The 144,179-nt window shown below is 38.9% G+C and overlaps 1 protein-coding gene across 4 annotated transcripts; it reads left to right on the top strand.

Moving 5' to 3' along the window:
* The first annotated feature begins 31,249 nt into the window (after positions 1-31,249).
* Positions 31,250-132,269, top strand: Pcdh19 (protocadherin 19). Of its 4 annotated transcripts, none has more exons than XM_051142577.1 (6): positions 31,250-33,396; positions 36,260-36,400; positions 37,078-37,405; positions 85,730-85,788; positions 93,323-93,492; positions 131,107-132,269. In XM_051142577.1, exons 1-6 carry the CDS (start codon positions 31,250-31,252, stop codon positions 131,694-131,696), a joined length of 3,435 nt encoding a protein of 1,144 aa, XP_050998534.1. In that variant the 3' UTR covers positions 131,697-132,269. The 4 variants fall into 4 exon arrangements, with proteins under 4 accessions (XP_050998534.1, XP_050998538.1, XP_050998537.1 ...); XM_051142581.1 differs by having other exon boundaries at positions 93,320-93,492; XM_051142580.1 differs by lacking the exon at positions 36,260-36,400.
* Positions 132,270-144,179: the final 11,910 nt, after the last annotated feature.

Raw genomic sequence — 144,179 nt, 5'->3', positions numbered from 1 at the left:
CAGAGGAAACAGAAAGTCTTAAAGCCTCATGCTGGTGCTGGTGCTTCTCCTTTCTCTTCCTCTTCCTCTTCCTTCTCCTTTCCCTCCTCTTCTTTCATTAGAGTATGAATGCATTACTACTAAAGGCCTTACAAGGAAAGATACAGGGATAATTGCTTAGCATCTGGTTAATGGAGTAGCTGGATCTTACTGATTAAAACATTGCTTCTACTTTTATGTCTTTTATAGATTGGAATACAATTCAAACATGCTCCTCACATATTTCACTTGATTATTACAATCACCATTTAAGATTTATAGGTTAGTTATTAGCATTATTATACCCGAGGACATGAACTTGCTAAACAACTTGTTCACACTCACCAACTTATAAATGATTTGTCCAAAATCACATATTTAACATTTGTTGAGTGTTCCTTATTTTTCCAACCAGAATTGAAATGTCTACAATTAGTGACCTTGAGATAAAGTTATTGGAAAGAACTCTGAAAGTAGTCAGATGATTTTAAGTACTGATTCTGTCGTTCACTACTGCCTGTGCTGTTTGGGGTAAATTAATTCACCTCTTCTGCCTCACATTTCTTCTTTGTGAAATAGGGATAGTAACACCTCACAGGGTGGAGTTAGATAAGGTAGATAATTTGCACAAAAAGTCATCATCACACCATTTTGTACTTTTTAATGGTTTTAAATTGAATTTAAATTTTATTTTATGTGTGTGTCATTTGTGCATGAGGTGTTTGCCTGCGTGTGTGTGTGTGTGTGTGTGTGTGTGTGTGTGTGTGTGTGTGTGTGTGTGTACCATGTGCATGCAGTACTCATGGAGGCCAGAGGCATTTGATCCCAGGGCAATGGAGTTAGATATTTGTGAGCTGCCATGTGGGTACTGGGAAGTGAGCGCAAGTCATCTAGCAAAACAGCAATTACTCATAACTGCTAAGACATCTCTCCAATCCTAAACATTGGTTTTATTTTTATTTTATGTGTAGAAATGTTTCTCCTGCATGCATGTGTATGCACGATGTGTGTGTCTGGTGTCCCGAAAGACCAGAAAGAGGTGCCAGATACCCTGGAGCTATAGCTTTGGAAGGCTATGAACTGCCATGTGGATGCTGGCAACTGAGCCCTGATCTGCCAGACCCTGTGTGGAACTTTAATGGGTACTGGCACTTGTTACAAATACCAAGAATGTGAAAACAATTAGGATAAACAATATAAAATCGTATGTTTCCTAAGGTTGTACTTATCTGCAAGTTGTTCATTTAAGTTACATATAAAACATCATTAGCTATTAGATGATAGCACTTTCTGTATGTAAAATGACCTCTGTAAATTATTACATACTAGATCATTTGAGACACAATGTTCCTGTGAGAATTCAATTGAAAAGCTATAAAATACTTACTTAGCCCAGACCCTGACATATCTTAGGCCCTCAATTAATGGTTGTTATCAGGCCATTATTTTTACTTTTCAGTGTTGCTCTGTACTGCATCTCGTGCACAGTCAACTAGTTTTAAAAGAAAAAATTAATTAATACACTTAATATATAAAGTAGCCATATTGTATTGTGGTTAAAATACCTTGGTGAATGAATCTTCAATTTTATATCTGTTTTAGTGTTCTTATATCTCCACTGGCATCTTAGTCACATGAATTGGAAAAAACATAATTTCCCCTGGTTTTGTTTCCTGTCCTATCCCCATTCTCATTGGTCATTGTGCTTGGTTCAATTCTTTGGACAGAGTGAACAGTCAAGAAGTACATTCCAAAGCAGTTACCAACTTGTTTGCATAATGGCTCATCTCTTTTCAGTTTTTAATTATTTATTTTGTATTTATTTCTCTGTGTTGGCATGCCTATGCGTGTGTGTGTGTATGTGTGTGTGTGTGTGTGTGTGTGTGTGTGTGTGTGTGGCATAGACATGTATGTATACACATGTATAGACCAGGCAGAGGTTAATTCCAGGTGCCCTCCTCCACAGTGCTCTACCTTACTTTGTGAGACAGTCTGTTACTGCACCTATAGTTTGCCACTTCAGCTGGACTGCAGGCCAGCAAGCCCCAGGGATCTGTTTGTCTCTGCAGCCCCCAGTGCTGGGCTTATAAGAACATGCTCCCATGGCCAGATTTTTACATTGGTGCTCGGGATCAGATATCGCATCCTTTTGCTTGCCCGGCAGACACTTTACCCTCCGAGCCTTCTCTGTGTTCCCTAGAGGCTCATTTCCAATAGATCAAATTTCCAGGGTACAACAACAACTCAAGCCTGCTTTATTGTTATTCTATAAAGGGGACATTGAGTCTGAGGGCTATGGAAATCTGGTTGATGGGACTTCACAGCTCTGTGATAGGTTCAGTACCTGATATATGGCAAGCACTGAATATGTAATGGAAAATAAAGAATGGCTATTGAATTAATGTGTCCTTCACCCTTCCCACTAGATTCTTCTCCTTGGCACCAATTTCTCAGCAGGGAAGTCCACATCCTTTCTTTGTTTTTTACATGCTTAGAGCCAAAGGCATTGCTGAGAGGCTCCTTTAGGCTATGGCATCCTAGTTGAATGCCATTAAGCAAGTCTCTCTACAGAAGCGATTTGGCCTTTGGGTCATCTGATACTTCATTTTTGGATGACTGTTCTGCCCAAGGCAGCAAGAAACATAAGCTGTTCAGCCTTAGCTGAGTGGGCTCTTGTGCCTCTGGGTAGAGCCTACATCAGGGAGGAGCCACACTTCCATCTCAGGAGGTAGTGGTCTCTGAAGAGAAGTTGTGACTGAAACTGAGAGCCTTCTGGAACTAGCAAGGAACCTGCTTAACCCTGGTAAGTCTGGAGTTTGAGAAAAATAAATAGAATTTAGGTCACTTTGTATTAAAAAAACTCACACAAACAAAACCCCATTTGTTTACAGGATAACTATATGTTAGTGGCCTGGTTAAGGAGGAGGCAATTCTGTTTTAAGGATGTTAGGCATGATTTAAAGGGTTTTCTATTGCTTATAATAGGTTTTCATTTTTTGCTGATTGAATTTATTTGCTTTTGTAGGTGATGTGCAAGCTCCTGTTTGGGAGTGGGGTGTGTGTGTGTGTGTGTGTGTGTGTGTGTGTGTGTGTGTGTGTGTGTGTGACCTTTTTAACTTTGTAGCACTTTAATGCAAATGAAATTTAAGGGGGGCAGCAAGCAAAACCAACCTAACGACAATGAAATCATTTTCTAAATATGTTTACAATCAAATATCTCCCTCGATAATTTGATTTGTAGGAAATGGCAGAGTGCAGCATTTTATACAGAAGCTTTTCAATAATTCATCCTCCTCTCATTGATGTGCAGGCCTTTGGCTAGGTCGGTGAGTGCAATAGGTGCTCTGGCACGGGGGAGAGATTCATTTGAGCCCTGAAATCAATGTATCCCCTCTCTGAGCCACCTGTCTAATGCTGCTCTGGCCTGTGACTGGATGTTTTTCAACTTTATTAGACTCCTGGGTATCTATTTCCAAGACACTGGGGGGGATTTGAAAATTGTCCCTTCTCTTCATTTAGCTTTCTTGAGAGGTTACATTTGTATAGTCTTCATGAAGTTCAAATGACTAAATTCCACTATAGAGATGTGTGGACAATTGACACACAAGTGTCATTTTGGGGGAGGAAGCATGAGGTAATAGAGGAAAACCCTGGCAAACAACTGCTTCAGGAATATCCTCTATTAGTTGAAAAGATAAGCCTTTTGGTTGGTCACAGGGTCAAGAAAAGGTGAATCCATAAGCATTTATAGGACTGAGAAACACTTGAGAGTCTCCAAACTGGAATTGGTGCTGGCAGATCTCTAGGAGTTTGAGGCAGCTTGGTCTACATAGTGAGTTACAGGCAGCAAAGGCTATATAGCCAGACCCTGTTTCAAAGAGTGAAAAACAGAACAGTGTTTTCTTTGGGATCTTGCATTGTGGTCATGTTTTTTTCACAGTGCTTCTGGAAGATTAGGTAGAGATTGGTGACATGCCTTCCAAGTTAATTCCTGAGGGAGGAGGAGGCAGGACAGAAGGAAGAGGTGGGGAGAGAATATGCCCTAGCATATGCCCTGGTTCCCAGAGTCTTCAGTCAGAAGTGTGCCAAGCCCTTGGCACTCAGAGAAGCCAGACAGTGATTACATCCTTTGTAATAATAGGCAGGAGACATGGAGGTTGCTATTGTGCTGCTGCTGCTGCTGCTGCTGTTCTGAAACTTCTTGAAGCCATTGATCCAACTTCAATGAACCATAATACTATTGATTTGGTGTCAGATTGCTGGTAGGTACTTGAGTGACAGCCTGAGTTGATGTGTTGTTACATTTAAATTGTCCTTTTGTTTGCTTTCTAGCTGTCAAAACCCCTTGACAGAATGTGTGTTGCCAAGTGCCTGTACAGTCCTTATTAGAGTTCAAGTGCCAAGAGCATGTCTTGCATCATTAAACAAAATGGTGCCTTGCGGCCAGCTTCTATTGGTTAAATGTGTAATATGGGGTGAGACTGATTTTCTCTGACTAGCTCAGAAAGGCACAATATTGGTCCCTTTTAAGTTGGAGAGGCTTGAAGTAAGCCACTCTTTATTGCTCCATCTTAGTGCTAACTGATGCTAGAGTCACCTCAGCCACATTCTTGGTTATGCTGGGACTGAGGAAAACTTTTACTAGACAAGAAACTTCAACTGCTGATCTTTGGCTATCACAAAAAAAAGGGGGTGGGGATAGAGAATCAGCAAAACACACATGACAATTTCTCCTCGGATTATAGAGAAAAAATACATCTCATGTTTGCCAAGATATGTGAACTATTACCCCAATAAGAATATGAAGTAAAACAACAAACAAACAAAAAACCGCAGAGAGTGTGTGAACTGCTACAGAATATTATCCAAGGGATTTCAGCTAGTCAATATTTTTATCTACTGATTGTGCATTGGCCCAGCAGAAAACAGACATCATGCTTAGTCCTAGAGAAGCAGGAGTGAATTGCAGCATTTATGTTGCCTGTGTTCAAAATATAATGTAGAGAGCTAGATATATTGGCTAGCCCTTTAAGGCAAGCACTTAAGAGACAGAGGCAGGCAGATCTCTGTGAGGTCAAGGTCAGCCTATACTATATATCAAGTTCTAGACCAGCCAGAGATACATCTGACACCCTTTCTCAAAAACCTAAAATGAAAACAAAACAAAACAAAAAACAAAAATAAATAAATTTAAAAATGTAATTTAGACTGGTCAAAAAGACCAAAAAGTGCCAGTGAAGAATCCTAGATGTACTGATAGAAAAAGGGAAGCAGTATATGCAATGGAAAGGACATAGTCTATGGAGTTTGTGGACCTGCAATTGACTTGAAATTAATTACTAAATTTATTTTTCTTCTTGGTAAATAGTGATATTAATAGCATATAACTCAATGGGTTACTGTTTGAGTGAAGTAAGATTGTACAGATTGAGATCCTTGCTTGGTGCCTGGCACTAGTCAGTATTTAGTTATATTTAAAAAAAAAAAAAAAACGGCTGGCATGATGCTGGTACAGGAAAGCCCAGTGACAAGTGTACAAAGGGTGATTAACAATACTGAAGATTCATTAGCCATTAAGAGACTGTGGCAGTAATAGAAGTGAAAAATGATGGCATTCAGGAACAAAGTGGGGATGGAGAGGAAGGGACAAAGGCTTGTGTTATAGCAGTAGACTGGGGAGAGATGAAAATAAGGAAAATCTCAATCTCCATGTTTCTTACTATGATAATTCAATAGCTAATGGCATTACTAATGAATTAAGGAGTAAGAGAAGGTGATTTGGAATAAATTACATGTGAAATATCTGTAGAACATTTAAGTGTATATGAGATACACAATGATCATTCAATTGGACATGTGAGAACAGAGCTTAGTAGAGAATCAGGCCTAGAGATGTATACGTTAAAGGCATCAGTATAATGACTGAAATTTAGACTTCTAAATATCTTACTCTGCTCAATCTACTTTAGCAAAAATACTTTAGTCTGGATAAATTATAAACAACAGAGATTTATTTCTCATGGTTCTGGGGAGGAGCTAGCACATTTGGTGTCTATTCATCACTTTGTCCTCAAATGGTGGAATGTACAAACAGGCTTCCTTGGATCCCTTTTATAGCAACATTAGTTCCATTCATTAAGGCTCTACTTCTCTTCCCTAATCACCCCCTAAAATCATCAAGAGTTAATGCTGTCACACTTGGGGTTATGTTTTAATACACTAATTTTGAGGGAAGTACAAACATTTAGACTATAGTACTTGTGGAATAGGAACGGAGTAAGAAGACAGTCAAACTCAAATCACAGAGGCAAAGCTTGTCAGCCTTCTATGATCAAGACTCTTCCTGCTTTTCCAAAAAGAGATTTACAAGGTCCATTATACTTTTTGTAGTTTTCTGTTGGCTAAACTGATTTCTAAGTGTCCAGTGAAATTAGTAGGTAGCTGGCATTTCAAAGTGTCTGTGCATTTTTTTAAACAAATGGGAACATAGAAGTATAGAGAACTATCATGGAATTGTCAAAGTCACACAGCTAGCACCAAGCTCAGAACTCCATGCACACCTGCCTATGTCAGTTCCTTCAGGATCTTTTCTTGAAAAGGAGCTGGCTAGTCCTGTGAGTCTGATTATGGCATTGTGAAACACACAGGCCTTGATCTCCATGCCTATAATGGCCTGAATTGTTATTTGAGGCTGCTCATGTTGGGAGGGAAGGGCAAAAGGTAGAGGATGGAAGCACTTTATTATTTTTTTTTTTAGCATGAATTGTGACTGTAGACAGAGCACACAAAAAGAAATCTGTGGGAGATGATGACATTGTGCTGCTGGAAAGCAAAGAAAGAGGAGTCGAAGAGAGGAGAGCTGAAAAGAAGTGGACATGTTGTCAGTATATAAAGACACTGAGGAAAATACTGCTTAAAGCACCCAGCATGAGGTGGGAGTCCCAGTAGGCAAGAGGAACAGAGGAGGTGGAGTTTTGCAAGCACATGTGTGCTCAGCCAGTGGCTTGTTTATGCCCCCCTCCATTCATTTCCTTCAGAGATTTGTTAATGAAGGCCCAGCAGCAGGAGATGTGCAGTCCATTTAGGAATGACAAGGACCACTGACCCAGGATTTACCTGCGCTTGCTGGAGGTGAAAGCCCCTGCTACTAAATTATTTCAAGTGAGTGCCTTGGCTCAAGTATGGATGAGTTGTCTTGCTGGGCCAACTCTTGGTGTTAATACTTCAGTCCATGACCGTGGAAGTAAAATCCTGAACTGGATTTCCATATTTGTCTAACATGGAAACAGGCAAGAGCCTGGAGTAAAAAATGAAGCCTCTGTTTATTTACGGAGGCATACAGAATTTTAATGAACTTCGTTTTCATGATTGAGTGGTTGAAACGTGACCCCTTAATCACACTGTGAGGGTGAATACGATTTGTGCTGGCTGTTCTCAGGGAGCGAACTTTAACCTTTTTGGCATTAACCTGCATAGGACTCATGCCCTACTGATTCTGTACTTTCTCCACCACCCTTGGTGAATCAAGAAAGCTCAACTCTGAGCAACAGGAGGTTAAATACTGGTTGATGGGGATGTTTGTTTGCTTGGTTTCTCTGCTAATCTAAATGCTGGGAGCAGGTGCCTGTCTGGCAGTTCTGAAGCTTTGGACCATCTCATAACAGCTAAGTCCCGAGCCTCCAGCCCATAGCTCTCCACAGGATCTTTCTGCTTGGCAGACCTGCCATGGCCTGATAAACAGGGCTCACCAGCTAGCATCTGCTCTCTGCAAACTAGTCTGAGAGTCTTATCTTGGTTCCCCAACTAACCTGCTGCAAATAGACACTCGGCTTCTGATAGGGTCAGTGCGAATGGGTATTTCTTTATTGTAGAGCTAGAGACAATTACTTAACTCCAAACCTCCAAATTTTATATTTTCTTCCTCCAACATCTTTTAACAATGATCCCAGCCTTATCTGTTCCCTGTGTGTTCCCTATCACGGTCAGGTTGGCATTTAGAGGTCCTAAGCACTAAATCTAACTCCAAAATAGAAGGCATACTAAACTGTGGAACAAGAGCAGAATGCCCAACAATCTGAGTTTGCTTTTAAAATATCAAATATGAAATTAACATTTTGGGCATATTCAGAAAAGTCATATAAGTTTCCAGATTGGCCTTAACTACAGCAGGGCTGGGGAGAGCAGATGCTATTTTTGCACAAAGGCTATCTAAACCACAAATGTAGAGGTTCTGTATTCCAGAGTGTATAACCTTCTCCAACGTATTTTACAGACTATGTCAAACAAATATCCCCTATCTGAATATTACAGTCTGACCCTAGTAAGTCTATGCTACTCAAGGTAGCTGTTTCTCTTGCAGAAAGAACTAAGGAGATCACAACTGCAAAGACTGGTTCCTAACTGGTTCCCTTTCAACCCTTTAGTAGTTAAGTCAGTCTGATTAAAGCAGAGAAATTGACTATTGTGACATGCCCCAACTGACCAGATTTTCATATTTCCTCAAAAGCGTGGCTTGACCAGCCAAAGTCCTGACCAACATAAAGTAGATGATCACCAGCCACCATCCCATTCTAAGGAGCTATTGGCAGTGGATAGTTGCTGGGGGAGATAGAATAGTGAGTTCTTTATTGAAGACATGGCTACCAATAGGTTTCCCAGGCTCCAGTGGATGGCCCTACAATCATGCAAATATACACAGCACTAATTAGACTTACTTGGTTATTATTTTGAAAAGGACAAAGAGATGGGAGGGCCATATTGAGGCAAATTCAGTGGCAGATGAAGGGCCAAAGTGAGGATGATATTTCATTGTATTATGTCCTCACAAATAGTGGAAAATTTTTTAAAATGAAGTGAGGCTTGATGCTCAGCTGTTGTTTAGAGAAACATCTACTAAATTTTTTCTTAGCTGCATAATTTTAAGAGGAAATAATCCTATTTTGAGTGAAGCCATTACTGAAGTGTAAGTGTTTAGGGCTGAAAGAGAGGATGAATTTTCTCAGTCATGTGGTATGGCAGATTAATTTGTCATTAAGAACATGGAGGGAACAGGGAAATGATCCAAGGATTAGCCTAAAAGGGTATTCCTTGATATTTTTTTGTACTTCATTATTTTTTCATTTTAGTATAGAGTATTGTTGATAGGCTGTACACATCTTTCCACATGAGCACATAGAACACCAACAACCAGTTTCCATGAACCAAGGTAGAAAGAATGCCTCCAGCAGAAGGAAACTATAGCTAAGAACATCCCATTTATTCAACTTAACCTTAAAGCTCATTGTTGATTAGCTCTAAATAATGATAAATGTATTGGTGTACTTCCTTCTATGTATGATTCAGGCAAGTTGAACGGTACACTGTTTAGCTTTTAAACAAGTCTGGAATGTGCACGCAGCCATTTGAAATGCCCAGAGACTGATATTACAGTAACCTTGGCTCTATATATGTGTTCTATGGAGAGTTCTAAGGGGAGGGTGCTTGGATGATTTGTGTTCTGGGAAATACCTTAAAGTCTATGCTTTATGATTGTGACTTGGTAAGGTCATTTCTATGATAGCACATTTTATTTTCACAAGTGATTATTCTCAAAGCATGTTTATGTTAAATAATGTAGAAGGTATGTCAGATTGGTTTATGGAAACCTACTTGTAGTTTTTGTAGCATGCAATGCTTTTGTTTCCTCTCCATTGCCCCTCATATGGCCAGTGACCAACCACAAGTACTACTCAAGAATTGGACTTGTATTTTTAAAATATTTGTTATTTTCATTTTACGTGTATGAATTTTTGCTTGCATATATACATGTCTACCATGCCTGGTGAGTATGTGTGTGTACCTGCAGCTGCTGCTCATGGAGGCCAGAAGAGGGCATCAGATCCCCTAAAACAGAAGTTACAGATAGTTGTGCGCAACCATATGGAACCTAACCAGGGTTTCCTGCAAGAGCATTAAGTACTCTTAAAAACTGGTCATTTCTCTAGTACGATTGGCTTGTAATTTAAAGGGAGAAAAGAAACCATTTCTCTACTTTTCAAACAGCTTCTAGGATTATAAATGTAGGTGTGAAATTTTCCAGGTATATTTGGTTGTTTTTCTTCCAAGGTACAACTTATACTTGTATAATAGACATGACCAAATATGTGGCTGTCAGTTTATTGATAAAGAAATTGAGTCAGATTAAGTAGTATTCCTTGGTAGAGTATGTTGAATAATTTTTTTCTGCTATAAAATTCATGCCTACTCAGAATCTGTGAATTAAGCATTATTTGGAAATGAGATCTTTGCAGATGCAATTAGGTTAATTAAAATCATATATTAGATTAGGATTGACCCTAAAAGTAATGCCTAGTGCTATTATAAAGAAAAGGAGTGTTGAAGACACAAAGAGACCCTATGATGGAAAGAAGTTCCTGTGATGGCTGAGGCAGAAACTGAATGCCATTAAGGACTGATGGGAAGTACCAGAGGTTAGGAGAGAAATAGGAAGCCGATGCTTCAGAATCTTCAGAGGAAGCATTGTCCTTACAGCAATTTGATTTTAAATTTCTAGCTTACAAAATTACAAGAAAATTTTTTTCTGTTTTAAGCTACAGTCTGTAATAATTTGTATGCTCTATGAAGCTAGTTCATCAAGACTTCACATCTAGTATCTCCGTGAATTAAGATTGTCATTTTCTAAACACTTAGTGCAGTCTTTTAATTCCAAGATACTCTGATGCCACCCCATGAGTGCTTTTCTTCATATCTGCTCATTCTCATCAGTGAAAAATTTAATCATTATTTTTGGTATTTGCAATATTTTGTGGTTTTAGGGTATGGTAATTGTGTGGTAGTAGGTGACAAGTTGGAATGTTAAGAGGTAAGCAGTGTAAAACTCCCATAGATGCTGTCCACAGGCAAAATTTGCTGTATCGAGCAATCTATGGCAAGTGGAGAGCACATTCTTCTCCTTTGAATTCCCCCACTGAGACTGCCTCTAAACAGAGCAGTAATGAACACTAGCTATCTCTGCTGGCAACCCATGATACAATTATGATAATGATGATGACAAACACTTATTAAGGACCCACAGTGCATGGTATTACTTACCCAAAATACATGGAAGTCCCAATCCCCACTGTCATAGTATTTATCTTAGTACTGGCACAGAACAGGAGTTGGTAGTTTATGGTCTGTTAATGTTTTAAATTGATCTGTTTGAGCAACAAACCTAGATACTCCTGATTTTATTCTGTTAACAATTCTGTACCAGTGTATCATGATTATACTTTGCTTGGAAAGTGTGAAAATTATGGACTGAGATATTTAGATAACTCATAATATGTTAAGCACATAATTTATTTACTAATAAAGAAACTGAAGAAAAGGAAGATTATAAACATTCCCAGTGTGGTGGGTTGAACTGTGACCCTCTTCTGTTTATGTCCATTCAGAACCTGCAAATTTGGTCTTAATGGGAAATAGGAACTTAGCAAAAATATCTAATTTAGAAATAGCATACCAAACTTGTTGTTCTGAATTATTACATTTGCAAAATTTTCTGTATTGATTCCTTGAAGCTAGTAGCAGTCTTGATGTTTAAAATGCCACTGATAGTCTTAGAACCACATACTTGCTAGGAATAGGGGCGCATATCTATAATCCCCACTTCTTGGGAAGCTGAATCAGGAGAATCATAAATTTGAGGCCACTCTGCCTCTGGGATACATCTGCAGACAACTGTCTCCAAACAACAGGAGTAAATTCTGGTCCATTTAGGAAATGGAGGATCAGGAATTCAAGATTATCCTCTACTACATAGTGTATTCCAAGCCAGTCTCACTGCTTCAAAAAGCCAAAAATAAAACAAACATCTCTGAAATGTAATAAATGCATTTGGTTATGTGGTCATTTGAATGAGAATGTTCCCCCATTCATTCATATGTGTGAATGCTTGGTCACCATTTGGTGGAACTCTTTGGGAAGGATTAGGAGATGTGGCCTTTTTGAAGTGGGTGTGTAATAGGCTTTGAGGTCTCAAAAGCCCAAGTCATTCCTAGTGTAATCTCTCTCTCTCTCTCTCTCTCTCTCTCTCTCTCTCTCTCTCTCTCTCTCTCTCTCCTCCGCCGCTCTCTCTCTCTCTCCTCTCATCCTCCTCCCCTCTCCTCCTCCCCCCCCCTCCCCCCCCCCCCGCCTTCTCTCCCCCTCCTCCCCCTCTCCGCTCCTCTCTCTCCTCTCCTCTCTCCCCCCCCCCCTTGGGCTACTTCTCCAGTAGCATGTCTGCCTACCTCTTGCCATGTTCCCTGCCATGATGGTCATAGACTACACTCTTTCTTCTATAAGTTGCCTTGGTCGTGGTGTCACTTCTTCTCAATAAAAAGTAATTAATACAGGCTAGTAGAATATCCACAATTTTTAGCAATTTTTGTCAAGTATAATTATGGTAAGTGTTTTATATGCATATCCTAATTTCATTTTTACAATATCCTTATGAATTAGGTATTATTATTACCTTATTTTAGATCAAAAGGAATGGAAACAGAATGATTATGTAACTTACTTAGGCTAGTATTGCTTGATAATAACCTAAAACAGGTATCTCTATATCCATTTACATTGTCAGTCCTCAAGGTATCATGTCCAATACTAAGTGTTTACTCATTATATTATCTTGTTTTCCTGCCTTGGTGGTTTAGTGTTTAGTGTTCTTGAACCACAGATCAAGGGCTATTAATTTTTATATACACTAATAAATATTATCTAAAAATGTACTTACCTAACATTAATAAGTAAATAACAGTATTTTTATTAAACAAAATATTAAAAAACGTTATTCAGTTATGAGTGGTTGATAATGATTCATTTTTTTAAATCAGTAGCTTCTAAAAGAACAAACATTCTGTTGTGAGAGTCTAAATTATTTTGATTAGGAAAAGGTCTAGATATTCATGAAGATTGGGATCACTTGTGTCTTCATTTGAAGTGAATGTCTTAAACAATGGAGAGTTATTTACCTCATTTTTGGGGTCTAGGAAATATTATCAGGTATATCAAATTTCAACATTATATAACATGACATTATAATTTTAGAACCATGAAATAAAATTACTAAAAAAAATCCTGCATATTTTTTGTTTGTGTTTTTTTTTTTCCAGTTAATGGTTTTGTATTTGGCAACATTCATAGTTATCCAGGGATGCAAATGTGTATGTGGTCCATGAGGTGCATGTTAGACATGATTGTAAGGTGCTGGGATGTTTCATGCCTTGTAAGTATCCTGTTCCTAGTTAGCATGGGGTGCTAGCTAAGTCTCATGAAAGAATGATATTCTATCTCTCATAAGGGCCCTAACTCTATCATGAAGGCTCTAGCCTCATGACAGAATTTCATCTATAGTCTCCCTCCAAATAGTTACTTTGAGAGTCTTGTTTTAGTTTTCCAGTGGGGGAAAATTTAAAGATAAAGAAGAAGATCACAAAAGAGCAGGTCAGATCCATTTCTGGTCTTCTTAGTGTCATGAAAACATTCTTAGAGCTTCTTATTGCAGTTAGCAGCTGCAGAGTGGTTTGCCAGAACAGTCCTCCTGGTGGGGGTTGATGGACAACAGTAAAGATAAGCTTGATTGAAGCTCAGTTACAGCCCCAAGTATAATTGACTTAGACACCTGATGTGACTTCACATTGCTCCAACAATCCCAAGCATTTGTAATAGCTGTGCTGCTCTACGACTTAGCAGTTAGCCTGTACTTCTAGGAATAGAGCTGTGCTAGGGCTAGGGGCATGATAGTAGGAACTGTCCTCATTTTCTCCCCAGAGCTAATAACCCACAGACAAAATGCTGGTTTATTCACCTGTCTGAAAATTTATTTAAAAACTTGCTGATTTGTGAAAGGGATACTATAGTATGGAATGAGGCTTGGTTTCTCAGGTACTGGATACAGTGTACAAAGTTGACAATAATGAATCCTTAAGCAGGCATTTTGTACCCTTTATGAGCTATAAAATACCACTGTGATTAAGAAAGCAGTGCACTTCTAGCTCAATCCATTTATCCACAAATTTCGGGAATTCCTTGTTTTTAATAGCTGAGTAGTATTCCATGAGTGAGTTAACCCAGAAGCAGAAAGAATCAAATAGCATATACTCACTTATATCTGCATACTAGCCCAAGGGGCATGTCCCACGAAAGCCTTCACTTACCAGGAAACTGGGACAGAGGGGAAGGCATCCTATTGGGACTCTAAATGAGAGACGCATGGGAGAATAGCAAAATAAAAAAAAAGATACAGAGGGTCCTAGAAATCTACAAGTAGAACAATATGACAGGCAGATTTGGGCCCAGGGGTCCCGCTCAAACTAAGGCACCAGCCAAGGACAATACAGGAGGTAAACTTTAAACCCCTACCCAGATCTAGCCAATGGTCAGAATATTCTCCACAGTTGAGTGGAGAGTGTGATATGACTTTCTCACGTACTCTGGTGCCTCACATTTGACCATGTCCCCTGGAGGGGGAGACCTGGTGGCACTCAGAGGAAGGACAGCAAGTAGCCAAGAAGAGACTTGATACCCTATGAGAATATACAGGGGGATGTAATCCCCCTCAGGAACAGTCATAGGGGAGGGGAATAATGGGAAAATGGGGGGGGGGAGGAATGGGAGGATACAAGGGATGGGATAAACATTGAGATGTAACAAGAATAAATTAATTTAAAAAATGTCAAAAAAAAAAGAAAAAAGAAAAGAAAAGAAAAAGAAAGCAGTGCACTAGTAACCTAGGTCTGATCAATGCAATGGCATGTATAATCTAGTGACCCAATGACAGTTCATCTCTTTTTGTCAACCTCTTGTCTGAAAACATGTAAAAAGCAAAGGATGCTGAGAACTTCTGTGATAATTATTTCAAAAATCTATAGTCAGTGAACTTTGTAAGACCTACGTGGTATGGAGAAGTTGGTTGGCCTTTAGCTTCCTGTCATCTTCCTGTGCTGATAGCCTTTCTACATACATTCTTGTCTTCTGTCTACTCTCCTAGCAACTGATTTGGGGAAACTGTAGCACTTCTTCAAATCAGAATTTAGCTTTGAGTAATAGCAGAAGAAAAAAAATATATTTAGTTGCTTAGTCTGCTATGTCCTTTGTGATCAGGAAAGTTGTAATGATTCCCTTTTATGGATAAATGACTTCTAGTGCAAGATGGGCAGGTAGTTTAGTTTAGGCCATTTGAACTACTATGACAAAATACCTGGGACTGTTCAGTTTATGAATAGCAGAAATCAAAATATATCTCCTAGTCTGTCCATCAGGATGTTCAAGACCAAGGTGCTATAGGTTCTCTATTTACCAAAGGCTACTCTCTTCTTCACAGATAATGCTATGTTGTTTGTCTTTAAGTGTAGACAAAGGTCTGATCATACAGCAGAAAGGATTGATAGGCAAAATTAATTTTTAAAAGCTGTTTTCATTATAAATTTCCTGATCCCACTTATGATAATTTTGCTCTTGTCAATCTATCACTTCCCAAAGACTCGGCTACTTCTGACATATGAATTTTGAGGGATATCATTAAAGTAACTTTTAATCTGTAGATGCAATTGTCATCAAGGAGGCTGACTGCCTCCTTTTGCTAACCTAGGCCTTATCCTGGAAGCTTCTAGCCTCCATACAATCTAATCTAGGCCTAGCATGTTTTCAGCCTCTGAGGCTTGCTGCTGAATAAGCTCACCCTTTCTAGTTCTTTCTCAACTCTGGCTGCCTAGTTCAGCTCTGCTGTCTTGACTCAAACTCCTCTCCAAGATGACTGATTCAAAGTGGCTTCTCTCTTAACCTCTGAGTGAATGTTCTGCTTGGCCTCCTACTAACTTTGGCAATATGTTCTAATTTTCTGGTGCCTTCTCGTTCTCTAGCTCATTCTATCGCTACCTGTGTCTAGCTTCTCTCCTCAACCTTTCTCTTTAAACTCTCCCAGTAATAAAACTGCCTCTGAATTCCATGAACTGAACTTCCAGGAATTCAACTCTTCACTGCCTTTTGATTAACTGCCCAACTGAAGTGCCTAAACAGAACTCAGACATCTGCTTGCCTCTGTCTCTTGAGTGCTGGTGTGCACCACCACACTTGGACCTAATTTTTTTCTTTACCTGAAACTTGCTGTATAGCAGGCTGGCCCTGAATGCAGAGATCTGCTTGCTTCTGTCTCCTGAGATTAAAGACTTGTCTGCTTTTCAGTCTGATCACACAAACCTAGAAGGTCTTTGGATGTAAGCTCTTGCCAGAGTAGCCATGTTCTAAAATCAAATTCCTCTACAGGACACACACATACATATATATTCAAACAATAACAATATTATAGAAAGTAGTTATCCTCTGAACTCTGGAGTTTCCCCACTTGTCAACTCTAATACAAGTGTGTGGATAGCACCAAGATGTTATCATCCTCTAGATACATTCTTCAAGTCAAGCATTCTTTGCGGCCACATAGAAAATTGCTTGTCAGTGTTGGTCATTTGCTTGTTCTTAGACAGCTATTTAATTTTCATTATGCCAAGGCAAGGCCTGAAATTAGATACGTCAGGCTTGGAATATAACATATAGCTAGTGGAGTCATAAAATCTGACACAGGTAGAAATTGTGGAAGTCCACAGGAGAATTCTGTTCCAGGCAGGACCTTCAGTTGCCAATACTATGTAAATCCTTGTGACACATGGTTTTATAGATATACTGCTGAAGTTCCCAGAGTTAATCATTTTTTTATTGTTACTACTAGACCTTATACTAATGTCTGTCTCATGATTTTTTTCCTTGTTCTGTATAACTCTTTGACAATGTTCTTATTTTTTTTCTAAAACCTTCCTAGTCTTATCTCCAGCTAACATCCTAAAGAAAATAAAGTTTCTTTGGTAAGCCATCTCTTGGCTTAGGAAGCCTTATCAATGTAGCCTGCCTTACATGTGCTAAAGATCCATGATTAAATGATACTTCCTCAGAGAGGCCTTTCTTGATTGTGTGCCCTATAATTGATTTCTTTTTTTCCTTTCCTTTCCTTTCTTTTCCGTTTCTTTCTTTCCTTCTTTCTTTTCTTTTGGTTTTTCAAGACAGGGTTTCTCTGTGTAGCCCTGGGTGTCCTGAACTCACGTTGTAAGCCAGGCTGGCTTCAAACTCACAGAAATCCACCTGCCTCTGCCTCCCAGAGTACTGGCATTGCAGGCATGCACCACCATGCCTGATCCTATAATTCATTTCTACAATGAATTTTTTGGTGTAACACATAAGAAAGCATGCTCTTGCACCTATCAATTATCTGGGTTTGGCTACTATTAAGCTATGCTACTCAAAGTAAGTTACTTAGCCCCTCTACATCTTAATTTCTTTACCTGTCCGATATACATATCAGTATACTTTGTAGAGTATTATCTTGAGGAGTACAGTGTAAAAAGCACTTAGGACAGTAGCTGACTGGCACCTTTCTCCTCTTCTCCTCTCCATAATCACCATCACCACCACTACCATCATCATCATTTGTGTCTAGTCTGTGACTTTCATACTACTTATTAGAACTTGAAATTTCTATAGATTTGTCTGTTGTTTCAGTCTTTCCTTTACTATTCTAAATGTTGCATTACAACAAAAGTCAAAGTCGCCTTGGTCATTCTTTCTACAGTGGTTAGCACACAATAAGAACTCAATTAACACTTGTCAAATGAATGAATGATTACTTAAGGAAATTTTCCTAAATAATTCACATATTATTAAATCTTGATCCTCCAGCTCCTAATACCATAAGGCTCCTTAAATCAAAAAGATTCGCAGATTTCAATCACACGAACATTTACTTCAAGGAAGATTTTCTATAAACAAAACACCAGTCTTCTGTGTCAGCCCTTGATCATCATCTTCTTCTTCTTCTTCTTCTTCTTCTTCTTCTCTTCTTCTTCTTCTTCTTCTCCTTCTTCTTTATTCTTCTTTTCTACCATATTTACCTGCTTCCACTATTTTTAGCTAAGTCTACTAATGTGACTTCTAAGCCTAGGCTAAGAGAAGCAATCATCTAAGCTGTATCTATGGCAGGATGCTCGAAGACTTAGTCTAGAGTCCAAAATTATGAAGTTCTAGACACATTAACTAATTTAAATGCGATGTATAAACTGCAAAGGCCCTTTATCTTAATGTGAATTTTATAGTAAATGAAGTCCTGGTGTTGGCATAATCTCTAATTCCTAGATTTTACTTACTGTACTCTTGTCACAGGTGGCCACATCTCTTCTGTTGACTTACCCTGTTCTCTGCTTCCATGAAATATTTTGAGACTTAACTCCTAGGAAACAATGCCTTGGACTTCCAACTTCCATTATTGCTCTCTGCTCCTTGCATCTTATATCTGGGATTCTTTTTTTTTTCCTGCTTGTGAAATTTCTACATGACAGTGGGTATATGAGTATAATATAGTCATGCTAATAAGTTACTGACAATAAATTACAAATATATTTATTTGAAAACAATGGATGCATAATTTTGCCATTTCTTAAAGATGAAAGCAAATTTGTGTGCTGATATGGATGTGATTATTTATTTTAACATAAAAAATTAAATCTTGGTAGAAGCATGAAGGCCAATTCAAAGGCATCCTTGAATAAACTGTTAAAGGCCACCCTAGGCTTCATGAGGTCATGTCTCAAAACATACAAAGAACAAACAAGTAAACAAAAACAATTAAATATTGACTATATATTGGATACCGAAGGATGTCTCTATATGCATTTACAGCATTTTCATTTATGCTTCTTTAACATTTCTCAGAATTCATTGATATTTTTATTTTACAATAATATATGCTGACAATGCTATTACACATAAATACATAGTACAGAATAGCAGAAATGTATTAGAGATAGTTCAAAAATTGTTGAACTTTCTGTTCTGATCACAAGCCAAAATTAGCTGAACAATTTTATGACATTCAACTCAGGAACTCAAGAAACAATTCTTAAAATTAAACAATCTAGCCAAGCATGGTAGCACATGTCTGTAATCCCAGTACTTAGGAAGCTGAGGCAGGATGACTCCTACAGTTTGCAGTCAACCAAGGCCACATAGTTAATTGAAGGCTGGCTGAGGCTACACCATAAGACCTTGTCTCAGAAATGAACACCTTATCATAATAAGACAATCCAACTAAAAGAGATACTAATTTTATATATGCTGAGGAATTATAGTAGGGAATATTAAAAAGTCTCTGTTTTCTAAAAACCATTATGCTTCTAAAATGCAGAAAATATTCTATATATAGTAAATCCAATGCAGTTCATGAACACAGTGGTCCTAAATGTGAGCTGATCTGTTTCAGGAAGCATTTGTTGGTGGTCCATTATATGGTAGCACATGTAGAAAGTGTACATGATGGGTATTAAACTCCAAAGCTACAATAAAATCACACGATACAGCAAGCATGTAATGCCTAAAACATAATTTTGCTACACATTTTATTTTCAATTAATTTTAGGTTGTTATGATTTAAAAAACCTTGTGCCACTGCTAAATATTTCTTGCTACTGACATTCAGACATAGAACCCCATAGAGGCTCACCAACCAGCTTAAGAAGCTGGCCCTTAGAGTATCGGCATGTCAGTGTTGCTGCTGAGTACAGCCCTTCCTCAAGTTATGCTGGATTGGTGTACAGTGTACTGGAATTTGACTTGTAAAAGAATCTGTGGGCTAACGTAATTTGTAAGTGAAGCACGCAGAGGTTGAAGAAGCCAACCTTAATATTTTGACACTAACCACAAATCATAGAAATGACAACTTAGTTATTTCAGAGTACAAAAGTCTTTGATGGCACCACTGGCTTCCAGAGTAAGTTTCTAATTCTTCATCATAGCAATCAAGACTGCATAATAGTCTGCACCTGCTCTTACAACCTCAACTTTCATTATCTGTTGTACAAACCTTCCATGAGTTCCTTGGGGGCAAAGGCTTCCTCTTCTTTACTAGTAAGCGAACATTTTGAATTTTGTATCTGTCACATTGCATCATGGTGTTCTATGAATAAAACAGCTAAAGTTCTATAACTTTATCTTAAGCATGTATAATGTATAGTACTTTATAGGAGTCATCATCTCAAGCAGTTCCCACGATGTTATGAAAGAGGTACTGTATTAATTTTCCTAATGCCACTTAGCCAGAGAAAGGGTAGAAGTGATACATAGATTCAGATCTGTGTAGCCACAGAGCTTGTATCCTTAATGAACATAGTACAACATTTCAACAATGCTAGTAGAATAAGTGCCTGAGCAAAATTATATTCTTCATTGTTTCTTCAACACATGCCTTCAGAAGCACCCTTTAACTCACTGGAAAGGGGTTCTTACAGCTTCTCTGTTACTAACCACCCCTGCGCATCAATGATGAACAGTGTTGCTTTCATAAGTATATCATCATGAACGTAGTTTTTTTTAGTATTGGCAGACAGGTTTGAAGCATGTGGAAGGCAAGACTCATGCCTCCAATTAATATATCTTGTCAGTACATGGTATCCAGTGTAGGCAGACCAATTAACATTTTCTGATGAACCTGGCTTAAAATGAAGATCGAGAATTGAGTTTAAATGCATAAATAATTACAATTGATCAGTAATACACATCGTACACACATGTATCAAAACATGAAAACCCTTTAGAGTATTAGCATTGAAATGAACCTTTAAAGGAACAGGAAAGAACTAGGTAGTCACCATCATAACTGTTGTCCTTACAAAGCAATCTGCTTCAGAGACTCAATTTTCTTTCCCTGTCTACCACTTATCTTAGACCACACCATGGGAACTTGCAGAAATCAAGAATTAATTGCCCAGGATGAATGCAATTATTTTATATGGAGAGAGTAATTTTCTTTCATAAAGTGGCTTTACAGTAATCTAATGTCCACTAAATATCAAACAATACCTAACAGGAAATCTGGGAGGGTCTTCAAAGGCTTCCTGATAAGGAGGAGCTGCTTCTGGTAGGAAATCTTTGGTTAAACTTGAAGTTGAACTCCGTTTCTCATGAGAAGATCAGATTTCATTGATCTCCAAGTTCCAAAGCTGTTCATGAACCCTGTTGTCCTGGATGCTGACAGTTATTTATTTCTCTGGAAAAGAAAACTACATTAAGTGTCTTTATTTTACTCTCCTTAGCTAGTAAAATCTAACTCCATATTAAAACAGGTTAGTGGTCCACTAAGTAATATTCAGAGCCTGAGTTGTAAAAGAAGGTGTGTGTGTGTGTGTGTGTGTGTGTGTGTGTGTGTGTGTGTGTGTGTGTGTTGCCAGAAATGAACAAAGAAATATTTGAAAGTCAGGCATAGTGACACATGCTATGCCAGTGCTTGTGAACTTGAGTCAGAAAAATGGCAAATTTAAGGCCAGCTGGATTATATACAGAGTTCATGTAGAAAAAAACATTTTAAGGTGTTAAATTTGGTGTTATGAATTTTGAATTTTCTTGAGTTTTAAGACCCCACTGCTAGAATCTTACTCTGGTGAGTCCAGACTATGAAACTAAGTATGCTGTTTGTTTAAAAAATGTCAATTTTATATAAGTCTACATATCTACATAATGTTTAGTGAAATAAGTTCTATTCTTTTATACTAGAAAGAAAAGTCTAGAGAAGATGTTTTATTCGTATATACTGCACGGAAGACAAACTCTGGGTTTCTTTTTTCTCAAGATTGCCCTGATCTCTGCTATGGAGCGTGCAATTTGATTACCTTGCTAGCATTTGCTTTTATTGCATGGCTAACAAAATTATTAATAGCAATAATATTATTCAGGTCCTTAAAGATGCTGTCACTATCTTCTTATCTATGGTCCTGTACCGTAGTGGATCCTGGGCTGATTAGAACTTGCACACTAACTTTAAATTTTAAGTACATTTCCTATTAATTTATTTAAGCTTGCTCTTGTTCTCCTGCACTGGCACCAGAATAAGAAGGGCTTGCCTGTCTCTCCCACCAAATCCTTCACGAGTGGAACAAATTGGATCCCGGTTCTTCTTCTCAGCTCTTCTTGGGCTGAGGCTGTCTTTTCCACTTTACTGTTTCTTCACAAGTGACCCAGCTCTTGACCCTGTGTTTGCAATTTGAGAGCTAGATGGGGGTGGAGAGAGAAGAGGATGTTCTGGAGCTCAGCAGACGGATCCCAAGAGCACAATGGCTTACCAGCCCTCCTGTGATTGTTGCCAAAAAAACGCCTTCCTGTTTTCAAAAATGTCTCGCCCCCTGCTCCTTTGCTTTGTTCTGCTAAGAGACTGCCGTTTTGATTTTGCTAGGAACCAAATCTGCTGTTTCAAGGAAATGCAACTGCTTGCTTTGGTGGGCAGTGTGAAAAAGTGTTTCTGCTTTCCCTCTCAATTCTCCTTCCCATCCCACCTCACGTGAGCTACCGTGGTTGGCTCATCATCTCACGAAACATTGATTTTAGAAGCTGACTGTTTGCTTTTGCTTGTTTAGCTGGAGCTGCAATGAAGTCATTGATGGATCTCGTTTTTGAGCTATCATTCTGTCCACTCTATTCGGTCAGCCTTCCAGAACTGATTGCCTATTCCCCAAATGAGACTGCACAGAGGACAGCAAGAATTTCTGACATTCCAGTTTCCCAGGGCAGAGAACATGGAGAGCTTCACAGGCCTCAAGTTGGGCCTACTCCTCTCTAATATCGTCAGTTCTCTTACCAATTCATCATTAGGCACGAAACTTAATCTCATCCCTGGTGCCTAGGCTACCATCTCTGAGTAGATACTTCTGGTATTGATGTTGCCACATTTTGTGATCTTTGCTAAAAGAGACCAGCCAAACTCAGCTCAGTTGCTGTCCTCTGTGTTATTGTCCCCTCCTAACTCCAGCTTTTAGAAGAAAGATCATTGGCTCTCCTATGGCCATTCTGGCTCCAGCTGCAGGAAACAGATACAAATTAATATGCCTTTACTCCAAGCCCAATGCACCAGTATGCAAACTCTTGGACCACAAATTGGAATGCTTTCCTAGCTGGCAAGGCATTGTTTTGTTCTCACTTAAAAAAAAAAAGGTGCATAACTTCCCTATTGCTGAAATGATTTTTCTGTCACTTCTGCTCTGTTTGTCCCCTTTATGGTGTTCTTCCCTCTGCCTCCTTATGGGATCTCCCTCTTTCAGTTTACTTGCCACTGCCCCAGGGCTTGTCAACCTGAACAGATACTGTGCATGGTGCTGCTAGTGGCATACGTGACATGCCTTTGGTACTTACATTGCTAGCCTGGGTAATGTAACTGCAGCTGTAAAACTGACATTTCTTCATGTTTATTAGTTTTTTTCTTTCTTTCCTTATTATGTTGACATTAGTCGACTACTAAGTTACCTGGTTTAGTGAAAAAAGTCAGTCCAACAGCTGGAACTGGCGAGGTGGCTACACAAGGCCACTTGAGAGTTCTAGGAGAAGCTTTGGAATCATCCAGAGAAAATCTAGACCCAACCTGGCTATCTAGAATAAAAAGATATGCAGTAACCTTAGTGTCCTTCTAAAATCATCTTTTGCTCAAGATATGTAAAGAAGCTCAGGATGTTGACTCATCAGTTTGACTTTTTAAATTTTTTTCTTCTAAATTGTTTTTACTATTATCACTCATTTTAATTTAATGTAACCAGGTGCTATAGTGTATGATCCACACCCTCTTTCAGCTCCTGCACCATATCTCAAATCTTTAAAAGATCTGTTTTCTCCAGTCATGTTAGCATTTTCAAAAGAAACTGTAAAAATGGACATATATATGGATATATATGCTTTTCCAAACACACACACACACACACACACACACACACACACACACACACACACACACACACAAACACACGAAAAGCTGATCTTCAGGGCACATTTTGTAGAGCTGATGTTTTGATTAGGCCTCTTTCAGTACGGTAAACCATTCCTTTGTGTAGTATTTTTGCTGTAGTCACTACTTAACCATCCTAGAAGAAGCAGGATTGTCTGAAAGAGAAAGATGTCTAGGTTGATAATCAAGAGCTCTGTCCTCATAAGGAGTTCTAACCTAAGAAATTTACATAAGTACAGAGTCTCTGGAATCCTCTAACTAGGTTGTAGCATTATGGATTTGCAGCAGTGATGAAAAATGATAAATAAAAATAAAATGGGTTTATCTTAACAGAAAACATCCCTTGTTTTTAATATATCCTTGTAAATGTTTCAATTGCTTTTTGAGGTCTCCGATTTGCATCCTCGTTTTCAAGGTGCCAACAGCCTTTCCTCTGGGAAGCTGTGGAATGTCACTCTTATGCCTCTTCTTAGTGATGAGAGAGGCAGCCGTGAGAAATCCAGGCAGGATTTGATCAGAGCGCCTTTGAAGGGAAAGCTATCTGTTTTCAAATGTGGTGGTGTTGGTGGGAACAATAACAGTTGGCATGAGGTTGCACCTAGGAAACTGGCATTTGGGATCCACTTGGAGAGAATTCACATGAAAAGACAGAGGCTATAATGCTGAGAGCCCAAATGGTGCTGTCAAAGCTTCACAGGTGATCACTGCAGGGTAGTGCAGAAGGTGTTAGAGAACAGTGTCATTTATTGAAATGTATCTGCTGATTTAGCCTTTGCTAATTAAATGGTCCCCATGATGTGTGTTTTTTAGGGCAAGTTATGAGTCTGGCAGCAGCAGGAATTTGGTCTTCTGGGAAACAGAATTCCTAAAGAGAGAGGACATAAGGTTTGGGGCCAGGGTTAGATTTAACTTCTTCAGGGATGCTGGCCTTGTCAAAATGGGAAGACTTGGAGTGATTAATAGCCTTTTGGTAGTCTCCACTGTCCACGACACTTTTGTTTTACTTGGAAAAGGCAGGCATCAGGACCACAGTGAGCAATTTTAGCACTTATGAACACTTTCTGTATTTTGTTTATCTGTTGCAATTCCTGCTGTCACTGTCTTCCTTTGTAACACAGCAAGGGCGAGGTGGGGCTTGGCAGGAAGAGAAAGGAAAAAGTACAACGGATCTCAACATCTTTTCTTGGCCCCCATCTCTAGTTTTCCTGGTGTTTCAAAAGGGTTAGAAACTGCATGCCTCATAGTGGAAACCACACCTCATTCCTGCTCCACAGGCCCACATCCCCAACTGCTGCTCTTGTTGCCTTGACTTCAACTGCCTAGGTCAATGAGGGGGGAGGAGGGGAAGTTACTACAAATTGAGTAATCATTTGGGGTAGAAGGGATTAGAATTTCAGGAAGCTGTCAACATAAGAAACACCATTTTAGTTCTTTCTCAGGGAGTATTTATAGTGTATAGAAACTCCATGCTGTTATTCAATTAATGGACTGAATTTTAATCTTCACAGGGCCAAGGTCCATCTTTAGAAAACTCCTTATTCCCTAACACAATGCTGGGCACCCAGCCAACACTTGTTGATTTCACAAGGAAAGTGGTTGAGTTTTGTGTAATGAGGTCATCTTGGCAAATCATTGAGCCGCTCTGCAACTGTGCTCCCATATCGGCAAAGGAGTTTTACCTCCCAGGGTTACTGTAAAGCTTAAATAGGATGATGACTTTAATAAGGACACTTTCCTGTTTCCTTCTGCGTACTCCCTTTTCATTCTTTTATTCTGTGTATTCTAAGCATTGTATCTCAAGCCAGGAGAGAAGATATGTAGTTAAAGGAAAGTGCAATTGACTTTGGCTAGCTTTGAAATCAAGCCTTTCTTTCTAAGAGAATGTTGCCAGGCAGCTGATCAAATTATTTGGGGAATGGGATGCTCATGCGACACAACAAAAATCAAGTTAGAAAACATCCAGGTTTTTTACAGCAAGGTCAGAGATGAAAAGAAGAATGAAAGAGGGAGGTGAAGAGCCAGGGGAACTGGAGTCACTTGATTGCTATCTTTTTGAGGGGGTGGTGAAACAAATAATTTTCTAAACATAGCTCAGAAAGCTCATTTAACTTTTTTAACTCTACTGTCCATCATAACCCAGTATCTTAGTTCTTACCTTCAATTGAAAAATTTCTGAACGAAACCTTCCTACCTGAGTCTTGGGGCAGCAAAAGATTACACTCACACATCAGCTTAATTTAAAGTTAAAGATTTCCCTGTTGTGGACTATTTTAGAGGCGTGCATAAAATTCTAAAGACAAAAAACCACAATCTCGTTACCAATTTTGACTCTGGCCTCTGTAGCCTAAGGAATTGACTTGGCCTAGAAAGCTATAGCAAGCTCTAAGGCCTTGTACCCAGAGCCCCCTGTTTCTCCACACCAGTTAGATTAAAAAATACTAGAGATAGTCACTAGATGGAGCTCTTGTGTCTCTATAGACGCTGCGGAGGCGGGGCTCCCCTCAGGATTTAAGTAAACGGAAACAAAAAACGAACAGAACTTTCTTTTTGCTTTTATTATCTACATGCAGACGCTTTTATTCAACTAGCTAATAAATTCCTAATAATGAAAGTGTTTTGGGATCCCCCATTTAGTTAATAGTATTGTTGGAATGCAATAATTTCTGGTACATATTAGAAGAAAAAAGAAAAATAAAACCGAGTCAGAAAGCAAAGGGTGTTAGGATTATCTATAGACAGACTGGGGGATGGAAGAACTATTGTGTGTGCAGGGGGTTGTAACTGTCACTGCGAGCGTGAGGGTGGGGGAGGTGATGGGAAAGAAGGGAAGCAGATGCATACGCCCCCTGCCTCTCTCAACATTTGGCCTTCTGTAAAAGCAGTTTGGTAACTGAAAGTACTTTGGTGCTCTGCTTGGAATAAGAGGGGTGCCTGGAATTTGAGCAATGAGCAGGAAGCCAGAGAAATGGTGCCACTGCGTTAGGGAAGTGGGCTGTCTTTGCAAAGGCAGAACATGTCTTTACAGTGTGATTGCAGTTACAAAGGAAATGACATTCTACATGAATTGAATTCTCCTATTTATATTTAAAAAAGACAGCAGAATATAGACATTCTATTAGCACTCCCTAAGGTAAGAGGTCTGCAGCCTTCTTAGCTTGTTGTGTGCATCTTTTCAGATGCCACGGTAATGTTAATCATTTTACCTGAGTAATTCTTCCATTTCTCATTACCTGGGGGATTGTTAATGGCCGAGACTACTTCTCAGACTCTTTGCTCCCGCTCAATCAAGCCGTGGAGGCGCCAGTTTACTTTTATTGATCAGCGGGTTCCTGACAGCCTTCGCCACAAGGAAGCAGCATCATCCTTTTTTAACTTAAAGGGGAACAGATCGCCTTAAAGTTTACAGCTAAGAGCTTCTAAGCATAGCATGCAAACATTTTAGCATGCTGCTAATTGTTCTGTTTAAATAGTCCCAGCAATATTTTAGAAAGCTGCCAAACACGGAACTCACATCCCGTGAGCAGATAGCAAACCCATTTCAAATGCCTTTTTAGACCTTTTTAATTAGACCAAGCTGCACTTCATTCCCACTCGCTGACATCAAAGGTAAATAACTATGATAAATCAAATGGAACCCTTCCTTTAGCAGTCCAAGAGGTGCGCCCGGTACTGCCTGCCATGTTGTCATTCTCTTCCACTACTTGCCCATTTCTCTAACAGGGTCTGCAAAGAACTGGGCGGGCCACAGGGCTCCCTGAAGCCACCCTCTCAGCCATCTACCCGCAGCTCAAATGATCAAAATGAAATGATTCTCACTGCAGATGCCTCGATGTTCTGGGCTGAATTACATTCTAATGTGAAACAACCCCCAGGAGCCAAGCTGATCAGGCACTTTCCCCTTGGCCTTGGCTACACTTTCAAAGGGTCCCGTCCCAACCTCACTAGCAAAATAATTCCTTTTTGTGGGAGGAAGCTGTCTTCCCACCCCCACCCCCACCGCCAAATTAAAGGCTGCTAGACTAGCTCCTTTTGGGTGATATATTCTTTTAAGCAGCTGGGTTGCTCTTTGCAAAAAGATGGCAGTTTGGGGGTGGGGAGATCCATTATATGTCCAAATGCGTTTTCCCTTTTCTTGTTTAATTTTTTTTAAGGGCAAAGGCAAGTCTCATTTTGAGCCCACAGGTTCGGGGCGAAGTCGCTGAGCTAATTATGAGTTTGTTCAACCAAGACTCCCAAGTAATAGAGATCACTAACTCAGAAGGAAGGCTTACTCTTCCAAGAACTGTGAATTCAGAAGCTGTTCTCCATCCTCAATCTATAATTCAAAAAAATAAAGCAAAAATTGTTCATCAAGGGCGCTTTTGATTCCTTCTGCTTGCGATCTTAATTAAGAGCCTTAGATTTGGGTGGGGAGGAGTCCTCCTCTGTTCCTAAGGTGCCTTTGGTCCAGAAGGCAGACTAAGCTTGATGTCAGCGGGCCACACCGGCCTCCCAATTGGCATAAGCTGCAGCTGCCACCGCCGCCCAGGAGAACTGGAAGCCCCGGGAGGGAGGGACTAGGCCCCAGGGGAAGGCTGGGAGCCCACCACTCCAGAGCGGGCCCACAGCTGCCAGAGACCTTGGCGAGCCCACTCCATAGCTTCTGTCCGGATCCATGCTCTCCTGGCGCGGTGCGGCTAGGCGCGGCGCGGCAAGGTGGCGTCCACTCCGCTAGCTTTTCTCAAACGCAGTTTATTTATAGGGAGCTAAATTATCATACAGGGTTGGGTGAGGGGAGGCTCAGTCTTTAAGCTAGCAATCCCGTTTTATTACCAGAGACCCGAATGAGCAGGACCTGACCAGTAACTACTGCTTCTCTCTCTCTCTCTCTCTCTCTCTCTCTCTCTCTCTCTCTCTCTCTCTCTCTCTCTCTCTCTCTCTCTCTCTCCCTCCCTCTCCCCTCTCTCCCTCTCTTTCTCTTTCCACCCCCCCCCGTGTGTGTCTGTGTGTGCTCGCGCGCCGTACCCGCGCGCGCGCACGTGCTGGGGTGTTCAGGGGAGTGCATTATCTTCCCTACGAGGAGGGATAGGGATAATGGTTTGGGTGGATGGCGGTCTCGCTCTTGGCAAAAGTGAAGATACATTGACCAAGAGCTTGATGAATGACCATAGTGGGGGCGCTTGCTCCTCTTTCTTCCTCTACCAGAGAATAGGAGAATAAGAAAACAGAAGTAGAAATGCAGAAACAGACAAAGGAGAGAGAAAGAGAAGCAGAAGAGAGAGAAAATTGCATTTAAGATATGAAAATACGTGAGTGAAATAAACCACAAAATAAAAATCAAATCCTCATCTTTTTTCTGTTATCACTGAAAACAAGAGATGCAAAAGATGCTCAATTCATAGGTGGACTCAGCTTCAAGGGCAGCACACCTCAAGTCCAGCTTACCCTTTCTTCTCAACTGTGCTCGTCCCGCGCCAGTCAGGTCCTCTCCGCCCCCGACCCCCACCCCCCATTCCCGCAGGGGCTTTGCAGGCCAGTGAACTCAACTCGGTTGGGCTGGTGTGTAAGTTTCCGCTTGGCCCCGCCTCCCCCTCCCCCCACCCTAGCCTGTGGTCCCGCCCCAAGACTGGAGCCCGCTGGGCGGCGCGCTGATTGGCTAGTGCCTGGCGTAGCCGGGCTCGGCAGCTCGGGCTCTCTCCGGCTCTCTCCAGACTCTGTGGCCAGTAGTTTGCGGCAGCGGGAGGAGGAGCAGCAAGAGCAGCAATAGCGGCTGCGGCTGGCTCAGAGGGGAGATAGAGGAGCGGGTGCAGACCGCAGCCCCGGCTACCGCTCACCATATTTGGCTTTCTCGGGGGGCATTGGCATCCACTTCCCTAGCCCCTCGCGGGCCCTTGGCGCGGTGTCCTCCCTGGCTTTCCAGCTGAGCCAGTTCGTCTGAGATCTGAAACCTCCCACCCCAAACCCATTTCTTCCTGCTCTCTCATACTCCACACTCACACTTCCCATCCACACACTCACTCTTCCTCCCTTTCGCACATCCACGCACAGCCCGACACAGAGAGACAGATCTCCCTAGCGCGTTAGCGCTGGGGAGGGAGAAAGCCCTAAACAGGGCGCTTCTCTTGAAGAATGGGATCTAGACGCTCCGGCAAGTAAACTTTGGAGGCGACAGAACCTCTGGACTCTGGCAGCTGTTGAGGCAGAACCCAGCGACCTGAGCCTGAACTAAAGAAGGCTTTCTGCGGCGGCGGGGGCGGCGGCAGCGGCAGCAGCGGCAGCGGCGGCGGCAGCGGCAGCGGCAGCGGCTGCGGTCCCTGGAGCAACACCCCAGCCCAAACCTAGGGAAACGAAGAAGCCCGGGCGCCCGCGACTGCAGCCCCGCCTCTCCTGGTCGGTACTGTAGTAGCTTCCCTTCTTCACCTTCCCATTTCCCCCCTACCTCCCTCCATCCCGGGCAATTGGAAAGAGCAGGACTTTGCTTTTCTTGGACAAATTGCCATCTTCCCGTTTTCGTAAACTTAAGGCGGAGGCCAGGGCTGCGTTGGTAACTTTGATTTCCGAGCTACAAACGCCCACAGACCCTCAGCCGCTCTGTGGGAAGAACCCAGCGCCCATCTCGGATCCTGGGCAGACGCGCCCCCCACGCCCTCGGACGCCAACCTCAGCGCCAGAGAGCACTCTCGCATCTCTCCCCTCCCCCCTTCCTCTGCCCGCCCCGGGACAGCCCTCGAGCTCAGCCAAATCCTTGGGAACCCGCGGATCTTGCCAGCAACTCAGACTTCTGCCTGTGATTTCCCCCCTTTATCCCCAGCAGGCCTCAGAGAGGCCAGAGTGGTCCCCCTTGAACCCGGAGGGTGCGTACCGGGCGGGAGCTCCCTCCGCAGTGAGCTGGGCGCGCTGGAGGGAGGTCCTTGCGCATGCCAGGTGCACAGACTACGCGCTCGCCTGCCCCGGTGCCGGTGCGCTGCGGCGGGTCGGGCAGTGCCTGAAAGGCTGCGCCCCCACAGCCTTCCGCGTCCGCGCCCCAGATACGGTCCCAACTCTGCCGCTTGTGGCCGTCTGGGGCGTGCGAGCACCACTAGACCCGCAGCCCTGCGCCGCTGCAGCCAGTCGCGCCCGGCTAACTTTGAAGGGGGAAAACTGAGTAGCCGGGCTGGAGGGAGGGGGCTCGGGGCCGCGCGGTGCTCCCTCGGCCCCTCGGAGCCCCCGGGCCCCCAGAGAGCCTCTGCCGAGTCCACTGCAACCTCAGCATTGGAGCCTGCGCGGGTTCATCCCGTGCGCCTCCGGGCCGCCCTGGGCGGGACTCCTCCCGGGGCCTCCGGGGCCACGGGACGCGCGCAACAGGCGGTCCGAGCCGGCGGGAAGCTGGATCGCCGGCGGCGTCGGCCTCGGAGGGGAGTGGAGAGGCGAGGCCAGGCAGAGCCCCGCGCAGCCATGGAGTCTCTCCTACTGCCGGTGCTACTGCTGCTGGCCGTGCTGTGGACACAGGCAGCTGCCCTGATTAACCTTAAATACTCGGTAGAAGAGGAGCAGCGCGCCGGGACGGTGATAGCTAATGTGGCCAAAGACGCGCGGGAGGCGGGCTTCGCTTTGGATCCCCGACAGGCTTCTGCGTTCCGCGTGGTGTCCAACTCCGCTCCGCACCTGGTGGACATCAACCCCAGCTCAGGCCTGTTGGTCACCAAGCAGAAGATTGACCGAGACCTGCTGTGCCGCCAGAGCCCCAAGTGTATCATCTCACTAGAGGTCATGTCCAGCTCAATGGAGATTTGTGTGATTAAGGTCGAGATCAAGGACCTGAACGACAATGCTCCCAGTTTTCCGGCCGCACAGATTGAGCTGGAGATCTCTGAGGCAGCCAGCCCCGGCACGCGTATCCCACTGGACAGTGCTTATGATCCGGACTCAGGCAGCTTTGGTGTGCAGACCTACGAGCTCACGCCCAATGAGCTTTTTGGCCTGGAGATAAAGACACGGGGTGATGGTTCGCGCTTTGCTGAACTAGTGGTGGAGAAGAGCCTGGACCGGGAGACACAGTCACACTACAGCTTTCGCATCACTGCGCTAGATGGAGGCGACCCACCACACTTAGGCACAGTTGGCCTCAGCATCAAGGTGACAGACTCCAATGACAACAACCCAGTGTTTGGCGAGTCCACCTACTCAGTGAGCGTGCCTGAAAACTCACCTCCCAATACACCGGTCATTCGCCTCAATGCCAGCGATCCAGATGAGGGCACCAACGGCCAGGTGGTCTACTCTTTCTATGGCTATGTCAATGACCGCACACGTGAACTCTTCCAAATTGACCCACACAGCGGCCTGGTCACTGTCACCGGTGCGCTAGACTATGAAGAGGGCCACGTGTATGAACTGGATGTGCAAGCCAAGGACCTGGGGCCCAACTCTATCCCTGCACACTGCAAAGTCACGGTGAGCGTGCTGGACACTAATGACAACCCGCCAATTATCAACCTACTGTCGGTCAATAGCGAGCTTGTGGAGGTGAGCGAGAGCGCCCCCCCGGGCTACGTGATTGCCCTGGTTCGGGTATCTGATCGCGACTCCGGTCTCAATGGACGTGTGCAGTGCCGCTTGCTGGGCAATGTACCTTTTAGGCTGCAGGAGTATGAGAGCTTCTCCACTATCCTTGTTGATGGAAGGCTGGATCGCGAGCAGCATGACCAGTACAATCTTACGATTCAGGCTCGAGACAGCGGTGTGCCTATGCTGCAAAGTGCCAAGTCTTTTACTGTGCGCATCACTGATGAGAATGACAACCACCCACACTTCTCCAAGCCTTACTATCAAGTCATTGTACAGGAGAACAACACTCCTGGAGCCTATCTGCTCTCTGTGTCAGCCCGTGACCCTGACTTGGGTCTCAATGGCAGCGTCTCCTACCAAATTGTGCCATCACAGGTGCGAGACATGCCCGTCTTCACCTATGTCTCCATCAATCCCAACTCTGGTGATATATATGCGCTACGATCCTTTAACCATGAACAGACCAAAGCATTTGAGTTCAAGGTGCTGGCCAAGGATGGCGGCTTGCCCTCACTGCAAAGCAACGCCACAGTGAGGGTCATTATCCTCGATGTCAATGACAATACCCCAGTCATCACCGCCCCACCTCTGATCAATGGCACTGCTGAGGTCTACATTCCTCGAAACTCTGGCATTGGCTACTTGGTGACTGTAGTTAAGGCAGACGATTATGACGAAGGCGAAAATGGCCGAGTCACCTATGACATGACAGAAGGTGACCGAGGTTTCTTTGAAATAGACCAGGTCAACGGAGAAGTCAGAACAACTCGCACCTTTAATGAGAACTCTAAGGCTTCCTATGAGCTTATAGTGGTAGCCCATGACCATGGCAAGACATCTCTTTCTGCCTCTGCCCTTGTACTAATCTACCTGTCCCCAGCTCTTGATGCCCAAGAGTCAATGGGCTCTGTGAACTTATCCCTGATTTTCATTATTGCTCTGGGCTCTATTGCCGGCATTCTCTTTGTCACTATGATCTTCGTGGCAATCAAGTGCAAGCGTGACAACAAAGAGATCCGGACCTACAACTGCAGGTAGAGCCAACTTTTTTCTCTTTTCTTCTGTGTTTTGAATGAGTAAGATATGTGTTTTTGTGTCTGTGTAAAACCCTCAGTGCTTTTGTTTCCCACTTAAATGCATGCAGCATAACTCACAGTTCGTCTTTGTGGAGGGTGAAAAGTTTGTGACAGTCCAAGTTGATCAATTCTTTTGATCTGACAATTTGCTGGAAGACAATCATTTACTGTTTGAATGGATTCTGTCACATAATGATGATGAGCAGAAAAGCAATTATCATTTTATAATTTGCACAGCTGTCTCCAGTGAAGTTAAGGTAAAAGAGAGAGAGAGAGAGAGAGAGAGAGAGAGAGAGAGAGAGAGAGAGAGAGAGAAAGGAGGAGGGAGGGAGAATCAAGGAGGGAGAAAAAGGAGGGAGAGCTAAAGAGAGACAGATTTTCATATTTTTCGCAAAAGTTCTACAGATCATGGTTTGAGAGCTTGGTTTCCTGGAGCACAGTGTTTTGCAGACAAAACCTGAAAGGAGATGGAGTACTGACAGCTGTCTTGTCCTGCTGTAGGGTTACATACACTCCATGGAGTGCTCAGAGTGAGTATTTATGATGGGAAACAGTAGGAGGAAGAGAGAAAGCAGTGTGTAAGGAAGCAGGTCGTTAGTGGTTTTTAGTGTGTTCTTGGCTTATTTTGTATCTAGTCTCCAGACATCTGGCTATCCAAAGTAAAATTCTGTCAGGCATCTGTATGTTTTCAAATATCTGCTTGGTTGGTGTGTGAAGACCAAACATCCCAATGAAAGACAAGACTTTGCATCCAGATGTTTCAGTAAAATAGCAATCTTCTGGAGTTGGCTAAGCTTTCCTCTAATGTAAGACTGTGCTGTGGCATTAAGATCTGGTCCCTACCAGTGGATGTCACTATGGGATATTGTGTTACAGTTTCTCTCAAGTGTGTGTAGGGTGTGTGTGGGGGTGGGGAAATAAGGAGAAGAAAAATAAGAGAGGAGGGAAATGTAGAAACTTGAATGGCATGTAATGTTATATTTTTAAAGTCTTGATTTACACATTAGAGGTTCTTGCTGAAGACTTCCTGGCAATTTGATAGAAAAAATAAGTCTAAGAATTTCTAGAATCCTACTTAGGATAATCACATAATTCTTTTTTTTCCAGCAGTGTCTCATCGAAACAGTTGAAAAAAAGAGTTATTTTTATTTATTTTTTTACTTTGCTGAAAATGAATGATGCTGCTATTTCTAGCTAAGTTGTGTGTGCTTTCAACACACCTACACATCCACTGTATCTTATACCATCTGTGCTTGCATGTTAATCAGTCAAAATATGTTCCTGTAGGTCCGATGTGTATCTGACACCATCTGAAATACACACTTCTGTGAATCAGAGCTCCCTGAATATGTAACAGCCATGCAATTATTGTTTCCCTTTTACTATTCTCTGCATTACACAAGTTAGTAGACAAATGCTAACCACCCATGAATATCAATCAGGTGCCATAAAAGAGCAGCTGCAATGCCTCATAAATGCTTTAATCCTGTTACTAGTGAAATGGCCATGTCTTTTCTTCCCTTCAGTACCAAGTCACTTGAGATGGGAGAAATGGAAATTAATATTGCTCTTACCTTTGAAACCTGTGAATGCCAGTGGCGATTTTTAGAGGAGAAAATGCAGACTCAATAACATTTTATTTATATGGAGATAATGATAAAGGGGACTCTTTTTAAGCCATTTTCTCAGCATAAAGTAAATGCCTAAGACCCTTCCCATGATGAAAAAGAAATCAGCTTGAAATAAAGATATAAAAGGCTTTGCCACTTCTTGGTGATACATGACTAGAAGTAAGAGCTCTTTCTGAGAGCTTGCCAGGGACATCATTAAACAGGAAAGAGAGCATTTGAATTGGGGAAAAAGTGCAAATCTCAGTGCTCTCCAACTTCACCCAAATGTGTATTTTGTAAAGTACTCTTTCCTGTGATGGCTCACGATTAATGAAGTATAGTTTAATTAAATAATTGGTCAATACAGAATGGGCCAAGCAATGAATGCCTCCACTGAATAATTGGATGGGGCACTGCCAAACTTACCCATCATGGGTAAACAAAATGATTAGAACTTCCCATTGATTCAGTAAGCAGATTAGAAAAGAAATGTAACCCTGGTCCTGAGATTTGGGGGATTCTATCTGCCCCTTGGCCTCTGTATCATCAATTTGCCATCATTTCAAGTCAGATTGGGCAGAGAGCAAAAAGGTGAGGTGAAATAAATTGCTTAGCTCTAGGTAGATCCCAGGGACAAAGCAATAATTTGCCTTGGTAGAAATGGATAGATATGCAAACTCCCCATCTGCTCAGACTTCTTAGAATCCTAAAATTCAGCAGAAGCCTATCTTTCTTTGTGATTAGGCAGGGTTTTCTAGTTCTTTGCTTCTGCAGGACCTCTTCCTGAAATGCATTAATTTGTGAGGTTTATGAGATGATCTGCAATTGCTGCTTGAATTGAGCTCCCTTTTTGTATTCTGACAACTAGCTTTGTCAAGTGAGAATACAGACACACTTTCACTTGTAAAGTCCAACCTGTATTATTTATTAACCTTATTGTTTTGCTGGTTATTACTTAGAGATTGAATTCTCAAACAATAAGCTGAAATCATTATGTGCAAAGTAATTCATGACATTGAGAATCTGGCTACATTTTTATGTATTTCTTTTGACAAGTCTCTGAATGCTTGGTGTCTTTGCTGCACGTTCCTGGGTCTGTGTCAGTGTTAATTAAATTGAGCTTTTTATGTTCCAGTTGCAGCACAGCTGCTTGTAGGTACACCTGAATGGAGAAGGATGCTGAATGCACTAACCTTTAAATTCCTTTGCAGTAATTGTTTAACCATCACTTGTCTCCTCGGCTGTTTTATAAAAGGACAAAACAGCAAGTGTCTGCATTGCATCTCGGTTTCTCCCATTAGCGAGGAGCAAGACAAAAAGGCAGAGGAGAAAGTGAGCCTAAGGGGAAAGAGGTAAAAAGGCATTTCCCCTCATTCAAATGGGTTTGGCTATCAGATTTCTCTAGGAGAGGAGGGGGAAGGGTGGAAAGTAGAAGGGAGCTGGGCTAGGGCAGGGAGGAGGGTGTGGATGAGCCAAGCTAGGAGCTACTGGAGGAAAAGGTCTGAACCTCAACCCTAGTTTAAGAGTGATAAGTTTAATCACAGAGGAAGCTGCTCCATGGTGTTTGCCAAGTTACAAATTCCTGGAGGCATTGGCAAGAGCTTTTCTTAATTCCCTCTTTCTTCTTTCCTGTTAAATTGGCACTTACTTTTTTACTTTACCCAGTACTTCCTCTAGGTTCCAGAGAAGCTTCAGATTTGAGCATTTTCTTGCTCTCTCCCATAGGCTCAACTTTCCCCACCCCCACTCCTGCTTACTGGCCACTCACAATGAAAAATTCAAAATCTAATATATAAAAATTTCTTTGGGAGGGGTTGGTGGGAGGTTAGTAAGTTTAATATGAACACTTCATGGCCCTCAGTTGGTTTTTCCGCATGCAAAAAGCACAGGGAGAAACTCGATGATGTAATGCATCAGAATAAGGAGCTGAAGCAGAGATGGGGTGCAACCCTCTGGGGTGCTTAATGTTTATTCATCAGTGCATGGTCTGGGAAGGTGTTCTATTCATGCTGCCTTTTCTGTCACATAGAATCGCTGAGTACTCCTATGGGCATCAAAAGAAATCAAGTAAGAAGAAAAAAATTAGTAAGAATGACATCCGTCTTGTACCTCGGGATGTGGAGGAGACAGACAAGATGAATGTTGTCAGTTGCTCCTCCCTTACTTCCTCCCTCAACTACTTCGACTACCACCAGCAGACACTGCCCCTGGGCTGCCGACGCTCTGAGAGCACTTTCCTGAATGTGGAGAGCCAGAATACCCGCAACACCACCGCCAATCATATCTACCATCATTCCTTCAACAGCCAGGGTCCCCAGCAACCAGATCTGATCATCAATGGTGTGCCCCTGCCTGAGGTGAGTGCAGCTAAGTGGTTCTGTGAGGTCTTCCCAGAACTTCTGGAGCTGCTTGCTCTACCATAGGCCATTCTGGGGGCATATCCCTTGTCTAAGCTCATTTTCACACTCTGCATTTGCTGATAGTGCTTTGTAGGACAAATAGTGATTCAACATTTGTGTAAGGGGTGGTGTTGGGAGTCTGAACTCAAATGATCTGAGCCTTGACATGCCTTCATAAAGTCCTAACATACTAAGAGATGGTTTCACCTGTTGCAGCCAGCTATGCATGCTCAAAAAACCAGTGTTACCAGCTTGGAGACTAAAGCAGCTTATGGTTGCCAAGCAGTGTTGAAAATGAGTGAATCCCTGTAATGCTTCAATTCTACTTTCCTCTTGTGGTTCAGAATCTTAAAAGCCACTGCCAGGTTTGTTTTTTTCTTCTCATACTACTGTTCTCTGCCATCTATCTTGCTGGGATTATGGCTAATAGGACACAAGCAATAATGTTTAAAAAGTCACAGTGTTGGCTCTTAGCAGTTCTGGTAATTATGTTTGACAGTTGAGGAGGCTGAAACTGCCACTAATATGAATATTGTATGAAGTAGCCATGTATTTGAATTAACTGTTTCTCTTCAGTTTTGCCGTTTTCATGGAGACATTTTAAAAAGCACAATATGGTCAAATGTCTGTTGGTTATTGAATTATTTTGGGCAGTAGGGTGATATGCCCGTGTTAATGATGACAATGGGGGGAGGAGGCCCAGTAGAAGGATATAAACAAGTTATTAAGTTGATCTCATTTTCTATGAATTGCTTAAGTCTCTCTTTGATTGGAAATTTGATACACTGGGAGATATGCTTTCTACCTAGTCACTATGAAAGCTATTCTGCAGATTTCAAGTGCACTTCAACAGTTTTTCAGGGTACCTTCACAAGCACCATCTCATTATAAACTCATAAAGAGACATCTTAATAGATTTCTCTTTGGTGGAAGATAAAACAAAGGCTTAGAGATGCCAAGGAACTTGCTCAGACTCAGAAAGCACATCACACTTCTTAAGTGTTTGAGTAGTACATCCTGCCTTTAGAAATGTTTTAGACTGACATACCTAGGCAATCATAGGAACGTAAGATGGACTCATAGTTGTTGTTTCAGTTTTGTAAGGTAAAGGGTGCTTAGGACCATTTACATTGTTTCTCTGTGTCTCCTAGTTCCTGGAAAATAATTCCTACCAGAATTAATAGCATGGAAAAAGCAGTATTTTTACTGAGCAACTCATAATATTCTGCTGTCAACAAAAGGACCAGAATTTTAAGTACATAACTCTATGAATACAGAGTTATTGAAAGCATAGTGCCGTGCCATGAAAACTCAGTTCTAAGTATTAAGAACCCATAATACTGCTAGGGCCTCATAGACTGCTTGGAAAGATTCAGTGGACCACTAATAGTTCAGCAACAGAGATGAAAAGGTAAGGGTTTGTAGTAGAATCAAATGTACCATGATTTTGAATCCAGGAGTCACATTTTACTATGAGACCTCTCCGAGTCTCTGTTTCCTTATCTAAAAAAGTGGGTACATTTATTTCGAGAAGTTTTTCTAAGAAAAAAATAAAACATTATGAATTGTAAAGAGTGTATGTGATTTATAATTGTCCCTAAAAATGGAGAGTATTATTTTACTTGAAAATTGAAGAATCACCATTAGCAAAGGGCTAGTCACTTGAATATGTCCTTCCAGTCTCTATAACCAAATAAGAATTTAGGCTGGCTCTATGTAGATAATACTACAAGATGGTGTAACCCGACTATTGACTCATAGTGATTGTTGAATAATGAAGATGAAAAATGTGAATATTGCAAATTCGATTGCTGGTCTGTTATTGCTTGGGGGTGATGGAGAAAAATATAGAATCCTGAAGATTTGGTGATCATTTTACAATCAATTCTATTTCCTTAGAAAAAGGAGCCATGTTGTCTACTGAATATGTGCAAGAAGCAGAAGGTTACTTGGTTCACCTAATATCATTGGTGTCTTTTCTGGGTTTCTTCTAAGGCCAGGGTAAAACAAAGAATTTCAGAAAGCTAAAGTCTCAGTTATGCTGCTTTCCCTGACTCTCAAAGCTAGATACCCCCTTTGTCAAATAAAAAAAAATTGCACCCTTCTGGCATGTAGGGTTAGTCTGAGGTTACATATGTATTTCCAGTACATAGTTTTGGAAAGTTCATAGTCAAGCATCCAACAAGATATTTTGGATAGAGAAAATGACACTTCTACTTTTCATACTATAAGCCCCTGCACATTGATGGCATAGAATGCTCAGATTTGGTGTGACCTACGGAAGAACAGGAATGATTGATGTGTTTATTCAACCAATATTTGTTGAGTGTTTCTTGTGAGGTACTGCTCTAGGATCTGTAGTTTCAGACACAAAAAAATAAATACATAAAAATAAAAATGCAATGAATACATATTCTAAAATGAGGCCCACATGTAAATAAGTAGTTTTCAATATAGGATGCTAAATGTTACTATATTGTGCAGTAGGATTCCTAGAGTAATAATGTTCTGCTGTATTTCTTACCTTTATACTCATACTCCTCATTAACTAATCCAGCCAAGAATTACTTCACATATGAAGCACTTATACTGCTGCAAATGATACGTGCTATGATGTAGTAAGTAGGTGATTCTACGGAAATTTCTCTTAAGTCTTATTATGACATTAAAATTATCCTTTATGTTATTTCATGAAACCACTTTTCATTTGTTCTTAACTCAACCTACTAGCATTTATTGCATGGTTAGAATGTGGCAAACACTGTATCTGCTGTTTGCTAGTGATGCAAAGATAAAACACTTAAGAGAAACAGACAAATAACACAGTTTCAGTTCTGGATGGTGTCCCTTTCCTAAGCATGTTTGACATTCTTACTCTTCAGATTGGGACCAAAGGTTGCTACACATTATATTCTCCTGCTGTGGTACCTTTTATGACACACACTCCTTTTATTATTTGTACAGTGATAGCGATTATTTGAAATAGTAATTACACAAGTAAGTAGACTCAGATCTACTGTGCTTGCCCCTTGTTTCAACTGCACTTGACTTTGAAGTGGATCACCACTGCAGTATATTAAACCACCAAGTGTTTCTTATAATGCTTAATGCTCCCAGCTATGTAGCAGGTTGTGTAGAGATTCCAAATATGTATAAGAGGAAAGGAACTTTTGCCCTCAGAGTGTTCACAGTCTAGCTAGGGAGCCAAGAGCATTCAAAGGATTCAGCTGCCAAGGAGGCAACAGAAAGATAGCTTTAGTCACCCCTTCCCTTGTATGCTAGTTAGTATTTCTTCTTTCAAGGCAACCCAGATATTATTTTAATGTAAATTTGCTGCTGAGCTAGCTAGGCTTGGTTCTGAATTGAAGGTATCTTTTGTTTAGGTGGTAGGGCTCAAAGCAAGAGCTATGTGTATACTAGTCAAGTGCTCTACCACTAATTACCCTTAGCCTGTATAAACTTAGTTTCCTTCCAATTAGGTCAGGTCAAAGATCATGGGAGTATGGCTTTGAATGTGGTTAGGTAGGTTAGGTAAAGAGCATGGAGCACTGATCTAGAAAATTGGAATTTAACTTCTTGTACTGCAGAGATAGCCTCCTATAGAACCAGATGTGAATATTTTCCTGTCCTCTGCTGTTGCTTGAGATGTCAGCTATGGTAATTTTATGGTTTTGTATACAAATATGAGGAGGTAAAGTGGAAGGTGTCTTCATGTTTGCAGAAGGATTTTTGTAGCCTTGTACCTTTTAAATAGTTTAACTTGGATTCACATTCTTTGGCATCCTAGTTTATTTAGTTTGTAGGCTTTATGTATGAATGAAGCGTGTGTGTGTGTGTGTGTGTGTGTGTGTGGAGAGAGAGAGAGAGAGAGAGAGAGAGAGAGAGAGAGAGAGAGAGAGAACAGAAGAAAAAGAAATTGAAAAGAAGAAAGATATTAGGTTTGCTAGTATTTTTCTGAAAATATCTGGATTTTATTCTGAGAATTTTTTAGTGTGTCATGCTTTTTTTTTTTAACCTTCTGATATTATGTGACTAGAAGCATGAATAGTGGGTGTTACTGGGTTCTAGAAAATGTGATTCTTTTATATATTAGTATTCTTGGATTGCCCCTTTGGTCAGTAGGGAGGGGCTCTGGTCATTAAATGTCACAAATAGGACTTATGTTTTTTTCCTATGAAGAGTGGAGATTTGGGTAGAGTCTGTTTCTTTTCATTTCCAGGATGGGTGAAGTGGTCCAAATACATTTAACCTTTTGTGAGACTTCTTCTTCTTCTTCTTCTTCTTCTTCTTCTTCTTCTTCTTCTTCTTCTTCTTCTTCTTCTTCAATTTTTAGTTTCTGATGCTGAATGATTTGGAGCTGACTCTGTTCTGCATGAGGGATAGTAGGGAGGAACTTCCAGAACGTCTACATAGATACAAGGGATTTCTGTTTTGGCTTACCCTCAATCTTGAATTTTCTCTTTATGTTTTTACTTGAAACCATTTGCTGGCAAATTGTAGCATTTTTGATATGAAACATTTGTTCGTGTGTGTGTGTGTGTGTGTGTGTGTGTGTGTGTGTGTGTGTGTGTTTTACTCCAGTTGTTTGTGCAACAGCTTTATAAGTAGTAATGTAGCAGAGGAAGAATCTGCAGAACAAGGCTATGTATGACAGGGAGCATAATGAATGCTTCCAGTTAGCCTACAAAATGTCTGAATGCATGGCCATGTTATGACAAATATGGAAAATAAAATATGATTTAGGTCTTGAAGAAAAATTTAAAAATGAAAGAAACCTCTCAGTATGCTTTGTTCCTTAAAACAAAGAAGATTGGGATTTGCAATGACTTGAAAAATAAATTTGGAATGTGGATAACCACAGGCCAGTCAGACTGACAACAGACCCAGAAAGCAATACAAACCTAGTAACTCTGATGAAGCCAGTTTACATAGGATGGATACCACACACAGTATCACTTACAGTTTTAGATCACTAAATTATAAATTTACGTCACTAATTCTAAAACCAACAAGCATTTCCTTCTGTGAGCTTAGGTTTTAAAAAAAAAAGTTTCCTTGCCAGATGCAGTGGCACATGCCTGTATTCCTGGCACTCAAGAGGCAGAGGCAGGCAGATCACTGAGAGTTTGAGGTCAGCCTGGTTTACAAAGCGAGACTAGGACAGCCAAGGCTACACAGAGAAACTCTGTCTGGAAAAGCCAACCCTAACCCCCCAAAACCTAAGCCAACCCAACCAACCCAAAACAAAAAACGCTCCCCCCTTATAAAAGAACAACCCAAACAACAAGACAAAACAAACAAACAAAACCCAAAAAAACTGGTTCCTTGTTATTATGGGATCTTGAATTCATTGAAGCCATATCTATAAAGGTCAAAAGACATCCTAAGGCTGCAAGATGAAGCAATAGAAAACAAAGCATCCCTGCACCACCTTGAGCTCGCTTCAAAACTCAAGGGCTCTACTTCTACCAGTGGCTATTCTTGGGCTACCACTGCCTGCTGTATGTTTACTAGGCCAGTTTCACATCTAGCTGAGGTAGTGCCTCTCCCAGTGGGCATCGGGCAGCAAGCTGTGTTCCAGAATAAACTGTTCCTCTGTCGTCTCCATGCAACTGCTGCAGAACTGACTTAGTTTACATTAGTATTTGCTAATTTATTATTATCATTCCTTATTGGCAATTAACTGGTTACCTGAGAGATCATCTCTCTCCCAGTACACCCTCACTGAAGTTGAGCTTAGCCAGAGTGCTTGCTAATGATCCTGAGATTTTTCTTCCCCAGGGATCAGTAGGCAGGACATTTTCCAGAGAAAGCCCTGGGGCTTTGGAATTCCTCTTATCGCAGGACTATTGTGGTCCAGCCTGTTTTTCTTCTGTTCATCAGATTTACAAAGTTTGAAAGGGCTTTCCCATTGTCTCCCCAAACTTGCCGTGATCTACTGCTACTGTTGAGTCCATATACTGTGCCCAGCTGTTCAAACTTGGCAGGTAGGAGATAGATAAGCAGGAGTTAGAGAAATGAAAAAAGATGGAGGTACTGCCTGGCCAACGTAGAGTCTTTCATTTATGGCCCTGCAGTAGACCTGAGGTACCTGCTTTAACTTTCAGATGTTGACCCCTTTGCTTATGAGTCTTAGTAGCTTTCATGGCTTGCGGGAGGCCAAGCCTGGCTAGATAGTGTCTCATACGTGGATAAATAAAGGCGTGTGTCTAAGAGTTCTGGGTCTGAGAGGTGGGAGGCTGGTGCTAGAGCGGCCTTTTTCCACCCCTGAGAGAAGGCTGGATATTTTGATGTGTGACTGGCTGGCCTTTAATGAGTGCTTCATTTACTTCAAACAATTGAGAGATTTGAAGTGAAAGTCCCAGAGGGGTCAGTAGAGGGAAATGCTCTTCATGTTTCATTTCCTGTTGAGTATGAGAAGTGATTTTTTTTTTAACGTGGGCTGCTTAGTGGGGTCACCCAGATTCCACTCTGCTAATGCCTGCCTGTGTCCCCCACAGGAATGATGAACAACAGTCCCTGGCACTGCCGAGACGGGCTTTCTCAGCTCCAGGAGTTGGATTTCTATGAAGTAGCCTTTTTGGCTTTGGGTTGGTGCTTTGCTTAAAAGATTGGCTGTGACCGCAAAGGGCCATAGACTTCTTGGAATAGTTGTCATGAAAATGTGGTTACAGAAAAGGCAAATGTCCTGTGGGCTTGGTGGGACAGCTGGGTCACCACAGTTTCAGGGAGCTTAAGGGAAAGAGTCCCAAAGTTAAGGCTAGCATGGCCTAGACTGTGAATTCCAGAGTACTCTGAGATACTCACTGTCCCTCATAAAAAAAAAAAAAAAAGAAAAAATAAAAAAATAAAAAAAGAAAGAAAGAAAGAAAAGAAAAAAAAAAGAAAAAAGTAAAACAAAAGAGATGAGAATGGAGTCCTGGGCATCTTGAGATCCTGGCTTCTGCGCACAGTGCCTCCCACCTCAAATCAAATAACTAGCCCAAGTGCATACAGCTGTGGCCAAAGCCAGGTACCTTGATGGTAGTTTTTCAGCTTCCCAGTGTATTTCATTCTCATTCAGAACAGAAGACCACCAATCCTCTCTTCTCCCTGGGAGGCTGGTAGGTGTGTCCTTGCAAAGCTGACCTGCCAGGATGCATGTTTGTTTTGCAAATTACACCTTTTGTTATCTACCCAAGGTGATCATCTGTGTTTAAAGAAACCTAGGGTGGATTCCTTCTTCAGGAAAGGATCCTAATGTAATATGAACAGCCAACGCTTAACTGACCTCCTTTGGAAGTCTGGAGTTTTACATATTTTGTTTGTTTAAAGCCGGGCTCATTACCCTGGTAAGATTTGCAAAAAGCTTTGAAAGCTGGGGCAAATTCCTTATTCCCAGGGAAGGTAACTGGCTCTCCTGGGTTAATTCCTGTTTGAATTTCACTTAATTAAAAATGAAACTATATAATAGTTAAAACATACAGAGTCCAGACCTGACAGATACATGCCATGTAGCTTTAACACATTTTTATAGTTTTTATTTGCTACAGATATGAAAAAATGAAATAAAAATGTGTAGCTTTCCCTAGTCAGCCCAGTCTTTCCCCTCATGCTCCACGCTTACTATGCCTATGGTACAAACCTGCCAGCAATGCTTTTAGGTCTTTCTACCTTCTCTTTTAAAGTTCATTCCTTTTTTCCCTCTAGTATGTAAAACCTCCTCAGGTCAATGAGGATTTCCTGGATTGAGTAGAGCCTAGAAATTACTTTGAAACATGAGAGGATTCCTTTATAATTTTTGTTTAAATTGAGTATTTGTGAAGGGATAGAAGGGATTTTTCAGATGAAATGAGACTGACAAGCTTTCGGAGCAGCTACCTTGAGAGTTGTGTACCAGACAAGAAGTTTGGTGTCAAGCCTTTGTGCTTCTTGAGCCTAGCATTAGTGGACTAGCACCAGGGCTTCCTAATGTCAGATGCTTAAGCACTGTCTTCATGTGCGTAGTCTTCTGATGCTCCATTAAGCCTCTGAGTGCCAGGGTGGCCAGTTTTCAGCTTCTCACACTGGGGCCCATCTGGCCGTTGTTCTGTGGCAAGCTGCTCTCCTTCAGCACCACCAGTAACTGGCCTTGGCGGCCTCAGCTTTCTAGATTGTTTGCTCCTAAATCTGATTTCCAGAGCATAAAGGGCACCTCTTCTCAGCCTGTAGTTCTTCTGAACAAAATGGATTCCCTGTGTAAACCAGCAGGAAGAAAAGTTTAATAGAAAAGTTTGATCCTTCTTTACTGTGTGTGTGTGTGTGTGTGTGTGTGTGTGTGTGTGTATGTGTGTGTGTGTGTTGGGCTGATAATAGACACATCTATATTTTTAGATCATCAGAGACCCCTTCTCCATTCTCCACTCTGTTACTCTCTGCTAGTTGCCTCTGTGAGAAGACCGAGGATAGATTTTTCCAGGATGACATTTATTTAGAATTCTGAGTAAGAAGTTGTCAAATAATCATTACTGCACGTGAAGCGCTGCTAAAGTATATCCTCGGGTGAATATGCTTAATTCTTTGTAAATTATTTCCTGAAGACTGTTTTTCATTTTGTCTCTTTTGAATTTGCCTTTGTTTAGAACCCTCCTTTTTCTCATTAATTCCCATGGTTTGATTTGAAGAAGTCTCACTGGTTTAGACTGCCAACATGCATAGGTAACTGGCTATAAAACCATTTCTGATGACGATGCATGAGTAGAGAGACAGCCTGTAGTCAGAGGGATTGGTTTAACCCTTGAGCAATTTTTTTAATAATAAAAAAATCTCTGTGCTATAACGTTAATATTTGAAATTTGATACCTGAGAGAGTGGTGCATGCATTTGGCTACAGGTAATGCTTAATGACTTATTGGAAGATTCAGCTCCTCCTCTGTGTTGCCAATCACAAAGACAGTGGTGAAGACATGGGCACACTGCCCTCATATGACTGGCATTCACTGTGATTTTGCTGTACTGATCACTTATTCAATTAGTGCTTTTCCATTTTCCCAAGTAGAGATTTTTTTTTCAAATGACAGAATATGTTGATGGTCATGTTTGTTCCTAAGAACTTAGAACAAGACTATGTTGACATTAGTGTTAAATAATGATTTTCCCCTTCATAGTGGAATTTTACCTGATTTTTTTAAGGTTGCAAAACAATTTAAAGTAACTACTGCTTTTTTAGAAACAAATATCAAATTCTACAGAAGAAACAACGATTTTCTTCATAGCTTGAGAGCTTGCTATTGGGAAGTGTGTTCTTACACCTCTAGGTCGCTCTTTTTAATTTTGCCTTTACTGGTAATTCTTTAGAAATGGAAAAAGGGGGTGTGCTTCATAGCAGTAACAATGTAGTATGGGGATACTCGAAGTGGAAAGAAAATGAAATTGCTTTTTCACAAACTATGCATCGTGTGGTGACATGCTAGAGAAAAGTTGTTAAAAGCTGGCATGCTCTCAAGGCTGTGACACTGGGAATTATTGCTTGGCATCCACATCTGATCATCAGGTACCTACCCTCCAGAAGAGATCATGGTAAGTGGAGAAAAATCCAGAACTGCAAAGGTTTGTGACTAAACAGTCTCATAGTTGGTGGCACCTGATTAAAAGTGTATTGAAAACTTGCAAGCCTTTGCCCTTCTAAGTCTCTGAGCCCGGTAAAGTGTGCATCTGTACAGTTCTATCTAGAGTGTATCTCCAAAGGTGACAATGTAGCAATCTACAGTCCTGTGAGAGGGGCGTACAGTAAAACAGGTGAAACAGAACCTCACAAAAAGGAATTTTGCTTTCTTGAAACTTGTTATTAGTATGGAACTAAAAATCTAAGACATCAAAAATTTTGAAGAATCGAAACAAAAACCAAACTACACCAAACCTGAAATAATATGAATTATCAGGGATTGGATCAGTGAATCTTCAGTCTCTTATTCACCTCATCTCTGAGAGCAATTGTATGTATGTAATTCTGCCCAATTGGTTTGAAGAGCTTTATAAAGCTGACTGCATTAAGGTTCGAGTCTACAGATGTTAGTGTCTGCTTTGTTGGTTGTATTGAAGACAAGGGCCTAGTGCCATGTAGACATGACTCTTGGTAGCTTTTAAATGAGGGTAGAATGTTCTATGTATAATCAGTGGTGAGTATCATCTTCAAATATGTCTTTCAGCCCAATGCCAATCCTCTTTTTTGAAAAGACAGCAACAAGTCCTCATCTTCTTTCACATTGCATGTACTTGTTACAGGGATGAACAGGAGATGGATCCCTCTTGCCTGACCCTGACCAACTAGGCCTTTGCAGAGAAGACAAATTACCATATTTATAAATTCTGTTGATGATTATCACCATACCTAAAAATTTATAAGCTGAAAATCAGTGAGCTCTCCTTTTAAAGTTAGGTATTCTTGAGAAAGGTTTCTGTGTATCTTGATAAATTATCTAACCTTTTATACCAACAAAAGCCAACAGTAAATAAGCAGCATTTTATTCTATCCTGAGGTCAATCTAACCAGATTATGCAACTTCTAAACCAATTTTTAAAGCTTCCACTTGGAAAATTTTCTCATTTTAATACCTTGCGGCTGAGATAAATATTTTAGCTACAATTTGTGTGTAACAGTATGTTTCACTGATTGTCATTTTTTGGTGGTATTTGTTGGTGTGACAGGCAGTTCTGCTTGGCTTTGTTCATTTTGTTGTTTGCTATAGATTATCAGCAAAGAGCCAGAATTCAATAAAAATGTATTTTTGTTGTTGTTATTTTTAATTTTAGTCCATAGGAGGAGGCTAACTTAGCCTTGCACAATCAATACAGGGCACTTGGGGTTTTACTTGAGAGCCAAAAAATGAGGTAGATTTTTTTTTCAAACTGGATTTAATTCCAAAATTATTAAACCTAATAAATATTGGAGGCTTGTAGATTGCATTCAGCAGGATTTGGGACATTGTTTGCAGTAAGACAATCTCTTTCTTTGAGAGAGTCAGTGGCTACTTCAGGGGTTAGGGAAGTCAGTGCGGACCAATTTGTGAAGTGGTGTTCTATTGCAAACCTCTAAAGAATCATTTGCAGGACTCTTTTGAGAGGCAGGTCAGCTGTATACCATCCCTTTCATACATTGTCAGCTGTTTATTGACTATCATTTGCTGCTGATGAGTTTAGCTCTTTAGTGGTTAAAGATCCCTACTCTTACAGGATATTCACTTCGTCTGGATAAAACTTGGCCTGCCATGATGATGTGCTTCTACAATTTAGTGAATGGGAGTACTGTTTAATAGTTAGGCCAAAATATTTTGGCTCCAAAACACCCATTTACTCACCAGCCAGTAAATATTTGCAATCATCTCTTCCTTACCATTCTTGTACTCAACTCTGAGAAATAGAATAGGAAGCTCTTACCTTTATAGCTTAGATGGTCAGTGCGAACACACACAAGAAGATGATACTTGATGGTGCTAGGAGGTTGGTTTACAATTAGAAAAAATATTTTCCGTTTTATGACAAGGTAAAATTTACATAGGTTAAAGAGTTAAAAGTGAAAACTTGACAAACTTATAGAAGTCAAATATGTAATTTGAAGAGAAAAAGGAAGTGGAAATGGGTACAAAACAAAAGCACCGATCATTTTGCCTCACTATTTAGGATTTAATAAAGTCCATGTCTTAGGCATTTATGAGCTAAATTAAAAACACTAAGCTGAGAAAAGATTTTAAATTCACACAGCAGTCGAGTAAAGTACATTTATGCATTTTGTTTTACAGCTTTATTGGAGTTATTTGATATGGAAGTCATATACATTTAGGGTATATAACTTTATATTGTGGTGCCTATATACAATGGGAAATGATTTCCATAATCAATCCAATTAATGTATCCACCATCTTATATAGCTGTTGCTTTTAAAATAGTGAGAACACTTAAGTCTTACCCTCCTGGCAAATGTTAAGAGTACAATACTGTGTTGTCATCTATAATGACTCTTTTACATATCAAACACTTTGATACATTTTATACTCAAAACTTGGTACTGTTTGGCCAGTTTCTTCCTATTTTCCTCAACCATAACCTCAAGCAACTACCATTCTCTTCTGTTTCTATGATTAAAAACTTCATATTTTCTAATTCATTAATTCCTCAAATATTTGTAGAGTGCATACCGCATGTTAGTCACCATTTAAAGCACGGAGGGTACAAAAGTGGGCAAAAGAAATTTCCAGCTCCCGCCGAGTTTGCATTTTTATGAGTAGAAGCAAGCAAGAAGCAAGTAAACAAACAAACAAATAAACAAATAATTTACATGGGGACGTGGAAAAATAAGGAAGCATAAGTCATACATGTGTCATCAAGAAGAAGGACTATTTTAGGAAAGTCAAGAAAGCATCTCAGGTAAGGGGACATTTCAACAGCACCCTTATATAAAAAGGACTATTATAAATCAACGAAAAGGCAAACAGTAGAGTATAAAATCTAAAGTGGACACAAATAGGGATGTCACAGAGAACTTATAAGATGACAGTAGATGTGAAAATATTTCAATTTTAACAATCTGATAATAGCCATGGCATGTGAAAATATTTCAATTATATTAATCAGAGAACAGAAATGGAATGACATTATTAATTTTTAATTGTAAAACTGATGCATGCTTATTCCATGTAGTAAGAAGTGTATAAAATATAAGGTAAGGTCTTCACAACTGTATCCTCAACAATTTAGCATCATAAACAGTGGCAGACAATAGTTTAATAAGCAAGATTTCAGATTTTACTCATCACATTAACACAGATTATAAAAAACACTACTTGGGGGTGCTATGGGCATAATTAGGATATACTGCTACATAGAGTGTAGTCAATAAAATTCATGTCTTTCTTGAGGCCAGTTTGATGATGCACATTAACAGTACTATAATATCTATTTTTACTTTTGGAATTTATTTTGAGGGAATTTTAGATTTGTATAGAAATTTATGGTGTTACAGTGTCAAATTCTGTATAACATACAGAACTAAGACATTGGAAATATCCAAGTATCACTTTATGTGAATGATTAAATATATGTTAGAATAATGTGAGGATGTAAAATGGTTTTCTGAGGATTATTTAGTGATAGAGGAAAATGCTCATGGTATATATTAACTGGGAAGAAACAGAACAAAAAAGAGAACAGCACATATACATTCGTTCCATTTGTTTTAAAACAGAGAGCGAGCAAGCAAGAGAGACAGGGGGGATTATCAAACATTAATTTATCTGAATATACAGATGTATATTGTAGGATAGCAGAAATTGGGTTAGTTTTACTTTTTATATATTTACTCTTCTGATTTTTCAAATTTTATACAATTACTTGAATATGCAATTTTTGGAAAAAAGCCAGTTACTTAAATAAATAACTGCTAGACTGTACATTGAGTTTTAAGGACCAACAAGATGACGTACACAGATTATATAAGTTATTTTGAGGAGGCACCGAACAAATATATTTTTTATTTTTAATCAAATTTTGTCAGTTTTCCTCTTATATTTCTTCTTTTGGTGGTTTCTCCCAATTAATAACAGGCATGAAGGATTACATCTAAAATGAATTCTTTTCTTTAACACTCACCTGTAAAATGTGAAGACTAGTGTTAAGAGAAATATTTCCCTCCTTCTTCATACCTATTTCTATTTTCCTGTAAAAGTAGACTGTTCTCTCCAGCTTTGGACATCTGGTTTAAAAGTTTTAGGTTTTACTTTTAGGATGAGATGCATTAAAATAGTAACTGTTAACTACAACCTGTGCAAAAATTTTAAAACCATAGATTTTTTAAATATTCCTTATATCAGGACCACTTTAGACAAAAAGTTTATCATCACTCCTTTTAGTATCAAATGGACAGTTCGTGGGGTTTATTTTTGGATTCTGTACTGTTTTGTTTCATGTACCTGCTACTTAGTCCTGAGACATGCACACTGTTTTAGCATGGTACCCAAACAATTTTGTACAAAAAGAGGGAGTTACTGAAGTGGTTGTAAGTTGAATGCTTAAAATTAAAAGTGTAACCATTTTTTTCAGTAAGGTAAAATGGGTTCAATCATTTTATGAAAGGCAAAATAATTTGATTGCTTCCCTAAGTAGCAGCGCAGTTTTGAACACCAGAAATTCAAAACACAGCTTTCCCTTGAACATTTGTTGTCTTTTATCACATGGCAAGGACTACATCTAAATGTAAAATGTTTATTTCAGTGGATCTGTATAGATGGACATTAATTGTGAAAAAACTCTTATGGAACAAAGAAACCAGATACAGATACTACACCCATTGCCCATAGATACCCTGATGAATGAAGTGTTTCCCTTTTTACTGGACAGCACCTGCAGCTTAAAGCTGTAGACAGCCCATTACATAAGTGGAGACTATCACCTTCATTGGACTGTATTTATTTTATGTACAGTCATTTAAGTAGATGACTTTAGACTTGAATTGTAAATTTGTTCTTGTTATGACAAGATGCATTTTAGAAATAGTGCTCTATTGCATTTTCATGTGTGATGGCACCGAAGGGACTGTAAATTGAAGGAGAGCCTCTCCCTATTTGTAAGTTTCTTAATATAAAATTATTCTTCATTGGAAGAAATACTTAAAATTGATTCTGAAGTGACATAAAGAAGAGATTAACTTTTTTCTTTGTGATGAGATGATGAAAGATTTTGGATTAGAAGAAGAGAATTTCCAGGAAATTAAAATATTTAATTGCTTTTAAGCCTGGATTTGGAAGAAGTACAGCAGATAAAACCTGTAGCATTATGCAAATTTATATCACCACTAAAGTAAATATATAACTGTAGAAGGTGATGACAAAAAATAAGAGGATTTCTTTATTGACTTCTGATTCTATTTACACTTGTCACTTACATGTTAATATCTATATGATGTGTATGAAGGAGCAATTCTAAACTTGTTTATGGCTCCTGAATAGGTCTAAAGGCCTTGCGGTACCTGCGGTACCATCTATCCTCCACCCACCATGGCTGCTGTGGCCCAAGAACAGATGTGATTACATGTTGTATTTGCAAGATTTCGTTCACTAGTGCTAACAGAAGGGAGATGGAGGCATACAAGAAATTATAGATACACAAGAGTCCCTTTCAACAAATGATGATTTTAATGTGTTGTCATCTTTGAAGACACATCTGTTACTATCATAAGGGAGGGAATACATTATAGTATCTGGTTTTTTACTTGACAATTATTAGGGAATATGTTGCTGTCTGGGGGAAGTGGGTTGGACCCTAGTGTCTTTTATGATTGCTTTTATTGGTTACTTTGTAAGAAGTCAATTCATGTCAATTGTGAAATAAAGTGAAATTTTCAGTAATATTTGAAGATGTTGTAATTTTCAGTAATATTTGAAGGTGTTGTAAACTCATCGATAACTCTTCTATTCCAGGGTAACCATATTTACATTCTGTTCAATTCCTGAGACAAAACAAATGTCCAGCAAATGTTTAATTAACGAGAAAAAAAATTGTAGTGGCCTTAATGTTTATTGCTTCCTTTTACCATTACCTTATAATATGAACTTTTTTTAAAGCCTAGATTATATTTATTTACAGAATTTTTATATAAACCCATTAAATATCTGTTTTATTTTAAGCCATCTCTTTATAGAGTTGTAAAAAATTTTAAAATACACATGTGATTTTTAAAAATGCAGGTTACAAGAATGGGGGAAAGTTACTTTGTTAAGTAGCCAAGAGTATTTAACTAGAAAACATCTGTAAATAAATTTTATAGCTTCTGATTTATATTCTTATGTCCCATAGTAGAATTTGCTTTTATTCAGTCTCTAATATTTAACCTTGAGGCTATTTGGCTTTTAAACATTTATATTATATAAATAAAACCATGATAAAAATTCTTGTACCTAAATCACTGATGTAAAATAAACTCTATAGACGAGAAGTAGTTTTGATCTAAAGGTTTAAAGAATTATAGTGTTTCCCCATGAACTGCATATGATCTGATTATAGTGTAGTCATAAAGCATATTACCATCTTTAATTTTCAGTGTTGGGGATCAAACCTGGGTCATAGGGCATGCTAAGCAAGCATTCTACTACAACTGCACACCCCTCTAGTAACAGCATTATATTTTAAGTATCACTGCCGGTATGGAAAGCTGGGGGAAATAGGCAGTCTCATACATTCTTGGTGGGAGTGAAATTGGTATGAGTCCCAGTGGAAAACAATTTGTCAGTCTCACTCAAAATTGCAAACACACATACCCTTTAACCTAGAGATTTTATGTTTAGGGAATTCATTATGCAGGCATGCTTGAACATGTGCAGCATTATATGTACATAATATATGAGTATATATGATTATATATATATATAATTTTAAATAAAAAAAATAGAAACAGTAGAAAAAAATAGAAACAGTGTGTGTCTGGCAGTAGAAAAATTAAAAACTGTTTTATATATTGATATGCAAAGCTCTCTAAATATAATGCATTTAACAACGATTTTGGAACTATAGTCTTACTTCACTTTTAAAAAGAAGGGAAAGAAAAAATATTGAATTGCATATAAAAATATTTGTAAGAATAAATGGGCAATTAATTAGAGTAGGTACCTATTGAATGAGGTAGAATAGGAGTGGGAATGATTAAGTTCATATATGGAAATGTGTATATAATATCAGACAGAAGATGCAGAAGATGAGAACTGATGCAGAGCCACAGAGCTAGAAATTAAACAGAGAGAGAGAGAGAGTCTAATTTGGAGGTCTCCATCAAATTGCTCCCTCCAGAGCTCAAGGAATCCATGGAAGAGGAGACAGAGATTCTAAGAGTCAGAGGGGATGGAGGACATCAGAAGAACAAGGCCCTCTGAATCAACTAAGCAAGGTGCTTATAAGCTCATTGAGACTGAAGGAGCAAGCACAGGGCCTACATGAATCTGCAGCCGGTCCTCTGCATATATATGATAACTATTAGCTTAGTATTTTTATGGGACTCCTGTGTGTGATGATGGATGGGTCTCTGACTCCATTGCCTGATCTTGGGACTTTTTTTTCCTCCTGTTGGGTTGCCTTTTCCAGCCAGCTTGGAAATGATAATTTTTGCTTCATCTTAGTATATTGTATTTTAACATCTTTGGTTGTTATCTATGAGAACCCTGTTCTTTTCTACTGAGAGACACAAACGGAGTGAATTTGAGAGGAGGGGAGGTGGTGAGGCACTGAGAGGAGTGGAGGGCGAGAAAACTATAACTAGGGTATACTATATGAAAAAACAATCTATTCTCAATAAGAGTTGAAAAAAGAAAAATGTCTATCTGATTTTAGTTTCAACTTGTATTGCTTTTAAAAAAACATTTCCTTTGTTATTTATTATTTCTAATAACATACAAATGGGGAATAATTCATATATACATATATATTTAATGTAAATCCTTTGCCTTGTTTAATCAAAAAACTTTATTCAGTTTGTTGTATGACTTTTTTAATGAATTGAAATCAGAGTACTGACAATGTGAACAACATAGTTACACCTTTGTTTTTGTTTTTTGAAACAGGGTTTCTCTGTGTAGCTCTGGCTGTTCTGGAACTCCCTTTGTAGAGCAAGGTGGCCTCCATTCACACAGATGCTTTCTGATGCTTCTTAAAATATGTCTTAAGTTTTTATATATGCTAGAGACATTTTACAGCTATCCATATGTTTTACATGGCTCTATTTGTATAGCCTTGTACAGCTACCATACTCTTTTAACTACTAACGTCTCATAGCAGATTTTTAGTAGGCCATATGGAAATTTCTCCTCATTCTGTTTCTTTTAAAATACATTTTAGTTTTTATGTTGAATTCTCTCAGGTGAAATTTGAAATCATATTAAAATATACAAATTATTATATTAAGGTTTTGGCTAAAAATGTCTGACAAATGAATAATTGGGGATATCAGATCTTTTTATTTGATCTCCTAGTCTTGGCAGTATCTCTTTTTTCTCAGTCTGAAATGAGATAATCAGTTCATTGCACCTACATTAATGGGACAACACCATCCGCCTATGAAAATAAGGAAACTTCCATTTGCTTCCATTTTAGTACTGCGAATAAATTCCACCCAAGTATACCTTTCTGTAAGAGTGTTTATTGTGCTCATACTGGCTCCTTCATGCTGTCTCATTGTTCTTCACTGTGATGCTTTTTGATAGTTCAGTTTAAAGTTCGAAAAGGACCTACATGAGTTAGAGTTAGCTAGATGGGCTGGAGAGAGAGAGAGAGCCAAAGGCCCTTCTCTGATGTTATCCCCCCTTGTATTTTCTTTCCAGAGTCAGTGGATATCAATTTGGGCCTTAATATGGCATTTTTCAACCTTTCTCCTATGTGACTGTGTGCTGGGCATCTCCATTAGCTGGGAAGCTCTGGAGATGGCAATTTCATGGACCACTGGCTTGGGGTTGTGACCTACACTTTAATAAATACTGCCTACAAACCTTTCTTCTCCTGTGACCTGCTGCTTCTGCAGACCTGGGTTCTGTATCAAGGCCACTGGGTTTTCTTCTTGCTTTCATGCAAGTGACTTACAAATGAATTTTAAATAGCTAGTTCATGGTGAAGAACTTTTGAGCTTCTGTTCCCAGAGAACATCTTTCTTCACCCCAGGACATGAGCTCCTACTGGAAATATTTTATACTATGTTCTTAGTTTCAGGATAAAATATGGCATTGGCCAAGAGCAGGGACTCAAATTCCACTTTTGCCATTTGGGGACCAATTTATACTTTAAGGAAAGGCCAGAAGGCTTCGTGAGGGAAGAAGAGTAAAAGCTTGCTTTTCTCCTAAAGTGTTCAAACTGGATGAAGTGTAAGAATCCTTAAAGAATTTTTATTTTATTTTATTTTTTTACTGTATGTGAATTGCTGCCAATGGAATATTAGGAAGCTGAATAACAATCTGTCAATATTGTCCACTAGTGGTAGCACATGTACCATACTAATGGAAGATGTTAATAACACTAGGCATTACACACAGATTCTCTGTATTATCCTCTTCATTTTCTAATAAATCTAAATGTGTTTTAAGTAGCAAAAAAAGAATATGTATCATAGGTATTAAAGTATTTTTAGGTAAAATATATTTTGGGTTCTTTTAAAATATTCTAGTCTGAGAAAGAATTAAGGGTATATATATATATATATATATATATATAAACATGATTCATAAAACACCAGTAATATACTAAAATGGGCAGTCAGCAAATGGAATTTTAGGCTAATTAGTCAGCTTCAGTATGTTTTTAAAAAAATATAAATAATCAAAATGTTTTTAAAGAACCATAGAAAATAGGTAGCTTGTTGCAACCATTTCCTAATCGGGCCCCTCTTAGTCCTTAGTACATTGGTTTACTCTTTTAAAAGGCTAGATATTTTCCCTACCAGATCCAGCTGCTGAGTACCTGCAACTACTTTCTGTTCATTTAAATACAAGCTGCCTTTTCCCTCTTCTCTGGTTTACAGAGTTGTAATCCATGCACATAGGATTAAAATGCTACCCAAATGCAGCTCCAGGTTTCCTTTGCATTTGTACTGGCTTTGTGCACTGGGTAGGTTGTTGCTTTGCTCTCAAGCACAGGCCCAGAGTAAACCTCAGCTGTGCTGTAGCTATTTTCGACGACAACTTTCTAGTTGCTTGTGTGTAATTGCCCATATTACATCATCCTAACTATTGTGAAATGTACAAAATGCAAAGCTTATCTAATGATTTACACCAGGTGGATAGCTCCTTTTGCAAGTCCTTTTATAATCAGTTCCTTACAATAAACAGATCACTCCACTTGCTTCTTGTTTTTTTTTTTTTTTTTTTTTTGTTCAGGCCAAAGGTAATTTAGTAATTAATAGCGATGTACCAAGAGAGAAGTGGATCGTATCCATTGTGCCCTGTAACACTGACAGTCTATCTAAAATGTTCCATAGGCTGTGATTTATGTTAGTGAAAGCAAAGAGCTAAGGGGAGAAAAACTCCTTTTCTAGTATATCAAGTTAACATAAAACCCAAATGAAGTTTAAATTTTGCTTTCTTGAATACTAAAGGGGGAAAAGTATCTATCTTTAGGGACCGGAGAATTTTGGTCTTCCTAGTGTTTCAGTTTCTCAGAGTTTGCTGTCTTTTATGACGGTGGGTGGGTGCATGATGCACAGATTTTAAATGTCTCCACTGGTAAAGTGTGGTAGCCTCACTTTTAAGTCAGGCATAGGAAGTTCCAGTAAGCTTAGACCTTTTGGTTTTCTCTTACAGTCGTTAAGCATTTCCAGGCTGGGTAATATCACATGTTTACTCGTGTACTAGAAAGAAGATGAATTTTAAAATAGTAATATTTATCTTTGGCCTCAAACTTTAGAAGTTGCATACAGAGCTCAGTGTGGGCAGTTGTCTTAGAGATAAGAATTTAAAGCAAGCAAAAAATGAGAGGACTGTTCAAAAACCTAAAGACCAGATATAGATTATACAATTCTGAACCCTTTTATTGCTGAAAAATAGTCTTTATAAATACTGTATGTGCTCATTAGACCAAAAGAGAGAACCTAGAGCTCAATATAAATTGGTTAGGTATCAGCTGATAGCCTGTTTGCAAGATGCAATGAAATTATGTTATCAATATAATGTTTTATCAATTCCTTGGTTTGCAAAATGAAATAAACACAGCATAAACACTTTCAGTGATACATTGTGGCAAAGAAAAGTGTCTTAATTTGAAATTTGAAAACAAAATTAGAGGTGATTGAAGCAGAAAGTAGGCCGAGGCCTAAGATTTCTGCCTGCATGTCTTAAAATGATGACGTATATTGGGGTGTTTGAGAGGAAGGACACCCAGAGAACAGAGATTTTAAGGAAAATGTTTCACAAAGCTTTCTTAAGGGCTTCGTTAATCCCTAGAAATCTTTTATTTTGATTGGGTTATTTTGGTTCAGCATGGACATATTCATTTTCTAATTCTATGCTTCTCTTTTTCATTGTTAATTCTATTTCGTTGGAATCTAGATAGTGGTTAAACAGTACTAAGCAAAACTAACATGGCTCCGATTTCCTGGAGTGGGAAGATGAAACACCACCAATAAAAAAATTTCACTACCGTGAGAGAAAAGTACAATTTCATATGAAAGAGAAAAGTAGGCCAATTCCAACTAGTCTAGGAAATTAGAGGCCAGAGGTATTAGGGTTGAGAGCTGTGACCAAGTGTGTGGGTGCTGAGGTGTGGCTCCGGAATGAAATCTTTGGCTTAACCTCAGGAAGCTATTCGCTCCTCCTATAAACTAGTCTCAATCTGAGTGCTGACATCTCAGATCTAACACATTCATTATGAAAGTGGAAAGGAGCCGAGGCAGGAAGGTTGTGGTGCTAACGCCAGAGTCGAAATTCTGCAAAAAGCAAATTTATTCCTGAAAAGGAGCTGTGGAATAAAAATCTATTTCAATACAAAGAAAGAAGCAGCCTGCAGTCAGCTTCGGGTGCCTGATTTGCAGCATCCAGCCTTCCACTCTCTGCTCAGTGGCCTTTGGTATTGACACTGTACTTCACTCCAGCATTTTTTGCGTGGTGTGCCTGTGGAGCTCAGTGGAAAGGTATTTGTGATGCCTGCAAGGCTTACCTAGTCATATTAGTGATGTGGAATCAGAAAGGGGCGAGGTAGTACTTATGATTATTTTCTTGGCTGCTCTTTATATTAACTCAAGAAACTAGAAACTCCCTCCACCCAGACACACAGACTCAGGAGAAGAAAGACTTCTTTCTTTCCTTATTTTCTCCTTCCAGTCTCAGTTTCTTTCCTCCTTTAACTTTTTTTTCCTGTGAAGTTCTGCCTGAAAGTCAGCAGAGGGCGCACAGATGCACCAAAACCCAGCCTTTATTCCCTTGGCCACAGTAATTTTATTGTCTTTATCTCCTCTTTGCATTCCTCAGAGACAGAAATGCATTTTCTTTCTTTCTTTTTTTCTTTTCCTTTGTAACATTTCCATCAAGGACAAGCCGTTTCCACTTGTTTTGTAAGGGTGGGTCAAGGCTGCTATCTGGATAATCAGAGGGGGAAAAAATTCTTTTTCTGAAATCTGGGATGAACTCTGTATATGCATGCCTCTCTCTGTCTCTTTGTGTGTGTGTGTGTATGTGCGAGAGGGGGGGAGGGAGGTAGGGAGGGAGAGAGAGAGAGAGAGAGAGAGAGAGAGAGAGAGAGAGAGAGAGAGAGAGAGAGAGAGGGAGGGAGGGAGAAAGAAATCTTGGGAGTTACTAGTAACCTACGTGACTGGTTTGGAAAGGACTCATTTTTTTTTTCTTTTTTTGCCAGTAGCAAAGCAGACAGTCTGGGCTTCTCCTTGCTCCCCCCACCCTAGCCCCGCTGGCTGTTGTCCTGCTAGCAGCTGCCCCGCTTCCTGACATATCCTAATAATGAGGATGATGTGGCCAGGGGGAGAGTCAGCTTCTTCCCAGTATGACTTCCTCATTGAATCTGCCCCTTGCTGCAGTCCACCGAGGATTGTCTCCTCTTAACAGTGTGCCCTCTTCACTCTGCCCAAGGTCGCAATATCCAGCTGTGGTCTGTCTGTGTCCAACATCCCTGGCTGCGGAGAACGATCTGCATATGTCTTTGCCAAGTCCACGCATGATATGTGAGAGGCAGAGGAGAGCTAGTTTAAACCCCTACAAGGATGTCTTGGCATGGCAGTACTGATGAAAGCGGAGACTTGTTTGTGTCAACGACATAATCAGACAAGACACCCAGAGCCCAGCTTCAGAGAGTAGGGAGGTGTGCAGCTCAGCTTAGTGTTCTGACAAAAGCCCTCACATTTCACATCTATCTGCCCCAAGTGCCAATCTCCCTCTGATGTCTTAACCTGACTTTTGTTCGAGTTTGCTTGAATGGTTCTGGTGCCACAAAGAATTGCCTAGCTGCTGATTGGTATATTGTATAGCAAATTCATACAAAGTGCTTTATAACGAACTAATCTCATGATAGTTCTATATGACGAATAGGTAATATTTAGCATATTCTGCTTATGTATGGCATCTAGCATAGTTATGGCTTCTTACAAATAATGGTCATGTCATCTAAAGCCATTTTTTTCATCTACATTTTCTCACCATGACTGAGCTTGGACAAAAGATGTACTGGAGAACAGACTATTTTTTAAAAAAAAAAATCAGAAGTATTTTCCACCATAATGTTTTTCTCAGAGGTCTACTTGGAGACCGCATGCTATATTCTTCCCCCAGAGAAGCACGATTGCGTTGTGTGCCAGCAAAACGCTAATACTGTAAACACAACGGGCATTTACCAAGTAACTGTTTGTGAAGGAGTAAGTGGTGCTGCTGGCTTGCTCACTTTTGGATGGCTTCTACATGATGGGAGCAGCACTGGGAGTTGGGCCCAGGCTGCTCCTTGGTCTAAATGAACAACTTCAGAAAAGTGTTTGTATAGTCAGGGTAATTTTGGCCTTTCTCAAAAAGACTTGCAGACCTGTGCTGAATACTGAAACCTGCTTGGTTTTGTGCTTTTGGAACAAAGGAAACTTCCAGTGGCCAGTCTGGTTAATCACCAAAGCTTATCCCCTCTTCACTACTAGTCTGTATTGGGTTTCCTTCTACTCCAGTACATTGCATTTCCAATCACATCAAACCCTATTAGGCTGTCTTCCATTCATAGTAGATTAGATTCCCTTACACCTCACTGCCTAGCAGGATTTTTCTCTCCATAATGTGTCCAGTATTAGGTTCCCTGACAAGGGTTGCTGCTTGTTAAGTTGTTTGGTGCTGCGGAGTATCGAATTCTTTATCTCATCAACAGTCACTGGGTTGCTAATTACACACTCGCAGATTCCCTTCTCTTGCACATTCTTTGGTGTGCAGCTCTCCACAAGCTCTGACCTCACACTTCACTGCCTCAGGCAGTTATATGTGCTCTCGGAATCCGTTGACTTCAGCTGTGTGGAATCATGCATCTGTGCATCAGGGTCCATGCTGAGAGCGGCAGCCTTTACAAAGGGATGCAGAATAAACTCCTCAAGGAGTGTAATCTCCTGGAGCGGAGCGAGGCCAGGGCAGAGCAGTACATAAGATGAAGGACTCCTACATGATGGGTAAGTGCTGGCTTTATTCCTTTTCTAGAAACCTTTTGGTATTTGGTATAAAGCCCCTTGAGAAGGCAGCTTGTTTATTATGACAACGCTCTCTCCCATAATGAAAAAAAAAATTAAGTAGTACAATTGAGTAAAAAAAAACATCTAGAAGATTCCACTGTAGTTACAGAGTTGGGATGAAACTCTTGGGTCTTTTAAAATACTCTCTTAACAGTCTTACTTTCTCAGGGACTTCAAACAGCTTAAGAACTCTAAAAGGTAGTTATCAGGCAGAGAGAAATAATTCATTTGTGCACTGTTCTCTAACATGCCTCGACATGCTTTGACATAAAATATTGTGCAATTTTATTCATCCTTGGAAGTTAAGGATCCAAAACTAATACAAAGTGGAGTGAGTCATGGATTCCCACAGGCACCGAAAAGTGGAAGAAACATTAGCAGTAGCAATTTTAGCACCCAAGAGTCTCAACTTGGGAGTAAATTCACAGTCTCATGTTTTGTAGTAGTGTGACAATTCTCTAATTCCTTCCTCATGTGGCTTCGCATTCCTGACCTCTGTGTCAGACCTTGTTCTAGGCACTTTACTGTAGCATTCCAGCAATTACCTCAAATTGATCTTCCTTTTTTGCATTTTCTGTAGTTAAAAAAAATCCAAGTTTACTGGCAATAAAGAGATGTGTTTTGTGTCTTTTTCTGCCAACTCAACTGGAGTGCTTCGTTAATGCCAAATTTCTAATTTGATGTGAACTGTACCCATAGCCTTGTCTGAAGCTTGAAATAAATAGTGATTTGTAAAGAAACAGCAAAAATTAAAATTATTTGACATGGGCATTAAAAACACAGATGTTGGTTGAGTATTTACTATATTTATTTATTTATTGATCGATCGATTGATTGATTTTTATTTTATGTGAATTGATGTTTTGCCTGCATGCATGTCTATGTGAGAGTGTGAAATTTCCTGGAACTGGAGTCACCGACAGTTGTGAGCTGCCATGTGGATGCTAGGAATTGAACTCACTGGAAGAGCAGCCAGTGCTCTTAACATCTGAGCAATCTCTCCAGCTCCTAATATATATGCGACAGGGTCTCCTTATGTAACACTGGTTGGTCTAGAACTCTATGTAGACCAGGCTGGCCTTGAACTCAGAGAATTGCCAGCCTCTGTCTTTTGAGTGCTGAAATTGAAGGCATGCATGGCCACCCAGTTTAGTATTATTACTATCAAAGGATGTTTAAATTTTTTATTTATTCTTGAGAATTTTATGCAACAAAACAATGGAATCATACTGATTCCCCTGTTGTCTCCTCCAACTCTTCTGTATTATCCCTAATAGGACCCCCCCCAAGTTCATGTCTTTGTTTTGTTGTTGTTGTTGTTAACCTACTGAGTCTACTGAGTGCTTCATATATGTACATGTGTCTGGGGCCACCCAGTCTAATATGGGCAACCTACCAGTGGCCACACCCTCAAAAGAGAGGGATTATTTCTCTTCCAACACTTTTAAACTGCCAATAGCTCCTCATTAATGGGTGTGACCTGAGGAGCACTTCTCCCAGCTAACAATTCTGGCTAGTCTGTTCCTTGTGCAGGTAACTGTAATTGCTGTGTGTTCATGAGTGTGATAGCCACATCAGTTCAGAAGATAGTACCCCACAGCACTTGGCCCCAGTCTCCTGTGCCATCTTTTAAAATCCCTGGAAGGAAAGGCACAAGAAAATATGGCAAAATAGCAGAAAACAATTGCTTTTTCAACAAATACAGCTTTTACAACTACTCAGAATCCATGTCCAAAACACAGAGTATAATATTCATATTTCCTAATCTAATTTGTTTGGTGTATAGAGACTTTTCTAGGATGAAACATGGCAGGCAGCAACATTCAGAATTTATTTTCCAAAGGTCTGCTACTATTTGGAGCATTTGGACCATATCATTGTTTCATTAGAATAATATGTTTATCTTCAAATGAAATGTCCTTTTATTTGACCATAGTCATCACCAGTAACAAGGAGCTTTTCTTTTTCTGAGACTTGCTTTATTGTGTAGGCTTCGCATGCACATCTTGGCACAGATCTTATCTTTTCCTAATACTGTTCCCAAACCTTACTGAGCTCCTTTTGTGTATCTTCCTAACCTCTCAAATACTTTCACCAAGACATGTACTTCCATAATTCAAAGTATTTCATATTTGATTCTCTTTTGAATACAAGACTTGTGATCTTAACATATGGAGTATAGAGTCAGAGAATTATTAGTTGCAAAGTACCCTCACCATTTCTTGCATATTATGCCTTCTTTAACAGCAGAATTTCACATTTTTCTCTTCTCTGCACGATTTTTAGCTATAAAGAACATAGAATCAGTCACTGCCTCAAATCCAACCACCCCCTTTCACATTAATAGCATAATGGTGAACATTCTGTACATTGCCTGTGACTCACATAATCACCATGCAAAATGCATCATTCATAAACTGTTTAGTGCGACCTTTTGCACAGTAGCACTAATTATTATTATCACTGAAGCCCAGTAAACTAGACTGGTAATTATCAGGGATTTATTTGAATGGACAGCAAAGCTATTCTTGGCAAGTTAGTCAAAGCAGTTGTCATGACAGCCATACAAATATGTCTTTTGAATTGGGTTAATTAGGGTAATTAATATCTGTTATTCGGTCCCCCTTTCCCAAGGTATTGCCTAAACGTTATCAAAAGGGGGGACGTAAAGTTTGAATGAAGATTTGAATCCTTTTATGGAAGCTATTTTTGAAATTAATGAAAGCTTCCCACCCTTCAGAAGGTGCTCCCCTAGTGAAAGCCTTATTTTTGTTGGAGCTCTTCTTACCTTTGGATGTTTCAGAGTCAGCAAGCACAAGCAATACTGAAAAGGGATGGAGTTAAGAAGAGGAGCTAAACAATCAGCTCTCTAAGGCTGCTGCTTTCCTTTCAGTCACCTGTGAGAGCTCTCAAGGGACCATCCTTTTGGCTTTCACTTTTATCACAGGCCTACTTTGTTTTGGGGCTCATCTAGAATGTTGGTCTGCAGCCTTGCCATGGCATCAGCTTTCTTTTCTCATTTTTTTTCCTCACAAGGAACTTGTGAGTTTTTCTCAACTGGGTTTCTGCTCCTCCGAGGCTTTATAAGTTATAATTTTGTTGGAGGCCTTTTGTATTTAATGCCTTGGGGGATCATCTGAAGTTGCTCGATGGTGGTTTTGCTCTTTTTTTTTCCTAAGAAACAAACAGGATGTATCTGTGAAGACTGAAGATCTGTCTTCTTCTGTTCTCCCCACCCCAAGTAGAATATAAAGTCTGTTTCTCCTCTGTACATCTACGTATATTAAGTTGTTTTTCTTCTGTTAGTGCAAAGACGAGAGGAAGGGAGAGATTAAGAAGGAAACCCATTTCCCTTAATGAGGTCATCCTTTCAGAGGATACTATTGTTCATAAAAGGAATTGGAGACTTCTGGTAATGGTTTTAAATAGAAAATTTAAACAGAAAATTTATTTTCTATTTCTTGCCTAAAATAATAAGGGTTATGACAAATGGAGAGAACTTAAGACATTTATCTCAGTACCTGTGTCATTTAATGGATGTTTGATTTTTTTCTCATGTATTAACTAAATTGATCGTTACAACACCAAGAGACCAGAAACTACAAGTATCCTAGTTTTATATTTGGCAAAACTAAAGTATATGTAAATTGTGTAATTTTTATGAAGTCTCATATAATTAGGATTTGAGTGTTAGTCTTTGATCTAGGGTCTTTTGTCTACATCAACTTGAACACAACTCACCCGAAACTTCTAGGATTTTACAGATCTCATGATCTGCAGTTCATGAACTGAACTGTCATTGAATGGAAGTTCTCATTCTTGGTTCGTGTTCTCTCTCTCTCTCTCTCTCTCTCTCTCTCTCTCTCTCTCTCTCTCTCTCTCTCTTTTCTTCCCTCTGCCTCCCTCCTATTCATCCCCTCCTTTTATACTTTCCCACTCCTTCTGCCTCCCTTCTCCTCTTCCTCCCTCCTTCACCTGCCCCCCTTTGGAAGTTCAGATTTCTAGGTCAGAAAATGGTATCTGACTGACTCATAAAATTCAAGTTCAGGAGCAATTCTACTAAATAGCTTTTACCAGAGGACACCAGGTTAATGCCTTAGAAATGAGCCAGTGCACTTTCCAGTGCCATATTGGAGTCTTGTGAACAGGAAAAGGCAGTTCTCCTTTCTGTTTTATCGATAGATGCCATGTTGGAAAAGACAGAGTAAAGTTTTACAAAGAGTGTCTTAGCAGCACTTTCAGAGGACAGTTATGCTAAGGCTATTTTGCAAGCAGAGCAGAGTATCATTAAGAGTGTCAGAGGTTGGCTCTCTCCTATGAGGTGGGTCTCGTGTTGGGCCAGTCATTGGTTAGCCAATTTCTCAATGTCTGCTCCATCTTCATCCCTGCACATCTTGTAGGTGAGACAAATTTTGGGTCAAAGGCTTTATGTGTGGGTTGGTGGCCACTTCAGGCTTCATCATTTGCTACTAGGAGTCTCAGCTAGAGTCACTCCCATAGACTTCCTGGAGCTTCCCCTGTCCCAGAGATGACCCCCCTGATTTTCATTATTTCTCCAGGCCCTCCCCATTTTTCCTCACACCCTTTTACACCCAGTTCCCTTTCTCCATCTACTTCAGATTATTCTATTTCCCCTTCTGAGTGAAATTCAAGCATCCTCCTTTGGGCCTGTGGATTGTAGAATGGTTATCCTGTACTATATGGCTAATATCCGCTTATGAGTGAATATATACCATCTGTGTGTTTCTGGGTCTGAGTTACCTCACTCAGGATGGTCTTTTTTAGTTCCATCCATTTGCCTGAAAATTGCATGATGCCTTAGGTAAGTCTTTAGTAAATCTTAATTTTGTTCTTTATCACTTTACACAGATTATTTCCTTCAGTTAGCCTCACTTATTCAGTTCTCTCACTTATTAGTGTCACTCCTATATACTCTTGTACCCTACTAAGCCTGTTTAAGGACAAAAGAGATGTTACCTTTAAAAATCCAGAGCACAATTCAGGATATGTTAAAAATGACCACACAGATAATTGCTTACAATTATGCTAGGTATGATGAAAAGCTAACTCATAGTATTTATTCATGGACATTTAGGCTCACTGGGATCCAGTGGGAGGACTATTGCATTGTGAGGGGAGATTTAGGAATTTGTGATCTCAGTTGTCTGGTTACTATAATTGCATATAGATACCTCAAACCTCTAACCCAGCTAATCACCGGCATTTGATTTTAAACATGTATCTCTGTGCAAACACAGAGCCTGTTTTTTTGAAGCAAATAAAAGACCTTTGAATGTGGTGAATTTTGGAGCTGCTAGAAAACAGATTTAGAAGAAGGGCAAGCGTTAATGAAGGTAATGGCTGATTTTCACAGCAGAGTGATTATTTGTTTTTTCTTGTTCTTTCGTTGTGCCTCTAAAGCTTCAAAACCCCCTAAAAATGAAAAATTACAGGACAAAATGCAACTTTTTTTTTATTTTTAAACTGTGGAGAGCAAAGTATTTTAATGAGGAAATATATTATTCTCATACAAACCAAGGGCTAATAGTCTGGAACTGGTACTTTGGCTCCCTAAAAAGTCCAACAAGACAAGCCAATTATGGACTCTGAAACATTTTTATTTTTAGTTCCTTGTAATAGCGATTCATTCTCTGCTATGGTACATTAACTGGGAAACCAGTTGAAATGAGAGTTTTGGCACCTTTAGAATAATTGACTATATTTACTGAATTCTTAATAGTACAGAGTGGGAGAGATAGAAGAAGAACAAAAGGCTTGGCCAAAAGACGTGCATATAGAGAGTTCTGACTTTCAATAAAGGCCAACAAAATGGGTGTCTATGGAATATAGTTTATCTGCCATTTTTCTTTCAGTTTATTTTTAAGTAAGCAAAAGATTAATTTTGCTGATTTCTGTCTTTATTGTGATGTAGAGTTACTTTGGTGAGCAGGAGTAATTGTTTGTAAGTGAAGGTCTGGAAGTCTCCAATTGTCTACCATGTCAGGGCTCAATTTATTGATGACATGTTTATTTACCTTTTTTTGTAGAATTTTTGTTTGAGAGATCAGTTAATTTTGGTCTCCTTTTCCTACAGTGTCTCTACATGGCTGTCTGGAGATCTTTTTTGGAGTTAGCCTCTGGTGCCAATTTAGAGTAGAGCTGATAAGGCTTCTTTAAAAATGTATATATGCTGTATCAGAAGGTACAGCTAAGACAAATACAACCTTAGGCCTCATTAATGAAATAGGTATTTGTGTTTATGGGGGAAAGCCTCTTTTGAAGTCTTAACTGATTAGAGTGCATCTAGAGGATGATGTTAATTTCTGGATGCTTGCACTTAAGTGGAACACCAATGGACTAGAAAGAAGTTTCAACAAGGTTAAGAAATGGGCTAAGAGTCTGGATATCTTGTCATTTATCTCTTGGGTGATAGGAAGATTTATTCTTCTTTATTAAAATTTCTTAAAAACAACAACAGGTTTACACCACTGAGAATAGAAGAGTTCTAGGAGGGCAGGACTGATGGGTGTTATGCCGTATTCTATATTCTTGACACCTGCTAAAATTAATGTGCTGGAAACTTGATCCTCATTGAAGTCCTATGAAGTGGGACATTTGAGAAGTTCTTAAATCATGAAAGGAGTGTAAAGCTCTTGTAAGTGGATCCATGCCTTTATTGTGGGAGTGAGTTCATTATCACAAGAATTATTTTCTTACAGAAGGACAAACTTGCCCCCGGTGGCTCTCTGTCATCATGTGATACCTTCCATCATATTATGGCACATCAAGAAAACCTTAACCACATGCGGTCATTCTGTTCTCAGATGTTTCTGCCTCCAGAATTGTAAAGAAATAAATTTCTGTTCTTTATACAACTTCCTTCTCTCAGGCATTCTGTTATACAAAACAGAGTAAGATTAACAAGCAACTCAGACTTACACTGGTGTACTTTTGGGACTAGGGAGGAAGTAATGACTTAAGAAAACTTTGGATGCTGGCTTGTTTTTCTTATAGAGATATAAAGAACATGAACAGATGGTGCCAAAATTTGTGTTAGTGCATATTAACTGTACACCATTAAAGATTTCATTTTATATATGAATATAATAGTATTTGATCATGTTCACTGACTCTATTAAATATATATATAGCCTAAGGCTTATAATGGACATAAAGAGTCTTTTCAGAATCTTCCAGATGCTGCCATTTATGCAGAAAAGGCACAAAGATACCCATCTGACTAGACGATGTGTTTGTCAGTGAGCCACAATTTATCTTGCTTCTTGTGACTTTGCTTTAGGGCATTATATACGATGAGGTTTGCAGATGTGACACAGTTCACTGGAAGGTGACAGGGTGATTAAGGCTCCATCAATACATGGAAGGCATGAGGGTGACCCAGTAGCACTCGAGTTTCTTTTGGAGGAAAGACAGAGAGCTAACCAAATCAAGAGAAGCATAGGAAAAAAAAATGCAACCATGGCATCCGCATCCCTAAACCATATATAAGGAGAAAAGAGAATGCTGTCTCTCTTTCCCACTAAAGAAGTCATTGTCACAGTTGTCTTTACTAGTAGGGCTAAGAGCTTGGCTGACCTTCTGAGGAAATTGAAGGTCCCCACCTACAGGCTTCTGCCAGATCGGGCTCTTATTCCCCCCTCTTTCTATGACTTGGGGGCTGGAGTCAGTTTTCAAGGAGATTATTCAAGCTAGGGTCTACTTGTCTCAGGACTCATCCGCATAAGGATGCTGCAAAAAGGACGTGAAAGTCATGACCATTTGACCACCAGAGATAACCTTTACCAGTTCAACCATAAGTCTCTGTGGTTTAATTAGCTACCCACTCAGACATTGAGGTTTTCAGTTTTGGCACTAGTATAGAATTTAACGTGTCCTCCAAAGGACTTTGGCTTTAGAGAGGAGCCAACTCTAATCCAGATGGATGTGTGACTGTAGAGAAGTGGCTTGATGTTGTTAAGCATGGTTTATGGCCTTTCTCCCCCCACCCCCCATACTGATATGTAACTGGCAAAAGCAAGAATTTGAGCTAGAGCAAAGAACACTTATCCTTTCTCCCATAGACTGCACGTATCTGAAGGCAGATCTCCCAGCACATGCTTCCTAGGGGCGAAGGTTTTTACTCTGTTGCTTCCTTCTCTATATACTGTAAGGGATTATATGTTTGTGTTGCCTCTGCTCCCTATGACCTAATACAATATTATTAACAAATGGGGCTTTTAGGATGTAAAGTCATGAGAGATCTGCCTTTATGAGTGGGATTAGAGTCCTTATAAAAAGGCTTAAAGGATTAGCTAGTCCTTCCTGCCTTTCTGCTTTCCACCATGTGAAGACACAGTATTTATCTTCTTTGGAGGATGCAACAAGAAGGTGCCATTGGGAAGTAAGACTAGCTCTCACCAGACATGTGATTTTCTGGCACTTTGATTTTGGATTTTTCTATACTCAAAACCCGTGAAAAACACGGGTTTCTGCTCCTTGTGGATTATTTGATTTTAGGCCTTTTGTAATAGCAATATAACCAGACTCAGACGCCACCCATAGAAACACCCAGAGCATTGCATTGTAATTGCCTCTTTGTTTACCCTTAGCCATATGACATCAAGTGTGCTCCTTGAGGGCAGGAGTGGAAAAGGATGCATGTCCCTGTCCTTAGCACTGATCATGGAACTGGTACCCACTTTTAACAGGATCCATACATTACATAGAAAATTTCAGTTGTCCATGTTGGCATTTGTTCTGCAGTATTCGATGACAGCCAGAGAACATGAAGCAAAGCTTTTCAATTGTGAGATCTTAGAATGACTGGTCTCTTTTTGCTTTTCTTTCTACCCCTCTGGTTGCTTCCATCTGTCCTTTTGTGCCAGTGGATACCTATAGTTTGTGCAAACAAAGATCTTAAACACAGTATAGGAACTTCTGTGACTTTTGTCTTTTGACTCGGGTTGGTGCCTTTGCCATTGTACTTCATTTTATATAGTACAGTCAAATCTGATTAATTGAGACTAACTTGGGGGAAGGCCAGTTGGAAGTATAGATAGAAAGGAAATGCAATTTTGTTTCTTTCAAGTTCATAGAGTAATAAGAAGTAGACTAACAAAGTCCTTGCCAGGACGCTTTGCCAAGTAGAAGTCCTTGGACCAGTTTTAATGAATAAATAAGAGTGATGTGCAATTAACATATTTATTATTTGTAAATTGCTTCTAAAGTACTTTAATTTATTCTCTTAAGTAGTTTAAACACTTCCCATACAATCTTGTTTACACCACAATTTACCCAGCAGATTTTCTAAAAATTGTATAAGGCAGCCTGTTTCTATCTGAATGATCATCAAATATGAATGAGTGAGGGCCCAACCACAAAGGTGTGGCTCTAACATGATGAGTCAAATATGCTGTTAGGAAGTGGGCAAAACAGACTCCTTTCCTGCCTAGTTGTTAGTCCCCCATAGTTAGCCGCCCAGTTCTTTTCTGAAAAGAAAAAGGCTTCCTGCATGCATTGCTTACCACCAGTTCAGCCCCTTCAGCCATCTAATGCCAGAGAGTTTCCACTGAGGCAGTAAAAATGAGAAAATTTACCTTTTGGATAATTTCCCAATGATCAACCAACCCCTAGTGGGCAAAACTAATAGAAGATACTATATTTTGATTGCAGTTTATCTCTAGCAATTATAGATGAGCAATTTAAGTGGCAACCAAGCAAGTCATTTGCTAGAATGAGGCTGTATTTCAGAGGGCTTTATCATTCCACATCTCCCAATCACTAAGCTAAAGACAGTTTGTTTCCTTGGGTGGATCATATATTCTCTTTCTACAGTTTTCCTAGGCACAATTAGTTTTCTTAAACGACAGAAAATTGACAAAAAGTGATTTGTAAATATCATTTGCACTAAATTTCACTTTTTCCCCCAAGAGAAATTTAGCTGAGAGGAATTTGAGTGTTAGGTTTTATTCTTCTGGGGCCCTTTTTTTTTTTTTTTTTTTTTTTTTTTTTTTTGAGAAGTAACAGGACAAGCTGGGCAAGTGGAAAGAGATGAGCTATGAGATCAGTGTTGGAAGAGATGAGTTCAGAACTCAGGTCTAGGTTTATAATAACTAATTGTGCTGCCTTAGAGTGGTTGCAAGATCCTCCTCATAAGCATATGTGTGTGTGTATATTCAGAATGTTGATGGGATAAAGTGAGGGACATGGGAAGAGGGAAAAGAGAGGGAAGGAGGGAGATAAGATAGTCATACTGAATTTTCATGCCAATAAAATATATAATTTTGTGGTGGTCCTGAGACCAAAGAGGAGTTCTTCAAAGTCCACAGTATACAGCATATCATTGTAAGGATGCAGTGATGATTTTAAAACCTTTCCAAATAACCACATTTGGCAATCAAACAACCAAAGGCTCCATCATGAGCTGAAGACATATTACATTAAAGAATAGATTTCTTTCATGTGTGAAAGATAGATTTCAAAAGGGGCTATAGAGTGAAAACAAGAGCAGTAAACCCACCAACAGGGCTTCTATCTCCTATTCTCTATAAGTGTTGAGGACACAGCCCTTGTGTGGGAAGCAGGGGCTCTTGGGCTTTCACTCTGACTCTTCCAGCACTTGGCCACTTGATCATGGACTCAGAAGCTCATGAGGCTCATGTTTCCCATCAACTTAAAAGACAGAGCAATACTTTCCTTCTTCCCTTCTTAAGACTTACAAAGCTCTGTAAAATCAGTTGGCATACCAATACAGAATGTTTATTGAGAAAATATTATTTTAATTGAGTAAGTGAGATCCATACCCCAAAAGATGTTTTCAATTCTATTAAATTGTAATGCACCCTCTTTGAAGGATCATATTGTGTTTAGAATTACTTGTTTGACCATTGTGTATTAATGGGAATAAATGAAAGGCATTATCCTTTTTAGGTTTATAAATGATACTTTGAACAAATGAAAAGGATGGAAAAATAGGGATAGCTATACATAAAAGTTATGTTTTGACTTAAGCCATTCCTCTTGACTGTTAAAATTCTTGAGAAATGTTCAAACATACACTAGTCTCAGAAACAAAACAATCAATCTTGAAAGAGCATATAAAATTTGGCATTCCGGATTCAATCTCAGAGACTGGAGAGAGATATTCCTATCTCAGAGGGTGGTTAATCAGCTGACACCAGCCTGTGAGTATCTGCTTCGTGCAAGTAACTGGGACAAGCCCTGAAGATGCAGTTCTAGCCTTGAAATTTTCTGGCCCAGTGCAGGTAGTACATAGTTAAGCAATACCTGGTATTATGTGATATGAGAGAAGTGAGTATATTCTTTCTGTTTCTGTTGGTCACTAAACGTGTCACATTTCACTACTGGAGAATGCTGAGTCACAAAGCAACAGCTTTCCTCTACATTACTGCTGTTACTAGAACTTTCTGTAGTGAAACAAATGGTCTACAAACAGAACTGTAGCCATCAGCTTCATGTAACATTAACCTTTTGAAGCCTAGTTACTAAGACCAAAGAAAGAAAATGTAAACTTAATTGTGTTTTTGTTGATTTAAATATGAATTGCTGCCAGCGTCTATGCTATTGCAGAGTGTGGCTCTGAAGGAGTGGGTTCATAGTTAGTCCTGAGTGGGCTCTGGTGCAGCTGTCCAGTTCTTTAATCCTGTTTTCCTGCCCACAGACTAAACTAGCCTTACAGTGGCTCATTTCCAGCTGACAGCTCTAAATTATGCATGCTAATGTGCTTTACTTAACCCTGGGATGATTTTTTTTTTAAAGAAAAGATATTCTGTGACAGTTCAGTCATAACAAAGGAAGGAAATGGGGCGAAAGAAAACTAGTTTATAAAGGCTTTTATTTAAAACAACTCAAATCTTGCTTTTCACATGATTTTTGGTAGTTCGATGCCATTTCTACACTCTTTAATCTAGTTTTCACTCTCTCTATATATACATATGTATGTACATATGAAATCATATTGCATTAAAGATAGATTGCAAAAGGGTCTATAGACTGAAAACAAAAGCAGTAAATGCACCAATGGGCCTTCTATCTCCTATTCTCTATGAATGTCAAGGACACAACCCTTGTGTGGGAAGCAGGAGCTCTTGGGCTCTCGCTCTGACTTTTCCAATACTTGGCCACTTGATCATGAACTCAGAAATTTGTATGTCTCACATTTCCCATCAATCAAGGAAATGGGGAGAAAGAAAACTAGTTTATAAAAGCTTTTAAAATGTCATATAGCATGTGTGTATATACATATAAATGCATACACCATAATTCTTTATGACAAAAGAAAGAGTTTTCATCATACCTTTTGTTGATAGGAGAAATAGTACAAGAATGAGACAATAAAGCACAGCAGGAAAATGTAGAAAAAATATTCACAATGCTCAGTGAGAATTTATTTAGAAGTATAAATAAATATTCAATGGAAAGCAAGCTTATGAGCTGACAATAAGAGGTACCACATGTCTGTGGAGTCACAGTTTTAGAAAGCATCGGTACACATTATACCATTTGACCCTAATAACAGCTCTATCAAGGTAGTTAGGACAGACATTTTCTTTTTCCAGTTTATACGTTTGTAATTCAGGAAACTGAGAATTAGAGTGATTCCATGATGTTAACAAGCCTAACATCTAGTAACAATCTTCACTGCCTTTATTTCAAAAGCTTCCTGGGAGTAAAAAAAAAATGTTCTATGATCTTTTGTAAGCTTAGAACCATCTGTGTAAACTGTCTCCAGGGTGACTTTAGCCGTAAGTGTAGCTGGTTATACCAAGGAAAAGTAATTTAAACATCTAAACACAGTATATACTATTATACCCCTCATGACAAAGTGCTCTCTCTCTCTCTCTCTCTCTCTCTCTCTGTGTGTGTGTGTGTGTGTGTGCACGTGTAAAGAAATAACAGCCACAGCCACATCTATTTGTACTGATTTAAGCCTAGACCAAATGTCTGGTTTTAAGCGGACACAAGACCTAGGTACAGTGTAACATATGTATCCTCAGGGTACTTGGGATGCTGGAGGAAAATGAGTTTAAAGTCAGCCATGATTACATGAGACCATGTCTCAAAAAAATAAACAAATAAACAAGCAATCACCCAACAAAACAAAATAGAATCAAGTAGACACAAATATTGAGCTGTCCAGAATGAGGAGTGGGTGTGCTAGTTAAGAATGAAGGAAAGGAAAGGAAAGGAGCTCTAAATCTACTTAAAGAAACAGATCATGGAAGAGGCAGAGAGGGAGTAGGCTAGTAGGTTGTGGGCAAAAGAAGGGAGACATAAATGTCCCAGGTTGAAAGGCTGTGCTGTCTGACACAGTGTGGTGTTACATTTCTGACTCTTTTTTTCCCTGCTGGGAATCTGATGGTAGCAGGAAACTGAGGAGTTCCCCCTCCCTATTTCTTTATCTCCCTTCAGGAGGAAATTGCAGTAGTCGTTGTGTTCACTGCCCTTGGACTTGTCTTGTTTAAGCAGGCTGGGGACTTTTTTTTTTCCTCTCTCAAGTAGTATACTCAGTCAGCCAGTCCTAATTACTTCCATTTCATTGCGTTTTTCTAGAATCCTAATGAGGTGTGGCCTAGTGATGTGAGCATGGGCCCTGTTGTGAGTAGTCTCAAATTCTAGTTGCAGATGCCTGATGCCTCTTTCTAGTTGAGGATAAAACTCTTCACCTCCTCTGTCATGCCATTAGTAGAGTTAATAATATTTATTTAGCTCCTAATGGTAACAGGAGGATTAGCTAGTTCATGTTAGCTAAAAGGCTTTCAGGGAAAGAACGGTGACTTTTGTGCATTGTGTTCATTGTCAAATGCTAATTCCTATTAGTAGGAGGCACCTGCTCTATTACAGTCATTAAGCACCTCACAGAAGTCTTGCTGGCTGAATGATAAGCAAAATTCTTCAGTTCTGTGCCATGAGCACTGTAGAAAATGTAGCTACTGTCAGCCCTAGTTTCCAACTTGGGTCTGTGTTTTCTGCCTGTCTAAAAATAGTTCCTCTCCTTCATGGCTTCTGTGAGGTTTAGTAATTCCTCTCTCTCCAGCAAGCCTTTATATTTACTGTTACTGGTGCAGAATGACTATTGTGTCTCCGCTGTGGGGGGAAATAATCCCTTTCTATAGGAGCCTATTAAAACCTTCTGGAAATCTTATGATAAAAGGTTCCGTGTAAACACGGGTAATTGTGCTGTTGCTTCTTTCCATAACTGCATTACAAATTGCTAATACTTTGACAACTTCAAGCTGCTGATAACCATTAGCTATTTTATGAGGTGCAATAAATGGCCTTCTTGTCCATGGCTGCCAGCATTCCACATCAGAGTAGCCTTTTGCCTTGAATCTCTCTATCTTCAACATGTGTTAAATTCTACATGTCCTCCTACGCACTTCTCTGCCATACAGAAAATAAGGAGGTCTGTTGAAAGTCGGGAAGGCGCGTTGGGGGGTTCTTGAGAATGAGTTGCCATTTCCGTCATCAGTTTTGAATCTGTTTATTACTTCGCCCTTGTGTCTCACAAAGTTCCTCCTCTTAATACTGATTTCCTACGATGCTTTCTTTTGTCGCCAGAAACTGGAGGATACTGTGGCCTTCATTCAGTACCTAATAATTTGTATAGAACTAAGTGCTCTTTATTTAAACTGCTGTCATAATTAGGAGGTTGCCAATGTTAAGCAACTGTGCAGCCCCAGTTTTGAGAAATGTTTATTGTACCTCATTAAATTTGAAATTAGTACTTAAAAGGTCAAAGATAATCTATGTACATGTTTGGGACAGAAAATGCATGTGAGTGCCGTGTGCACACATGCTTCTCTCCGTTCATCCCAGGATGCTGAGAGTCTGTTTTGTTTGCCGTAGCAGTCATCAGAGTATCTGCAACAAAAGAGACCCATGGAGGCTCTCATTGGCCACAAACAAGAAAATGGTCTATTGTATTGTATCTAATTAGAAAATATCAATATTAGAAGCTAATGCACTCACTAATTCTAAGATGGGAGATTGCTCCATTGTGGTTTTTTTTTCCCCAGCATGATCACATATTACAGGCTTGAGCAACAAGCTGGTACAAGGGAAATGGATTTAGGGTGATATGCCAAAGTCTGTTACTTTTTTACTTTTAAATAAGCTTGTGAAGGCAACTGCATTTTAAGTGGTGTATAATCTAAATAATGGGATTGGGGTTGGAACCAAATTTGGGGGTGTTGTTTTGGCCCACAGGCACAGGGCCACCTGCCACTTACCCTCCAAATATTTTGAAAGTCTTTTCAGCTGACGAGGCTTGCTCAATAGAAATTGTACTCTGCAGGCAGCCAGGGCTCTATAGCTGCTAAGTAGCAGGAATTGAGGAACTGGTAAAGTAGAGCTTAATGGGAAAGAATGGACCACCGCAGATTCTGAAAGTGCTGGGCCTTCTCTGAGCCAGTAGCTGGATCCAGGGTAACTTATACTGTGGATCCCTGGTTGTCACTGTTGGTGGGAGGTCTCACATGGATATATAGTATTATATATAGTATTGAGGACCAAATAGATTTCTTGTTATATGTTATATCAGTTTTATCAAATCATAGCTTCTGAAATTGAAAATCACTGTATAAATGATGCCAAGTTGTCTTATTTCATGTTTTAGAGATGGTTGACATTGCCTCTAAATGACAGTTGAAATGCTCATCAAGTTTCTAGGGAACGAAATCACTCATTCCTGGATCCCTTAGCTCACATGACTGGGTCCTCCAGCTAGAGCTGGGGAACTGTCTTCACTCAGTGTGCCAAGTGCCAAGTTTTTCTTTTTCCTCTGTTTAACTTCTAGACCACACTCTACTCACTCACTCCTTCATTAGAAGCAGCCAAGCAGTGTCACTCTGAGTAAAAACAAGTATGAAAGAGGCTGGTTACTTCTCTGTTGATGTTATGAGTCCTATATTTGTTTTCCATTTCAGTAGGAGGTAATGCCAGGAACAGTGTTCCTAGTGATTTTCTTGTCTCCCTTGTTCTTAAGGCCTGCTCCAGCTGAGTTAGTATTTAAAGTGGCTGTAGTATTTAACCTGTGGGTTTGTTTTCTTGGCTCTTAGAGGATGAAGGGTAACAGTTGGCACCTGCTTGTAAAGAGCTTTGATATTTGGAGATGAAAGCATTCTGTGCTAGTGCCTGCCTGCAAAATAGCTTTAATGTGTTGTAGCTCCGTATTTGGGTTAATGCTACGGTTCCAGGATTTGCTCACATGTGGTTGATAGCTACTTAATCCTGAGTTGTGTTTTGTTTATGTGGAATGATATAGTTTGCCTTCCATGGCTTCATTTTCTTTACGCTTAACCTGCATTTACTCATACTGTGCCCTTATTGATTTTATGTTTTTACATACAATAAGCTCCAGAGAGCATTCCGTATCAGATCCTGTATCAGAGTATATTATGTCTTATCAAAGACTTAGTGACAGGTCTAAAGAACTTATTCAGAAGACTGTTTTTGCTTGCCTGATAGTATCACATCTAACTCAATCTTTCAGCAGGACCTTTTCATTAGAATTTTACAGATTTCTGTAGAAAACTACAAGCTTCTTAAGGAAACCTTTGTTGGAAAAGGGCTGCTCTTCAAGAGATACAACCCAAAGCAAATAGTGTTTTTCCTAGGCCATTTCTGACATGTCAAGGCAGGCTGACAACATTGGTAGTGTCAGTAATACTTTGAATGATGTGAAAGGATGCCATGTAGGAAGCTCTTTCAGTTCAGCTGTTAACATAGTAGCCTGTGTTACCCATTGACAGTCCTGTTCTGAAACTCAGTGGTATCTTACCATTCTCTATCATGTGTAGAAAAGTAGGTACCACACTTTCAGGTGGTGTCTCTAAAGTCTTCATGGATGAATACTTCTCTTCTCATAGAATTTTTATCTACCATGATTTAGAAAAATGTCAAGGATTATGACTGCCATTGCTAGACATGTTCAAAGTACTGATGGATTTAGATGGACATAAACACTTACTTACATCAACTTTTTTCCATGACAGTAGTATTTAGTCTGTGTGTACTTATGAAGTTGATGTTGGGCAAGATAAGAGACTACATTGTAGCTGCAGAAGACAGTATGCAGTGTGAGGGCATTCTGAAGAAAATAGGATCACTTTGGGTTAACAGAACTGACCACCTACCTTCACATGTGAGTAGGTTCATTCTTAACCAGATCCATCTTTTTTTTTCTGATGACTCTTAAAGCATCACACCAATTCTTTCTAAATAATTGGTCTAAAGTCACTGTAGACTTGGGTAGAAGAGCATGTTAAAATACTTTCTGAAACCATCCAGGATTGTAGCAGATGGCATAGGTTCCTCAAAAGAGATCCACTACCCAGTTCGGAAAGAAATTGACATGTTCCATGTGAAATAGTCACTGACATTGAGAAAATGTATAATTGCATGTACAACATGTAATAAGTGTGAGAATATGATAAGCAATATGAAGTGATCAGTGATGGACATATATTAGAATTGAGAGAAGTAAGAAATGAGAAAATAAAGGGCTTATTCTCGATGGCTAAGTGTGGTTTTGCTTAGATTTAATGCTAATTATAACAAGGAATCATGTCAGGTTTTGAAAACAGAAGTGTTGTAATGACCGTAGTGGGCAAGAATGACTATCCAAATAGTATTTTGTACAGTGGGCTGAAGCATCAAACAAATGGAAATGAAGAAACAGTGTCAGAAGGTGATATAGGCTTTAGAGATGGTACTGAAAGAACAAAATCATGAGCTAGTCCTAAAATTTGTAAGAATTTTACAATCTATTTTATAAAAGACATATGTTTCTTACATTTATGATGTGTGTTATGCACATGTAACAAGTACAAAGGACATTTTTTTCTATGTGAATCACTCACATGATCAAGCTGTTAATATACTATTTACTTCTATAAAGTACTTATATAATTCCTTAAATTCCATTTCAGTGATGTTTATACAAACATATGCATACAGGTAGGTATGTGCCAGTTACCCTATGCAATTTATTAGACTAATGGTCCCTGGGAATACATTTATTAGCTTGAGAGCTCCTAGAAGACATGAGCTGTTTCTTACCCTAAGTGCTTGGTACATATTAGTTGATCCATATTGAATGGATGAATTAATGAGTTAGTTTATAAGAATCACTTTGTTTAGACATTTTGGTTAATCTCACTTTGATGATGGATAGGTTAAATTCTCTCAAGGAATAAAATGATCAGTCCAAGGTCATCTCTGAGTGAGTGACCACTATTGGTAGAAAATTTAGGTTTTTCCTAAATTTTAAGAAATACACTGTTCTTTATAGTATAATTGTGTGTGTGTGTGTGTGTGTGTGTGTGTGTCTGTGTGTATCCATGTTTGTGCATACATACATGCATGTAGGCACTTGTGCATGCCTGCTTGCTTGAAATTTTGTTTATTTGTGTGTCAGAATTGGAGCCTGGGTGTACAGACAACATCAGACTTACAGCATGTGGTCAGTAGTTGTCTTTCCTAGTGGTAGGAACTCTGGGATGGTACCTTTTATTTTGCTGCCAGTAATTTCTAGTTTAACTGTTGCATTGCGGCTGGATGAGTCTTTGAATATGCATTCTAGCTGGAGGCATGTTGGCTTTACTGCTATGCAGAACTTACATTTTCATTTTTATGTGTTAGGCATAGGAAGCAGGAAAAATCATTTGTCAATTAAAAAAACCTTGTGAAAGGAGAGTCTTTTGAATATCTAAAACACTATTCTGTTTTTGGAAAAGGTTATGGGTCTTTTCATCATTGATTAGTGGACACAATTATTATTATTGGAGGTTAGCTGTTAAAAGTATAAGCAGCAATTGAAAGTCACTTTGCTGTGCATCCGATTTGGTGCTTGAAGTTTCACAGCTTGTATCGCTAAGATGAGTTAAGAGTTAACCATTTAAAAAGAGTGAATTGCACTTGTAATGCTCTTCAGTTTGGTGGGATTTTTAAAGTGCAATTTAAAAGATTGTTCGTTTTTCAAACACAAACCTTTAGGTCTGAAAATCTCTGCTTTAATCCCAAGGTCTGAAACCTTTTTATAGCTTGTTGTAGTGGCCTGGGGATTTGTGCCACTGGGCAGAGTCTAGTCCTGGATATTTGCATTTATTGGGCTTCTTTCTCCTTAGGGTTTAAGTCTCTTCTAGTGATAAATGTGGTGCTGAGAGAGCTGCAGTCACTCTTCCAGAGACTAGGGCACAAGTCAGTGAACTGTAAAAGTAATACAAAATGACAATTAAAGTAGGGCATTCTCTGCTACCTTGAGGGCCTGACAAAGTGGAAGTATTTGACTTCTGATGTGCCAGACTTATTAACATAGAAATATAACATATCACCCACCTCAAAGTCTCACTTCAAATTTCATATATCCAGAAGGCTGCTGAGGACAGAAAGTAGGAAACAACGAAGGTGCCTAAGCAGCCAAAACAGAAACAAAGCACAGAATCCAAAATGCTGCACACAATTCTATATACTGAAGAGCATGTAATTTCTATTTTAGAAGCACATCACCATTCTCTCTACTCAGAACTTATTAGCTCATTTCTACACTATGTTCAGACATGTAATTTTATAGTTTCCAAGAACACAGTGGAGTAAAAGCATCTCAGGTAAAATGGTAGAAGGGTCCTGGCAAGCAGCAACACTTAGGGTTCCCCTTCAAGTTCAAGCTGTAAGTCCCACAAAGATAGTGCTTTGGAGTCACTGAGGGTACAGTTTAAGCCCACATGTCTCAGTATTGTAGGTCTAGATGGGTATTCACAAATAACAAAGGAAAGGTTAACTTATGCTTTTTATACTCTAAAGAGGGCAATTTGATACATTTTGGAGACAAGTAAGAAAGGTCAAGATAGTAAAGTTGTTTCAGTTCTTAAAGGGGAAAAGCCCTAACCTCTGGATGTCTCAGCTCTCCAGAAATATACATTCTTTAAGCACTGTAGAAAAACCAAGGCTTTATTAAATCAAGACCAACCCATCTAAAAAGTCTGCTCTTGGTGAATCCCTAAGGGAAAAAAGCTTCTGGTTAGAAAAAGAATTTGTAGGTGTATTGGGTGATTTTAAAACTGACATATTTCCCATCAAGACTGGAAATAAAAGTTTGCTCTTGACCCATTTTAATGTCAAAATTACGTTTTCAGAAACAAATGTTGTTCTTGTCTCTTTTCTGTGTTTCTGTGTTAACCTGGCTGTCTCATTAGAGATGAGGACATTTCCTAGTGAAATTAATGTGACATTTAGAGAAAATTTTCTCTCTCAAATATTTCATGTTATTTGCCATTTAGAATACTTAGAGATAGGACTGGAATAATGTCAAGCAAATCTTGATTAAGTAAGGCTAACCAGGAGCTAATATATTCACACACGAAAGGAAAGCCCTGTTATTATTTCTTGAAATGTCTGTTCATTCTGTGGTTCTTTAATCTATATTGAAATCACCTTCACTGATAAACTTACAGAAGTGCTATCATATGGTCTGCTGAGCTTTGAAATATTTGACTAAAGCCTGTAGCTAGTTCTTTGTTCATGACACATGGATTTCACCATGGTGGTACATTTGGTTTACTGGAGACACTTTAGAAGTAGTCTGGATTCCAGTGCAATTTTCTTAGGTAGATGGTACTTTTTAAAAAGTTCCTGAGATGATTCTGATGTGCACTCTGAGCTGAGAAGCACTCATTTGAGATGTGCAAGCTGTTTTAGTTCATTAAGACAAGACGGTTTCTTTCCCAGGGTTTTCTATGTATCACTCTTAACTTCACCAGATAAGGAAAAATTGACACTTTCAGTGCACAAGAATTAGATTTGGGTACACCCCTGGACCAGTATGAGACAGAACTGTGTGTGTGTGTGTGTGTGTGTGTGTGTGTGTGTGTGTGTGTGTGTCTGTGTGTGTGTTATGTTGACATGTAGGTGTAGGCCTGAGGCTGGTGTCAGGTGTCTTACTCACTCTCACCTTATACATTGAGGGAGACTTCTCAATGAACCTGAGGATCCTGGTGTCAGCTAATCTGGCTAGTTAGCATGATTCTGGGTATGCCCTGTCTTCACCTCTCAAAAGATTACAGGTAGGCTGCTATGCCCACTTGGCTTTTCTGTGGACTCAGGGCATGCACTCTTCAGTTTTCATGCTTGTACAGTAAATGCTTTACCTGCTAAGGCATAGCCTCAGTGTGAGCTAGAATTCTTGATGCTAAGAAATACAGGCCCATAATAAAATAAGCCTTCGTGACCAGTTAACTCAGATGTTCTGAAGTACTGTTCTGTAGCACTGAAGCCAGAATCATGGATTCTGTTCTCATGTGAATGATTATGCTGCATAGATTGTTTCTTCAATGGCAACCTAGTTACTTTAGGGATTGAGACTGACTGTAAAGGTAAAAAAACAGTGGATAAATTGGAATATCCCCATTCATTCTGAGAAAGATGGTTCTAGAATCCAATTTATTAGAATGCAGCATGATCCATCTGCTGGTTTGGATAATGGAACATTCACATTTGGAAAGCAGGATCCACAAGACTGGAAAATTTACTCATTAAGCTTCCAGAAGAACGAAGATAGAGGAAGATGATATAGTTCAGTGGTACCCCTATGGTATGCTATGCCACCTTGATGGAATATCGTACTGGTTGCACCTGTCAATGGATAGCCAATTTGTGAACCTTAGTGGGTCAGGAGAATTTTTAGTCATTATGAATAGGGCTTCTAGAATTGTCTCTACTACTAACTCATTGAGTGGGATACCTCATGGTGAGCGAGATAAATCATTCCCTTAGGAGTAAAACCTAGTACAATTAGCAGACATAACATTTGTATGATTATTCTTCTCTGCTCAAACCTGTGGTTCTTGCACGGTGCCTGGAGGGCAGGCCATCACAATGCATACAGATGTGATACTTTCATCTGCACAAATTTCTTCTGGAAAATATGTTCTTCTTAACATGATAGTAGCTTAGGATGTTGCTCCTGATTTTTCTGCAAGGCCAGTCAATACCTTCTACTTTTTTTTCTCTAGTGCTTTTTTATATCTATGTATTCCGCCCCCCACACCCTCTTTACTTGTAGAGAATCAGCAAGTTTGGACAGGTACTTGTTCTTTTTTTCCTGGAATGAAGAAAATTTCTGTTTCTACTTACAGTGTCAAGCTCTGTAGAAAGTAGTGTTGGTGTGGAATCTCATTATGAATCTTGATGAATGTTGTCAAATTTCTCTTTTGAATTCATGTTCCTGTGGTTCGTGTTTCACGTAGGATAAAACCAAGGTGCAGAACAATTAAGCAACTTAACAAAGACTGTACAGTGAAACAAAGAAGCAAATCTTGGGATGCTGAATCAATTCCCTGTTTTCACAAGGCAGCATAATTTTTAGGAGCTGATAACTTCTTGTTAAATTGTGTATTGCCCTGAATATCATAAAAAAAACACGTAAGCATTGCCATTTTGCCCATTGTGTTGTTAATATGAATTTGCTCAAATGTTTCTTAGTGAGGTGATTGATGATTGACTTTTTACAGCAAATACTAAAGTCATATTCTCAACACAAATTCAAGTTTCACATCTCCTCCACCAATTTTGTCACAATCTCAGCATTCACTTACCATTAGACCAATTAGAAATGCACTGATCATTCTTATTTTGATTATTTCAAACTATTTTTTCCAAGATCATCAAAACTTACTTGTGCTTACGCTAAAAGGTATCCAAATATCTAGATGACAGCACTGTAAGTAGGTATTGCACAGTCTGTCTTCAAGGAAGAGCTGTGTAGGGAGCACAGACATGTGTGAGGAACTACAGGACACTGGTGGATTTTAATTTCTTTCCCAGTTCTCTCTACTTATTTTCCTCCCAACTATTCAGAGCCTATTTTCTACCTACTCTGTCTACCAAAGGCCCTTACCCTGATTGTTGGCTGTTTAGTGCCCATGTAGTAGTTGGATCTGCTATAACCTGTCTAATTTTCTCCTCTATCAAACTGAAACTTTGAATGCAAGGACTAAATCTAACAGCCAAGGACAGCCAATGTTTGACAGGCAGCCATCTGAAAAAAAAATCTGCTATTTTGTCCTCTACACAGCTATTGTATTTCCATTTGCGCGTACTTTCAGTTGAAGTGATTGCAGAAGGCCTCTAAGAATGGTGGGACTATTTGAATGGCAGGCTGGGGGAAGAGATGTGTTTGGGCATTTGGAGTTCATACAAAGGGTCAACAAGAGTTGTGCTTTTAACATTGGGTGTAAGATCAAGTTTTCTAGGACACTGATTTCAGTATAGATGCTTCCTTGGCTTCTACCTCTTCTAACACTGCCCCCCCCTCAACTTACCCAGACTCTTCCTGCTCAAAAGCTGTTTTGCCATCTCTTTCATCTGGCAGATACCCTGCATTTGCTTTTGTAAAACCCTTGCTCCAGTCAGCTACTGTAACCAGATTAGACAGTAGTGTTTTAATGATAGGAGCTGAGACAGGAGTTTGCTTGCAAACCTCACGTTTCACATGAAAGGCTTTGGTATCCTCTGTGGACTGCCCTTCACCCTGTTTTGAGCATAATACTTGTTTGCCTTTATACCTGTGATAAAACAAAAGGCATCCTGTGTAACTGATGCTGAGCAAATGCCTTAAAACAAAAGGAAGTGCAGAGTTTAAATCCACAGTAGGGGATTACCTTGCTGCATTTCCATATCTTTGGAATAAATATTTTAACATGTTAATTATCTACTTCTAATAAAAATACCTTTGAACTTATAGTCAATTTGATGGGCATAAAATGGTCTCCACTGGGGAGTGGGAAGCAATTAGTTTCTGTAACGATTATGAGTAATACTGTCTCTTCTCTCTAAGTGGTTACATTGTCAGTAGCCAGCCATCTTCTAGAGAATATTTGTATCAAGTCCACCATGGTCTGCATGAATAGGCTACTGCTTTCTGAGGGCCCTCGAGGACCCCAAAGAAGGTATTCATCAAATTGCTGTCCAGCTACAGTTTTGCTTTTGGATTCATTCATTGTTTTTTTGCACAGTAGAAGCTACCCCTCTTTAAAATAGGACACTTGGACTCTTATGAATTATCTTTTAATCTTCTTCTTTTCTCATTGCAGACTGAAAACTATTCTTTTGACTCTAACTACGTGAATAGCCGTGCCCATTTAATCAAAAGGTAGGTTGGTTTACTTTCACATTCCTACTTCTTAGCATGACTTAATATAAAAATAACACATTAATTTTTAAGAATCATGTTCTTTAGGATGTTGTGGTCCATGCCTATGTGCTTATGATAGGAATGGTGGGAAACTTAAAGAAAATATAAAAAATGAGGATCACTATAAATTCCATCACACAAAGAGAATCCCTGTTGGCCTCTTTCATCATAGTTATTACCATCAAAATATATGTAAAATTAGGATGACATAAAATATTTTACTGGTGATTTTGGAATTAACATTAGAAACGTTAGAAAACTTTCAAAATCATACTGATATTCAAATCCTTGTTGCTACTCAGTTTTAATAATAGGGGGGCTTCAGCTTTCGTTCTCTTGTGGAGTTTGTAGTATGTTTTGAGATTGTTATTATTTTGATGGTTTTGAAAATTCAAATATACCTAAATGACAGGTAAAATGTCCTTTATAATACTTTTTAGATGAGAAAGGAAAATAAAAATTTCTAATTTAATGCTTATGGAGACACTTTGAAGTGTTTCAGATGAAATCTGAAATTTGTGTGATTGGTTGGTTACAATTTAGTGATACTGTGAGCCTGGAACAGAGGTAAATATTGACAAGATTCCACCTGGGGTGGTGAGCCCTAAATTCTTGCAATCGGGAGGAAAAGCAGATTGGGAACTCATTGAAGGAGGCAGAACTGAGCAAAAGAGAGAACTTGACCATTCAGATGATGCCTTTTTATTGCTGTTCCATGTAGATAGCCTCTCCAATGGTCCAGTGGTTATTTTGCAGCTAAAATTGAACACTGAGTATATTTGTTAAAATAATAGCAATAAAGCAGAGGAACAAACCATATATTAGAGCTGCAGTGGAAAAAAATCTGAAAATTCTATTATTTTGCTAGCAGTAATCTCATAAATTTATATCACTGTAAGATTGGGATTCAAAGGGAAACAAAATCCTTGCTTGTTGTACAAGAAACTCAAATTCACATAGAATTCAATTTATGATACAGCAGTAACCTCCGAACTATGGTAGATTAATCTATATTGGCTTGGGATAGCTTTGACCTTAAATCTTAAGATGGCTACCCTTGTATTACCAATCAGAGCATAATCTGGAAAAATTTGGAATTGGTGGGAAGAATTCCCTGAATAAAAGGTAAGAAATTAAAAAGTATGTAAGTAATGTATTTTATTTTATTTTAACTAATGTAATTTAGAAAGAAAGAAAAAAAGCCTCTGTATATACACTGATCAGAAGGGCTTTGTAGGAAAATACTGCTTTGTTTTCTGCTTCAGGACTGTTATTTTCAAAGCTTCTTTTTGAACTGGTAAAAACAGTGGACTGCTTGATCCTTATAAGTCTCTGGAGCTAGCTTGTTCTTGGTACCTGGAAACTCTCTGACTAGGTTAAACTGATAATACAAGCCTGATTTTCATAGCCTAGTAGAAGGCTAAGACTCCTGGGGACCCATACATCTTAGAACAGTTCCAAATATCAAACTTACAATGCTGACTTATGAGATAAAGACTTATGTTAAAGCATTTAGCCTTAGAGATACATGTATTTCCACAGCAGCCTTGAGACTCACCGCAAACCTCTGATTTTGATTAATTACTTTGCATGTACTTTTACACATACCCATGCAAAAGGTGCATCCTGGACTGAATGGGCACTTGGAAGAAATATCTCTAGATGTGGCCTAAAATCAAAGACAGTAGATTATTTACCAGTGACCAGCTGATTAAGAGGAAACATCTGAAAGCTTGGACACACACACACACACACACACACACACACACACACACACACACACACAGACACACACACATACACTTTTGTCAGTTACTTTTTATAGAACTGTGATGGTTTTGGGAAACCGTGAAGGTCTTTATGAGGCCAGTTGCACTTAAACAAATGCCAATACCTAGAAAACTACAGGATATTTTGTGTGCTCTCCTTTTCCAGAGAATAAGCATTTCAAGTGTAAAATCAGTAGAGAAAGAGAGGGAGAGAAAGAAGGAAAAGAAAGAAACCAAACAACAACAACAAAAACTGACAGTGGTGACTAATGCTAACACTGACCCCAAGGGATCATGCCATGGGAAAAATAATCAACTGTTCACCAAGATGTTTAAGACTGGTGTTTGAAAAAAGATCCTCGACAGGAAATTCTGAATCTTGTCATCAGTCATAATTAATTTTGAGCAAATCTCTGAAGTTTTAAAATCCCAAGCAAAGTTCAGCCTAACTCTTAGAATTTGTTTTTCTATACACTTTTCTCATCTTACATTCAGTTTTTAGTTATTCAAGGACATTTTGGGCTTTCTTGGCTAGACTTTTTACACACGGGCACTTTTTCTTTCACATCTGTCTACATTTGGTAGTTGAGCACTGGCCATCTCTGGTCTTTTCTCGTAGCAAGATCTATTTCATTTTTCTGATATAAAAACAAATGAAGGAGTTGGAAATACTACTGAAAATACTCATCTAGAGATGCATGGGAAGAGTAATAATGACTTCTGGTCAGTTGAAACATGTGGTCATAATAGAGTGATTCCATAGGACAGTCAGCACCTTAACATTCATCCTCTTCCATTGTCTGCATTTCTGTTTTTGGCATCTGGGGGCGGGGGGGGGGCGCTAATCTCAATAGAAATCCAAAGTGGGCAAAGGCTCAACAGACACGAATTAACATTGAAAAGCATGAGGAGTGGATCTGGAAGGGACAATGAAGGTCTATCGCACATTCCCCATAACTTTCTAGATGGAGGTTTTCCAATATTATATCTCTAAACCTCTGTTCTGAGTGTATTCAAATGAACTTGCCCTTAGGCTGGCCACCAGAGCAGTAATAAAAGCATCTCCATTTACAATACCATCTCTGAAGTTTTATATTTTTCTATACCATTATCTGTAATCTGGGGATATACCCACGGTGGTTTCTGAGAGAAGCCCAGATTAGCAAACTAGGTGAATTGGGGATTTTTTTTCTGGGTAGCTTTTCATCCCACTATGTTTGTATCCCTGCTATCTTCTCAAACTAAGGAAGGCCAGCAGTGCTGCTTTGCCAGGGCTGCAATACTCTTTCCTCAAGCCTGCTCTCTGCAGTGCTGGCTAATATCAACTCCTGGAGTGCTTTTGGAGCCATATCAAGCAGAACATGAGGCTGTAGCTCAAAGAAAACACAGCAGTAATTGAGCACCACAGCAGAGGCAGTTTAGAAAGGAAAATGAGCCTTGGCTTCTAAGCTGTGCATGGTGGTTTTCTTTACTACCAAAACTGCACCAGAGTTCTGTCGTGTCTGGCATGGTGCCATGTATATTGTAAGTACTTCTTGCTACATGTTTTTCAGAAAAATAAGAGAAAGGAGTGGAAAGAAACATGATTTGTTTTCCATAAAAAAGCAGTAAAACTTTTTTCAAAGCATCAATTTCTAAACAATAGTGTGAATTGGTAAAGTCAGTCGTTGAGCTCCATTTTAAGAGAAGTTCCAGTTTTAACAGGTTCCAAGGTGATTAATGACAGAGGTGGTCCATAAAACACTCTGGATTATACTTCCATAAAGCCAGTTACAATAGTCTTTTGACTCTTTGTTCTTAGTCACAAATGACAATTCTCTAGGTATGTGGGATTACCTATTGGAGATTTGACCAGTATCCTTTCAAATTCTTGTGTCTTCTTTGTAAAACTAGTATTTTAAAGGGCACATACAGGTTGTATTAGTGTAATGTTCTTTTATCAAGCATATGTAGAATAACTCTTGTGTATAGAACCCTGGTATGGGTGTTTTAAAATGAACTTGTCCTGCTGCTGGCCACCAGAGCAGTAATAGAAACATTTGCATTTACAATACTATTGGAAACAGGTGCCCCTAATTTATTGTCCCACAAAAGTTGTTTTACAAGTCTCTCATCTCCCAAGAGGTACACAGGTAATAAAGCAAGTGAAATCAGCATTTTTTATGCCTGGCATAAATTGTTATTTGTTTTGGGTGAGTAGCCATTTACCAGGGTGTTTTACTGTTTGCAGCATCTTGCTCACTGGTTCTTAAACTGCCTTACACAAATCCATTCATTAAGCCACTAAATGTCCTTACAAGATCACAGTAAGCGGTACTTAGTTTGTCAGATGGGCAAACTGATCTTTAAATGCATTAACTATCATGAGGTTTGAGGGGGTAGTGGCTATAGTTTGATTTTTCTTCTTTTGCTCACACCAGCAGTTCCTTAGATCATAGTAGCTAATCCTTCACATTTGTAATATTTTCTATCTTTTTTACCTGGAAAAAAACCCCCAGAAGCCCTGAGGTGGGTTGCAGCATTCTGATGTATATAAAATGGATGACCAAATTTTTAAAAGGCAGATTTAAAACCAATTAGGAGAAGTGAGATAGAGATCACCAGCTTCCAGAGAGATAACTCAGTGCAATTAAACATTATGCTTACCTTGAAGCTTTTGAGAAGCCAAGCCAAAATGAAAAGTGCATTAGGTCATATAGATTTTATCATTCAGTAAAGCAAGGACACATATTTGACAGGAGAGATATTTTTCTGTTCCTGAATTTTAGGAGAAATGGCACAAGGAAAAAGGCTGACAATTGTTACAGAAGATAGGAGCATTCATTAAATAAATATAAAATTCTTATACAAATCCCCTAAACACCAGGGCCATACTATTTAATAGTAATGTGAATGAAGTATTAGAATACAGAATAGTGATCATATTACATAATGATAATTTCATTGAACACCCATTTCTATCTTGCTCTTCATGCAAAGCATCTTTTTAAAAATATTCATTTATTCACTTTACATCCTGATTTTAGGCATCCTCTTCTCCTCCCAGTCCCCGTCACACACTCTTCCTCTCATTCTTCCCTCTCCTTCTCCTCAGAGAAAGGGGAGGTCCCCCATGGGTACCAACCCACCCTGGCACATTAAGTTGCTGCAGAACTAGGTGCATCTTCTCCCACTGAGACAAGACAAGGCTACTCAGTTAGGTAAATGAGATTGAAAGTCAGGCATCAGTGTCAGAGAGCCGCCCCCTCCCCATCCAGTTGTTGGGAAATTCTCATGAGGACCAAGCTGCTCATTTGCTACATATGTGTAGGGGGCCTAGGACAAGCCCATTATACAAAGTATCTGACTGAGTCATTAGAATGGATGTGTGAGGGAGACTTTGTCAAGCCAAGGAAATCAAGGATTAGCTATGGAGCCCAGCGGAATTCTGTGAGTTCAAGGCCAGCCCGGTTTACAATACAGAGGAGCCCTATCTAAAAAGATTTCCGCCTCCCCCCCAAGAAACCCAAACCTAAACAAACAAAAAAATCCTGTACATGTGACATAATGACTCCAAATTCAGTGCTTTTTCTTGCACACTATGTCACAAGAATGCTGGTGAAAGAATGTAGAACAGTTGTTCTCAACCAAGAGTGATTTGGCAGTGTCTCCCTGAAGAGATTTTCAATTCTTAAACTTGGTAGGGGTCATCACTGGCAACTAATGGGCAAAGGCCAGTAGATGCATTAAACATCTCATAATGCACAAGGTGTACACAACAAAGAATTATGTGACCTAAAAATTCAATAGTGCCAATTACCTTTGTCTTTAGACTATTTCATTCACCACCATATAACTCAAGCAAATTTTGGCAATTACTGAAATGCATTAAATTTAAAATTGAGCTCTTTGGCTTAACATGGCAACTTTTATGCTAAGGATTTAAAGAACCTTTCATTATGCTCCAGAACCAGATAATATAGGTTGAGAAGCTAATATTTGTTATAAAGATGGAGCAGCCTGTAACTTCATCCAGGCAGGTCATTTGTTCTCTCTGCAGGTATATGAGCACCTGTAGGCAGGGCCAATTTTTGTTTCTAAAATATAAACTTTGAATCTATTTAAGCTTTGGATTAGTATATACAGGAAGCCATAAAATCTGTGCCATGAAGCACATGGTGAAAAACCTTTAAATCATGAGTTTCAAATTGGTCTTTTTGACCATGAAAGAATTACAGAATCTTCTTAAATAGACTTACATCCTGGTAGGTGGATTGGCTCAAGTTATCTCTGTGACATAATTTAGAGGAGCTTCGTGGACTGGCCTGTTGAGTGATTTGGATTTTAGTGACTTTGATGTTCAGATGTATTTTTGGAAATAATTAACTAACAGGGTGGTGCTTTACATCATCCGATGTGCTCCATCACCAATAAGCTAGAAGATCAGAGCAGCTGAGGGTATAATATGAAAGCCTGAGAACTAGAGACCCAGTTGTAGAGCTTGAAAATGAAGCACTCTGAACATGGGAGAATATTGACATCCCCATTTAAGGAGATAGGATATTCAACCTTTTGGTTATTGTTCTTTCCAGGCCTTCTTCAATAGATCACATGGGTTCTACCAACACTGGGAAAAGATACATGCCTTACTCAGTTCTTCAATCTAAATGCTAATCTCTTCAGCTAATGCACTCACAGACACCTTCTGAAATAAGGCTTAACCAGCTACCTGCATCATTTGTGGTCCAAATAGACACATAAAATTAGCCCAAACATGTTCCACACACCAATTATTTCCACAGCTACAGCCACTCCACTCCTTTTCTTTGAATTAATCCCTCTGCCATTTTTATTCAAAACTGACAGGGGAGCCAGATGTGGTAGTTTAGGCTTGTAATCCCAAGAATCAGAAGGAAGCTGACAAAGGGACTTATCACAAGTTCAAAGGCCAGTGTGGGCTATATATATCCAGATCAGCCTGGAGTACAGAATGAGACCCTGTCTCAAAAACAGAACAAGCAGTCAAACAAGCAGGAAACTGACCTGGTTTTTACAATTCTGATCATCATTTTAATTCTAATTACACTACCTCAATTTCTGCCATTTTTGCTTTTTATGATGAGTAGTAAATATCTCTAGAGAAGCAATTTACATAATAGTTAAGATTTTTAAGCACTGAAATTTGACAAGCTGGGTTTGATCTTAGATGTGCTACCTCTTTTTTTTTCTAGCAGTATGACCTTGGGCAAGTGATTTAACTTCTACATATCTCTGTTATCTCCTCTATAAATAGGAATATTATCAGCCCCTTTTCCTTAAACAGCTAATATGGCTTAGAAAATTAATATTGCTTTCTTAAAACAGTAACTCACAAACAGCAATATTTCATGAAACATTAGCTATTTCTATTTGACTTTAACCGTAGAAGAATAGAAAAAAAAATGTTGTGACAGTCTATGGAAATGGTTTTAGAATTTGATCTCTAACTACCTTGCCTGCAGTGAAGCACAAAAAAGAAGAAAATGAAAATATTAGCTGTATCAGCACCCCATATTGAGACTCTCTTTGTATTGTTAAGTTCTATTATCTTCTAACAGAAACGTCTCTTCTCCATACTTCTACCCCTTTGGACAATCTAGACACTGCTGGCCTCTGTACAGAGCTGACATCATCCTGGCTAGGAAAGACTTGAAAACTCAGATCTATCACAGTTGTAAATTAACATACTTTCTTCAACTCAGCAGCTCCACCTTCAAGGACCTAGAGGGCAACAGCCTGAAGGATAGTGGCCATGAGGAGAGTGACCAGACTGACAGTGAGCATGATGTCCAGAGGAGCCTGTACTGTGATACTGCTGTGAATGATGTGCTGAACACCAGCGTGACCTCCATGGGATCTCAGATGCCTGACCATGGTAAGGGATGGACAATTTTAAGTTGACATTGTGTCCCAGAGAAGCCAGAGTCTTTTTAGACACATTGTAGGGCTTTAGTGCAGCACATGTAGTATTAGGTGGTTCATGATAGCAGCATCTAGAGAGTTTTGAGGTGTTACAACATCTCTTGGGATAAGTCTACCTCTTGTGTAATGTTGGGTCATTTTAAGCTGACGGCATCCATATTCTCTTTGATAATAATTGCACTGAGCACATAGGAAGTAAACAGATGCTTTCTCACCAGGAATAAATGGTTGTTTATGCTATAGTGCACGGATTCAATGATAAACTGCAAAGAACACAACTCCAGACCAGAGGGGTAGGGTTTATTTTTCCACTAGTCTGGTTAGCTTACCCCAGAGCCTCTGTTCTCTGCTTCCAGATTGTATAGTCTTTCCTGAAGATAGAAAGTGCTAGGCTTTCCATTTTGCCTACAGGGCTGCTCTTCCAAAGCCATGGAACTACTGAAGACATCAGTGTCATTGGTTATAGGGGAGGCAAGCTAGGGAAGGTGACTGAGTCAATCTAAAACCTTCTGTTGTGCAATGAATCTCAAAGCACACGTGAAGAGCCGCGTCCTCATGGACTAAGAGAATGCATTTTCATGAACCCAGACACAAGTACTTTTAAAAATAGGTGATCTTTAAAATGGAGCTGGGCAGAAACCACAGAATTAAAACAGTAGCAGAGTTCAGGTAAGGCAGATTGTTCATATGGACTTGGGCACAAATGTCATTTTCAATATTTTACTGATATAAACATGCTATGCAAACAGCCTGTCTTTTCCAGTTAAGAAGTATGAATTCAATTTGGTTTTTAGGTTCAGTGAAGCTTCAGAATGCTTGACTATGTCTTGAGAAAAGCTAGTCTCATGCTCAGCTGGAAGCCCTACTGCTAAAAGTCTTAAAGATGAGAAAACAAAATATGGTGATTCTGTGCTGGTCTTCAGCTGTGTCATTTTACTGTCAACATCATTAAACTCTTTTGTTTTGGTTTTCTAAATGAATCCAAAAATGCATGATTCACAAAACAAAATGTTTTTCATGGAAAAAAATTAGCCACTGTAAATTCTATTAAATTGCCTAATCCATTCCCTACTCAGGAGAGTCAAGTGTCAAAGTCTATCATACAGAGAGGTCACTACCAATTGTACACTGCCTCTTTCCTTAATTGGCAAGTGGTGACATTGGCAGAGATAATATTCTTTCTGGGAAACCTTAGTATATGGCTGAGGTTGAAAAAAAATTAAACATTTATATAGCTGAATCAGAGGCAATTTAATTCTCAGAGGATGAAGAAAGATATATATCATTTCCTGCTCATGTGTATCTCAAATAACTGCTTTCTTCATTTAGATCAGAAAGGTTTTCTTTTAGATGCTCTCTACAATGAAATGACTCCAGGAAAGAAAATAGTCATAATTGATTCTTACATTATGCCTGGCTAGACCAACATCTGTTTTAATTTTTTGTCACATTCCTCTAGGAAAACAGTATCAGTGGGTTGTAGCTAGATGCTCTAAGTGTTTCTTACAGATGGGTTGCATTATGTACTGTGTAGACTGAATAACAGTGAGAATATTAGAAAACAAGTATATGACAGCATCCAAAGACTCTCTTACAAAAAACATGATTTCACACACACATGCATATAGATACACTTTTATTTTACTATGTCATTTTGACAACATCCTTACAATTTGGTATTTTTTTTAAATTTTATTTATTTTTTTATTAATTTATTCTTGTTACATCTCAATGTTTATCCCATCCCTTGTATCCTCCCATTCCTCCCCCCCCCATTTTCCCATTATTCCCCTCCCCTATGACTGTTCCTGTGGGGGATTACCTCCCCCTATATATTCTCATAGGGTATCAAGTCTCTTCTTGGCTACCTGCTGTCCTTCCTCTGAGTGCTACCAGGTCTCCCCCACAATTTGGTATTTTATTTACATGCTTATATATTCATTTTTTTTTATTGCTCCAGCAATGTTTGAACTTTGAACCAACCCTTCAGCTGGTCCTTTCCATTTTGAGTGACAAAAGGAACTGAACTCTTTTTTTTTTTTTTTTTTTAGTTTTTCGAGACAGGGTTTCTCTGTGTAGCCTTGGCCATCCTGGTGTAGACCAGGCTAGCCTCGAACTCACAGCGATCCGCCTGCCTCTGCTTCCCGAGTGCTGGGATTAAAGGCATGCGCTACCATGTCCGGCGGAACTGAACTCTTGTTTATATCTCAGTCTTTACCTTGTGATACCCTACAACTTCTGATGATTTTGTGATGATTTTGCGTATCCCAAAACAACTGAGGCTTACCACAAGAACTGTGACACCAGCTAATGGGTTGATTATTAGTACTCCAAAATAGCCACTATTTTAACAACTTACATATTTTAGTATTTCTTGTCTCTAACCTGCATTCATGTAAGTGTATGTTTACTTTGTCTTAAGGCTCACTAGTTGAAAGACACCCACTGGAAGAATTCACCATACATGCCTGGTCTTGAATTACTCAGAAAAACTCTGAATATGATACTTCTTTTTGTTTGTGTGAATCCTTGCAATATCATACCAAATGCAACCAATAAAGGTTAAAGCCTTACACCACGGTATTGGGGAGTTTGGCTCACCTTTGATGTCATAACTGTGGGTCTTTCTTATGCCTTATGACCTATGACTTTTAACATTAGTATTATCTCCTTCTCTGTACATGTGGGAACATGTATTTGATGGGAAATCCCAAGAATATCAACACAAAAGCAATTTTTATGCACCCATTATTTTTTTCCTTGAGCAAGCAGAAATGTCTTGTTATATGGTCTCATATTGCATTGTCAATATTTAAGCAGGTACAAATTATGGTTGTTTCACTCCTTTTAAGAGGCTCTGGAGCCTTAGGCTTCATTGTGATGTCCTACATTTCTTCAGCATTTGCTTTTATAACTTTGCTACAGCATTTGAATGCTCAGTATGAATGACAAGGGGGGTTTTCTGTCTTAAGTACAGGCCCAAATGTCTTAGTTTTCAGTAGCTTTTCTATGAGACTCTTCCTAGGCATGAAAACCCCAGAATCACTGTGTTCAATGAAGGAAGGAGACCATTTAAAAGACTTTCAAATTCAAAGGACAAACCCGGATGTTTAGTCACTGTGGAGGTTGGATTGTATTTTGATTACTTCACACAAAAGTATTTGTGAGCTGGGTCAGAGTGGCAATCAAGGAATGACAAGAATCTCTGCTTTCTTCATCAGTATCCACATTGGCATCTCTCTTAACAAGTTTGAAACCAGGTCAGGAAGTGGGTGAACTTGCTGAGCTTAATTCCCTGGTTGTCACAGAATTCCAAATTTATTTGCCACCCATCGTGGCCATGAATTAATATGGCTTATTGAGATTTGTCCCCAGTCCTGTGATCATGTTGTGGCTTCCTGGAAAGGAAGATAATAGAGCTTTCTTTAACCTCTGCTTCCTCTTGACACAGTACACTGTTTAAGATATTATCTCTCAATTGGTCTCAACATACCTTTAGAACAAACAAGTGCTGTCACATCTGGCCAGCTTGTCTCTTCTGACTGGGCTCCTGAGGTGATTTGATGCTGAGTGTGGGCATCTAAGTCACATCTCTTAACCAGTGTGTTCCCTATCTGATTTATTCAGTACATTTACCACCTTCTTGAGAAGATAAGAATATTGATTCCTTTAATGCCTAAAGTTGACAATAGGGTGGAGAGAGATGGCCGAGGCTCATGGTTTGGTTGCATAATTGAGGTTATTACCAGATTCAATCTCACCTGAGCCAGTTTGTTTCTGAGATGAGTAGTGCTGAGGTTAGTAGACCATATGCTTTCCTCTTATTTTTTTGCAAGGACATTTGTGGTGATGTGTATATTGCATTATGCTTAAATGTGTGATATAGATATAAAACTAAAGTTTATGGGGATCATATCTTAGAACCACACACTAGTTCTAAGCCCAAGTAATTCAATTGAAATCACACTCAATTTCCTTCCTTATGATTGTAATTATTGATTATAAATTCATCTACTGAAAAAAATGACTGTAATTGCTCTAATGTGCACCTAATTTAGAGTTCACTACAACACTGAGTTGGTTTCCTTCCCATGTTAATTGGTAACAAATAGAAGCAATGCACAGAAATTTATAGTGGTGATCTGCTTTTCACATCCAAACACACCCAAATGCAAGATAATCATTGCTTTAGTTAGGGAAGAAGATTTAATGGGGAAGTGTTAAGTTCTGAATTTTACTTGTTTATTAAATTCATCACGTAAATGATATTCAGCGTATTTTCTGTGTAAAACATGAACCAGAAAAACTCAGTGTGCACTTAATTTGACTGCTGCTATAACATTGCCATGAAAATGTCCTATAGTTTTCATTCCATGCAAAGACTAGTGCCAACCACAAATGTATTAAGATGTTTTCACCGGCAACACTCTACTGACAGTTTGGAATTTCATTTCCTCTAGTCTTTTAATGAAATTATGATTCAGTGACTGAACATTTTTCTTTATATCCTTATCTATCCCTCTGACTTACCTCTCACCTCACTAAATTTCCAAACACTCATTTCAATTAATCTCTTGGCAAAACAGGGAGTTCTCAGTGGAGAATAATTTGTGACATTGCAAAGCAGTGTGATGCTGGGCTCCAGAAATTGTAGCATGGACCAGATGTTCATAGAGTAATTGAAAATTCCATTTTATCAGAATAGCATTTGCTGTCAAAAAGTTTTATCTTTACTTCAACAAAGAGGTTGATTAGATCCCCCTGGACCTGAATTAGCATCTTTGAGGCTAGATATACTGCTTTGCAATTCATGTGGTTATTTCCTTCTTAGTTTTGCTCATATAGGAACTTTTAGAAGTATCTTCATCTTTTTACAAGTATACCCACTGAGATGTTTACTTACTTGAACACAGAATCATGTTTACAATGTTGTTACATATGTTTCTTTTGATCTTATTCATTCTGCCCCAGGTAGTATAGTATTTTGATATTAAACAAGTATGATACATACATAAAACATATACATAAGACAGAGAGAGATAAAGACAGGGTCAGAGACAGAGAGAAAGAGAGAAAGAGAGTGTCCTTCACTCAAAAATATTTTTGAGGGCTCATGTATATGGCTCTGAAAATGGAATGTGTTAATTATGCTGTTACTGATGCTAAAGTACCATGTGTTTGCTTTGTCTTGTTTAGGGTCTACTGAGATGACCTCAAAATAAAATTGTTAATATTGTGCCAGTACAAAGGGCTAATAATGATCTTATTTTATGAAAATATCATAAACATATTTCTTGATGTTTTAATTTGCACAATAATATTAGAAACTATTTTTAAAACTATTGGGACTCTAAATGAGAGACGCATGGGAGAACAGCAAAATAAAAGGATCCAGAGGGTCCTAGAAATCTACAAGTAGAACAATATGATAGGCAGATTTGGGCCCAGGGGTCCCGCTCAAACTAAGGCACCAGCCAAGGACAATACAGGAGGTAAACTTTAAACCCCTTCCCAGATCTAGCCAATGGTCAGAATATTCTCCACAGTTGAGTGGAGAGTGTGATACGACTTTCTCACGTACTCTGGTGCCTCACATTTGACCATGTCCCCTGGAGGGGGAGACCTGGTGGCACTCAGAGGATGGACAGCAAGTAGCCAAGAAGAGACTTGATACCCTATGAGAATATATAGGGGGAGGTAATCCCCCTCAGGAACAGTCATAGGGGAGGGGAATAATGGGAAAATGGGGGGGGGGAGGAATGGGAGGATACAAGGGATGGGATAAACATTGAGATGTAACAAGAATAAATTAATAAAAAAAAAAAAAAAGAAAGATTTGACCACGCAACGCAGATTTCCACTCAAAACCTGTGACATTCCTCTTCGACACCCTCTACTAGACATTGCCCTGCTGAAGGGCCTTTGCTTTTCCTTATCTCTGTACCCAGAAGAAAACAATAAAATAAACAGGTAACTTAAAAAAAAAAAAAAAAACATGCTTGCTCTGAGGTTGAATTTCATGTTCATCTTCAAATTCATTATAGGATGATAGGTTTCTTTCCTTGTTGGTGTATGGGATTCAATGCCTAGTTCAACTTTTTTTGATACCCAGAAATATTAAAGTTTCCTTGTGTGAAATATAACTTTGTTGTGTAGTATAGTATAACTTTGAAGCTAGGGAGAGAGGTAAGAGGTGGAGATTTTATTTATTTCAACTAAATGCTTGTATTTAGATAGTAATTTCCCTACAAAGCATTATTTATACTTTATTGTGGCAATCATTGGTTGCAATAGAAAGTTGCTTTTAACTAGTTAAAACATCTATTATCTTAGCACTTATTCACTAACATTATTTTGGTATAAACCATTTGATCAAAGAATTCTTTTTTACACTTAATCATCTGTTTCTCCATTGCAAGACATTTGGAGTAAAACAAACTGTTTATCTTCTTTGAAATAGAAAAACTAATTGCATGTACACACACACACACACACACACACACACACACACACACACACACACAGTGTTTTTATAACCCATTTGGAACTTTTAGTTATTTCATATTCAAGGTCATTTTAAAATTTACTATTAATATCAGTTATGATAATAGATTCATTATTTATCCAGAGAACGTGCTATCTCAATTAGATTATACAATGAATTTAGAGATTAGACCCTATACAACGGGGGCACAATGAGCAATTAAAAGTTTGATCCTGTAGAAGTTTATGAAACAATAGCATAAATGGTCCAGTATGGAATAGACTGCCATATGATCAGTGAAGAAGTCAATTAAGAGTATTTGAACTGGAAAGCAAAATGCACCTTAAAAGATACTTTGGTGTAGTAGAATCCCATTGGAGAAAGAGCAGGAAGCCAGACCCCAATACTGTATGTTAGATAAAATTATTCTCTATTTGGATAATTTTCTAGGTGAATCTTCTCCAGCTGTTTCATGCAAAAGTAAGTTTTGCAGGCCAGGATGAATAGATATACTGCAAATAGGGTAAAAGATAGGAGCAAAGTCAAAATGATGGCTTCTTAATTGTTTCCACTCATGATTTTATTTTGCTTGGACTTGAAATATATAAGAATCAAATAAGGCATTTTCTAATAATAAATGATAGAGAAATTTATTTTAAAAATATATCTTTGTAGACACATAATTTTAGCATTTATTAAAGATTAAACAAAATTTGCATAAGTTGAATGTACTTATTTATTTTTACATAAAGACTTAAATATTGGGTGCATATTTTATATGTAAGGATATAGAAATTCTTAATTTTTCAGAGTTTATAAATATTTTATTTTATTTTATTTTTTGTAGTTAGATTATTCATTTATGCTTTTTAAAAATTTTTTATTAATTTATTCTTGTTACATCTCAATGGTTATCCCATCCCTTGTATCCTCCCATTCTTCCCTCCCCCCCAATTTTCCCATTATTCCCCTCCCCTATGACTATTCCTGAGGGGGATTTCCTCCCCCTGTATATGCTCATAGGGTATCAAGTCTCTTCTTGGCAACCTGCTGTCCTTCTTCTGAGTGCCACCAGGTGCTTGGAACTAAATATTTTGATTTTATAATCATCAATGAAGAGAACACTACTTTGTATATATAGCATAGAAAGACAGATGTATCTTTATGTTCATTTCAGAATTGCTCATTATCTTGTCCTAATCTGAAGCCAGAGTTCATTTAATATTCTTTTTTCAAAATGAGACTCAAGTCAGCAACTCAAACGTCACATTTTAAAATAAAACATTCTAAGAGAATATAATTCAAAATATACTGATTTAATATACATTGAGGAATGATAAGAGCAAAATATTAAAAGCCTTTGTTTTGTGTGATTAAGTTATGCTGCTTCATAAAAACAGTGTAATAAACATGACATTTCATACACTTTGATATTTTGACCAAAGAGCTTGAGTGAGTGTTAGTTGGTGTTGTGTAGTGTTTGGTATGCACAGGGAAAAGCATGCATGTGGTGAAGAAGAGCCAGAGCTGTGATGACGTTGCAGGGTTCAACATGAACTAGCACTGCCTGAAACACCTCAGATTCATCATGTATTTGATTCAGATTTATTTTTGGTTGTTGTGTGTCCAGAAATATTTTACTATTGTCATTTTTTTTTTTACAATCGTCCCTATGAACCTGTATGTGATTATAACCCATATTCTAGGGGGCCATAATATTGACTGCTTCACATGCTCAATAGATGCACTAATATAGGAAGATTATTTTCCTTTTTGAAACTTATTTCTGTCTACAATCATATGACCAATAATCTGTCAGGATAGAGATGCATAAGTCTAAACATGGCTTTAAAATACTTGTATCTTTCTCATTCTTTCTGTTAGTACATTTATTATGAAATAAATATGGGGAATTACATATGGTAACAATTTAAGAAGCAATTTAAAGAATATCAGACTTATAAATCATCTTTTTATTATGTGACCACTTTTGAGATGGCCTTTCTTTGGCTACACATGTTTTTTCAGTCATCAAAAATTAGTTTTTTTCCTGGTCTTTTTATTCGCTGTCTTCACTAAGTGTTTCATTGCTAGGACACATCAAGCCAGGGGAAAGCTTTCTTGATCCATCCACATAAATTTCTACAAGGAAGTATTTTATCTTTTTCTTCACGTTAATCTTCACAATAAAAATCCAACTTAAAAAACAAAATCATCAACAACACCCACAACAACCACCAAAACAAAACAAAACAAAAACAAAAACAAACCAACCAAACACTAGGTCCGACAAGGTTGCAGTTGTCCTCTAAAGCCATGAAAACCATTGCTTGTTAGGGTACTATCCACATGCTCTTGTAGAGGTGTTGTCAAAAGTCCTAAAGCATCTTGAAGTTGGTCATATGTGACCTTTTAAAAGTCAGGATGGGTGGAAATGTCATTCCCTGTTGTAAATGGGAAGACTAGTATCGCAAAAGCCCATTACTCTGCCTAGTGAAGAGAAGTTAAACTGTTCTTCACAGTTAAAGAGAGCCAGCAAGGGGCTGGGGAGATGACTCAGCATGCAAGAACACTCAAGCTTGGTGGCTTGAGTTTAAATCTGCAGAACCCATGTAACAATTTTGGTATGGTTTCCTAACCCTGTAGTTTGGTCATGGGGGGCGGAGGCGATGGAGGGTGTAGAAACACACAAAAAATGCTGAAGCTTGCTGGCCACCAGCCAAGCCCCAGAACCCTGAGACCCTTCTCTTCTCTGTGCACATGTCTGCACACTATCCCTTCTCACACATGTATGCATTCAAGCTGCTCCCCCCAGGAGAGAGAAACATTAATCAATTAACTAAACAAAAAACAAAAGAATTAGCAATGAAATGGTCTCTAGGGTTATCAAACATATCTTTTGATGATAGACCATATGTGTGGGTGAGAAATTCAAAGTAACATTGTGAGAGATTTAAGGTTTTATGATGAACTCTGAACACTGCTTAGAAATAGGCAGGTCAGAGGTCTACTGTGTGCCTAGAGATATGTACAAGCTGACATGTAGCACAGGTGACTTGAAGGACACTGAATCCAGGAGGTGCTAAAAGAGTTTATCGGAAAACAAACTCTGACTTCACACTGCCACATTGATGAGGCTTTTTTGAGAGATACTTTGTCTTGTAAGGATCCTTATAACCAGAAGTAATAGCTATATACTGATAAACATTGAAAATTCTGGCAACAAACAGGCAGGCTGCTAAATAAAAACCAAGCGACATTGTTTAATTTGTAAGTTTTGCTGTTTTTAATCTTAGAAATACCCACTTCAATGGCAAACAAGACTATCCGGATTCCTGTTTCAACAGGAAAAATTTCAACATGATTAAAGTTAGAGCCCCAGATACAAGTTTATGGGCTCCTAGTCCAACTGGCCAAGCCCCTAGTGACTTTCTGAACTGTGGCCTACAATCTAGTCTCTAAGCTTTGTGGGAGGAAAATTGAAATCTGGTTTGAATAAAAGGATACTTTATAATGCTGTTTCTTTTAAGTGAAAATCTGCAAGCATACATTGCTCTAATTACCTGAGAAAACTTGATAGGCCTAATTGATTATAGCAAGGCAGCTTCCCAGACATTAGTTTGCAAATTCCAATTCTGTGCCAGAGATCTAGTTTCCAACTTCTCTGCTGTCATTCTCTTGGTCTCTGCATTTTTCTTCCCTTCTAATAGATGTTGGATGGCATGCTTTCCTCTTCCATCAGTCTGTAACATTACCAACCTGTGTGAACAATAGCATCTTTCCACTTTAATACATAGAAAAGAGGGAGAAGGGGAATGGTGTAGGTTCCAAGATATTTAGACTGGTCAAACTGTTCTAAGCCATTACCACCTGCTGTTTTTAATCATTAATGAGGCTGTCAGTTAGCTTTAATCTGGGAGATGAACCAAAAGGATGGTTTTGATTTTAATTTAATTTAAAAATGGGCTTATTGAAACAAAACAAAACAAAAATGCCTCCAGCTTCTAAGAGTCAGGTTGTACCCTGCTGATAAACCAAGGCAAGTTAGAGACAGAAACTGAACCATCACTGACATGCAAAAGTAAATTATTTTAAATGCAGACAACTTTTGTCATTGCCATGACTAGCCAGAAAATTTAGTTCTTTTAATTTGAGCATTTATTGCATCCCACAGACAGGCTGCATATAAATATCTGTTCCATTTTTCTTTCTGGGAGAAAAACTGATGTACAAAACAGTAGAACAGCTGTATTAATGTCAGAATACAAATTGATGACAAAGTCCAGAATGCAGCTCAAAGTACAAATTATTTCTCTGGACTCAATTCTCATCAAATTGTTTGTACATTTCAGAAAAGTTGAGTGATTATCTGTGAGTTCTCTATTAAGCCTGAGTTTTTGTATACTGGGTGATTTTGCTTAGTGGCAAAATGAGAACTCAGAAATACAATATATAAGCACCAAGTGAATTTCAAAGACCTATAGCCAGGACTTTGTTTGTGGGGACTGTCAGTGTAGAAGGATTCATTACACCTGTCTGAGCTTCACCCACCACTTTCAGATTTATAATTGATTTAAATTGAAATTGGACAAAAGGGAAACCTTCCTTTGATTGTAGAAAACATTACTATTGGGCCCCAGTTAACTTGAAGGTAGGTGTATCAAATCACACTCGTCTGTTAGCACAGCAAGTCAAAGCACTTTTGGAACAGAGCTCTTTTTTTTTTTTTTTTTTTAGATTTTTTTATTAATTTATTCATATTACATCTCGATTGTTAGCCCTTCCCCTGTTTCCTCCCATTCTTCCCTCCCTCCCATTTCTCTCCTTCTCCCCTCCCCTATGTCCGTGACCTAGGGAGACCTCCTTCCCCTATACATGCTCTCAGAATATCAAGTCTCTTCTTGGTAACTAGCTATCCTTCCTCTGAGTGCCACCAGGTCTCCTCATCTGGGGGACATGGTCAGAAAAGGGGCACCAGAGTTCCTGTGAGAGTCAGATCTCACTCTCCACTCAACGGTGGAGAGTATCATGTTCGTCGGCTAGGTCCTGGTAGGGGTTCGAAGCTTACTGCCTATATTCTCCTTGGCTGGTGCCTTAGTTTGAGGAGGACCCCAGGATCCAGATCTGCCTATCATAAAGTTCTTCTTGTAGGTTTCCAGGACCCTGTGGGTCCTACTATTTCCTCTTTCTTCCATGCTACTCTTGCCTAAAGTCTCAATCGGATATCCTCTCCTCTGACCCACTTTCTTGGTAAGTAAAGATTTTCATGGTACATATCCCTTGGACTAGTGTTTTGATATAAGTGAGTATATACCGTTTGTCTCTTTTTGCTTCTGGGTGTAGTCACTCATTATGATAATTTCTAGATCAATCCATTTGTCCACAAATTTCGGGAATTCCTCGTTTTTAATAGCTGAGTAGTATTCCATCGTGTAAATATACCACAGTTTCTTAGTCCATTCTTCTACTGAGGGACACTTAGGCTGTTGCGAAATGGGGCTTGGAACTTAACAGAGAATTCTCAACAGAGGAATATCAAATGGCTGAGAAACACTTAAAGAAATGCTCGTCCTCGTTAGTCATCAGAGAAATGCAAATCAAAACGACACTGAGATTCCATCTTACACCCATCAGAATGGCTAAGATCAAAAACTCAAATGACACCACATGTTGGCGAGGATGTGGAGAGAGAGGAACACTCCTTCATTGCTGGTGGGAATGCAAACTAGTACAACCACTTTGGAAAGCTATCTGGCACTTTCTCAGAAAAAGGGGAATAGGGCTTCCTCAAGACCCAGCTATCCCACTTTTTAGAATATACCCAGAAAATGCCCTACCACACAACCGGGACATATGCTCAACCATGTTCATAGCTGCTCTATACATAATAGCCAGAACATGGAACAGAGCTCTTAATCTATTCAGCTAATGAGTCTGGAAATGAACTGAACTAGCAGAGCAGGCACCAAGGAACCAACAGTTCAAACTCCTATTTACTATCTCCTATTTACCTTTTGGTGTTTCCTTTGTGATGCCAATTAGTATCCCTTAAAACTTGCTGCTCAGGCTTTTTCTTTTTTTGTTTTGTTTTGTTTTGTTTTGTTTTCAGACTTTTTCAAAGAAACATAGTTCACTCTAAGGATAGTGTTCCCCATTATGAAGGAAAATGATTGGTCATTTAAGTAAAGTTTGAGTGATTAATCTGTATTTCTCTGTCAAGTAAAATGCCAGGAAAGTTCCATCATCATGTCGTTTACAGGATTGTCCAGGTTTTGATAATATGGAAATGGACGGTGGATTGTTTCCACCATGTCTACATCTTACATCAACACATGTATGTGCTGATGATCAGAGGGTCCTTTCCCTAGGCTGTAGCCACAGCCAGCCTGCTAGACTGCCTGTCTGCCTTGTGATTTGAACTGAGTTTTGAATAAAGTTAATGTTGTGTTTTGCTTCTTGTGGGACAATGAGACAAAGAATGCTGTAGTTTGGGAAGGAGGAAACATCTTCAAAGCTGAAGTGCTCCTTAACTCAAAATGATAGGTTGTCAGATGGTCCTACCCACAATTGAAAAGGCTGTATGTGCATAAGAAGAGGGAGGAACAGTATTCTTTGTCCTTGATAGTTCCCCATTCCACTCCCTGTTTGGTAATTCCAACACTTGGAAGTAAGCGTATCACTAAAGAAATATCACTGTGAGCATTTCAAGCATGTTGCACCCTGGCCTTTTGCTTACCTGTCTTCAGTACTTCTTAGTGGTTTCTTTCTCTCTTTTGTATTCCAAATAAAAATTATCTGAAATAAGTTACTTACAGATCCTGTGGGAATGAATCTCTAGATGAGGAAATTAGCTATCTTTTAGATGAGACTTACAAAGCTAGACAATATCTTTCTTCATTTAGGAAAGGAGAACATCCTCAAGGAGAAGAATGTTCATCATCATCTAGGATCCTTTAAAGCTTAAAGTTCTTGTACCAGAAATTCAAGTATGGAACCACATATTCTACATATCCCACATTTCCATTGACATTGATATATGTTTGAATCCTGGCAGACTTTGGGATCATTGTGATAAGCAACACATGTTATAATATATTATTTATCCTTTATGGCAACTCTAAGTGATAGACAAGCATAGAACTAAAACCAAAAATGCAAAGAATGTGAGCCATTTAAACTGAGGAGTAAAATCAGACTCTTAGCCAACTAAGAAATATATATATATATAAAACACAGAATGAGGTGATGAGAGAGAAATGAAGTAAGGTACACAGATATATGGTTGAAACTGAGATTGACAGGGATATAATGAGCTATAATCAAGACTTCCTTTACTGTGTGTGGTGTAACTAGCCTTCACAGCTAAGCCTGAGAATCCTGCTTCTCATTGGAGTCTTCCAGATAGACAGTGCCCTATAAATATGAGCTGGCTCTAATGAGAGAATGCAAATACTTTAATACTACTCCATAATATTTAAGATCAACATTGCCAGTCTTGGCACATAGCATAATGAAGATTAATATAGACTTTGGAGTAGGACAAATCTAAGTTCCAGGTTAGCCTTTGACAATCGATGCCTGTGGTTCTCAGTTTAGTTACTCATTTTTTTTCTCATTTGCAAAATGGGAGAATGACAGACATTGCCTATCAGGGTGGTTATGAGATGATTCACTTCGTGTGTTTTCTGCCAAATAGTAAGTACCCAAAGCATAAACAGAGTCAGTGAACTAGGCTTTCCATTTTGCTTAAGCTCTGTATCCCTATTATCCAAAACTCCTCATCTGTGATCCTTTGAATAGAGGCCAAGGCAACTGCATTTTATGATGGTAGTTCAAATTTCAGACACCCCACAGGAGGATAGTGAATATATGTTTTCAAATTCATAGTAAGTTGTAAATGATTTCTATTAGATATTATTCCAAACTGGGGATTAGGTAGAGATACAGAGGAGGATGACTTCTAGATATTGAATACAGTCTCAGACAAGGGCCATGTATAGAAAAGAGAGGCCTGGAGCTATCAGTGTCCAAAAGAACATTTGATAGTTGTATTTGGTTTACTTGCTATGAAATGTGTAGATGTCTGAAAGTTCCATTCCCTACCCAGTCAGTCTTTAGGAATCAGCCAAATTGAGATAGAAGAGATTATAGAATATTCATGAAAGATTTGAGGTAGACTCTGGACTAATTTAAATTAAAAATGCACGTATTCTGGCATCCTTGTGAGATAAGCAAACCTCTGGTTCTTCTCTGATGGTGGTGATTCTACTTAGGCTCCCCTAGGTGAAACGATGATGCACAGCTCAGTTCCTAGGTTCCTCGCCTCGGTATTGTTCTTGCCTCATTGCTCATAAACAGCTGATAAGGGGCAGATATTGTTGTGATTCTTTTGTTGTTCTTGCTGTTCAAACAGCGTGGTCAGACTTTCACAGAAAAAAAAAAAAAAAAAAAAAAAAAAAAAAAAAGGAAAATACACCTTTCATTTCTAGATTTCCTCCAAAAAATCAGCCTACAAATAAAGAATATAAAGAATCCCTTCTGTTCTTTTTCTCTTCTCTCACTACACTGAAAAATGCTCAGCTCCTACCTGAAAGGTCATATCTTCTTGCCATATGAATGAGCTCACAGCAGGTCCATGGGGACACTGTCATCTGAGAAATGATGGGAATTTATGTGCCTCTGGATTTCTTCCCTTTTTGTAGTGGAAAAAAAAAATGAATTTCTTAATGATTGAAAAAAAAACCCTCCAACTTCCAGCTCTTACAAAGTTTTAAAATCTTAGAAGAGAGCCACTCATATAAATGAAATAATAAGTGAAAAAAAGAATTCTACCCTAGCTTTCCTTAGAGTTGTTTGTTTTATATTACTTTCAGTTAAGTGGCTCACCCTTACCGGTTCTATCCTATTTAATCTAGCTAGCAGGCTGCAATTTTGCAGCATAAAGTGTTTTGGCTTGTGAAGGACCTTATGATGTATTTGCATTTGTCAATACGCAAATAAAAGGAGGGACAAAAGAGAACTGTGAACAATTAAGGGTATGCACAAAGAATTAGAACACAGGGATCAGCGCCATGGCTATTTAAAAAGGCAGATCCATTGTCAAAATAATTTTCCTTTCATAATTTGACATCCCATGAAAAATGTAGCTGAAAGTACATAATTTCTCTAGACCTAAAAGTATAAATCCATAAGCTATATGCAAAATATTAAAAATAATTATAATCCCTAAAATAATGTTATAGCACATGATTCAGTAGGAACAAGGGCTTGAAATTTCCATAGTATTTGTTTACATGCTGCCTTGAGTAAGTCACTAAATGCTCAAAATTTCACTTAGTATGTTTGTAATGAAATCATTTTATATGCTTTTTCCCCTCTCTTCTAATTAGGTAAACTATTTTAGGATTTATATCTTGAAAATATAGAATGAAATAAAAGCAACTGTTCAACAATTCTCATTTTAGGTTTTAGAATACTGAATAAAAACCAAATGCATTTTAGTTTGTATCTGAAATTCTGTCATGCGTATTTCCGTATCTGCATAGAGAAATACTCTTACCTATGTCTAGAGCCCTCTTCTCTCTTACCTTAGTGAATCATATAAAGTGATTTCTTTCCAAATAATGTCACTCAATTATAAGCTGTAATTTTGAGTATTTTTGTATTAATCCATAACAAATTTATTTATTGTCATATTATTAATGAAATGTGACAAGATAAACTCATTAACAATATGAAATTGTAAAAGAAAATATGTTTGTCAGGTGGTAGGGTGATGATCAGCATGGCTAAGATCAATAACTATGAAGGTGTTTTTATGTATCACACCTCTGCTTGGTATACTATAATTGTGAATCAGATTGCTAGGTTGCCTACCCCTTGTGCCCTTCCCTTTCATGTCCTGTCTGCCTGAATGCTTTCATCTCTGCGTGATCTCATTTACCAACAAGGGCACTGACCTAAGAGTCAGGGGCTTCAGCTCCTCATTACATTCCACAGATTAATAGCTGTGTGACTATAGAAATGTTATTTGCCTGCCCCGATTTCACATCTGTACAATGAAGGCTATTGGTCAAATTTGCCAGGGATATAGGTGCTGAGAATTGAATGAGATGGTAAAGTAAGACAACATGGATATTCTTTAGTAGGTACTCAAAATGGAATTGCAAAAATAAGCCTAATGAAATATTCTTCCTGGTTTCTTCTTCTCCTTCTCATCCATGCCTCATTCTCACTTTATAATATAGGCAAAATAGAAGTTCTATGAGTAGCTTTGCTTGACTAGAAATCTAATCTGTGCTGATCTCTTCTTTACTTGATGCTGTACTTTAGTACCTATGTGCATGATTTTTGCCATGCAAATTTATGGCTTGCCTGTGTCTATTTTTTTTAATGTAGGGGAGCTGATAATTGTTAAAGCCTTGCTACTGCTGAGCTTTTTTTTTTTTATCTGATTTTGGGTTCAGGGCACAACCTTTTCAGATTCCTGAGCACACAGCCATTTGCCAGTGGGTCTGTAATGAGTGCCATATTCAAGTTAACAGATGGTATGGTGTGCTTGCTTTGAGGGGTAATTGTTCTTTCATCTTAATTTCCTCCCTTTGGCATTCATTTGTTGGAAGCAGCTCAATGGCAATGTCATAAAGCTTGGGGTAAAAACCAAACTGAAGTAGCAGGTCACTTGTCTATCAAAAATACCACAGTTAAACTAAAAACTACTGAAGGTGTACCAAAGAGGAGGCTTTTAACCTTGGTAGTAGGGAGTAAATAAGTCTTAAGGGTACAATGGACTTAATTGTCAGCTCATTCCCTCTTTCCTAGTTGTTAACTGTCTCTGTTTTCCTTAAAGATTAGAACAAAGCCTCCTGCTTGGCTAACAGGTCACACCTCTCATAGTTCATTCGTTCTTTTGAAACTAATACTCCAAGCCTTTTCTTCAGTGGTGCCACTGCTGTTTTAAGGACAGCCTCCCCCTCTCTACCCCCATGCACATTTACTTTGATAGTTCTTGTTTAGGTCTTCCTCCAAGCCTTTTGTCTACAGGTTGGCCTCGTTCTCTGCTCTTTCCCTTGAGGGACAACTTCATATACTTTTTACTTTTATGGGAAATGGAGATACAGTCAATGACATTGAAAAGTTTTGCTCGGTTTTCCTGATTTAGTTATCTTTTCATTGAACATTTTTGTGACTTCCTTCATACAGAAGAATTAACTTCCTTATAACTTCTTCCAGTTTCCCACACAGGTCATAGGCAATCCCAAATGCATTCTATAAGCCCTACTAAACAATATAAGTCATCTACCAATCTTTGTTCTCTTGTGAAGTTCTCATTTGTGCCATTATTCTAGAGATGCTAGTTGTGAAACGATTTGCTATAAGAAAGAACATGGATCAGAAGAAAGTTTCTGTTTCCTATATATGTGGCTCCAGGTATTGTTGGCATGCTTGATAGTACCTGGTTTATGTACAGCGTCAGCATTCACATAGTTCCTGCCCTTTCACTTCTTGCATGTTATGTTGAGTCGGCCTGCTGTGATAAGCTGTGTTACTAGCGGTTGGGTTTTCCACAGTATGCCAGTTGAATCACAGCTTGAGTTGCTTTCCTACTCTATCCTTGCTTGTTTCTTGCTCCCACTGGTGTGGACCCACCCAAATCCCTGCCAAATGTCTGATAAAATCAGTCTTTAGTTTCCGTTCCTCATCATTTCCTCTGATTTGAACTCTTTCGGATCAGATTGCTCTATTTTGGCCTATTGGACTACATGCTTCCCAACGCACAGTCATTCTAGATTTTCTTTTGTTTTATTGAGAAAAGACCTTGTTCTGTAGCTAAGGAGGGTCTTGCATCTGTGATTCCTTTGCCACAGCCTCCTTAGAGGTAAGAATACAGGTGTGGGCTATCACGCCGGGCTTTGTGTATATGATAGTGTATACTGGTAACTTGGAAAATGACCATTTCTCAATGATGATGTAAAAATATTTTTCACATTGTTAAAATATACCATAGTCATCCTGGATTTGTCATCCTGGGAAAATTTCTTCTCCTCCCTCTCTTCTATTGGCTCTTTTGTTGTGGAGATGGGAGAAAGTCCTGTTCAAGCACATGGATTGAAGTCCTGGATCTGCGCTTACTCCCTGGGTGATCTCTAGCACCTATCTTAGTCTCTCTGACCCCTCATTCCTTCATCTGTATTGCAGCATCCAGACTTCAGTGATTTAAAGGAGCTCACTGTTGCTAACGTCCTGTTTAGCACACTATAGTTTATTTATCATGAAAAGGCTATTGGAGGACTCTAAGGCTGAGGTTTTCTCTGTTTCTAAAGAACAAGGAGTGTCAGGAAATCTGACTCTTAGTTTTGAGGTTTTGGCATCTAAAAATCCTTCCATTATTGTGAGGCACATGGGGAGAAAAATTGGTCAAATTAGGATTTGTTAAACATTGAGAGATTCTGGCTTCTTTTGGGCTTTTGTTTGCATGGGTTTAGCTTCCAAATGTGTGTATTTTTGTGGAAGTGGTCCTCTTTTCCTTATACATCCAATTCGTGTTCTCATCTTTCTTCACTATTTCTGAATAGTTTGCAATTTTCAACTTAATTAGGTCTTTCCCCTAAGTGAAGAACGCAGCTGTTTCCCCTCTGATGCTTTGGCAGCTGCCTCTGCCTTTCTCAAAATGGAATGATTAGCTCTTTCCTTTGATTTCTTAACTGGCCATTAGTTTAGGACTGCTAGCCCATTTCCTGTATGTTAGACCTACCAAAATCCTATGGCCAGACTTGCTCCAATTCACGGGTAGGGGTCGGGGGGGGGGAGGTGTTCAGTCTTTGGGGACTTAATATATATATACTATGCAGGCTTTATCAATCTTTCAGAACTGCATTTACCTTACTATTCCCAGTGATTATATTGGTTAGCCTTTTGAGATACTGATCTATGTGGAGAACTTAGCCTAGCATCCATGATTTGGTTTTAGTGGAGAAATAAAAGATATGACATCATAAATATATTTTATCCTTGCATTAAATAGGTCTCATCTGCACAAGCGCTCTACTTGGATTTTAAAGGGCCCTCTTGCTGCTTTAGTTATTTGTGCCTCTATTTAAAAAAGCGATGGCTGTTTTTCTCTAGGTGTTTTGATTTTACCTATCTCACTGGCCTTTAATTTATGGTTTCACTTTCATTATTGGGATTTCCTCTTATCGTGCCTTTCTCTAGCACTCACAATTTAAAGTCAACTTCTGCATTCCTCCCCACCTCCCTTCTCACATTATCTCCCTGCTGGTCAATGGGGCAAAACTTTCTGCCTTTCCAAATCTGTGTGCTGCAGCCTCTTTTGTTTGCCTGTCCCAAGTGCCTCATTCAATTTAATTCTGCCTACTTAGCATATTAAGCATTTTGTCTATATTCCCTGCCTGAAGTACATTTAAAAAAATTTTTTTTTGAATTTATCTTTCGTGTATGTGTTCCCTCCCTTAAAAGATGAGGTCTGTAACAGTGCCTAGGAAGAAAAGAAAGCATAAGTGAAAGAGCATTTCTCAAGCTTTCTGGTGTATGCAAGGCTCGGCTTTTTGAAACAACTGTGTGCACAGTGTAACAGCATCTGTCTACCTGCAGCTTGCCTCCACTTAAGAGCCCAACTATCAAATACTTGTTTTACTCTTTAGGTTTTCCTGGTTTCTCCTACCACTAGCCCTTCTACTCAAAACCCTCCCTGTGTTCACATCCATTGTTTGCTTCTTTCCTACTAGTCACGTAAAATTTTGCTTACTCAATGCTCTGTGTCCAGGGACTTGTTAAACAAACTGCTCTCCCTTTTCCAAGTAGCACTTGCATCTTAATGTGAATACAATCCAAAAGAAGAACCCTGGTGGCATTTGGGTCATCTGTGTAGCCTATTGTGATATCTTTAAGAGGAAGTCTTTCTTAGTACACTTTTCTTTGTATTCTAACCATAGGCAGATACATAAAGGAAGGATGGGACCAACTTGGACTGCATAGCTCCCATAGTTAGAGCTTTCCCTACATGTCTATAATTACACTTAAGTTGTACTGAATTCTTCTTCCACATTGCTAGACATTATTTTTTTTAGCTAAGTTTACTTTTCTTTTAATTATTCTGCTCATTCAAGAGGTCAGTCTTACTAGTCTTTTTTTCCAGATTGGAAAAAAATTCAAGAAGTTATGGTTATTTTAAGCAACTTCCGTGAGAGTACCATGAAGTCTCAGAGCTTGGACTGAGAGGCCATTTTTCTTCAAAGCTCCAATTCTGAGGTCCCTTGCTAGACTGCTGTTAGGAGGGGGTTTGCCTTTCACACAAGTCAAGTTCACTGTGAAAGGCTGGTTTCTGATGTACAGTGGAGGTGTAAACTTCCATTTGATGTGAGGCAGGTTAAGCCATGAGTGGCTCCAGCAAATATGGTTCATGCCTCTGTTTTTCTTGAGAGAAACTTGCCTTTGGACAAAGGGTTGGAACAGAAATGTTTGCCTTTTTTTTGTATCCAAGCACTTTGCAACCTTTAGCTCTTCCTGTGGCTTTAGGCTATCAGTAGGCAGTGTTGAGGTAAGATCAAATGTACACTTTATCTTTTCTTTACATTAGGGACTGGTGTTGGGGGGGGGGGTGCTTTCTTGGCATTGATGAGCAAGAATATGAAAGATTTCAGGTAGGGGTTCTATGAAGGGGAAAATAGACTCATCTGTACCCTCAAGTGTCACGCTGGCAAGAACCCTGCTTCACTAAAGTAATTTGCTCTGTCATTTTTAAGATAATGATAAAATGAACTGTGAAGTGGGTGGTCATGTTTTCTGGTAGGGCTGCTCTTCCATCTGGAGGAAGCTATCATTGACTGCTTCTTATTTAGTAGCAGATAGAAAGCCTCCTGCCTTTGGGCTGCTGGAATCATGATAATGACCATTCTCTTCAGAAGGGGAACATTCGGGCTCTTTCCCAGTGTCTCTTATCATGACACTGGGAATTTAATACATTCATTTATTCTTCTTTCAAGAAATAGGATTACATTCAGAATGGAACAGGGAGCAGTCTTTAGTCTTCTTTGCATGATCTTCAGGGGCTGTGCAGTCCCAGCTGTGTAAACATGATTGCAGAACTTAGGTATTGTCTAGTGGGGGAGGATTGCAATTTGGGTGAGGCACTCCGTGGTGGGGCTGGAGCCAGACATTCTTCCACCCACTTTAGTCCACACCCTGCAGGGTCGGCTTGCTCAGCTCCTAGAGTCAGGAGTGAAGATGGGGCAGCTGGAGTTAATTATACTGTTTTATAGCTTCATAGCAGTAGGGGATGAGAACTAGGCAAGGGTTAGGAAAATCTAAAATCATATCCTTATGATGCTGCACTTAACAACAGTAGGGAACAAAGAAATGGCAGGCAATAGACAAAGAAGGAAACATAACATATTAAATACCATAAGAAAATCTAAAGATGCCTATTGAAACTGCAGCTGAATTTGCCTTCCATTCATTCTTCTCCTTGGTGACAGGAATGAAGGGTTGGTAACATTGAGTTGATTGGAGAAATTTGTTGTCGAAACCAGTATTGGGAATCAGCTTTGTTCTTGAGATTTGTTTAAATTGTGAATTGATACATAATCTTACAGACATCTAATATTTGGATATAATTATTATTGAAATAAATGATTTCTTAAAAATAAATACAAAAGTTATGGAGCATCCAATCCTTTCTCCGTGCTCCTCTCCACAGTTGCATAGGATGGCGGCTCTGCTCAGGTCACTAGTCTAAGTTCTAGTAATTGAAGAGGCACATAGGCATACATAGTCCTGAAGTTCCTAAGGAGGTGGTAGGCCTTAATAAGTTAGATTATCTATTTTAAAACAATGATAGTTGACTTCCCAATGGGTGTGGATTTTAGGGCATATTTGTGCTTAGGGAAGAAAGGAAGCCATTACTTTTTCAGTGTACTAAACTGACATGAGCCAGTTAGTGATACATTCTTGATATAACTGCTTGTTGAAGGACTTCCTTATGATTGGATGTGAGCATACGCCATGAGAGGGAACTCATGTCTGGTGCTACAAACTAGGTCAAGAGCCTGTGGCTGAGGAGGTCACAGGCCCAGGATTGGTGGGGTTATATACTACTCACATTTTACTAAATGGACAAATTTTCTTCCACATAGTTCTATTTATACACATAGATTAGTGATCCTCTCACCTTTGGCCAGAGAAACATTTTTGCAGTGGGTGATAATCCTGGAGAGTAAGTCATGTGGAATATTCAACTCTAAACAGGACATCTGTGTCACTCCCTCCAAGTCCCAGGGAACACCAAAGAAAAAGTAGAAAAGAGATTATAAAACTCAGGGGATGGAGAAAAGTGCTATGACATGCTATTGCAGCTATGAACACACAGTAACTGTGGCTACATATACAAGACCTTCACATACAAAAAAACTACATGAAAGCATGAAAGAGCTGGTTGGAAAGAAGGGAGTCAGGAGGAGTGGGAGGGGAAAGATGGTAATGGGGATGGATATGACTGCAATCCAGTGTGTGTGTGTGTGTGTGTGTGTGTGTGTGTGTGTGTGTGTGTGTATGGGATTGCCATAATTTTTTTAAATGGCATGATTATTATCCTGAGCCATTCACTTCAAATCAGTGTCTTTGAAAATATTTATAGGATGGGAAGCTATGAATTGAGAAAAATGCTGAGTTGATAGAGCACCGAGTTTGACTCATTCTACAAGTATTAAAAAGTAGAAAGGCAAAGCAAGTTCAGTAAAGTACTGTTGGCAATCAATATTGGAATGTCAGGGAAATCAGAGATGTACTAGCAACACACACACACACACACACACACACACACACACACACACACACACATTCTTTTGTTCAATAGCTGTGGGATCCCAAAGAGATGGAAACATGCCTGCAGAGTACCCAGCAGGAAATATATGGACACCTCCATCTTCCATCATATTCAACTGGCAGGGGGAAGTCTTGTCAATATTGTCCATGTGTTGCCTCTGGAACTTCAAACTGGTGTACCTATTAACAGTGTGATGCATGCTGTAATTGTAGCATGTGCAGAGCATCCGATAACACTTAGCTGGTGGATGCCTGTCTGAATCATTAAGTGTGAGCATTATGGGTGCCATAACAGTATTGGAATTCCTGCTACTAAAAGGGAAACACATTTGGCTTGTACTTGATCCACAATCACTTACACTTAAGCTATTGATAGTTGATTGGGATCTGTAGCATGCTGGGTTTGTGCCATGAACTTCTAAACATATTTGATGGGTGGAACCGACAGGGAGGCTGTGGGTTTTGGCAAGCTGTGGCTCCCATTAGTCAGGCTGACTGTGTCTGACACTAAAGATTCCAATTCACCGAAATGAAACTTACTTCTCTAGGCTTTGGCTGATGGCCCAATGATCTTGACGTGAAGGGCAAAAGAGGGCCAGTGTTACATTAAGCTGTGAGTCTCCAATGAGCAAATAGTTGGGTAGTTTACTGAATCCTCCGCTCTTTTTTCCTTTTGGAAAAATATAAAACTTGTAGCACCCTTTTAGAAATTGAAGACATTTCTAAGATTTAAAATTTTTGTTTTATAGCAAATGTTAACCATTGATTTTCCTTGTAGAAATGTGAGCTCTTTCACACGGTATACAGACTGTGTAATTGTATAGTTAATATTATAGTTAATATTCTTGTCCTTAAAATTTTATCTTGTAAGTGGTGCTGGTAACATATCCTACTAAGGACATTCCAGACACAGCTGTTTCTAATATTAGGAGGGGCCCCATAGCAGTGTCAGGCATACTCTGCAGGGGCTTTGGTGGAAAGAAGGAAATGTGTCCAGAAAATGGACTGTTTCTATTATCAGTGGTTTTCCTGGCAGACACTTGCCCACTGCTTTTGTCTATCATTGCCTCCCTGTAGCTCACTGAGGTATGAGGTTTTTAACAGAAAGATTTGCTATGACAAGGAAAGGCCACAAAGCTGAAGGAAGAGAAACAATATCTGAAGAGAGACTGTAAGATGAGTGGATATTTTAGTCACAGCTGAAAGGAGCTGACCACTATGGAATGGAGACAACGAAGATGATATGAGGACAGGAATGGGAATTAATCCATGAAAGTACTTATTATTTAGAAGTTGGAATAAAAGGTTCATTGAGCAGTGGAAGCTTCTTTCATACAATATCTATGAATATGATGAAATTTTTGGGAGGGCAATTCAGTCTTTGACACACTGGGGAAACTGACAGTGTGCAGTTCACAAGATTGTTCTGTCTAGTGGGTAATCAAGTGTGCTGTTCCCCAGACCTGAGTCATCTGTGGGGTGTGGCCAAAAGAAAGTAAATAGTACAGATGGGTGACTTCCTTTGACGCCAGTTCTAAAGCTTCCTTTAACAAAGGGAGGTGTAAGAACATTCTTTCACTTCTACTGTTAGTTTTATTTTGTTTTGATAGAGCCTGGCTATGTAGCTTAGCTGGCTTTAACTGTGAGCCTCCAGCTTCCTCTTACTCCAGTGACATCATTATAAGTGTACACTACCACAACCAGCCACCTTTACTTTCTGTGAAGTGGAGGCTGGCCTTGAACTCCTGACCTCTCTCTGGCCTCCTGGCCTCTACCTCTGAATGATAGTTGTCTACCAGCAGTCATGTCTACTTTCTGAAAAATCTGTTTTACAGCTCTCTTCAAATTTTTCTGGCTCCTTCAAAGCTCCCGAAACATTTAGACACTACAATTATTTTAAATTTTAAGTATTAGTTCATGTTACAGACTTTTTTCTGGACCTCCTATCTAGTTGCGTGGTACAGAAGGAAGGCCAGCTCTTCATTCCCTTAGTAAACAGACATGGACAGAAGGAAAAGTTGTTTTTAATGATCATGTAGACCAGAGAACTAACTCTCATTTCAGTCTGTTGTACAGCACAAAAAATGATTCTTAAGCGCTGGACTCATGTGTGTCTTTTTAGCAGCCATTACACAAGGAATTAGTTTCATCCAATCTGTTTGCCTACTTTTGTCTTGGTAAAATTATTACTCCTGAGTAGTTTGTTGAGCTACAGTGGCTCTCCTGTATTGGAAAAAATGACAATGTTAAAAATGTAAGCTTTTCCATTTACATAAACTCTGTATGAAACGTTGTACTCCAAAAAGTGCAGAAGATTTCCTGAGAGAAAAAAAAAATCATTTATCAGTGTCCTTGTTAGTGTTCTAGAAACATTTTATACAGGAAGTTATGTCAGCATTACAACTCTGTGTACAACCTAGCCTAGCCCCACTGTGTGTGTGTGTGTGTGTGTGTGTGTGTGTGTGTGTGTGTGTATTTGTGTGTGCGCGTGCATGTGCACATGCTCGAAAACATGAATGCGTGCAGCAGTGTGTTCAGAGTGTTCTTTGCACATCTCCTGAAGTCTTCTGAATATCATATTTTTTTTTAACCCCACTCTATTTGCATATGAGTGCTTTACCTGCCAGAAGAGGGCATCAGATCACATTATGGATGGTTGTGAGCCACCATGTGGTTGCTGGGAATTGAACTCAGGACCTCTGGAAGAGCAGGCGGCACTCTTAACCACTGAGCCATTGCTCCAGCCCCCCTGAATATCATATTTTTTTCCTGCCTCATTTTCTTTGTTTCAAGGTTCTCCACTCCCAGCCCAATCCATTGATTCATGGCTATTAGGTTAGATACAGGACCTGTGCCATGTCTTTTTCCCTAATTTTCATTTTTATTTGCCATGTCTTAATATATGAGCAAATGATGATCTTTAGCCCTTAACTCAGTACAATTTGCATTTTCCAAAGCTGATTATTTCATCTGAATTTTTAATAAGACAGATTATTTTCTGTTCACAACTGATAAAAAAACAAATAAAAAATTGAAGTTGAATTAAGGGGATAAAAAAGCTCTAGGGCCAAAGGAGCTTTTCCTGTAATTAATAATTTCAGTTTAGTCTTAGAATACTTTTATGCTAAAGTCCAACATTTCTTGTTAAATACTTCGTATCTTCTATCTGCCAAATTGGAATATCAGAAGATGGAAATCATGCAGGTTTCAATGAAGCTTCCAATTCTCTACTCCCAGTGCTACCTTGTTTTCTGCACAGCTTGCTTAGGGCTACTCTTATCACTGCTTGCTCATTAGCTCTATGTTTCACAGATCCAGTCATGATAGATACAAGGGGAAATGCAGTAAGATCTGAGTTTAGTAGATGCAACGGGAGGTGGGAGGAGGGTGGGGAGAGGGAAAGAGAGATTGAGATTTTATCCAAGGGAATCTGCAAATGGGCACAGGATTTAAATTTGAGTGGTTTTTCATTAATCTTTTGATTTGTTTATTGTTTTAATTCGTGAATACAAATAATTAGTAGTGGTATAGGTGAGGTTGTGGAGACAGGGGGAGTGAAGAGAAATGGATGGGTGAATTTTGTTGCTATAATCCTCAACTGTGACAGTGTGAACATGGGTTTGAATCAATTCAGGAAAACCACCCACAGCTCTGGCCCAAATAGATAGCAAGGCTTCTCTAATGGTCTATGGAACCACCATTTTCCGCATCAGTGAGGAATTGGGAAAGGTGACGTTAAAGGGAGGGTCCAGTGAAACATGCATGAGTTAAAGGTATAAGGGCCATTTACTTCCAGATAAAATCATAGGACAAATGTCAGACGTCTTCAAAGAATAGATTAATTGGTTTCTCTCCTGAATTTGTGTAATTGCTTTTGAGACAGCACTTAATAACATACAGCCTGCTTTCCCATAACTTGAGTGATTAAGTGGGGAACCCAAAAAGAATAGTTCTACATCGTTTAAAAAAAAAAAGACCAAAAGAACAGAATTGAGCATTGTCCATGAGAGATGAATAATGACAAGTAAACAGGAGGTGATGTTTGATCCCTTTGATTTTAGTATTCATTATTCATAGCTATTATTCATAAATTCCAGCACAAATGCTAGGTCCTCACCACAATGCCACACTTGCATTTTACTTTTAGTTGATTTCTACTTAGTTGTGCAAACAAGGATTTCATGAGTTGGGTAATCTTCCTTTGTTGTTTATCATTTTCATATACTCACTTCTATATCTTTTACATTATTATCTCCACCATCTATTTCACACTATTCTACCCAATTCCTCCCAAAATGATTTCTAACACAGAAAAGTGATATTTGAATATATCTCCCTAAGGCAATCAATTTACTTTTAATTTGTCTGGAACTAAGCTTTTCTTTGTTGCAAGAAAGAAGGATTGAAACTGCTATAAAATTTATTAGCTTGCAGGAAGATATCTGAAATGAATTTTTTAATGGTTGTGCTGTTTGTTGTACCCAGAAGCAGTGTCATCACACAACAGCATTCCAGATGGTTGCTAAAGTTACAGTAAACCATCAAGATAATGCTAAAATTTTCTAAAAGACTTCTGTTGCTATAAGATAATCTACCCTAGGTAGTTAATACATGTCAATGCCTCAACATTTCTGCTTATTTTCAGTGACCATTTCCAGTGATTACTATTTGGCTAAAGACATGGCACACTAGCTCTTTGACTCATTGCAAGAGATAATGATTGGTTTACTGAACATTTTTATTTTCAAAGTCGAATGGGTGATTGGAGAATTCCTAATGTGGTCTTTTAACTTACCCAGTCAGTCCCACGAACTATTTGGCATTCAAAAAGCTCTAAGGAATCTGAAAGTTAAATTTCTGTTTATTGACTCATGGCCAGTATTGTACTTCCCACAAAACTTAGTGTCCTGGGACATAGCTGAAGGAAATGTCAGTTCCTGCTAAGGGGAACACTGCTGTTGCATGTTCCCCCTAGTGCCAATATTAACTTTTCATTTAAAAACTGAGGTGTAAGTGTGTGTGTGTGTGTGTGTGTGTGTGTGTGTGTGTGTGTGTGTGTGTATTTTCAGTGCTGGAAGTAAAACCCAGATCTCCCCTATGCTAGGCAAGCACTCTCATCATCAAGCTAGTACCCAAACCCCATGTGATAAGGACAATTTTTTCTCCTGGTTAACATACCCTGTTCTTTCTTACTTTATCTCCCAACATTATTTATACTATCCTTACTTTGTGCTTTTGTCTCAGGCACCCAAAAATTCAGATCCACCACAAAGAAGGTTTTGTGCAAGTTCATAATGTACTAGCAGTTTTTCTATTTTTTTCTGGCAACAAATGAAACCAAATTACAGCTGAGTTTAGGTTCAGAGCTCCTGGTGGGCAGAATGTAAAGACTATGCTATGCCAGCAGCACAACTGCTTTCTGAATCTGTGGATGATCTTGACTGTGTTTAGTATATACAAAATGAAACAAATAGATTGAATTCTCTAGAGACCTGACTAGGTGTTGTAAATGTCCCATTGGCGTGGGACAAGGGGCTTAATTCTGTAAGAATCTTACAACGAAACCCTTGAAAACAGTCTTCTACCGTTCAGAGTTGCAGCATCTCAGTGTTCTACATTGTAGGGAATAGTTTAGTGACCTTCCATGTCATCTCATATTTTATCTATAAAGATGCCTTTTTAAATGGTTTCTAAGCACTTCGATGAAGCCCAGCACTTTGTCACATAATTTTTTCCATCACAGAAGACAAATACAAAGATCCCAGCCTACTCAATCTCTGCTTATCTCAGTCACTGTCACCACTTCTTATTTCTCTCTCTCAATTTTCTGGGTAGCCCTTTGCTCCATTTCCTTGCTCCCCATGAATCAGCACAAATGATTTATACTTATACACATCTTGATATGTACTTTATGGACTGAATTGAATTGAGCACCAGTACAAAAATGAAAATGCTAGGAGCTATTGTGACTGCCAAAATTGCAACTTTGATGGTATGAACTGCACATGCCACACTGTCATCTATCATAAATATTAAATTCTCAAGCACTCATACTTCAATATGTTTTAACTTTGTCTCTTCAACCAGCTCAGCACTAAAGATTCCATTGAAGATAATTCAATTTCTTTGAATTCTGAAAGGTCCATCTTTTAAATCCATTTCCATGTCCATTGGTGGTAAGTGAATTGCAGGAGAACAGACCATGAATGAGGAGAGAGGGTCATGTACCATTTGGCTCCAGAGGCTGTATATTGGGTGGTATTTGATAGCTAATGCTAATCTGTCAAATTGTCTGGGACAAGCTTGGGATTCATTCAATTTTTCAGCTTCCTTCCCCATGTCAAGCCAAAACTAACCCTTATAGAATTCCCAGTGTTTATCACGATTCTGAAAATGCCAACCTAGGTTACTTAGGACTGGCTTTCCCCCCACTTTTCTTGTTTCTGTTTTTGCCAGCATTACTTCACCATGCTCAATAACTTTTGTTTTGATGCCCCATTCCAACTCTGACCGTTCTCCACTAGAAGCCGTGTCTGTTCTTCCTCACCCCCATAGAAGTTGGGTCCCCTTTACTGAGTGCTCTGATACATTACCAAAGGGAAAAGACTGTCTTAATTTGACAAAAGACCCTCTTATTACCACTGGCAATTCTTAATGTGTACCCCTAGATAAATGAAAAAATCTATAGAATTTCTCCATCTGATAAGAACTGGTTTGTGGAGAGCACTTTTTGACATCTGTCAAATAATATCATGTCACTGTTTTCAAATGTCAATTACAATTCTACCACTCTACTGATTCTGTCTGCTTTGTATCCAAGCATAGTGCATGGGAGGGGCTTCTAAGAAATAGGAGGCTAGGGAAGTGGAGAACATAAATGAATGATGTGGGGAAGGAATAAAGGCAGAAGGGAGTAAGATACAAGTAGGTGTTTGTAGTTAAATCTGTAATGGAAGATTCAACAGAATTAGACTGGCTGCAGGATAGCTCAGTATTATTGGCTCCTGAGTCTGTACAACTGTTCCAGCCTTCATGGATGTCCCATACTTATTTTACAGAAGGAATACCGTCTTTTGTGGCTAGTTATTTTTACTTTATGGAGTGCAATACCTCTTCCCTATGGCTTTGAGTTGACCTCAAGTCTTCATTGAATTTTTGCTAGATAGTTAGAAAGTACTTTTCTCCTTGCATCTTAACATCCAACCAATTCTCAAAATATCAGTCAGATACAAGCAATCATAGAGGTTCTGAGTCCCATACAGTGTTTCCTGCTCTTAGCCCCTTTTCAGCATTCCTCTCCTTTCTTATTTTTTCATTGAGCCCATTAGTGCTCTGAATGCTTTGTCAAGTTATAGAAAGAAAATAGATGTTTTTCCCTTTGGATTCTGAAGGCTTTGAAAATGCTTTTGGAATTCTTTCTTGGATTATTCTTCCTGTTTGTAATTCCACTGCTTAATGGATTGGTACATGAACTTTATTATGAAGTCTTGTAATATTTTTAGTAATATCTTAATTTTGCCAGAGTACATCAGTTTCTCTTGTAGATATGAAAGGCTTATCTTAGATCAAATTAGTCTATATTTTATGGAAATCAATGATATTTTTAGATGTTAAGAAAGAGTATTTGATATCTAAGCAGAACATTTAGTTCATAGATCACACCTTTAAACTAAGTTAAAATTCTTAATTTATCACAGTAGGATAGGAAACTCCCAGGTTGAAACAATTATATTTTCAACTGGACGTCAAATGCATATTAGTCTCTTGAAAACCACCCCAAACCACTTGTAACTTGACTAATGGTTCTCAAGTTCCATTTTTATTGCCTCTGACAGAGTGACACAGATTGCTTTGTAGATTTCTAAACTGTTTCTATTAGATATAACATTTATTTCCAATTTCAGGAGTTGCATGAGTGGTATAGTATCTTGAGGATCAATCTAAGTTTCTTTTTGTTCTTTCTGTACTTTTTATCATTTCATTAAGTTAAACTGTTATTCACAATTACTCTGTAGTGGCTATTTTGCTAGTTTCAGTAGGTAGGGGGGAAACCAGACTGGCATAGGTTTTACTCACCCAGAGCTTTAAAAAGCAAACAACTCAATTACAAGTGACTCCTATTTTAGCCTAATACATCATTGAGTGATTCCTTAAGAAAGTGAGATTCTAGTTGGGACTTCAGGAATAACGTTATCCATCATGAGTTGTGCTCATCTATTAGAAATAAAGACTCCACTAAAGAAATTAATTGGCCTAAATAAAGGAGAGTTTATTTTGCTTTTTGTATAAGGGAAGTTCACCTGTATTTTTTCAGCATTCCGATAGGTTTATAATTTTCATCCTTAGAGTTACTATATGACTGTTAAGATAGATATTGCAGCTATAGTCACTATGATTCTGTTCCAGATAAGACAAAGCAGGAAAAAATAAGGACCAATAGTCTCTAGATAAACCAGTTCTCTTTCAAATTTTCATAACGTTATGCCTTCGTAAGGTTGATTTGATCTTAGTTATATGATTATGCCTTCCTAGAAGGAAGTCTGGTTTTTTTTTTTTTTTTTTTTTTTTTTAGTGAACCACCTTGTCATCCCTAATGGAAGCGGGGTTCTGTTTCTAATGATAAAAGTAAATAAAGTTATTTTCTGGCAGCTTTTATTGCTGCTTCAGATGAGGGGAAGTTATTTAAGTGGGGATACTTATCAAAAATGTGTTTGATTTAAGGACAGTTTTATTTGTGTGTATGGGTGGGATTATATGCCATATGTATGCAAGTGCCTCTGGAGGCCAGAATGAGGTGTCAGGTTCCCTGGGGCAGGAGTTACAGTCACTTGTGAACCCACCTGACTTGGGAGCTGGGAGACAAATTCCAGTACTCTGGAAGACCAGTAAATGCCCATTGCCACTAGTCCATCTCTCCTGTGATTTCTTTATTGGGCAAATGAAGCCAAATTTAATGATACTTACCTCCTTCATAATTCTTGCAAAAATGTCTCCATTATACTTTACAGAAACTGACCCTGTTTTGGTTGTAGATTGTCTTGCCCATGGGCTGGTGCAGAATATGTTATGTAGGTGTGTAATGGTATAATCCACGAAGATTTTCTGATTAATATATCACTTGCTTATATGTTCGCTTCCTGTTGCTATGTAGATCTTGTAGTAGTTGGGACTTGCTTTATGTTTTTATTTCTGTTTTCCTATTTGAAAATCACTTTTAAAGACACAACACCCTGCTCTTGTAACGTAGTCTTGAACTATTTTAGTGCTGGAGTTTTATCTTTGATCATTAACATCTTTGAGAGAATGCACTCACAGTAAAGAACTAGTCGTGCTGTTGACCACTTTCACTGTGACTGGACACCTATAGAAATCCAGCAGAGCCTATCAGCTCCTCTGTTCTTCCAGGACTGTGAAACTTTTAGCAAAGCCTGACTTGGCATTTATTACTTTGGATAAGACCATGGATAGATTCTGTTGTTGAAACACATTGTTTGCCTTTATCTGAAAAGACAGCTGCTTTATTTCTCAAAGACAGTAGTAATTGCTCTACAGACTTTTACTGTTTGTATAAAACAACATATTCGATTTTTCTATTTAAATTACTTATTTATACATCACAACATAATTATTATTGTCTGTTATGCCTCCTACAACTTTGCAAGACTGATGTTTTGAAGACTTATTTATTATTTATTTATTTGTTGCCAGATGATTGGAAATTCTCTACTCAAAGCTCTGAAAACAAGTAACAGAATTGTTGTTACTATCTACATTTCAGAAGCTCTATGTATTCTTTCATTCTCCTCCTCCTATTTCTTTTCTTCCTTTTTTGTCTAAAACAACTATGTTATGAAGACTTCTGACACTATGATGTATGTTGTCTTCCAAACTTATGCACCCATTTTTTTCCTGATTTCTACGACATGAGGATAACTTCATTAGTAGAGGGGAGTACTTTACAAGTTTATCAGTCAACTTTAGTCCTGTATATGTTTGAATTAAAGCCACTTGCCTTGGGCTATAGAGATAACTCAGTGGTAAAAAGCAGTTGCTCAACTTACATAGGATCCACGTTCAGTTCCCAGGACATATATGTTACCTTAAAATCATTTGTAACATACGTTCCAGGGGATGCCCCACCCTCTTTTGGCCTCCTCAGATACCAGGCATGCATACAATTCACTTACATACATAGAAGGAGAACACTCAAAAAAAAGAAGTACATCCTTAAAAAATATACCTACCTTCATTCATCTGCATATGGCAATGTGTTTGAATCATCACAACTGTGTGTGGATTCTAGAATTTTACACTTTGCCTAGGTTTAGGCCAGTACTTTTAGACAAAGATGTAAGAAACTATCAAGTCACACACATGGTTTTTAGGTGAATCCTAGCAGGGAACTGGTAAATCATTGGGATGTTCAAGCAAGAGCCTGTGTCTGGCCTATTTGGGATGGGTCATACAAAACGGTTCCTCTCTAGTTTCACATCTCTGTCTAACACCCAGCTGATACCTATGCTGGTATTTTTTTCCTTTTTTAAAATTTATTTTCTTCTTTTTCTTATGCAATCTATCTTTATTGATATCAATAGGAGGTCTTATGGTGCTGTTCTCATGTTTAATATTACAGTGAATTTCTTTATTAAACTTAAGTTATGATTTGGAGTACATTTACTCTGTCACTATTTACCATGATTTGTCTTATATAGAAAGTGGGTGTAAATATTTTAAGCCAAGTTAGACTTTACTAGCAGAAATATCATGCTGTTTTGAAGAGAAACTGGATAAACAGAAATTCACTATCTGTAGTAAGCAACTAAAGAAATATAGGTATTTGATTTAAGTTCTAAGTGAGAAATTACTTATAAACGGACCTTTTAGATTCATGTTATTACTCACATAAGTGAGAACAGTGAATATAAATTCACATCATTAATCTAAGCAAATAGTGTATTAATATGCCTCATGTACAGCTGGGATGGACTTAACAAGCTTAGTTATTATGCTTAGAATGATTGAATCTTTGAGGGTGCTATGTTAGTCTATGTTTTTCTACCCAGGCAGGGACTCTTTTTCATTTATGTAGTTGGTAAGAGGAAAGTGAACATTGTTTTGGCAAAGATTCTTTGGAAAAATCTGATTTCCTACTTCTATTTTCCAAGATTCATAACATCTAGGAAGCATCTGTACCTGGCATTTTATTTTATTTTATTTGTTATTATAATTTATTATAATTATGCCCTTGCTTATATTTTCCCATTCCCACCCTCCCTCTCTCTTCTGCCCTATTCCCACCCTCCCTCTGTTTTCTGCCCTATTCCCAGCCCCTAGACCTGTGACCTGGGGTACCCTCCTCACCATCATATGACCACAACTTATCAGGTTGCATCCTTATAGCCTGCTTCCCCTTCCTCTGAGTACCCTCTTGGCCCCTCTCCAAGGGGAAGTGATCAAATCTCAAATCGGAGGGGGGGACGCCAGGGTTCATGTCAGAGACAGTCCCCTATTCCCCCCCACAATCATGGAGAATGAGCTGTCCATTGGCTAGATGTGAACAGGGAGTCTAGGTTTGCTTCATGCATGGTCCATCAGAGCCCCACACTGAGACCATCAAGGCCATCAGATCTGCACCCAGGAGGGGCTGCACAAATTGGCATTTTTATTTTTGTCAGTGTGCCAGGGATCTAGGCTTCCTCCTGCTGTTCATTTGAAATGATCTAGAATAGGGAGGAAACTACTTTATACTCTGACTTGAGGTTAGCACGTGAGTGGGATTCTCCTATTACATTGTGTTGAAAACAACTTCATCTGAAAATGTAAAGAGAGCTACTTCAGTAAACAAAAGAAAACAAATAAACAATAACAAAACCCTACAAGAAATGAAAGGTTAATGCTGATTTCATTGGGCAGAGTTCACTTTACAGTGGCTCACCACTGTTATACTCTGAACTTGTAATCCAGTAGCCTGTAGTATCAGGTAGGCTAGAATCTAAACATTTGATCTGCTCACATGTCCATGGCTTTAGTGATTAGAAGCCAAGGCTTTTCTATCTTTGTGCTTTGATTTCGGAACAAAAGAAATATAATTTCCATGGCTTTCTGAATTTTTTTTTCTGCTACCTTCTGGGGATACTTGTCTTGATGTATAGAAAAGAAAGTCAATTATTGAACTATGTTTATTTTCATTTCTTTATGATGTATCCCATCCTCCCAAACTGATATTAATTTCTTATAGAAGTTATTTGAAGTTACTAGTTATACCTTAAAAGTTGAGGTTTTCTTATTAGGAAAACTGAAGCTGTAAATTTGGTTGTACTATAACAATGCTAGGACCTCCCAAAGAAAGCACAGGATTTAAATAAAACTGACTTGGGTATATATAGCAACTCTTCCATTCATGTGTTTGGGGCTTACACAACTGTCTTCCTTGTATGTACAAGCATGTTTCCATTATTTTTATATCTTATGCCTTCCCAAGAATATCTGCATGTTGAAATGTGATAGAGTATTAGATGGTATCCCTTGGCACTTATAAGTAAGGGGCAGAGAAAGAAGTTCGACAATCCCTTCATTTATTCCCATGCATGGCTATTCATGCAGTCATTATGTAAAATTGTGCTGGCATTTGAAGAATTGTCCTATCTCTGTGGCAGGCACTTTTCTTGTTGGTGATGATGCTTATTTGTTATTTGCTTTCAAATATGCATAAGTCTGAGTGCTTTGTTCTTAAGCATTGCACTAGTTCAGGAAATATCCATATTAAAGATGTTCATAATGTTTTCATCCAGATTCACAGAAAGGGTTTTTTTTTTTTTCTCTAGTCAGATTTTAAATAGCTTAAATGAGGTCAAATACCCTGTTCATGGTTGTCTTCAAATATGGACTCAACATAGATAGTCTTTGCCATCTAGCTTATTCCAGTGACTTTTCTCTCATGTGCTATTTACTCTCATTTTAAAACAATTAAGGACACACACACACACACACACACACAGACACGCACACACACACGTGAGCAAAAGGCAGGTGTGTTATGTATAGACTCATTTCAGGCAAGCTCCATATATGTGGTACTAGTTTTTCTAGTCTTGGCTTATTTCACTCAGTGTAATACCCTTCAGTTTCATCTACTTATCTCAAATGATAGGATTTCATTTTTGTTTATGGCTATATAATTCTAGTAAGCATACATACCATGCTTTCTTTATCCACTCATCTTTTGATGGGCAACTGACCTGATTCTGTATCTTGGCTAATGCTCATATTAAAATAAAATATTTGGTTTTGCAGGGATCTTTATGGTTTCATTTTCTTTGAAGATATGTCCAGAAGTGAGAGGTAGATTTGGTAGTTTTTTCTGCTTTTAACTTATTTTTGAGAACCATTCTATTGTGTTGTCTCTAATAGCTATTGTAATTTGAATTCTTACTAGCTATATATATATATATTCCATTAGGAAGTAGGCCATTAATAAAATTGAAGATTAAACAAATAAGGAGAAATTGCTTGTTTGTGGCTACTTAAATGATCCCCAACATATAAGAGGGGAGTGTGTGTGTGCATGTGTGAGGCTTGTGAGTTCTATGAAAGGGAGGGTTCACAGTGTATTCCTTCTGATGGGAAATCTAGTCATAGAGATGTACAATGAAGTGATTGCTTGGGGGAATTGATGGTAAAAAAGAAATTATGTGTTAGGTTTTCGAGGAGAATGCACAGTCATCTAAATGGAAGGACCATGTATCACTCATGGGTAAGGTGGGAAAAGTAGTTGATAGTGTTCATAAAAATTATGGGCAAGTTTCTTTGCTAAAGTGAGCATTGCATTCCCTACACTGCTTCCACTGCTTTTCTGCTGAATGCAGTTTCAAACAGGTGTTGATAAAATTGCTGACTCTCCACACCTTAGCATTCAGGATAAACTCGAAACTAGTATTTTTTTTTCATTATAACTTTTTTCTCTTTAGGATTTTTGTTCTGTCAGCAGTGGGAACAGCAAGGACAAAAAAAAAAAAAAAAAAAAAAAAAAAAAAAAAAAGGAAAAGAAAGTAGTATTTAGAGGGAGATATAGATCTATAGCTTTTTAAAAATCCATTTTCACACTTGTCCCAAACAGTAATAAAGGACTAACCAAAGTGCCATTCGACAAAAGGGTCTGTGGATATGAGAGAGACCAGAACTGGGGACTTGCAATGATTCCTGGGAAAAGCTGATGAAATTGACCCCTTCCTTTTCTTCTTACAGACCAGAATGAAGGATTTCATTGCAGGGAAGAATGCCGGATTCTTGGCCACTCTGATAGATGCTGGATGCCCCGGAATCCCATGCCCACCCGCTCCAAGTCCCCTGAGCATGTGAGGAACATCATCGCTCTGTCCATTGAAGCTACTGCTGCTGATGTTGAGGCTTATGACGACTGCGGCTCCACCAAGCGGACTTTTGCAACCTTTGGAAAAGATGTCAGTAGCCACCCAGCTGAGGAGCGGCCCATCCTGAAAGGCAAGAGGACTGTTGATGTGACCATCTGCAGCCCCAAAGTCAACAGCGCTATCCGGGAGGCGGGTAATGGCTGTGAAGCTATTAGCCCAGTCACCTCCCCACTCCATCTTAAGAGCCCTCTGCCCACCAAGCCTTCCATGTCTTACACCGTCGCCCTGGCTCCTCCAGCTCATGATCTGGAGCACCATGCCAACAATGGCGCTTCTCGTCCTTCTGAAGCTGAGCCCCGTGGAGCCGACAGTGAGAAAGTCATGCATGAGGTCAACCCTATTCTGAAGGAAGGTCGAGACAAGGAATCTCCTGGTGTGAAGCGTCTGAAGGATATCGTTCTGTAAACCCGTTTGGGGAAGAAGAGAGAAAGAAACCACACTGGCTAGTGAAGATGTAGCAGCTGCTCATTTTAATTGCTCACCAATGGTTGGTTCTTGAGTGGCTGCATTGCAGAGCTTTCACTAAATGTATTGTGTATAAGTGACTGTCATTCTGTGACAATCCCTCTCGTTTCAACAGGCAGCAGGGGTGTTCAGTTGGAGCAAATTAGCTTTGGCTTGAGTTGTTCAAGGGGCCTTGATGTTGGGGAAACAGAGGCAAATTCAGTTGTGAAAAAGTATTATGTATTAAGTGTTTGAATTTATATATTTTTATATGTCAAAATGATAATATAAATTACCATTGTTTGTGAAGAATTACATTTAAAAAAAGCAAAAAGAAAAAAGGAAAAAAAAAAAGCTCTGGACACCTTTAATAAGCTCGCCACTGTTTTTTGTAGTGTAGACAAGTTATTGGTCATTTATTGTGTACTATTCATTGATTCAGTGATGTGAAATCGAGCCCCCAAAAGGTTGTGTCTGAAGCTCGAGTACTTTCCAATGCCACTACTTTGCTGTGGACGCCCCTGCTTTAAGAACCCTTTTGCTAGCTGTGCTGTTGTTGTATTTGATATTGCAAATTGCTATGTGTGTGGTGATGGCAAAAAGGCTTTTAAAGGTTGATGTTTTCTTTTCTTAAAAAAATAATAAAAATACAGATAAAAACAAAATGCAAACAATGAAGACAGCAAATGAATGAGCAACACCACACCTAGAGGTTGAGTACTTGGTGGATACTCACATTTTTTAATCCACATAGTGATTGCTCACCACCTTGCAGAGGATTTCTTCTGCCATTCCGTCTTCTGCCTGGGTCTGTGCTAGATCATTGTAGAAAGTCATTTTTGGATATGCTGCTATCTAATTTGCAGTTGTCAGAAATACTGTGCTGAAAATTTTATGAGATGCATTTTTTTTTTCTAATTTTCAGACCCTGAACAGGAAAGTTACTCCTGAAGTTATCAGTTCTCAGGCTGAGACATTCCCTGTCTCCAATCATCTAAAGCTCATGCAACATGACTGAGTCTATTTTGAGATCTAAATTACCATCTCTTTAGACACACACTTCCTGACTCAGTGTTTTCCCAATCGTGATTGGAATTAGATGGTAAAGTGCATCATGGGCTGGAATCGAGGGCTCCATAGTGCTCTTTATCTTAGGCTTATAAATAATGATAGAGTAAGCAGTATGAAGTGTACACATAGGAAAAGACAGGTAATAACATCACTAATCTAATTAATGTGCCTTCTAAACGGAGACACTCAGACACTTGAACTCGTCTTTTTATGACTAATACTTTTTTGATTAAAAATGTGAACAAGAAATTATTAAAACAAAACTCCTTTAGATTTAGCTAACTCTGCTGTAGGCTAGGAATATGCCTTTTAAAACAAACAAACTGCATTTTTTGTTGTCATTATTTTAACACTGCACAAACGTCCCAATTTTATCATATGTCTATTAATATTCACTAGCCAACATAGTATTCTTGCAGCCTAAGAGTTCATTATTTAAAATAAACTAAAGAAACATGTCATCTTTGCTCTACTTTTGTCTTAAATGAATTGCTTCTAAAGAAACACATTTTTGGTTATTCTCTCTCTTTTGTAATTCAAGAACACTTAGAAAGAATGGCTAGAAGTTAGATCGGTAGAATTCAAAAGAGAATTTATTTTCTTAAGTTTAGTAGATACAGTCAGCTCTTTGAAATGTTTTCATTATTTTTACCTGAGTTCCTAGCTTTATACATTACTAGGAATACTTTCTTTTGTGGGAGGTGGGAGGGCTTTAAGGGAGTGGGTGGGTAAGGCACTGGGCATGGGACTAGGTATTGGAGAAGATTTCTGCAAAAAAAAAAAAGACACCTATAATAAAGCTACAAATCCATCCTTATTTCATATTCTGTGCTGAATACTACCTCATGCAAACTATTGGTGTGGCTTCAAATTTCCCCCTGATATTAACACGGAGATCAATTATCCTTACATCTTCTTGCCTCATTTAATTTTCTCTCACATATTTTTCTCCTATTCTGGTTTATTTCATTTTAGTGTAGTAGATTATGAGTTATGTATTTATTCTTTCTTACAAATGACTAATTAGCACATTCAACTTTTTACAAGTGTCCTTTAAGTTAAGATGACTGCCTATGGAATTTAGACTGCTCTTCTTCATGGTCCATCTGAGATTATCTTGTTAGCTAGCGCCTCCAGGTCACTTTGTAGTCAGGTTTATTTCTTACTTTGCTCAGTGGGAACAGGGAGTGTGAAAGATTGTGGGAAATGGAAATTGCTGGAATGGAGAGAGGCCACTGCCAGCCAACTGAAAACAGGGTAGCAATGGCATTGATTATTACCTTTTTTTTTTCACATTTAAAAAAAAAGTAACTAAAATTCTTAAATTTTGTCCTCAGGACTTACTTTCAAGCTTTAGATTCATCCTTTTACCCTATCTAAAACATTGTTCTCAGTGGGCAGTCAGAGACTTTTTTTTTTTTTTGGTATTCAAACTATTTACTGAGTATGTTTAGAAAATTTTTCTCATTAAGGAAATATCTTTCCCCTCAAATTGTCTGGCAGAAGTGCATCCTAGGAGGGCTTTGTAGGCGGGTTCTACAGACAGGCTATGCTTGCAAATAGGACTTTTGTGAAGTATCTTAAATTTCCCATCAACTTGAGATTCTTTCCCTCCTCTTTTAACACTTGTTATGAAAAGCTACCAGGGCCAATGGGGCAAATATTTTTTTCCTGTTTTCTCTAGAAACATGTTACACATTTAAACATGTGGGAGCACTTTCAGTTCCCAAATCCTAGGGAGTTTTATTCCTTTATTCTGATGTCCCTTGGTTATGAAGTGTGACATGCTTACAAATTTCCTGGCCAAGTAAACTTCTTTATTCAGTGTAGGGAATCTAGTTTGCATTGATTGATTGCTTTCTTCCAAACATAGGAACATGCTATTCAATAAGAAATACAGAGACGTGATCCATAGTGCCCTGTGGAAACTTTTCTTTTCCCTATGCCGAATAATAAATGAACCTGTTCTGAATGAAACTTAAGATTTCATTGATTCTCTGAAGCCAGTAGAAAAAGTGAGGGTCTATCATGATACTGAATAGATAGTGGGCTATGGAATCCAGTAAGTTCCTGCAGAACAGTGGTTCTCATAATACTGTCTCAAAGCAACATCACTTAGGAATTTGTTAGAAAGGACAATTCTCTATTCCTGCCTACAATGATTGTAGAAGAAACACTGAGGATCTGGCCCAGAAATCCATATGAGTCAGAGGCCCACTAGAGTTCTGGGCTTGACAAAGCACAGGTTGGTAGAGCCTAATCCTTAGAGTTTTTATTCGGTTGCTTTGGGGTAGGATCTCTTTTCCTATATATTAATGCGTAGGTGATACTGAGGAGACAGTGTTTCCGAGGAAAGTTGCCCCATAGGACTAGCTGCATCTAAGGTGGCCATTTATACATATTTGTTGACATGGTGAGCATGTGATGACTAATGAAAGATGTAACTCTGAACTCTGAAAATGGAATCTATCCAGAGTACCTTCCAGATCCTGTCATCTCAGCATATGGGTATTAGAGGGGAATTCAGATGATTTTTTTCCTCTACACATACCATATCACTGAAAAGCAAACATAAGTGGTCCACTTGAAGTAGCAAAGACAAGGGGCAGTTTGGGGAGAGGCTGGGATGGCAGGGATAGCTCCTTTTGGGCATCCAAGGTGGAGAAAGGATTACTACTGTACATAATCCATTTTGTGGGGATCATTTTGATGTCAAATGTTCCCCCAAGGCACTCTCGACAAGTCTGGTCCACTTGGCTCTTTTCACAGGGTAATAAGACCCTTCTGACTTTGACAAACTGGCATAAATGAGCTGAAGAAGTCCATTGTATACAGTCCTAGTGTTTGCCTTCTTGGTAAAATTACATTTTAAGGATGTCATTTCATGAGTCAAATTGTATCTGCTGACACTAAAGTGTATTGAGATGTTGTTCTTTAGTTTAAGTATGTATCAAAGTAATATTCAAAGGGGATGTATGGGGGTGGGACTGGGACTGGGTGGCTTTATATTGATAATGAAATATTCCAGAGCAAAACACATTGTCCTAATGAAGTTGTTGCAGCTCTCTTTGTTTTCTTGTGAAGCTGGAATTGGCCCGTGGGTCACTTGTTGTGCAAAAGTGAATTAATTTCAAATAGGATTCACATTGCTTTTGTAAAACCAAGAAAATTAACCACCTTGTCTGAAGTATACGTTGTAAGGCGCTTTTGGTAAAGAACAGCCCAGAAACACCTGACCTTGATTGGAAAGCATTGTAGGTCATTAGGGAAGTCTGATGCTGCTGACTGTTGCTCCAGCTGTGTTGGCAATTAAAGATGACCTTGTTACTAACTGAATGTTGCCGTCAACCTTAGCAAACAAATCGGCTAACACCTTTATAGCACTGGTTAAGTAGATATTTACTGGCACTGGTTGGCATTCAGCTGAGGAGGACTAAGATACAGACTAATGACCAAGAGCCAGACTAGGTCTAGCTAGAAATTCAGCAACAAATACCTCCTTGTGCTATTTGAATGCTAAGGTATTAGTTGCAAAAGGCTTACGCCTTCGCTCCTCTAGTGAGGGGAATGAGCCTGATGACACTATTACTGTTTACCTGTCAAACCAGGGTGGCAATTTAGAAGGATGCAAGTACAGTATGTCTCATTAAGCAGTCTCTGTTGCTGATTATATGAAGATGAAATGGTTGTATATGCTGATCTGTATGTTATGTACATTTTCACAGTGATTGAATCATTGTAAAAACAAAAAAGACAAAAAAGAATCACCACTCTGTCTATTTTATGAAGATGATAAAGCAGCTTTATTAAATTATTACAGTTCTGTTTTAAATGGTGTTACCTGCCACATGGTTTCCTTTTATCTGGTGGTTCTCTGTTTCCCTCTTAAATGTGTTTTCTCTGCTTCAAAAATTTAATGCATTTTAGTATTAAAGGCTATTATGGAAAAAGTATTGAGTTTTTGGTGAACTGTGTCTTGGAGAGTGTTTTTTTTTCCCCTTGATTCGGGGTGAAAGCATTTCAGAACTTGTAATTAACCAGCTGTTGGTACAGTTACTAATGTCCAGGCAGAGACTTCCATTTGCCTTTCCTATTTCAAACAACTTTCAACTTCCTAAAAGAGGGGCTTCTTTCTGGATCCAGTAAATCTGATAATCTACATTGCACACCACCTATTGCTAGCCCCTATTCATATTGGTATAGAAGGAGGGAGACCCATTTCACATCCAGGATGCTAAAGATTTTCCCATGCGCCACTTTAAACAAGCACACTAAAATTATTCTTTAAAATAAATCGTTTTGGGGGCAACTGCACAGTAAGACTTCTCTGTAGAATTAATTTTTTTAAAGGGCAAGCTATAGTTGAGGCTGTCAGTAGAGAAAAAGAGAGTGTAAAACAAAGATGACCTGGCTGCCCCTTAATGCCTTCAGGTTTGAAAATGAAGCATCAGGAGAGGCTCTGACTTTGCAAATAACAAGGCGGCAGAGAAAGCCCAGACAAGTTCTCTTTATTCAAACAATTATTCTGTGGAACTTAACACTTGGGCTGCAAGCTTTCATTCTGGGTGCAGCTGGAGGGTGTGGATAGAGGAAAGGGGGGACACATCAAACCATTACAAATAGACTACTTTAGTGGTTAAAGGCTAAATTGCTTCAGCATGACCTATTCTTTCCAGACAATTAAAAGTGATCTCAAGGAAATCCACTGTCTTCCTGGATCTCCATCTTCCTGTTATCTCTGCTCACCTGTATTAAATTGAGATTGTATCTTATTCCCCAGAATTAGCCCTTGAGTCAAAGCAACAGCAAGAGACTTGGTACTGCATTTTAATAGGTGTTTCATCAGAATGCAAACAGACATGCTGGGGCACTCAAATTCCATACGCTGGTGTATATACAGATGTTCACATGGCCTCACAGATGGACAGGCACATTGGAAAGAGGCTGGTCTGCCAGTGGCCTGGAAACTATTAAGACACGGTGTCAAGGGAAAGCTTCTGGGTTAGCCTGTACCAAAAGCAAAAAGAGTGAGTTTCATGGAGTGTTTTCCATCTACTATCTGTTTTTTGAGGTCGGGGGTGGGGGGTGGGGGGGAGGGATAGAGCTAAAAGGTCAACTCCTTCTTAGGAACAAAGAAAAGAAAATAAAATCTTATATGACAAAGAGGCTTCACTTGTATTACAAAGGCACACCCAAATCATTACCATAATCACTGCCTTTCTATGGGAAACTGTCAATATTATACAAGCCTAAGTTTAAATACATTCAACTTTATAAAACAAAACAAAACAAACTAAATGATCTGTTTCATAGTGGTAACAAAGTGCCTGTGTGGCATTTTATTGTGATATTGGCATGCTGTGTGTTGCATCTATGAGAATTGATGGCTTTTAGAGTATTCTCTCCTAGCATATGGAATCTGTACTGGAGACAAAAATTTGCCCAGCCACTTTCTTTTTTTTTTCCCAAAACACATGATATACGTTTGCCTAGCCACTTTCATTATTTTAGTTTCATGGTGTAGACATGATTAAAGATGTCCTGGATGCCACTTCACCACCTGGAAGGTGATAGAGCCTCAAAACAAAATTGTTTAGTATAAGAGCAGATGGGTGCTGCCATCATAGTCTTAATCCTCCTGTATATTGGAAAATTGCTCATTCGCCTGGCTAACACTTTAATTCCATACGTTTTTCTTTGAAAATTTATCTCCATATTAATTGTACAAAAACAATACACTTCATTGTAACATTTCTGTATATGTATATAAGATTGATCATTTTCACCTCATATATTATTCTTTCTCCTCCCTGCTTTTTCCCCTTTCCCTTCTCCATCTCTCCTGGTTCCCATTTTAGTTTCACATCTTTTGTTTCCCTATCCACACCTGCCATATATGACAGAAAACAAGCAATACTTGTTTCTTATGGGAGTGGTTTTTCCACTTAATATAATGTATCTGGGTTCACCTATTTTCCCCAAGGATTACATATTGTTTTCTTCTTTATGAATGAGAGAAACTGTATCATGTATTAATTCCACATTTAGTTTATCCATTCATTTCTTGGTGAGCCATTGTGAATAGAACCATGATAAAAATGGGAATACAGATATATTACTTGCTTTTCTCATTCTTGTGCTAAAATACCTAACAAAAAATTGAGGAAAAAGGAATGTGTTTTGGTTTACAGTTCAAGGGGATACGACAATTCATTGAGGCAGGAAAAACACGGCAGCAGGAGAAGATGGCTCCTGGTTACATTGCAACTGAAAATTAGGGAGTAGAGAGTGATGAACACTTTCTCTTTTTTATTCAGTCTAGGACTCTAGCCCCTGGTATGTTAATGCACATTTAGGCCACGTCTTCCTATGTAAATTAGCCTAATTTAAATAAACATAGATATGCCCAGAGATTTGTTTTCATGGTCATTCCAAATCCCATCAAGTTGATGATTAGCCTTCATTAGCATGTATTTCTTTTGTATGTTGACTTTCCTTATGGTATACACAAACACACACACACAAGTTTCGTGTTTGTTCTTTTAAAAGAACATTCACAGTAAATTGAGTGCTGATTTCCATAGTGACTGGACCACTTTTAATGTGCAGAAGGAAGATGGATGGGAAGTGGTGGGATAAGAATCTCTTGGTTACCCACAGTTCTTGGTGTACGGAATGTATCTTATGTCTTGGAATCTTACCTTGACTTCTCATTAGTTTTCCAGGTTCTCTAGGATGGATCTTTGTCTCAAATGGGAGCTTTCCCTGTATGACACATGTTTCTACTGTCTCTCCTACTTTCTAAAGTTCAGCTGTGTCTGGATGTGCTCCCGGGTCTAACAGAGAACTACTGTGTGCCAGACACTTTACAAGAATTATCCCCCCCCCCCAGCAGCTTTTTGTTTAAGCATTTGTTTTCTGCTTGTTGTTTATATTGAGTGAGAGTGTATGTGTATATATATATGTGTAGGTGCAAGAGCATATACTACGGCTGCCGTGTAAAGGGCAGAGGAGAATTGTGGGATTCAGTTCTTTCCTTCCACTATGTATGTCTTGGGGATTGAACTCAGCTCCTCACACTTGGTGGTAAAAACACCTTTATCTGCTGAGCCATTTTCCCAGTCTCACTACAGCATCTTGTCTTTGAGGCAACCTTGTAGGGGGGGGGGGAGAGGACGATGCCCCTATTCTGTTTACAAACAAACTGAGGCTCAGAGTACTTATCCTAGATTGCCCAAGGTGACAAGATTACTAAATAGCAATGCTAAGATTCCAAGCCATGGCTGTCTACTAAGAAAATAGTATTCTCTTCAAGTACTGTTTAGGGACCAACAAATATCCTCTAAATTTCTTCTTGGACAGTGTTTTTAATAGTGGGTGCTAGTATGTTAAGAAATTTATTTATTCATCCTAGAAAACATATAGAAATGTTAACAAGTCTCTGGGATGCCAATGTCATTGTGCTAAGAAGTGACTGTCACAGTGGGAATTTCAGGCGAGGGTGCTTTTGATCAGCCTCCCAGGCATCTCCCTACGCCTTCTTTACTTGGTGCCTCCCTTTCAAGTTGCATTAGTCATGCATGACAGAACTGTGGCTCCTTTTAGAGTCTGTGCACTCTAGCTAGTCAACAGCCCTTGAAATGAAGGTCTGGTAACCCTATATTCTTCTGTCCCTCTGGATTTCAAGCAATCTATCAAGGATGTCATGTATGTTACAGGTCAGCACAGCTGGAGTCAATCCCAATATATGCTCACAACAGGCATGGATTAGTTTTCTTTTAGATGCAGAAAGTTGGCAAAAGATAGAAGTTTATTGCCAAAGCAGGGTGCTAGTGGTGATGGCATATTTGAAAAAGAAATTGAAATCACAGGCCATTACAAGGAATGACATCAAATAATAAAAAAATTAGTTGGGGAAAATGGGTAATTCAGTTGTGAGTGCTGAGTCACTGGAAACATGAGTTGGTTTCCATACATGCTTCATAGTTTATGTGGAATTGCAGAGGCATTGATGAGTTTCCCAGATCCTTTTGTTTGGTTCTTGCAAGTGAGCCAGGGTTCTGATACGGATCTAAACTAGGAAGTGAGTTCAGATAAAAGATAAGTGGGAAGGAAAGAGAATTTTGCAAGCCTTTGGCAATGAATACTGCAGCTTCCTTAAAAAGGCTTCCATATAAAGAGTCAAAAACAGCCTCATTTAATAGTTCCTGTTATTGATGTGTCCATATTCAGCATGGCTCAGTGTCCCACTACTTCCTCAGTATTGAATATAGCCCTAAGAATGTGGCCTCTCAGAGCTCAGTGACACAAAATGTTAAGCAGTGACATGTTTTGTATGTACTATTATAAGTTTGTTGGATTGTTTCTTCTTCCCTGCCATCTCCCTCCCTCCTTTCTTTCTTCTCTTCCCTTTTTACATATAACAGAAAATATGCATAATGCCAGAGACTAAGATGCAGGTAATGCCTCCCTGTCAATAACCAGGGAATCTTTCCTCAAAGTATCTGATCATTTTTCTTCATTCCCACTGTAACCACTGTGATCCAGGCATCAAAATTCCTCATCTGGGTAACGGAAATAATTTCTTAACTTGTCTCTTTTCATTCCCTTTGCCTCTTTGTGTTACATGTTCACACTGCAGCAAGAGGGATTTTGCCAAAATGCAGCACCCGTTAAATCACACCTCTGCCTAAGATCTGTCAATGGTTTTGCTAAGATGAAATCTAATTTCCTTAACATGGATTACAAGAATGATTTTCAATTTTTTTGTCTGTTCCCTACAGTAAGAAATTCATTTTGCATGGCATATTTGTAACTGAGATGAACATTTCACAAACAATACTTATCTTTGTTACCTGCAATGCACTTCTCAGATTTTCTACTCAACTCTGAACACCAAGGGTCAGTTTTTCCTGTAAAGGGCCAGATAGTAAAGCTATTAAGCTTCCTGGGCATATGGTCTCCATGGCTGCTACTGTGCTTCATCATAGTGCTTTGTATAACTCCAGGGACTTGGTGAATCCTCCAGAGAAAGACCCTCTCACTGTACAGAGCACCACATCCTCCACCCTGGGTAGTAAATGCTCCAGAGATATGTCAGTATCACTCACTGCCTTATCCTCAGGTCCAGATAGTAGGCACTTTCACACCAACATGCATTTCATATAGATATATTCTTACTTTATTACTTTTACCTTGATATACAAAGGAAACATTTACCATTGATTATGAACCATGAGCTATGAAAGAACGTTTCCAATCACTAAAAAGAGAAGGAAATCAATGTGTCACCAAACAAATCATGTGTCTTTTGTCTTTTTTTTAATATAGATAACATTTCCATGAATCTATATAAATAAATATATCAGTTAGAGCACACTGTAACAAAAAACAAATCTCTATCTTCACTTCACATGATTACACTTTTCTAATAACAACACAGAAGGAAAGAATACTCCCATGTCATAGCACATTAGCTGACATTTTTAGATCTTGTTGGCCATACCTTATACATCTTGAAAGAGAATGGTATAGTTTGAATACTTCTCTTTTGCTCCCTCCCTTCCAAAATCCATTTTCTTTCATGAACCTTTACATACTGATGTTTAGCATTGCATCTGGGATGTCAAGCCAATTGTTTTCCTCTTCACCTGGCATTGCCTTTCTTCTGTCTGTAAGCACTATTCTCTCTCTAGCCTTCACAAGCAATATAGCTGTGCCCAGACTCACTCTACTTTGATCTTATGTGCCCTAATTTGACCTCCTTAAGTCACAGACTTATTGAAAATATTGAGTACATGGAAGAAAGTGGCATTTTTGCATGACAGGTTTTGTGAAGAATGGATTTGTACATAGGGTAGATGTTAAGGACAAATGGGTAAGTTTTTCTATTATCTATGCATAAAGAGTGAAGCCTTAAAGTAGGACACTAATAGTGGTATTAAAAAACCTAAACAGAGGGCAGGGAAGATGGTTTAGTTAAGAGCACTTGCTACTCTTGCAGAGGACCTGGATCTGTTCCCAGAACCTACATAGAGGCTCACACAGGTGATCTGACACCCTTTTCTGGCCTGCTCCAGCATCATACACACACACACACACACACACACACACACACACACACACACACACCATGCACATACATAGGTGCAGGCAACCACTTATACATATAAAAAAATCTTAAAACAAATGCGAAGATTCTTTTCCTTGATTTAGAGAGAATGTAGAAGAATGTGAGAAAAGGATTTGTGAGAAGGGGAAATTATAGTTAAGGTTGATGATATAATCTATAATCTTATTTCCTTTTCTAATTTCTCTGCCTGTAGTTTTACAACACCAACATCAACACACACACATACACACACACACACACACACACACACACACACCATGCACATGCATAGGTGCAGGCAAATCACTTATACATATAAAGAAAATCTTAAAACAAACCCAAAGATTCTTTTCCTTGATTTAGAGAGAATGCAGAAGAATGTGAGAAAAGGATTTGTGAGAAGGGGAAATTATAGTTAAGGTTGATGATATAATCTATAATCTTATTTCCTTTTCTAATTTCTCTGCCTGTAGTTTTACAACACCAACATAAACACACACACACACACACACACACACACACACACATGGTGTGATAGTGTATACATGCCCAACATGCATATGTATTGTAGTTTCTAATTCATTGGTTCATCCAATAAATATCAAGCAAATATTTAGTTCTTCACTGAAAGATAGGAACTGTGAGAGGTACTAGTATTACTATAAGAGACAAAATTCTTTGTCCTCACAGAGTTTACATTTTAGTGGGGGAAAACAGACACTAAATAAGATAAATGAACAGAATACATTATGTCATATTGTGATAAATGCTAAGGGAAAAGAATAAACAAGCAGAAAATAGGAATATTAAATGTCTGTAGGGTTGCTGAAACTTTAGCTAGGGTTTCCAAAGAAGACCTCACTGACAAGATAATTTCTTTTCTTAATTTAGTTAATTTTTAAACAATATCTTACATTAATAATAAATTTTAATTCTTTTCTATATTCCTCCATCTCTAGACAAAAGTTTGGATCCTGCAAGTCCCTTGTCTCTTTTTGTACACTATGTGCTGAAATTAGAGTGGTGGGTTGTTGTTGTTGTTGTTGTCAAAACATGGATAGGAGGTTATTTATTGGAGCAATAACATCTGAACAATAGCTACACCACTGCACAAAATGACACCCTCTCTTTTTCTGCAGCAATCAACTGCCAAGATCCCTCAGAATGGGGTGCAGTCACAGGAGCCTCTACCTCATCCTAGTGGAAATGTTGATGGGCCCAATTTATACAAGCAAGTCTTAGATAGATAACCAGAGCTACGG

This window comes from Acomys russatus, chromosome X (assembly GCF_903995435.1).
Source record: "Acomys russatus chromosome X, mAcoRus1.1, whole genome shotgun sequence".
Lineage (NCBI taxonomy): Eukaryota > Metazoa > Chordata > Mammalia > Rodentia > Muridae > Acomys > Acomys russatus.
This window is presented reverse-complemented; position numbering and strand designations above follow the sequence as displayed.

Bases quoted from the DNA above. Each gene is read 5' to 3' on its own strand.
- Pcdh19 (XM_051142581.1), top strand. From the start codon at position 31,250: ATGGAGTCTCTCCTACTGCCGGTGCTACTGCTGCTGGCCGTGCTGTGG. The intron at 37,406-85,729 runs GTGAGTGCAGCT...TTCTCATTGCAG, and splicing joins ATGGTGTGCCCCTGCCTGAG to ACTGAAAACTATTCTTTTGA. The intron at 93,493-131,106 runs GTAAGGGATGGA...TTCTTCTTACAG, and splicing joins ATCTCAGATGCCTGACCATG to ACCAGAATGAAGGATTTCAT.